General features: G+C 36.7%; 2 protein-coding genes across 2 annotated transcripts; both read left to right on the top strand.

Annotated features, from left to right (window-relative positions):
• Positions 1-2,426: 2,426 nt before the first annotated feature.
• LOC129217753 (tubulin-specific chaperone D-like) lies at positions 2,427-48,765 on the top strand. The gene is made up of 12 exons (XM_054852093.1): positions 2,427-2,436; positions 3,917-4,121; positions 8,326-8,474; positions 10,969-11,194; positions 15,666-15,809; positions 19,480-19,757; positions 20,772-20,933; positions 24,560-24,748; positions 31,596-31,873; positions 38,552-38,688; positions 41,924-42,119; positions 47,663-48,765. The coding sequence occupies exons 1-12, from the start codon at positions 2,427-2,429 to the stop codon at positions 48,209-48,211; spliced, it is 2,523 nt and encodes an 840-aa protein (XP_054708068.1). The 3' UTR covers positions 48,212-48,765.
• An 8,909-nt stretch (positions 48,766-57,674) lies between these two features.
• Positions 57,675-102,118, top strand: LOC129217700 (eukaryotic translation initiation factor 4B-like). Its single transcript, XM_054852036.1, has 13 exons — positions 57,675-57,753; positions 72,879-73,022; positions 74,110-74,297; positions 79,565-79,681; positions 79,765-79,810; positions 83,200-83,298; positions 84,199-84,339; positions 85,687-85,857; positions 86,295-86,496; positions 88,176-88,311; positions 93,297-93,408; positions 98,632-98,693; positions 101,950-102,118. The coding sequence occupies exons 1-13, from the start codon at positions 57,741-57,743 to the stop codon at positions 102,025-102,027; spliced, it is 1,509 nt and encodes a 502-aa protein (XP_054708011.1). The 5' UTR covers positions 57,675-57,740; the 3' UTR covers positions 102,028-102,118.
• Positions 102,119-109,986: the final 7,868 nt, after the last annotated feature.

The raw sequence follows: 109,986 nt of genomic DNA, 5'->3' as shown, positions 1-109,986 counted from the left end.
CATTTTCCCTAATTGACAAGGGTCACAATTTGGTTTTTGCCCCTTCTTAATCTCCAGTCCTTGGACTGCACCAAGTTTACTCGTTTTGGTGATACTTTCCATATTTATATGGCAAAATCTCCTATGCCATTTTTCCATATCAACACTGACCATATTGGCCCCTTCAGACGGGTCCTTGGTCTTAAAAACTTTAGTATAATTAACATTTTCACAATCAATATAAAAATTTGGTTTAACATGATAAAGTTTATTTATTAAATTTGCTGTAAATAATTTAACATTTTCTTGATTAAAAACACAGATCTTTCCGGGCAACCATTTGAGCTTATAGCCCTGTCTGTCTATACAAGAACCAGAAATTAGGTTGCGTCGCAGTGTTGGAGCATAGAAAACGTTATTCAATGTGATGGTAACTAATTTTCCATCTGATTCAATTTTAAAAATCACTTTCCCAATGCCCTCCACTTGGCTCTTCACATTTCCTACAGCTACCTCCATTTGTGTGTTTTGTACAGGCTCTAGCTCGGCAAATAATGATCTATCTCTACAAAAATGAGATGTGCTGCCGCTATCCAATAGCCATGTATCCTCACATTTTGGGTAGGTAGTGTTTGCAGAAATTTCGTTTTCATTTGCTGAACAAAACATTCCTGCCTGAGGGTCTTCTTTGGTTTGAAATTTAAAATTCTTATCCTGTTTTACTTTGTTACGGCTCCAACACTTCGACGCAATATGCCCTTTCTTTTTGCAAATGTAACAAACTTTATTTTTAGCAAGAAATTTACCCCTACCATTTGCCATTCCGGAGCTTCCGGGTTTTGAAAACATTGCCGAATTTTCTACATTAGGCTCTTCGGCCAAATACCTAATCCTACCTTCCTCAGCCAGTAGTTCATCTTTTACTTTCAAGAAAGTAAATCTTTCTCCTTCCCATCTGTAGATGGCTTGAACAATACTGCTGAAATTATGAGGTAAATGCCGTATCAACTGAAAAGTTCTAAGTTTTTCCTCCATAATATATCCATTTTCGACTAATTGGTTAAAAATTCCCCCCAACCTTGCAGCGAACAATCCCACCGTTTCACCTTCTTGCATTTTGCAAGAGAAGTAGGATTCCCACAATGCGGCTACTCTGGCCAAAGATGGGGGTTCAAAATTTGCTTTAAGGGCTTTCCAGGCTTCATTAGGATCTTCCAAATTATCAGTTAACCTTTTTGTATCTTTTTCCAAGTTTAAATAGATGATGGCTAAAGCTTGGCCACATCTTTTTCTGTCAGCACTAGTTAACTCCCCTTCTGGTTTCTTTTGGGTAATCTCCCATAAATCCCTTTCTATGAGCACCATTTTTATATCTTTGGACCAGGTAGCCCAATTATGGGAGCCCAACTTCTCAACGTTTCTATAATCTTTCTCCATAATAAAGAAATGATTCAATTCTCTCCGGGCAGTTCAACCACACGACTCTGCTACCACCTGTTGGATATAATTTGAGGTTTATGGCCTACAGCTAAGCTGAAAATTAGGCAACTCATTTCCAACTAAAATTTGAGGTAGTGGTCTGCCCGAAGAAAATGAAACATGAATCATTCTTTACACTGAAAAACATTTATTTGACACATATTGAAAATTGGTTACAACACAATGATTTGTTCCCCGAAGAAAAAATTAGAAAAAGAGATCTTACAATAAGTCCATGCATGGATTAAAAGTCCTGTTGGTGTTCCATGGTGACGCCTCACCGGTCGTTGGACAGCATGGCAATTTCCACGAATTGCAGGCAGGTCGATTCACACCGCGTGAGCAACAGTTCACCACATCAGGGAAAAGGTATACCAGGGATGGACACGATCTTCTTTCACAGGAGAACAAAAGACCCACATCAGGGAAACTTATAACTCTTTGCTTTGGTAGACGTCATCACAACACGCGCTTTCCAAACTTAAAACATCATCAGTGCTTTTCCAAGAAAGACCAGACCTCACCAAGAGGCCAATAACGAAAATTTATGATGACATTTGACGAACACGTTCACGAGACACAGACAACACAAGACGAGAAGACGAGTAGAAGAAAAGTAGCGAAGCGATCGAGCTACTGCCGGTCTGCGTATTTATAGCCAGATTCGGCCTTTCCCGAAACAATGTGACGTTACATGATTTGCATATTGCCAAAACAACACTACTCCGTAATCACACAGCTTGCAGGTTGCACAATTCTTATTTAATTTGGCATTCAGCACTTAACACCTCAACATGATTTCATCACGTCATCGACACGTGCTCTTTCGGAAGTTTACCGACATCTGCCGAATGACTGCAACCAATCCTAGCATGCCGCATGTTTTCCGAACACTTCCGATTCAAACTCGGACATATGAGTGTTGGTGGCAGGTGGATGGGATTCCCCGCGCAAGGTTTTCTCTCGGAATGGCAAAAGGTAAGTCACAAAATGTTTTTTTTTTAAAACAATATTGGTGAAATCCTTCAAGAACCAAAAATAAAGGCATTTAGCCCAACATTTACATTGCCTGAATGTTCCTCTTACGCGATTCAGGCATGTAAGTTTACAGTGAACTAGGAAGCCATTTGCTAAAGATTAGACCATTTGCTCCTTTGTCTTGACTCTTTGTTTTTGAAGTAATTAGCATACTATAATCAAGATTTCAAGCAGAAATCATTACATTTTAGATCATATTTCAGATTTTGATTATGCCGTAAACGTAATCACTTTTTCACGTTTTTAGTTTAGTTGCTCAAATGGTATGTTTTATTCAAACTTTATCTTTTTACATTGTATTATCCGCAGATTATTATACAAAGCAAATTTCTTCTTCGGGCCGATTTCAGGACCTGCGGATTATAGGCCGCCCGCGGATAATACGCAGGAAAATACGGTACCTTAACATGTTATTTAAATGTATCATATTTAAGATGTAATGGAAAGATCTTGAATTATTGGCTCGCAAACTCTAACGAATTTCCGAAGCGACACGAGTGTTCTAATTCTAAGCAATGTATATTACAAATTTAAAAACTTTGCATTGTGTTTCCACTATTTAAAACAGGTTCAGCAAGGTGTGGGAATCCATCAAACATTTATTTTCCAGCATACATTGATTTCAATAAAAAAGGAACAAAGAAGTCTCAACCCTACACAAATTTTACAAGGGGGTACATAAATTATGATTCACATCTATGGCAGTTTCAGTCATTTAGGCAGTTCATGTTGTTCTTAAGGTTATAATTTGCAAATGACATACCTTATGAGGAGGGTTCTGTTTGGGTAAGGAGGCAACTTGGTAGGTTACACCAGAATACTTTCCTGTGTGACTTTCCACACAATGGCCACCCTAGCTCCACGTTCCACACTTTAATCAGACTGCATCAGGATAATTCTATTTCAAGGGGTCCTTTCTAGTTCTTATTCAACCTTCTTATTCCTTGTATATGCTAGCCTCTTCCATATTTTTCTTGGTAGGAAGGACACTTCCTTTACAAACCTTGGGATTTTTATCTCACTCCCCACATGGCTTCATGGCTTTTTTTCTTTTCCGCCTCTATCCACCTTGTGCCTTTTTCCTCCTTACTTCAGTTGCCACACCACCACAGAAAAATCCCTTCCCAAAAGTATCACCCCCAGACCAACCAGTGTAGAGTTGAGTTGATGACAGTGGATGGGAAATATATGTTAGAATTTGATATCAGTAAATCCCACAAGTTGTATAGCAAAAATATAATTGAGGAACAATTTCCTACAGCACAAAATAATTAAAGTCTTAAAGAGGTCAAATAATACTCTAATATCTAAATTTTCAAATGATTCAGTGCTATCGCTAACTAACTGTCAATTCACTGTTTACCTATAGTAGCTACCTTAGACATACCAACACGAGAGTGAATCCCTTCCTCCCCCCCAGGTCTGAGCTTCCTGCGGGTGAAGGTGGCCAGCTGGCGGTACAGCCGCGGCAGGCGCTCCCTGGCGGACAACCTGGGTGCGGGGGGCACCCATCCCCCGGAGGAGGGGGAGGCCTCCGAGGAGGAGGACTACGACATCCCCGACGAGACCGAGGACGTGGTGGAGCAGCTGCTGGTCGGCCTCAGGGACAAGGACACCATCATCAGGTGCGGCCCTTTTCCTTCATGAGCCACCGCTTTTGCTTTTGCTGTTTGTCTTCGTGCAATTTCTTGTGTTTAATAAGTCATTAGTGACTTTTAAGTAATAAGTCATTTTAAATTTCAACAACGCCATTTACTGAGGCTAAAAATGTAACAAACAATTACTTGGTCAAAAATGGCTTGACTTTTGGATCATCAACACCGGTAATTCATTCGTTACTCGAGCTTCAAACAAAACCAATTGGGAAAAAGAACATGTACAGTAGGGTAGACCAACCAGTGAATGAATAGTTAAGCACAATTTCATTTTTTAAAAATCCTAGTAATTTTCAATTCTATACTATACAGATCGTAATAGTTAAAACATTTTAATTGATCTATGTAAATATCTCTAAAAATATCTAAAAATAAAAAAAAGGGAACTTTAATGGTACTGCTTCCGACTTTTTTAGGTGTTTGAAGAAAAAATGGCACGACGGCCCAGTGAATGAACACCTCGAACCAGTAAATGAACACAAATTGGTCCAGTGAATGAACATGATAAATTTTGATTCAAAAATAAACTATATTTCATAGAGATCTATCTATCAATCTGTATAACTCTATATCTATTTATCTATCTATCTAGTTATATAACTATCTATATCCATCTATCTATCTATCTATATCTATCTTTTTATATCTCTACCCATCTATCAATATACCTTTCTATCTATTTTTCTAACTACAATCTATCGGTCTATGTCTATTTACCTATTTATCAATGTACTTATCTATTTTTCTATCTATCTATCTACTTATCTGTCTATGTATCTACATGTTCTTATCTATCTATGTACTTATCTATATATCTATCTACTTATCTATCTATCCATATACTTATCTATCGATCTATCTATCTACTAATATGTATATCTTTCCACTTATCTATCTATTTATATATCTTATCTATCAACTTATCTATCTATCTACTTATCTATCTGTCTATCTCTAAGTCTATTTACCTATTTATCAATGTACTTATCTATTTTTTATTTATCTATCTACTTATCTTTCTACTTATTTATTTATCTAGCTACTTATCTATCTATGTATCTGTCTATCTACCTAACTATCTACCTATTTATCTGTCTGTACATCTAAATATCTACCAATCTATTTATCTATCTATCTATCTGCTTTTTTACCTATCTATCAATATATCTACCTATCTATATCTATCCACCTATCTATATATCTACTATCCATCTCTATATCAGTCTCTCTACCTCTAGCTATCCATCTGTATATTAGTCTCTCTATCTACCTATGTATCTATTAACCACTACCTATCTAGTTATCTATCAATAAATCTATCAATCTATCTATCTACCTACCTATTTTATCTATCAAGAGAGATAAAGATATAGGAAGATAGATGTAGGTAGGTTAATATACAAATAGAGATATAGATAGATAAAAGATAAAACTCAGTAAAAAGTGCATTGTTTGCAAAGACAAAAATAAAGAAATTATAAAGTATATAATGAAATACATAAATAAATAAGCATATAAAACTATCTGAATTACAAAAAAAGTACAAAAATGAAAATATCTCAAAGAAACCTCAAATTTCTTTTTAAATCAAAAGAAATTTTGCCATTGTTCATTCAGTGGGTGGTGTTCACTCACTGGTCGGTCTACCCTAGAAGATCGTTAAACGCACACCTTGGGACCAGAGCTTTTGCATTATACAGGTTTTTGCATTATATAAAGATCATTTCACAGATTTTGAAACTAATATTCAGAATATATCTATATATTAGCACTTCAGAATGAGTTTTATCTGCAATGAGTATTAAAGCACCAATATTACAACTAGTTATTCACAAATAAATATGTTTCACAATCAAAATCCTGCACTTCTGCTAGCTTCATGGTTTGCATAACCACTGCATTTTCAAAAGCCATCTGGTATTTTCTGTTTACTATTACTAATTTTCAATTTAAAAGCTTTGAAATAAGATGGAAAGATGAAAAAACTTTCAAAATTTAATTTGCCTAACAATTTTCTATGCTTGCAAAGCAAAACAGAGGGATTTTTTAGACTTCAAAACCTATTGTTTACTTCTGAAAAGTTGTGCGGTTGATAGAGAATTGCGTTATACAGGTCGGCGTTATAACGGTCTTCTACTGTATCTCGCCTAACATCTCAAGATCCTTTACGAGATGCTGAAGTACAACCTGAACGACACTCATGTTCTAATTCTATCAATTACGATTTTTATGTCTTGTGTTTTCCATCCATTAAAACAGGTTCAGGAAGGTGAGGGAATCCATCAAATGATGCTTACGCCTAATTTCAGACTGACATACTTATTTCACATATGATGATGCAATGAGATTGCTCAACCCTACCAGGGTTCATGCGCTCCTTCAAAACTCCTCCAATACTCCTTCAATTAGGAAAAATTTTTTGAAGGGCCCTTCAGACTCTTTTAATTTGGTTTGAACTCCTTCAAAACTCCTTCTTTCCTAGTTCCAGACTACATAGCCTTCCTCTATGACAGTAACTTGAAATACTTCGATCGACAACTAAACTTCATCACGAGGGCGATTTTGATGTAGTCATTTGGTATATTTATTTTTACATAAAGATGTGCTTTACAAATGGATCATCGAAGTTATAAAAGTTGATGGTGAAAGTATTATTAGATGACTAAGACATTTCATAAATGAAGTAAACCGTGTGTAAAGGGTGCTTGGCTATTTTTTAAAGTTATTTTGATTATTGCTTTTCCCTCCACCCCACTCTATTATTTAAATATTTTATTAATTATTGTTTAAATATTCAAAAGTACATAATCAGACGTTCTATATTAAGTGATTGTGTTAAGAAACAATTGTTTAGCAAATCACAGTCATGATATTTTAAAATGAGTCATCCACAAGTGATGTCATGCCTTGAGGGGGTCAGACGGGTTCGTGAAATTGTGACAAGGGGAAGAGAGAGGGTGAGAAAAAGTTATTATAACAGCAATAGATGTTTATAAAAAATATGACATTTGAGAAGAGGAGTAGTAAGGTGAAGTGTGACACTTTGACAAAGGGGAAGGGGGTCAAGCATGTTGAAAAAAAAGTGCAACATCATTTAAGGACAGCCCATTAATACTCCTTCAAAATCTCATTTATTCCTCCAAAACTCCTTCATTTTATTTCTGAAATTGAGTACGAACCCTGTCTGCACATTTGACATGGGGGGCAATATTTGGGGGTACATTGAAGATAGAGGAAGCGATGACGGAGCGCCACCAGGTGGCAACCAGTGCAAGCTTCTATTCGCATCGATGGATTTTACGAGTGTTTTGCGTCTTCAAACAAGCGAGCGATATCCAACTGGTGACGGCAGAAAGCTGTAAGTAAAATAACTTCTCATGAACCCATTTAGTGTTAAATGCATCAGCATAAAGTTTTATGTAAGCAACGAGAATGGATCTGCAACCGGGGAGGACAACGGTTCTACGTCTCGTGAATATTTATTTTGTGCTAAAAATTTGAAAAAATTTCAGTTTTGTTGTTTAAAAATATTCTTCTCATGACGTGCTTTGTTTATATGAATACAGGCGTCCCTCGTATGACACGGTTTCAATATGACACGGTACCAAATTTGCTACTATTATAACATGGTTTGAATATTGTACGGTACGAAACTTGAAATTTAGTTCTTCATATCTTTGATGTAACTCAAATCTTATATTTTAAAGAGATGGAATTTTATTTTTGCTTAATACATTCTGTTAGTGTTTCATAACTCTAATCAGTTTATACTTTGTTTTTATGAAACTTGGTTTCGATATAGCACGGTACAGATCCCTCGATTTACATTATTTCTAAGTCTCGTATAGCACTGTTTCGATATGACGCGATACATATTGACATGTTTTTTTTTCACGCACATACATAATTAGTATTAAAAATAAGTAAAAATGTCATTTATAAAAAAAGTCTCGTATAGCACGGTTTCGATATGACGCGATACATATTGACATGTTTTTTTTTCATGCACATATATAATTAGTATTAAAAATAAGTAAAAATGTCATTTATAAAAAAGTCTCGTATACCACGGTTTCGATACAACACGGAATGAACGAACCGTGTTATACGAGGGACACCCCAGTGTTCGAATGATTTCTATCGTCGTGGTGCCATTCTCTTTTCCCATTTGCAGGTGGTCGGCCGCCAAGGGCGTGGGCCGGGTGACGGGCCGCCTCCCGAAGGAGCTGGCGGACGATGTCGTCACCTCCGTCCTGGAGCTGTTCAGCCTGCGGGAGAGCGACTCCGCCTGGCACGGGGGCTGCCTGGCGCTGGCGGAGCTGGGTAAGTGCGAAATGATAGACATCGGTAAACGATATTTAACCGCGTTCTCATTCCTAATGTAATGTAAAATCGACCTTTTTTTCAAATTAGATTAACTTCTCAACTCTTTCGGCACGTGTAAAGTTTCGGTTTTAGGTTGGCCTCCTTTGATGCCCAATCCTATGCAAACGAGGCAAGTATTTTCTTTTTTTTTGCGTTCGTCAGCCTCTTATGTGTTGAGTCTGGTAGGTGTCAGGAAGTGTCATATAATGTATTGAGACACCTTGACGTTTAATATGCATTTTATTTTAGATGAATTCGGGAACCAGTTTTATGTTACAACATTTATCGCATCTTAAGTCGTTCTGACAATATTTTAAAAACCTAAAGTCACGTTCACTTACAATTATATTAAAAGTAACATTTGATGAAATAATTAAATATGCAAGGCTAAACTATATTACAGGGAGTTGTTAACTTCACCTCCGCTTATGGCCAGGGTTTATTTTTATGAACTTATTTTGTTAGTTTATTTACTTTAGTTTCTATGGACCAATAAATTTTTGGTAAGATTTTAACAAGTTTCCAATGTTCATTTCTTCACATTAACATTGATTCTGCATCTTCCACTGTGTGATATTATCTCTGCTCGTATAAGCAAGTAATAGTGTTGACTGACTTACGGAATTTAGCCTTTCGGCTTTTAGTTTAAACATCGTAAGTTATCAGCCTCGTCTCGTACATCAAAGGCTGTTGTATAATATATTCAATCTATTTAGTCTGGTCCTTTAAACAAACTATTATAAATGTGTACGTATCAATTTCTCAGTTGTTTACTGTACATCACATCACACCCGAGGGTCCCCTGTTCCTATCCCAGTAGTGATTAGGGACCCTCGGGAAGTACTGTACATCCCGGTAGATGGCGCCATGAGTATGCGTCAACTCCGTGTTTTCTGTTTCTGATCATGGGAAATGTTATGATTTGAGAAGTGAGATCAGAGGGAGTTCTGTTTTTGTTTGGTGTGTGGCTGTCTGCTATCTTATAATATCATGGTGCTTTTTCCTTGGGTCCGAAGGGTACAGGTATCAGGTTTAGTGTTCATCCACCTTGGTTTACAATATATTGTGTTCTTTTAACTTGCCAACTATTTTAAACTTTTAAATGAAAGCTTTGTATAGAAAAAGTATCTTTTCTTGTCATGTGTAAGATTCACTCTGCTCAGTGATAGACAGTATTAGAATAAGTCGGAAATCTATGCTGATGGTGTTTGGTATTCCGTGCACAACACAGTCTCTTACCTACTGCAGCGACTCGTACAGCACAGGGATTGAAACCAATGAGTCATCTGCTGGAACTTTCATGGAACATATGAGGCAGTGAGAAGCAAAGGGATGTAAGTGGACGTTTTCAAGTTTCGAGTAAAACGTGTATAAAGATAACATCCTAGGTAGGCTTTCATTGAATTTTTTTTCTAAATCATGCTGTACAGCTGTGCTTACCAGGTGTACTAGTACTATCTCTTGACCCCAGAGGAGAGGTTCACCTACCATTTGTGCAGGTTATCTCCAAATTTTTAATTTTGCCACATTCATCCCTTTGCTTCTCACTGCCTCATTTGTAAAATGGATACTCAAACAATGTGCGTGCTAAGAGAATGGTTTTGGAAGAAGCCTGCATTCATTCGTGTCTGTGAGCATTAAGTGTAGTGGAATTAGAATGACTACACCGCTAGTAGAAGTGAACCTGCAAAACATGTCCACAGCCTGAAGTTGAAGAAAATAAAAAACACGAGGAGCTGTTTTTCTTAAGGAAAATCTGTATTTATTATCTTTAGAGATTGCTGAAGTTGTAGTACAGCATCCTTATTAGTATTTAAAAAACATTTTGAAAATATGTATATCTGCCGCTATGATGCAACAAAACAAAGTTCAATTTACAAGCATGCTGGTTCCATGGAATATAAAGCATCTTCGTACATACAAAATAGGCCTAAAGGCATTTCAGAACTTTAAAATTAACGTCACATCGTAGACTATTACGACCTGTCAGGAGTAAAGAACACTGGCAGACATCACAAACTACGACAAATTACAACATGCAACACATGACGGCTACGAGAGGTGAGAGAGAGAGCGAAAAAGATCGCCCAAAGTATTTAAAGTCTTCACGTGGCTTTCGAATCGAGAATATGCAAAACACAAGATGTGTTGCCAATGCAAGAAAGTTAAAGATGTGTTGCCAATCAAAAAGTAACTCAATCTAAAAAAAAACTCTCGCGGTTATAAGATACAATGAACTGGTGACTCGGTTCACCCGAAAGTTCATTCATTTCACCGAGTCATCGCGACCGATCGCACGAATGACGTCACAACGTGATGCAATGTTTACATCGAAAGACGATCGATTCCGCATGATGCAAAAACGTATTTTTAATGATTCTTTTTCAAATTAAATGATTCTTTCACTTTTCGTGAAAGTTTAAATTAAAACTGTGTCTCTCTCTCCCCGCAGGCAGGAGGGGCCTGATCCTGCCCCAGCACCTGGAGCGGGTGGTGGGCGTGGTGCTGCGGGCCCTGGTGTACGACGAGCAGCGGGGCAACTTCAGCGTGGGGGCCCACATCCGGGACGCCGCCTGCTACGTGTGCTGGTCCTTCGCCCGGGCCTACGACCCCCCGGTGCTCGAGCCCCACGTCCGGGGCATCGCGGGGGCCCTGCTGGTGGCCGCCGTCTTCGACAGGTGAGTGCCCCCCCGGAGTCGGTTCGAGCGGGGCCGTCTCCAAAACTTTAAAAGTATTTTTTTCCTGAAAGGATCTGACCACTTTTTAAATCATTTGACTGAGATCAATATTTTTGAAAAATCACCTTAATCGGTGCACTTTCGTTGCTCACGCTTCCGCCGATGACATCACAAATGATGAAATCCCGTTCAGTGTTGCCATTCAGGGTCCACAATATTTAATTCGCATCTTTACTCACGTGTACTGGCAACGATTGTGTAACGGATCCGGAGCGACTTCCAACTTTCTTGAAAGGACGACACAGTTCTTGATTAAAAACACAGGAAATTTATTTACACTATGTACCGGAAAGATCGTCAACAACTGCTAAATGAATCATCAGCAAATATCACTCAACCCCGTAAACTCGACGGTTACACACGTATTTACTTCCAAATATGAAAAACAACGCAGCGAATTGCCTCGCAATAAACAGAGCTAATACACTCTCAGCACAAATTCTCAATCGAAACTGACGTTTTATCATGCGGGACGCTTTTATAAACATCGAAAAGTTTCCACAATACTCCAAATGCTTCTCGAAAATCGTGGACCGTTATTTCTTTCATTCACAAACCTTATCAATGAAAAATAGGGGACCATATACTTCAGCCGAATGTATAGGGGCTGTATATTCATTACGGGAAACTATTTACAGGTTATGTTACTACAATAATTTTAGATGAAAGATAATTTAGTAAACGCCTAATTTAGCTAGATTACGACAAATTAATCACAAAAATAATTACTATTTACAGAATTTGTAACAATAGGATTGATAGCGAGCGTAGAGCGCAATGATTTAATTCGCTTCTTGATTATCGTAACGTGGAAACCCGGTGGAAAGATGCGGCAAAGTGCATCATTTGTGACGTCATAAAGGCCGGGCCTTGTTTGAAAAATCGGACACTTTAAAAAAATTAGTTAAGAAATAACTGTTGGGAAAATGAAAGTGTCTTCTGGGTCCGTGTTTTTTTTTCTCTGAATATTTTATCAATTTCAGTGACTAAAAATAGTAACACATTCATCACCGTTTGTCATTCGAAAAATAATTTAAGCCGATTCTCTTTGGAAGTGGGATGGCCCTTGCGAGCCTTTCTCGCCACATTGTTTTTTAATCGTTGCCAAAAATAATAGTAATTTTAAAGTTTAAAACTTCTGCTTTTTAATTGCCTCCAAAAACATTGAAAAAGAAGCATAACTATAAAGTTACCATATTATCCACGGGTGGCCTATAATCCGCAGTCTTAAAATCAGCCTGAAGAAAAAAAGCTTCGTATAATCTCCGGCGGCATATAATCCGTGAATAATACGATGTAAAAAAAAAAAAAAAGTTTGAATTTAAAATACCATTTGAGCAACTAAACTAAAAACTTGAAAAAGTAATTACTTTGAAGGCGTAATCAAAATTAATCTGAAATATGATCTAAAATATAATGAATTCTTCTTGAATTCACGATTATAGTACGCTAATTCCTGGAAAAACAAAGACAAAGGAGCAAACGATCTAATCTTGTGCAAATGGCTACCTATTTCTCTGTATTCTTGTTTATTTTACATGACCAAGAGGAACATTCAAGCAATGTAAAATAACCAACATACAGGCAGGCAGCGAGGAGGAACAAGCATGCTTCGTAAAATAAACAACATTCAGTCGGCGTACGATCTCGATGGGTGAATCCTACTGTAACACACCTCATAAACAGGATTGTAAGAGTTTCGGCTGCTGGTGGTTTTAACCATGGATAAAGCCGGTTAAAACCGGCAGGGATAAAATCAGTTTTATCCAGTTTTGGCCACTAAGATAATTATAAAATTTTAAATGAAAACGAAATAATAAATTATTAAAAAGAAATGTAAAACAAACCATAATCAATCATCTTGCATTATTTATCGAAATAATATGTTTTACAGTTTGTAGAAATTACAGCATGTTTAGAAGATAAGGTTTACGTGAAAAATATGCAGTAACATTAAAAAAATAAAATTCTCACACAAATGTACAAAGTATTTCAAGTAATTTTGAAGAATAAATGAGAAAAAAAATAAAGAACTTCTTTTAGAAACATACAGACATTTTTTATAAATAAAACGGAAGGTACAGGGGGAAAACACTTTTGAAAATTAAAAAGCAACACTACTGAAAAGTTACTATATTTATGTTACAGGCTGTTTTGTATTCCTTATGTCTTTTGTTTTAGTTGTGAGCAGTTTCAGTTATTAATTTTGAACAAAGTTAAAATTTGTTCACTACTATTGTTATAATAATGTAAATTACTTCCAGTAATATTAACTTTAATTAACTAAAATTGCTTTGCTTAATTAAACAACTTCCAACTAACAGATTTATTGGTTGTAAAACACACATCTCTCACATACATACAAATTAGAAGTGTATTTTCACATAATTTAGTTTTTTCCAGTTCTATGGTGGTTAAATCCAGTTTGGGCCGGTTTTAACCGGTTTTAGCCAGTAGCCTGGATAAAATCAGTTTTGTCCGGCCAAATCTACAACCATGCGTCATAAACTTTCTTTTTTTTAAACAGATAATCCGCGTATTATACGCAGGAAAATACGGTAGTTTTGTTGAACACTTAAATGAATTTCGAGGCTGAAATGAAGCGAGCATTTGCGAAACAATGGCCCCCGTTGACGAACACAGAAATTCTGAAGAAATTCACACGAAAGCAAAGATCTCAGAACGAGGACCCTTCGAGCTTCGGTGATGCGATATTTGCATTCAGATCAGTCTGAATGAAATCCGTCCCTCCAGGAATGCATGAGCAGAGTTGCACGATTGTAGAGATGAGCAGAGGTGCAGAAAATGTTTTGGCTGCCAACATTTCCTCCAATCCGTTTGAAAGTGTCTCCAAGATTTTACAGAGATCGAGAGCAGCGGTCGGCAACCGGGGGGTCCAAAATTGAACTTCCAAAAGTATTTTTAAAGTATAACTGACACCAATAAGTTATTTGAGAACATTCATCCATCGGCAATTCCGTCGGTCGTTTCTAAGGAAGCGAAAACGCCGAAAAGTGCTTTAAAATGTTTTTAATCCACTCTTTACACAGGCATGTAATTAGGGAGTTTTTTCAATGTGTTTGGTCCAAAGTTCGCAGGTTTAGGCAGCTCAATCCTTTTCAGGGTCTTTCTACAGACCATTCATGACTCATTAATATTAATATCATAAAGGACATAGGAGCGCATTTTTTTTTGTAGTGTGTTTTGAAAAAAAAACCTTGAATTGTGAAGTTTTCGGTGCCGATCAAAACCGATTTTCAGTTTGGGAATTGGATTATTCATTTTTTTTCACCCAATTGCTATCGTTGGACATGGGAGAAATTAAGAAAAAAAAAGACTGCTTAAAAGCAATTCTTTTAACTTCCCTCACTCATAGCCTCCTTCAGCTTCGTAGTGGATAAAGAGCTCTCAAGTTCCAGCTCCGATTGGCCTGAGAGGTAGGCCTGTGCAAATTTATGAATCCTCCATTGATTGAACATGGGGAAAGAAACCGTTTGTAAGCACTTTTTGGCCTTTTCTCCACATTGTGCACAGCTACGTAAAATGACCAGTGCTACCGGCAAAGGAAAACGTGGGCCTCGAGGCACCTCCTTCGTTTCCCGTTTCTTCTACGCATGGACTAAAACAATACCGTATTTTCGGGAATGAGCACCGCGGCGCATACGAGATAAAAAGCAAAGTTGTTTCACCTCGGGTGTGGCCCTTATGGCGGGTGCGGCCCATACATTAAATTCTTTTTCCTTGGGAATATATTTCGATGCGGCACTGACTCCCAAAAATACGGTGACCGAAAAGCGTGTTACGAAAGGAGGTAAATTATTTTCCAAAAGTGTTGGCAACCTTAATTTGCATTAGTTTTTCTCATTCATTCTTTCCTTCTTGCAACGAGATCGCGTCAGCAGATTATGCAAATTGCCGCTAGCATTTAAGCTCCCGGCACTTTGCCTCATTCTCTTCCCTTTCAATTTCAACCCAAGTCAGACTCGGTCGTTTTCTTTCGGCAGCCCAGTCGAGTCTGTCCGTTTTTGCCGATAGCTTCGGCTCACTGCTCTCGTCATGAATATCATAGCTCGGTATGTTTAACGTTTCATACTTTGACTTAGAATGTTAGATTCAGAAGTCATTTAAAGTATTATGAGCAACTTAATAATGTAAAGAGCGTATTCTCAATATTTCCTTTAACATGTCATTGTATATATCACAGCCATAATAAACAAGTTACTTTTTAAATTTGGCTCTTCATGATGTTGCACAAGATAAATATGTTTTTTCAAGAAGTATCATACGTCCTGGTTGAGCTTCCACTTAAAGTTAATAAGCTGAGCACTTTTAAAAGCTCACAGTTTAACAAAGCGTATGGGGGGGGACGCCTGTCCGGCCCGAACCAATGTGCTGTCCTCGTGTGTTGCAGGGAAGTGACGTGCCGGCGTGCCGCCTCCGCCGCCTTCCAGGAGAACGTGGGGCGCCAGGGCACCTTCCCCCACGGCATCGAGATCCTCACCGAGACCGACTACTACGCCGTCGGATCCAGGACCAACGCCTTCCTCAACCTCAGGTGAGATCCTCTCCCCTCCCTCTCTCTCCAGCGACCCCCCGTCGCGTGTCCCCCCGCCTCTTCCGATCCGAGGGGGGAAGCGGTTGAGAATCGTCTGTTCATGAAAATTTATATTACAGTGAAACCTCAATAAGTAGTCGACCGGTTAAGTGGTCACTCCGTTTAAGTGGTCGTTTTTCTTCGGTCCCGAAAAGGTCTCATTCACAGTAATGTAAAATGATCCTCCTTTACTGGTCACCAAATTTAATGTTACCCGGTTAACTAGTCACTCAAAAATTGTTTTCTAAAATTCCTTTTTCTTATCGGATCTTATAAAATAGTGTCGGACATAGTTGAAAGGCTGTTTGATATTCATTTTTCCTTGAAATCTCGATCCTCGGTTTTGGTCATTCGAAGCATACTTCTTGCTGTGACTCTGCCAAGAATATGAATCTAACTCTTTCCAGCAAAGACAGACAAAATGTAATACCTGGAGAAAGTTAGTCAGTATTTAACATCTGTTCACAAGGAACAATAAACACAAAAGTTAAAGTTTGATGTACGTTAGAAGAGATAGTTTTTTTCCGTAAGCAACAACTTCATCAAACAACATTGAAGGACTGTATTAATGTACCGTAACTACATTAATTTGTTGTTATTAAGTAATGTATAAGTAAGAGAAAACAAAACAAAGTAACTATCATTAGTATTTTTCCCCTTTTTAAAATGTCACTAATTTATAGACATTTATTACATAAGCCATTGTTTTTCTCACAGAATTCTACTGCAATTCATAAACATTTGTAAAGCTTTTTTTTTCTTCCTTAATTTCCACTCCACATAAGTAGTCACTACGCATAAGTGGTCAAAAATTTTTGATCCCTTGAGTGACGACTTAACGAGGTTTTACTGTAGTAGCTTACCACATGAAAGGCAGCGAATCTCTGTATGAAGAAGTAGGGAGTGGTGATCTGCCCCCAGTTCTTCACAAAGTATACGGAGAAAAGGCGAGAATGAAGCGGCCTCGATTTTATGGAATTGACGATTTTCACGACTTCAGCCGAAGCCGACTTCAGCTCATCTGGTAAGTTCTTCGTCATGAGAGTTTCATGATGGAGGTAACAGTGTACGGTTTTAATTTCTAGTTTGCCGAGTCTCGGAACCGAGCTTCGAGAAACTACGATCGAATGAAATGAGTATCGGAACTGGAAAAGAGGAAAACAAGAGTTAAAGCTGGGGCTGAAATTCTGGGCGGGAGGGTATGATCCCTGCCTGGAGGAGAGGACAATGCTCCCGTTTGCGAAAGATTTAGAAAAAATTCTGTATAGTTCGTTTATTTCGTGGAAATTAGAATCCGTTTTCAAAAACTAAAAGTAACGGGATCACAAGAAGTTTAAAAGAAGTGGGGTAGCAAATCCCGCCTCTCTCCCGTTGTTGGGTATGTCTTACTGCACATGATCCACAGGGTGAATTGAGAAGTTACAGAGCGATACAAGCGCTATTTGGTCGTAACTTTAAAAGAAAACACATCAAGGCTCTTTCTTTTTATATAACAATGAAAATAATGCGACACACCAGTGTGCCTGTTGGCATGAAATATTATTATATTTATTCTCGGCCCACAGCCGATAGTTTAATGAAAATATTTTGAGGTTGAATATTGTTACCTACTTTTGGCCCAGTCTGGTAAAAGGGCCATTCAACTAGTCGGTGCAAACACTTCAATCGACGTTTTCCCCACGCCATATTTAATGGCGACTGTTTTCATGAGCTGTAGTTGAAGTTTGAGAAGATAACATTTCCGGGCTTATTGGCCGTGGTCTAATTGGAGTAGAAATTCCAGATGTTTCGGCTTGCTTCGCTGCAGCCATCATCAGTGGTTTGAATTTGGTGAGATTGAGTCAGTGGTTTAGTCTCACCAAACTCAAACCACTGATGATGGCTGCAGCGAAGCAAGCCGTTTTGAATTGCAAGTCCTGATAATGAAAATGAGACCAGGTAGAAGTGCTTATTTTGTGTCCGGCAAATTGCCAGGGAAAAGAGTTCCAGACGTTCTATTGGATAGTTTACCAAATCTTCTCATGTGGATTACCTGTCAAAATAAGTGTTGTGTTCCTGGAGTTTAATCCGGTCGACTTGTTGCGTACTTAGGATTATCGACTCGGAACTAACTTTGACATCATCTGCAGACTTTTGATTTTTTTATTCTTTATTCTATGGGACTTCTTTGCTGTGATATTTTGGGGGTCGTTTTAACGGGGATGTTTGTTATATTTTTCTAGACATATTGAAATAAATGAATTTTTCTGAAATATGCTTTTTACTTGTCTCCAACTTGACGTTTCACGGGCATTTAATGTTGGTTTAGTTTAATGTTCTTAAACAGAATATTGGATATTTAAACTTAACTTCTAATTATGCCAACAGTGCCGAGGCACACCGGTTGCGAAGCCCTGGTATAGAATGTATGCCATTCATAATATGAGGAATTTTATTTATTCCTATGAAACACATTCTTTGAAGAAAAAAAACTTAAAAATGAAATTGGTCTTTGGATAACAGAAAAAAAACAGTTTTCATGTCAATGTTTCGTTTTTTTTTTTTTTTTTGAGTATTATTATTTATAATTTTGTTTGAATTTTTAACATTCATGTTGAAAATAGTTCAACAAAGCAACAATAGAAATACATTTTCTGCTTAAATAAATGTGAAGATCATTAGCAGATCTAAAATAGCCTGGAGAGAGATTTGGCAAAATTTTAGAAAATGAGCCATCAGAATGTCGTCTATTATATGGACGCCTCTGTTGCCAAATTGATTTACTCCTTTTTTAAAAAACATCCTCATTTCTGCTTTAATAGTGCTCTATCAATGCATAGCATGTGTTAAACTTTTGGTTCAGTACATTTCTGACCCTGCGATGCCAGAAAATGTAACACAAGGTCCTATTTACTCCTATGGATAACGCTGTTCATCACTTTTCTCTAATTTTTGTTTTATGGACAGTCGATTTGGCAAGTGAGGCATCCATATGTCTCTATTCTGTAGAGTATTCTTTCATGTTAAAAAATAAATAAATAAATAAATAAAAAATTATATATGTTTTTAATTATCTATTAAAATTAGCATAAAATTAGATTAAGTATTTCTTAATATAAAATTAATTTTTCAGTATCTTAACTGTAGCCAATATGTGATTGGTCAAGGGCTAGAGAAACTCATTTAAATAGGATGATGTCGATGGACCCATCCATTTGTCGGCTGTACACGTCACTGCAATGACGACGGTTGGCTTTCAGCCACATATTTTGCTTTTTCACTATGTGTATTTGATATTTAAATTAGCTTCTGGCTGTTGACCAATCAGGTGTTGGCACATATGTAACTGCACATTTCCAACTGTTGGTTTTCAGCAACATGTTTTAATTTTCACCATGTATTCAGTTGCCTTTTATCTTGCAAGAAGCAAGCGGTGTTCATGTTAAATAAAAGATTTTTACAGAATGGTTTTTACTCTGATTTGAAACAGATAAGTAACTTTTAATTATATAACATATTCATTTCTGGGGAACATTCTCTATTTCTGTCCATCCAGAGGGCATCTTTGTCCCTCTATTTGTCTGTCTCTGTTTACGAACTGACGTCCGTCCCTGCGAATAAACGACCTCACACGAGTATCTGTCTCTTGCAGCGTGCACATCGCCCAGTTCTCCGAGTACACCCTGGCGCTGGTGGAGCACCTGCTGCGCCACAAGATCAACCACTGGGACCCGGCCGTGAGGGAGCTGGCGGCCAAGTCCCTGCACAACCTGACGCCCAGCGACCCGGACTACGCCGCCGCCCAGGCCGTGCCACTGCTGCTGGACCTGGCCACGGGGGTGGACCCCAACGCCCGGCACGGCGCCCTCCTGGCCCTCGGAGAGGTCGTCCACGCGCTGGCGCTCCTCGGCCCCGTGGAGGACGTCCTGGGTGGGTAGCCCTTTTTCCTGATGCAACGATGGCGGGAAAAATGTAAAAAAGATACGGACTTTTAATCATTTTTTCAGAAGGAGGCTTTCCGAGATTTTTTTTTAAAGAAAAAACAAATCTAAACTTCACTGGTGAAAAGCATAAAAGCCTATTTTTCTTTCTCTAGGCACAATGAAATCCCGTTACAACGAATGCTGATACAAGGAAGGAAACATTCAGTCCCGTTTGGAAACTCATTAAGATAATGTATAAAATTCCTCATTTTAACGAAACCATTTTTTCAAAAATTCGTCACAACAAAATGATTTTCTCGACTTTAGTTTGAATATTTTTTAAGTTATTGCTGTTTTCCGAAATTAAAAAACAATTTTCGGTAGTCGTAACGTGAGAACTCGGTTTATACTTTCAAAACAGAGGCATTCAAGGTGGAAATCTGCTCAAGCTGAAACGTAAGCTGATGTGAGACTCTAAAAGACAATGTCTAGTCGTATGCTGTCAATTTCTACGTGCCAAGAGTCAGGCACCCTGAGAATTTGCAAGGGCTTCAGGAAGATTTCAACTTATCTTAAGGTCAGCAAAGTGACGTTCTTAAATTACAATCTTTTATAATGTCCTTTGGAAATAAATTTCTCTTACAAAAGAAAATAACACTTTCTGTGAATACGACCAATGAACAAAACGTCAGTGTTCAATGAATGCTTCCCCTTTGTTTTTTACCAAAGAGAAAATGTGTTTAGTTATGTTTTAGATCGTTATTAACAGTAAATGTTACATATTGATTATGTTAGGCTGTTGATTTGCAAAATTAAAATTTTGATAAAAATAAAGAAAGTTTTAAGGCAATTCGGTTACAACGAAAAATTTTATCGGTCCCTTGGAGTATGTTGCAACGGGATTTCTTTGTATGATGAAGCAGACTATTTTATGTTTTTTTTTTAAATATGTGACGTTTTGTTTTCTTTTTTACAATTTCTCCACCCCAGAGCAAGATCTGACATCTCTCTCCCTCTCTAGGGGCCGAGGTGTCCGGCCGCATCGCAGGCCTGGTGAGCGTCCTGGACGAGCGGGGGCTGTTCCGAGGCATGGGAGGCGTCCAGATGCGGACGGCCGCCTGCCTCCTGGTGGAAAAGTGCTCCCTGGCCGCATTGCCCCTGCCCCCCGGCGAAGACATCCCGGGTGAGTCGCCTTCCGGACCATCCGCCATTTTTGTCCATATGACGAAAGAGTGTTCATCGGAGGTCGGCCCGCTCTCCAAGAGTACCCTTCCTCCGTCGGGCCGATATGTGACGGATTTGCAGCAATTTAGTCCGAGTTAAATATTCCGTGGCCGGTCCGAATGCGGGTCGGGGAATGTCGACGGAGACCGTTGTCCCGCCGCGAGGAGTCGACCCGCCGGACAACTGCTGAAACCCATGGCAACAAAGAGGGCGCTACAGGCACCCCTGTTTCCATTACTTTGCCGTTGATTGGTGGATGCAGGGGTTCCCAGTGACACCTGTTGCGGTCGAAATGGGTGACGTCCAATCAAAAATATAAACAAACTTTGAAACATGGAGAGGACATTTCCAGGCTTATTGGCCGTGGTCTAAATAAAAATGAAGAAAAACCATGGGTGGCTTAAAACAGACTGATGTCTTTCCCATTTCGAATCAGAAGCCTTAGACTTCCATTTCAAACAATTTCTGGACGGTAACCCTCTTCCTTCCTCCTAACATCGCCAAAGAGGTGTTTAAAATGTGTTTTTAGGATTTATGTTTTTCAAAAGCTTTAGAATCTACCACTTCTTGCATAACATACCCAAAGATTGCTTGGAATTGCATTTTTTGACCCTTTTTGTCGAAAAGTTCCGGGAAGGGACCGCTTATCCTAACATCACCAAACATACCCTAAAACTGCATTTTTAGGCTCTCAGTTTCGAAAAATTTTCGAAGTAGAGTACCCATCCGCTTCCCTAGCCTCACAACAAATAGACTGAAATTGCGTTTTTTTTAAATTTCACTGTCAAAGAAATTTTGATAATTGCCCCGAACCCTCGTCCTTGACATTATAGAACCTAAAATGCATTTTTAGGACTTCTATTTAAAAAACTTTGCAGTAAGGCCCCTGAACCGCCAGTGTTTCCCTGATGTTAGTACTAACAGTAGCCCTTTTTTTTACAATTTTTTACAATAGCCCTTGTCTTTTAAGTTTCAATTTCGAACAGTTTACGATTCACATCCCTATGCCCCCCCCCCCTTTCCACTTGCACAACTCCTCCAAAGATAGACTAAACGTTATTCATAGAAAGTTGATGAAATGTTAGTTCTTCCACTAACTCTGCAGGAAGTATTAAAATTAATAGGTGATATCATTCATCAATGGTATCAGAATTTTCGACCGACCTACGCGAAGGACGTGAAGCTGGCTTGCATGGTTTGAACTTTGATATTTTTTCCTTGTGCGATCTATTTTCAATATCGCATTTAGTTTGTTATTTCTATTTATCCGCGTTCGCCGATCCCCGATACGATGTCCGACATTCCGAGAAACGCCGGTCACGGTACCGGGTCCGAATGACCATGTGTCCACGGTACCGGGTCCGAATGGAGTATGTTTAATTGTGTTTGTAGATGTTCGGGCGTCTCTCGTACGACACGGTACAGTATCCATATCTCACCGTATGAAACACAAATTTAACATTTCAGGGTTTTGTTCTTTGGCAGTATAAATGATCAAGTTGTTTCTTATTTTTATGTAATTTTTTCTCTTTTTTTTTTCACAGAAGTACAGTCGAATACCTTTATAACACAATTCTCTATAAACCGCACAACTTTTCTGATGTAAATAATGAATTTTACAGTTAAAAAAAAAACACTCTTCCGCCTTTCAAACGTGAAAATTACTAGGCAAATAAAATTTTAAAGCATTTTTCATCTTTCTATCTTAATTCAAAGCTTTAAAATGAAAATTAGTGTTCAAAGAAAGAAAAAATGAAGTGCCAGATTGCTCCTGAAAATGCAGTTATTGTGCAAACCATGAAGTTAGCAGTAGTGCAGAATAATTCACTTTTTTTAAGTTGTAAAATACAGTTGGCTCTCTGTTTAACGACTTTATCTATTTAACGACGGCTTTTTATGGTCCCAAATGGTCCACTATAGTGTTAAAAGCATTCTATTTAAGGACGCTTTCTACTTAAGGACGATTTTTTGAGGTCCCTTGAAAGTTGTTAAACAGATAGCCAACTGTATATTTATTTGTGAATGACAATATAGATATTATATTGCATAATTCATGCTTTAATACTTATGGCAATTAAAACTTATTTTGAGGTGCAAATATATAGACATATTCGCAGTATTATTTTCAAAATTTGAAATGATCCATATAACGCCAAAACCTGTATAACGCAAAAGCTCTGGTGCCAAGGTGTGCGTTATAATGGTCTTCTACTGCAACTAGTGTATTTTGTACGCTTTCCGGAAACCGAAGTTTCGGCCATCGCGAAATTTCCCACCTCGAGAGTCTACTGCCGTGTGCAGGTAAAGGACAGTAACAGCAAATTTTCCATTTTTCATATTTTTGCATTTTTGTCATCTATTGTACGTTAGCTATATTGTTCAAACTCCCTGATTTGTTTTCCGCTGGAAAAAATGTGAGAAAAAGACGTCTCATTCCGACGCTTCCCTATTGTTAGTATTGAATCCGAAACGCATTTCTTGAAATATCTCGGAAACCCATTTCTGCGGATACTGCCGTTAACCTGCACACGGCAGTCTACTCATTTACACTGCTGCATGCAGGTAAACAGCAGTATCTGCAGAAATGAGATTTCGAGATACAGTTGGCTCTCTGTTTAACGACTTTCAAGGGACCACAAAAAATCGTCCTTAAGTAGAAATCATCCTTAAATAGAATGCTTTTAACACTATAGTGTACCATCTGGGTCCGTGAAAAGCCGTCGTTAAATAGAGAATGTCGTTAAATAGAGTGTCGTTAAACAGAGAGTCAACTGTATTTGAAGAAATGTATGGTGGATTCAATATTAACAACAGGAAAATGTTGGAATTAGACGTTTTTTGCGAGCTTTTTTTTCAGCGGAAACCAAATGGGCGAGCTTTTACAAAAAAGATAACATACAATAGATGACAAAAATGTAAAAAAATGCAAAACGAAAAATCTGCAGTTACTGCCCTTTACCTGCGCACGGCAGTACAATGCAGTTTTTGTTGCCTCAATTTTACGTCATTTCGGAGTTTCACAAGACACGGTACGTGACGCCCCGGTTTGTTTCGTGTGCAAAAATGAAACATTAGTTTAGATAAATGGGCAGAAGAGTCTCGCGTTTCGGACACGTACGGGCGAACCGTGTCGTTCGAGGGCGCCGTGCGATCGAGACCCGCGCTCACACGGAGATCTCTTGTGTAGAGTATTCTTTCATGTTAAAAAATAAATTAAATAAAATAAAATATATATTTAATTACCTATTAAAATTAACATAAAATTAGATTAAATTTCTTAACATAAATTTATTTTTCAGTATCTTAACTGTAGCCAACATGTGATTGGTCCATTGGATATTTAAATGAGCTTCTGGCTGTTGACCAATCAGGTGTTGGCACACATGTAACCGCATGTACACATGTAACTGCATTTCCAACTGTTAGTTTTCAGCAACATGTTTTGATTTTCACCATGTATTCGGTTGCCTTTTTATCTTGCAAGAAGCAAGTGGTGTTCATGTTAAATAAAGGATTTTTATAGAATGGTTTTTACTCTGATTTGAAACAGATAAGTAACTTTGAATTTTTTATAACATCTTGCAGCGAAGTGGCAGCGGCTGCTGGACGGGTGCCTGCGTCACGCGGACGGGGGCGTGCGGGCGTCTGCGGTGTCCGCCCTCCCCCACTTCCTGGGGCGGCACCTCCGCCCGGGGGACCGCATCCTGGACCGCTACCTGGAGGGGCTCGGGGAGGAGCACATGGAGGCCCGCTGCGGATTCGCACTCGCCATAGGTGAATACTGATAAGCATTATCCTGAGTATATTATCAGTAATTTATTACACGTATCTCATAATTTACAAAGTCCTTTGAACGTAAACCCACTGGAAATGTTGGTGTAACTTTGATATACCCCCCCAAAAATTACGCGCCAAATCTGGCACTCCTTACGGAATTTTTAGGGTTGCTGTTTCTTATTTTGGTGTTGCCAATTTAGGTTTTTTTCAGCTTTTAGGTTTTTGCTGTTGCCAAATTTAGTATTTTCTTGTGTTTTGTACCATTTTTTGAGTTTTTTTTTAAAGTTTTGTGGCAACAATTTTTGGATTTCATATATGTTTTAGCACCATTTCATTCATTCGCCATTTCTTTGTGAAGTGATCAAGCAGATTTCTGCCTTGTTGTATTTTGCTGCAAATCTGGTTGTATTTTCCAATTATATATTTTTTTCTATTAATTAATTTTATCTTTTAGCTTTAGTTTCAGGGAATTTTGGGTCGGAAAATGGATAGTTGTTCTTCGTTTTCGTCGGGTCGGCCGACAGAATTTTGCTTGGCGAGAAAAAAAAGGCGCCAAATTTCCGATTTGGGGGGTATATCAAAGTAGTTCCGGAATGTTCACTGTGTAACATACTTCTGGGTGGCGACAGATATCAGGGAAAAGTCAGGGAACTTTATTAATCAGGAAAAAATCAGGGAAACATCAGGGAATTTCAAAAAAAATAACAAAAATTCAGGGAAAATTGATTAAATGAAAAACAATTTTTTTTTTTTTTTGCTTTGCAAAATCAAGTACCTTAATTTCCTATGGGTCTTCTGTCAAATATCTGTTGAGAAAAAAGTATAATTAATGAGGTGCAATTATACACTGCCGCATATTTGTGCATCTTTTTTTCTCAACGTCTAAATATTGAATCTTAACTTATTAAACATAGGATGAACTTCCCATGATGTGTCTATAGAGTTGTAGATCTTTGTTTTTTAAATTAATACAGATAAAAGCTTAAAAATTATTACTTCATCACGTTTTTAATTTAATTGCTAATGTTGAATTTGAATGAACTTTGTTTTTTGCCATCGTATCATTCGCTGTCACCTCAGATTATAAGAAGGTTTTTTTTTTCAGACTTTAAAATTCTTTCATTTTAAAACCAAGTTATATATACATATAAATATATTTTGAAATTAATTTATTGTTTTTTTGCATTTCAACGGTGTTTGTTACAAAAGTAATCTAAGATTTTTTCCCCCAACAAATAAGAAACTCATTTGAAATTGAGTTACTTTGTGTACATAAATATTTTTTTTAATTATTCTTGTAGCAATAATTATCGCTTGAAAATTTTGTTCATATAAACTTTTTAGTTTTATCATGATTAGATATTTCTTTAAGAGTGTTTGTAATATTTTTGTAGAATTCTCGTATTAACTAGTTACTGAAAGTAAAATATAATTGTTTTAGATTTCTTATAACATTTCGCTGTAGATAATTTAATATAATATTTTTAGTAAAAAAAGAGTATCTTTTCAAAATGTATTTTTAATTAACAGCTTAAAACGTTTTAAACACTGCATTTTATTTAATATGCAATGGTTTTCAAGTAGGGCAAAGCAAGGAAACTATTATCATTGGTAACGTAAATCAGGGAAATTTGGTGAACTTAGTCAGGGAAATCAGAGAAAAGTCAGAGAACTTTTTTCACAGTTTCTGTCGCCACCCTGTACTTGCCAACTCTACTGTTTTTAACGGGAGACTCCCGTTTTTTGCTTCCATCTCCCGATTTCCCATTTTTTACGATTTTCTCCCCTTTTTGCAGTTTTTTCAGTCAATCATCAAAAAGTTTCACTTTCTTCCGAATAGATGGCGCCCCTTTCTAATTATCTACCAATGTCGGGGAATGTGAAATTTTTCAATTAATAACTCATTTAGTAAAAAATTATTTTTTGGAAGCTTTCCACTTTGCATATGCAACAAAGCACGTGCTTTGCCGAAAATTGCACCAGATTTCAATCCTTTTGCATCTTGAAAATATTTCAATTATTTTGAAACTTTGAAGTTGTTTTAACATATACTACCCTATACCTACTTATTTTACATTTTATTTTCATTTTATATTGATTTTTTTTTTTTCGGATTTTAGTAATTAAATTTTTTGTAGCTACTTTTTTGGCTGGAAATGTGCGAAGCTTTAAGCCAATTCCCTCCTTATTATTTGGTTTTTCCTTTGCAGTCTATTTTTCTAGCTGCTACCAATTAGATTACATCTGCGAAAAATCCCCGTTTCATTTTAAATTTAGTATTCATTTTATTTAAAAGCATAATTTAATAATTCTGTTGTGAAGATATGTCGCTGTTGAATCAACTATATACCTCTAGTGGAATCTCCTGTTTTTTTTTCTTTGAAGGTTGGCAAGTATGGTGTAATGATAACCTAATGAACGCATTGCTTTGCTAAGCAACTTCGCTAAGCGCTTTCAATGTTCTATGAAGTTCTGGAATGTTGTTGGCTCATTCTCTCTTTCTCGTTTTCAGTTTTTGGTTTGCCTGCTGGTAGATTGCAGTAGAGGTTTTTGACCCTCTGGCATTATAAAGCCATCGAGTTCCCCGTTCATATTCATCAGGATTTATTAATCAGGACTTAGTTTTTTAATCGTCGACAGATAGGATTCGATTCGATCTAAAGCATTGTCTGAACTTAGTGTTTGAGTATCTTGAATTGATGATAGTATCGAGTATCTGGTAATGCAGATCATAAAATGTTTTTGGACACGATCTTCGGTAATAGTGAATTGGGATTAGTGAACAGAAATCAGATTGAATTTAGATATAATTTTAGGTGAAGCTTAATTTTGAATAATGTGCCTTTGAGCTAGTTACTTTTTTTTTTAATTTTAATCTGTACAATTGTTAATCGTTAATAAACTTGTTGTTTATAATAGGACTTTTTCGTCGCAAGTGAGTTTAAGATGATTCACGCAACAGAAACATCATTTCTAATTGATAGTTTGGCTGCTCTACTTACGCATCACACTTTGTTAATTCATTTGCTTTGAATTATTAGTGTTCTTCGCAAAACTTGGTCTATTATAACTCATGCAATATGCTGGAGAATCATAGCCCATCGAGTATGTCTCGATACTCGTACATAATCGGGACCAGAGACATGAAATTTCAGAAAATTCCGAAAAGGGGGGAAGAAGCTTTCCTGCAAATTTTTTTGTGGAAAAAATGAAAAAAAATTTGTTTATTTTTTTAATAGACATAAACATTCAGCAATTGCTGGTTTGAAAAAAAAATCCATCCTTTCTCTTTCATAATTTCCAACAGCTTTCCTCGTTCGAAATACGAAAAATGAACCAAACGAGTCCCATCTCCATTGAGAGTGTTCCAAAGTAGTGAAAACTCTCGGGTCCTTGTCATGCTTTTCCAGGTTTTGCTTACGTCAAATTTCTTCTATTTCTCCATCGATCCGAATGAATTTGCCGAAACAAAAGTTGGAGATCGTTTGCTTCGTCATTTGGTCTGTGGGTGTGGTTTTTTTCTCATTATGGGATGTGTTGATTGATGCTATAAATAAATCATATGTATCCTAAAAATAGCTCTGTACATTTGTTCAATAGGCTACGTATTGATACTTTCAAGGGGAAAAGAAATTATCGTTAGCGGAAAATGGAAACGTAAGAATTAGCTGAACCGAAAGTACTGTTTTTTTTCATCAGACATAGCCAAACGTTAACAATTTTAAACACTTCTAAATGAAAAAAAAAATCTAGTTAATTAAAAAGTTTCAGTGGAGGATATGACACTTGATCATTTCCAGTAAGTTGATACTATTGATACTGTTCTGTCCTGTGTTTATCAAACATAGTGATAATGCAGATAAAAAAATATTGGTTGGAAAATGGCATTGTAATGTGAACATTAAAAATGACTGAGTGAAATATTTAATGCTAGAGAATTTGCAATTTTTCTGGGCAGAAAAAAAAACCCATCAGGGGAAAAAGGGAAAAATCGTTCCCCCCCCCCCCCCCCCGACAGTTACCCATCTCTCATTTAGACCAATATTTTTAGTTTCATTTCTTCAATCCTGACCACGCCACAGGGAAACCTAAAGAAACAAGGAATTCAAAAATAAAAAAAACAGGGTAAACCCAGGGAATTTTGAAAATTTCCTCAAAAACCTAGAAAATGCAGGGAATTTATAAATTGAAGTTGCAAAATCAATGCCCAAATATAATAAGCTACAAAAATAAATAAATAATAATATTAATAAAAGTTCATAAATTAAATTTTTAAAAAATGGTAATTTTACTTAGTTTTTTCTTTCTTTTTTGTTTTTAGTAAATATTAAAACACCTCTCACAAAAGCAAATATTATTTTTTGCTTTATTTGACGTGCATTTCAAATTTTATGCTTATTTAATTTAGAAAGCATGAAATGAGTCATCAATATTCATTGTTTTGCTTCACTTTTGTTCTTTTTATCTTTTTAGTTTCAGTTGTAATGAGTGGTTATGAAAAGGCTTTTTTTTTTCTTGTATAAGAAGTTAAATACATTCAATTATTTCAGTAAAGAAATTCTTCTTAATAATTCCCCATATTTTTACATTTTCTTTTCGTTTTTCCCCTTCTGTGATGAAACTGGATATTAATGTTCTTTTTTAAATAGCAGCGTACGCTTGTTTATAATGTTGCATACAGGGAGAACACGGGAAATTTTTTTCTCTCCAAATTTGAGCGGCAACATTCATAGACGGATTTAAGACTCAGTTCCTGGGGGGCAGGATTTTTTTTTTTAGCAACATCTTTATCCCCCCTCCCCCTCCCCAAATGTTTTTTGTCTTTATTTTCTGCAATGCATAAGGCCATGCTTCACATTTTGTGTGTATCGCTTTATTAATGTTATACGATAATGTTATACGATAATATATAATGTTCGGAGGTTTCTCCCCCGGTGGAAATTTTGTAAAAAGGATATAAAATTCTGCATTTTGAAACCTTATGAGGGGTAATTGAATAGACAAAAATCTAGAGAAAAAATAGGCAAATAAACTTTTTAAAAAGTTATATACATTAAATATGCTTTGTAATCTAAGTTACTACTCAAAAAGAAATGGTAAACAGATTTAGAAAATAAGTAACAAGAACGTTAACACAGTGCCCATTTGAAAAATTCATAATTTATACACTTGATAAGAAATAAAATTGAAGCACACTTTGCTTAAAAGTTTCAAGGACTTATCAAATTCTTTTCAAGGGAGTATTTTTCCTTTGTTTTTATCTTCTTATTTGTTGAAATAATGGTCGATCATTTTAAGTGTTGCAGCTGAATGCATAGCTCGTTTAGCCTATATTTCTATACGTGCACAAATGGTTTTCGTTTCAAAATAGACACATTTTCAGCAACCCAGTGAGTTTTTCTACTTCTAATACAGTGTCCCCCCCCCCCCCCTCATCAGAAAAGGACATTAGTTATTCTCTAAATTTTCTCTGAATTATTCAAAAAAGAAAATAAAAACAATCATGTTTTTTACTTTAAGATTTTGAAAGGTGTGTTGTTACTAAGTATAAATTCCTCCCAAAACTGGGGGGGGGGCATTGCCCCTCTTCGCCCCCCCCCCCTCCCATAAATCGGCCCATGGCAACATTGAAATAGTGAAATGCTATTGAATATTTCATTTGATACATTACGCTAGCAACCGAACTTCCCTATTGGCCATTGCACTGATACTCTCACTTAATGAAGACTCGGTGAAGAATGATCGATGGGTGGTAACTCACTCAATCCCTTTGCATGATATATTTGCATTTTATACTGGAAACTGTTAGGCTTTAGCTTTTAAGAGCTACATATTTGAATAGAAGAAGCCTTTCTGTGTAATGTATTCAAGAATCTTATACCATTAAAAACCGAGTGTATGTATCTATCTATGTATCTATGTCAAAGTTTCTTCTCCCGAACGACAGCGAGCTGACCATCGAACCGGGTATCGATGGATTCGTCATCTTCCCGTCTTTATGTTTGGCTGTTCAACATAATCCTCTGATAATAATGAGCGGAGATATAAATTAAAAACTATATTAATTATGCTACTTAGATTTCAACATAAAATCCCTATTTTTCGAAGGCTTTCCTCCATTCAAATTATCATTTCAGTGCTTCATCTCGACTTTCCGCAACAACGCTTTTAGTAAAATTCATAGTGTGAAGGGAAAATCATTGAGACGAAAGACCTGTTGCCGTTTTTTGTCTCGAATATGATCACATAAAAGTCTGGGTTCGTTTTAAAGGCTTCTCCTGTCTTCGGGGGATTTAAAATGCTTCCTTTGTGGTTATTTTTCCGGAATCTGCCGCAAAATTTTACTGATTTTTTTTTTTTTTTTTTTGTTCAAGCCTGATTGTTGAACATGCTTCACTCGACATAACTTTTATTTTAAAAGCATTCTAAAAGTTGAAAATAATTTTCTGCACCTGTTGCAGGTGTGACCGTAAAGTCACGCCCGCAACTCTTGAGTTTTCTGGAAATAAATAAGCAAAAAAAGTCACATCCATGCAAACTAGAGCCACTATGTAGATAGGCCGACGCATCGGCTTAAGTTTAAGTCGTTTTGGATCGTATTTTTCATCGTCACGCTGCTAGGGTTACCGGAGCAAAGTTTCGGGTTTCGCCAAATTTGCCGAAAATTATACTTTATTTAATAAACAACCCACGTGCCACTAATAATCGCTCGCAGTGAACAATCACCAAACGCGATAACTCGCCAGAAAATGCAACCTCTCGAACACGAGCTGAGATCCAAAATGGCTGATGCGTCATCTCGTATATATGCACACTATTGAAATCGTGCCCTCTCTCCCCGCAGGTGCCCTGCCGGCATCGGTGCTGGCGGGCCGCGTGGAGGAGGCGGTGCGTGCCCTGGGGCGCTGCGTGGAGGACACGGAGGAGCACCCCGAGTGGGCGGATGCCCGCCGCGATGCGGTGCGGGCCCTGGCCAGGATGGCCCGGACGGTGGGCACCGGGGGCCTGGGGGACCCGGGCCCCCTCTTCGAGGCGCTGCTCGCCGCCACCCGGGACTACACGCTGGACAGCCGCGGAGAGATCGGCGCCATCGTCCGCGAAGCCGCCATGCTCGCCATACAGGTACGTCCGTCCGTCCCTTTTCCGTCCGGTATGTGTTGGTTGTTAAAGTATGATTGAAATTAAGGTTGCGTTCGACGAGCTCGACCGGGAGCGACCGGTTAGTTAATCACGTGACAGCTAATGATCACGTGCTGCAATCAACCAATCAACTGCTTAGAATGGTAACCGCTGTGGTAACCGGTTGATCATAGAACACTTCGGTTAGTAACCAGTTACTTACTGTTGGGGAATGTGTTTTTACCTTAAGTTCATAGAACTAAATAAAAGGTTTACAGAACCCCAACATCAAAAAGCCGTGCAGTCTGCCAATAAGAAATAAAACATACTCAAAATAATTTAAATAAATAACATTTATCCAAAAATATCACAGTATACAACAGGAAAATGTTTTGTAAAATACCAAAATTAATTTAGATTGTAAACCCCCCAACTATCACAGAAATTTCAAAGTTAAATTGTTAAACAAACATATTTAGAAAAACGCGAAATATTTTAGAAAAATTATGAAATGTCACCTTCCTGCGCTAAATGCGCATGTTTACATTGCTGAAGAATTTTGAGCAAAGCGTAACAGAATTGTAGATTCATCAAACTGTTCCGTCATTCACCGGCCGATAGGCTTGCTCGGTTCGAGAAGAACTTTCTCATATACCGGAACACCAACTTGTGAACACACTGGAATATCACCGGAAACTTCTGGAAATTTAGTTGGAACATCTAGGAAATCCAGTCATGAAGGTCACTCTGAAGGACATCAATGATTTCAAACTGATGACAGTTCCATACCACCATAAGAGCACCGATAAGTCGATCCAGGTATAGGCCAAGTTTAAGAATTAGGCCTAGTTGCAATGAGCTACATCTTTTGGTAATCTACCGCAAACACCTTCAGCAATGGTGACATTTCCCTCCACAAGGAGTAATTTAAAACATTTTTAAAACAACAATTAACTCAGAGTAGAACTTATCTCAAGCCCTGCTTGAATTCAAAAACGTTGCATCAACAACGGCTCGAGCACGCCGCAACTTCCATCAACGACAAACAAGCACGGTTGCCGAACCGTTAAAGAGCAATCCCTGATTGGTCAACAAAAGTGGCAAGATGCCAATGGGGAGTAAACACAAATAATCAAGCGAGCACTGAAAATATTTCTAACGATCTATTTATACGTTCCATGACCGCGATACGTCATCCCATGACACACCCTACTTTGCATTGGAGATATACATCTCAACTACTCCTGATTGAGTGATTTAACAATCTTTCTATTCGTCCTTTCGGCTCAAAGCAGCCAAAAACATCTCAACCATCGGGTGTTACGTCATAGGATGATTCCGATGTTGCACAATCATGCCCGAATCAATTTCAGTTATCCGCCGCTGGGACACAGGACTCGGAGTGGCAAAAACATATCGGAGGTAAGTTTCAAAAAAATACTTTAACTTTTGTAATTAAATTAAAAGCGCTCCAAGATACTGAATAAAGGCTTTTAGGCCCAACACTTACCGGTCGACCGGTGAGTTTCGTCGAACGCAACCTTAGTCTTACCGAACAACCTGATACATTTAGCAGAGTGGGAAATTCGAGTCCGTGAATCAATATGACTGAATACAAAAAGTCTAGTGAACATCAATGAGTTTATTACAAAATAAAAAATATAATATATGGCTTTAATAAAAATAAATAAGAAAGTATAACATTATTGCAATTATCCCATTGACCTAGACAACTAACTTAGTTTAATTCCTGATTGACCCGACTTTCGTTCATGAAGGGACAAAGTCTTCGAAAGGATAACCAACATACTACTTCGATCAAACATGAAGACTAACGGCCGAAGCTTGCCGAAACAAACAGCAAGTTGGCTTGCCTAAACTGAGACGAGGCATCAAGGCTGTGCAAGAAGTGATAGTGAGATCAACTGATATCAGCCACCGCTTATATTTATATCCCCAGTCTCATTAGCATATTATCACTCCGATACCACCTGATTGGTGATCTTCAGTGATCGAGCGAGGGTCGGATTTAGGGGAGGGCAGGCGGGGCTACTGCCCCGGGGCCTCCACAACAAAGGGGCCCCCACAATAAAATTTTTACAAAATATCCTAACTTACACGGGTGGAAAATATAGGATATATACATATATATCAAAATATTTGGACATATATCAAAGTATATGAAATACACCATCAACTCAGTGAATTCCAGCCGAGGACTGCAGTTTCGTACTTATTAGCACTCATCGGCCCGGCATAGGAGTGACTGAGCCGGAGGTGGAAAACCTCTTAAGGAAGCCAAGAGTGCCAAACTGATAGCTAATACAGAATTAGCACTGACCAGATGAGTGACTGAAGCAATGGTTCGGTTCAACTCTAAGATTGAAGGCAAGGCATGGTATATTCAGTAGGTTACCGCCCCATAGCCAGGGCTAAGGCAGAAATGCATGAAAGGGCTTCCTTCACAGGTTTCCACCTCCAGCTCAGTCCCTCCTATGCCGGGCTGATGAGTGCTAACAAGCACGAAACTGCAGTCCTCGGCTGGAATTCACTGAGTTGACGGTGTATTTCATGTATTTCTGCCTTAGCCCTGACTACTGTTTGACCATTGATTACATGGAAAGGCTGATATCCGGTTTATAGGCGGAAATGGACGTATTTATTAGTTTATAGGGGTGTTAGTTGATTTGCTACAGATGTGCACTTTTGCCTCTCTATTATTTAGCCTTAGTTTTGTAAAAATGAAAATTGACTCACAGCAACATTTTTTAAATCTAAAGTATATTCGATCCATATTCTCACAGCAGAAATGAATTGATTTATTCATTCGCAACAAAGTTTTGAGCTTACCCTTTTGCTTTTACGTTCCTGTACGAAATGAAAATATTTTATTTTCTTTTTGTTGTTTCCATGGTAACTATTTTTGTTTTCTTTTATTTTATTTTAGAGAATGCAATAAATGAATAAGGCACTAGTGACATTACAAAAAGCGTGCATCAAAATCCCATCGTTATTTTCCCATCTCCCCTGCTAGACTCATTCAGATGGAATAGTCTTCACTTGGCAGATTGCCAAATTACATACAATCCGCGGTCAAACAGTATAGGGTGGCAACTTACTGAATATATCAAAGTATCGGATATTTTCGAAAATATGATGATTTTTTCGAACCATGATTAGGGGCCTCCACTCCTTCGTTGTTACCCCGGGGCCTCCACACTTCCAAATCTGGCCCTGGGTCAAGCCCCAAGCGTGTGGAAGTGACGTCATTTGTCCTAGAAGGATTGACGTCAGTATTTTTCCCGAAGTAGTGACATCACTTGCCATTTACTATTCCGAGAATACTTGCACCACGGATTCTAGCGTTCGTTAACGAACAATGACTTGAAACATGCAAAAATCTAAAGGTTATCTAATATGAAAGAATAATGATAATCAACCCTCACTTAAGTAGACATACTGTCTAACCACGGATTGTATGGAAAGGCAAACATCCGGTTTACAGGCGGAAATGGACGAATCTATTAGTTTTCAGGGATTTCAGCTTTTGCAGATGTATGTTAGCCTCTAAATTAAGCAAAGTCTCATTCAAATGAGCGGAATACGCGCATAAAATTTTTTATTTTTCCCCTCATTCAGATGGAGTCGTCTTAGCTGGATGTTTGCCAATTCCATACAATCTGTGGTCAAACAGTACTGTGTCTATCATTATGCTACATTATTAAAGTCCTATGGCCACGAATCTTTCGCTCAGAAATGGACGAAATTTTCATTACTGTAGCAAGCTTTGCTGTTGTAAGCAGGAAAAAAAGATTTTTATTTGAGCAAGAAAAAATAAATGTTCCATAAAGTGCCCTCTAGTGCTGAAATTCAGGAGTTACAGATTTATTTTACATTTACCGTGATATGAAAAAACCTTTTATCGCAACGTGTTCGACACATCATTTTCATCTCCCTGCCGGAATCGTGAGACGGCATGTTCTGGGCAATGCTACAATGATAGGCTGTGTTTAAGATCTGGTAAAGTTCTAGGATGATCACAATTCACAACATGTTTCATGTGTCTCAAATTACACTGCAAAGTCACTTGGAGCGAGGTTTGGTGATCGGAAAGTCATGTATTTCATCGAGAGAAACTTTCTGTTGGCATGATTTTAGCTTTTTTTCATTCACTCAAATAAATAGCTCAAAAAAATTTGCATCCTTTCGAAATGTCGTTCATTTCTGAACAATAGTTTCATTGTTAGACAACTCCAAAGTAGTCTTAATTATAGATACCCTGTATTTCTAACAGAAAGTCATTTTTGCCGAGTAGGAGCACCACGGCTTGGCTGTATTATAGCCAATCTGTGATGCTTAAATCAAGTTCATTAAAAACATTTAAATATATGAGCAGGACTGACAACTACTTAACATAAACCTAACTCACTATGCATCTCGAAGCACGAGCTACGTATTCGTGTGTCACAGGAAATCGCCTCTCGTGTTTAAGATTCCAATCTTTTATCATCTCTCAAATTTATATCTCCAATCGTCGGAAGTCCATTTAACGCTCGTTTACCGAATACGAGTTTATTTATTTCTAATTGTAATAACTCTCGAAATAGTTTTTTCTTTTCGTGAAGATATCAACCTCGCACGCGTGCCAGAAACGCTTGTCATTTATTTGAATAATGAATGAAATAATTTACTTTTCGGCGACATACTGTCCAACCACGGATTGTTTGAATTTTCAAACGTCCAGATGAAACGAATCTATCTGAATGAGGGTGAAAAGTAAAAATTTGATGCGTGTATTCCGCTCATTTGAATGAGACTTCTGCAAAAGTTGACATCGTTAGAAATAATATATATGTCCATTTCCGATCGTAAAATGGATGTTTGTCTTTCCATACAATCCGTGGTCAGACAGTAGCTGGGATTTGAAATGTCAACGTGTGGTGACACACAACACGTCTACTGCTGTCTAACTGCTAGGTTATATTACGAAACAAAGACTTGTGATAGACATAGGATGCCTACTTAAGTAAAGATATATTGTCATTACAGTAGAAGACCGTTATAACGCACACCTTGGGACCAGAGCTTTTGCGTTATACAGGATTTTGCGTTATACAGATCATTTCACAGATTTTGAAACTAATATTCAGAATATATCTCTATATTAGCACTTCAGAATGAGTTTTATCTGCAATGAGTATTAAAGCACCAATATTGCAATTAGTTATTCACAAATAAATATGTTCCACAATCTTCATGGTTTGCATAACAGCTGCATTTTCAAGAGCCATTTCTGTTTACTATGAGTACTAATTTCCAATTTAAAAGCTTTGAATTAAGATGGAAAGATGAAAAACTTTCAAGATTTAATTTACCTAGCAATTTTTATGTTTGCAAAGCAAAACAGAGGGATTTTACAAACTAAAAAACCTGTTGTTTACTTCTGAAAAGTTGTGGGGTTTATAGAGAATTGCGTTATATAGGTCGGCGTTATAACAGTCTTCTATTGTATTTTCTCATATTATGTAACCTTTAGATTTTGCTTGTATTACATTATTGTTCCTCAACGAACGCTAGATCCTGTTACGTAAGTATTCTCGGAGTAGTAAATGTCACGTTTGGTGGGCGTTTCGCATGACGTCACTGCTTCGGGAAAACACCCGACGTCCATCTTTCTAGAACAAATGACGTCACTCGCACACCCTTCGGGCTTGACCACGGCGGTTCACCGATCTGTGCTAATGTGATTCGGGAATATAAGCGGGGCTTTTATCAGTTAAGAGCTCACTTCTTCTTGCACAGCCTCGAGTTCAGGCAAGCCAATTCGTCATTTCTTCGGCGAGCTTCGGCTGTTTGCCTCTTAGTTTTTTTAAGGATGTTAGTTACCCATCGAAGACTGTTCATTCAAGAACGGAAAGTCGAGTCGTTATGGATTTAAATTAACTGATCTGAGTATCTAGGTCGATGGGGTTAGTTGCAACATTGCTATACTTTCTTATTTATTTTTGTTGAAGCCATTTATGTTTTTAATAAACTAATTGCCGTTGATTATACTTCTTGTCTTTAGTCATATTCAGGGCCTGATTACTGAATAGGCCAACTAGGCCGTGGCCTAGGGCTCCCGATATTTGAGGGCCCCAAATGGATGAAATTACTTTGATCGATCGCTAATAATGTTTCAGCCAATCAGGGCCCGATTTAGATATCAAGGGGCCCTAGGCAAAATACTTTTTTGGGGCCCCCGGTATTCAAGCTAAATGACTTTAGCCGTAGGCTGAAACAATTTTAGCCACAGACTAAAGTAATTTCAACCATTTTCGGACCCTAAATATCTGGGCCCAGGCCTCGTCCTAGTTGACCTATTCAGTAATCAGACCCTGCAGTCAATGGGTAAAGTTACAAAGTTTGAATATATGGGGCCCCAAAAAAGTATTCGGCCTAGGGCCTCTTGACATCTTAATCGGGCCCTGGTCATATTGATTCACGAACTGGAAGTTTCACTCTGCTAACTATATTCTGGTGTTTGGGGTAAGATTACAGTTTAATCACACCTTCCCCTCCAACAGTTTGTTCTTTAAAGAGCCTTTCTTTAAAAAATTAGAACGGTCGGTAATAAAAAAAAGCACTAAATAAAAGTTTGGATGGAAGCACTTCTCGAAGAATGATGTCTCTCTTTTGCAGGAGGTGGTGCTGCTGGTTAAGGAGGTGGAGGAGGACCTGGTGTCCCGGATCTTCTGCGTCCTGGTGCAGCAGTGCACCGAGAAGATAGACAGGACCAGGGCCGTGGCCGGAGGGGTCTTCCGGACGCTCCTGCACAGGTATCCGATGGACGTCGGTAAACGATATTTAACCGCGTTCTCATTCCCGATGTAATGTAATCAGGGGTCGAAGTAGTCCTATATATCCTATATTTCCTATATTTTCAAGAAAAGCATCAAAGTAGTCCTGTATTTCCTATATTTTTGAAAAATGTCCTATATTCCCGTTTTTTGTTGTTGTTGAACCAGGAGGACATTAATTTTACAAATTTTGGTGCTTGGTGCACTAAAGGAAAAGATGATTCTACCGCTTTTTTGCCATTTTTGCAATGGTTCAGTGCCCGTAAGCAATAGTGGATTTTCACAATGGAGGCAGCATGCTGAAACATTCAAGCATGAAGAAGACTCTGATAAACGTCAAGAGGATCCTTCTCAAGCTCTGTTTGTTCTTAATACAGGTGTTAAAGGGTTCAGTTTAGACATAAAATCAACGAACAGTGGAATTAGTACTTGGGTCATGAGTGAGGAAGAAAATATTAAAATTTTCTTTGTTCAAATTCTGTTTAATTTTTTCATCTATGAAGTACACTGTTTTTTTCAAAACCTATTCTTTCAACTACAGGAAAGTCATTTCAGGTGTAAGGAATAATTTTATTTGAGGTTTTTTTAAAAACAAAATCATTGATAAGAATAAATAAATAGTGTATGATATGTATTATTTCTTTTTTCATAGCAAAATTATTCATATAAGGTGTCCTATATTTGTCCTATATTTTTTGCGGAAAATGTCCTATATGTGACAAGTCGGTCACTTCTACCCCTGTGTAATGTAAAATCGACCTTTATTCAAATTAGATTAACTTCTCAACTCTTTTGGCACGTGTAAAGAATGAAGCAAGTATAAATAGTGAACGATTCCTATCGTTCTTCCTCTCTTTTGCGATCTTCAGCCTCTCATGTGTTTGGTCCGGTAGGTGTTGGGGAGTTGCAAACTCCTTATCCGCTCATGGCCAGGGTTTATTTTTATTAACTTATTTTTGTTAGTTTATTTATTTTAGTTTCTATGGACCAATAAACTGTTGGTCAGCTTTTTAAAACAAGTTTCCAATGTTCATTTCTTCACATTGACATTGATTCTGCATCTTTCACTGTGTGATATTACAGGGTTCGTACGCTCCTTCAAAACTCCTCCAATACTCCTTCATTTAGGAAATTTTTTTTGAAGGGCCCTTCAAACTCCTTCATTTTGGTTTTAACTCCTTCAGAACTCCTTCTTTCTTAGTTCAAGATTACATAGTCCTCCTCCATGACAGTGACTTAAAATACTTCGATCAGCAACTTAACATCAACACAAGGGTAATGGTATAAGTACAGTTTTAATGTATTAATTTTGGAAAAAAAAATTTTTTCATAGAGATGTGATTTACAAATTGAGCATAGAAGTTGTCAAAGTTGAAGATGAAAATATTATATGACTAAGACATTTCATAAGTTAAGTAAAACGTGCTTAAATAATGCTTGGCTATTTTTTCAAGTATTATGATTGTTGCTTTTCCCTCCACCACCTTCTCAGTAGCAAAAGTCAGTTTGTCTAATTATTATTTAAATACTTAAAAATACATCAGTAAATGTACTATATTAAGTGATTGTGTTAAAAAAAAACTATTGTTTAGTAAATCGTAGTGACGATATTGTAAAAAGGGTTATATGTTTATGAAAATATGACATGTGACAAGAGGAGGAGTTAGGTGAAGTGTGACACTTTGGGACAAAGGAGAAGGGGGTCAAAAAATGTGATGTCATTTAAGGACAGCTCAAGTACTTCTTCAAAAATCTCCTTTTACTCCTTCAAAACTCCTTCATTTTATTTCTGAAATTGAGTACGAACCCTGTATTATCTCTGCTTGTATAAGCAAGTAATAGTGTTGACTGACTTACGGAACTCAGCCTTTCGGCTTTTCGTTTAAACATCGTGAGTTATCAGTATCCCCCCCTCTCTCTCTTGTGCAGGTTGCGGTGTCTGAAACAGTTTACTCTCGCACAATGATAAAAAATTTAAAGTTTGTAGTAAAGTCGTGATCGGAAAAACATTGAAGCTTTTGGCGATTCTTTAAATGTAAGCTTCATGTGAAGAAAGTCACTCCCCTGGCACGAAAAAAATGTCATTCTCCTGGTGCTACCATATTTTCCTGCGTATTATCCGCGGGCGGCTTATAATCCGCAGGTCCGAAAATCAGCCCGAAGAAGAAAAAAAGCTTCGTATAATCCGCGGATAATACGATGTAAAAAGATCGAGCTCGAATTTAACATACCATTTGAGCAACTAAACTAAAAACGTGAAAAAGTAATTACGTTGAAGGCATTATCAAAATGAATCTGAAATATAATCTAAAATGTAATGATTTTTTCTTGAAATCTTGATTATAGTATGCTAATCACTGGAAAAACAAAGAGTCAAGACAAAGGAGCAAACGGTCCGATCTTGTGCAAATGGCTACCTATTTCACTGTAATCTTGTTTATTTTACATGACCAAGAGGAACATTCAAGCAATGTAAAATAACCAACATACAGGCAGGCAGCGAGGAGGAACATGCATGCTTCGTAAAATAAACAACATTCAGTCGGCATACGATCTCGATCGGTGAATCCCGCTGTAAATATTGAGGTTCAATGTGTTGGTGTTAAGGAGAAAAAAAAATCACAGATAATCCACACCTCATAAACTTTGCCTTTTTTTAGCAGATAATCCGCGGATTATACGCAGGAAAATACGGTAATTTTTAAAGCACCGTTGATACGTCCGGGATAGGAGGATTTTTTTCCGGTACTTGAACTTTGAGAATGAGATTATAGAATCGAGAATGAGCTGCATTTGGCCAGTGATAAGGGGAAAATGTAGCAATGGGACAACTCCCTGTGTATTTCATTTGTTCGTCCAGGAGAGGCTCGAAATTGCCTACGCAAGCAGGAGAGGAACGACTTTCTGGAATGAAGTCGATGCCTCTCCAGGAGTTAGAATGAGCAAGCATTAGAACTCGGTTATACCAACGCCTCCTAAATACTGAATGCTGTCACTTTCAGCATAGAGCAAAATGATCCTAGTGAGTACAATTTCGGTACCCTCGCGACTGCCATATATCGAATATCGAAAGTATCATATGAAAAATATCTTGGCAATGTTTTGGCCTACCTAAGTGCCAACAAAATGGAGAAAAAGATTAGGTATTCAAAAATATAAATAATCGATGATTGTAAGTAGTTGTATTAAATGCAAATGTCTGTCTCCCCCGCAGCCGCCCCCCGATCCCGGGCATCCCGCACCGGGAGGAGCTGCTGGAGGTGTTCCCGGAGGAGACGTGCCGCGACCTGAACTGGGCCTCGCCGGGGGACACGTTCCGCCTGTTCGTGCGCCTGCTGCACCTGCCCCGCTACACCCCGCACCTGCTCATGGGCTTCGTGGTCAGCGTCGGGGGACTCACCGAATCCCTGGTACGTACCCCCGAGTCCGTCCGCTACGCCGGTTCCCGCCTGCGTGTGCGGGCGCGTCCCTCGTATAACACGGTTGACTCGGTATCGAAACCGTGTTATACGAGACTTTTTTTTAAATAACTTTTTAGAACTTTTTTTTTTACACTCATTAATCATGTACGTAGTAAAAATCATGTCGATGTATGTATCGCGTTGTGTCGGAACCGTGTTTCGTGTTATATCGAAACCGCGTCGTACGAGACTCGGAAATAATGTGAATCGAGGGATGCGTACCGTGTTATATCGAAGCCAAGTTTCATAAAAACAAAGTGAAATCTGATTAGAGCTATCAAACATGAACAGAATGCATTAAACAAAAATGAAATTCCATCTTTTTTAAAGATAACATTCGTATCATATCAAAACCGTGTAGTATTAAATTCAAGTTTCGTACAGTGTAATATCGAAACCGTGTTATAATAATCGCAAATTTTTGGTACCGTGTAACATGTGCTAGCCGAGGGACGCCTGAACCGCGGTGAACTCCCGAACGTTCCCGGCCTTTCGCACGTTTGAAAAACTTTTTTTTTTTTCGTGATGATCAACTGAATGTAAGTAAAAGCAAACCTTTTTACCTCAAAGTGTGCAAAGTAAGGAGTGCATTACCTTCATTTACCCTTCCATTTTTAGATCATAACTCTCACACGCATCATCGAACGACCGGAGCGGCCCGTCTCAAAAAAAAAAACCCCATGCGCTTCTTATTCAAAACAATTCCCCTCGTTCCAAAGAGACTCTTCTATGCACTTATGGCGTACCTAGCTCGATCTGTTTGCACCATTTGATGACGCACGTGTGTCATCCATTTGTATTAATGAGCAATCCTTTTTTTTAGGTTTCAGATGCATTTCTTGTACAAAGTCGCCATTTCTGCCGTCGTTCGAATGTACGCAAGTGTTACTGATATTTCTGAGGCTACTGCATGCAGTGGTAGCGTTTTGTACCTACTTTGCAGGTCCACCTCGGGGACCGTGGCGCTCGACGGCACATACCGTCGGGACTCCGCCGCACATCGAGTACTCGATCGGATACTCGGATGCACATCCGTACCCGATCAAAAGTGTGAGCCGTACGACGGCACGATACTCGGATGCGGATTCGTACCCGATCAAAAGTGTGAGCCGTACGACGGCACGGTCTTTTTCCGAGGTCAATATTTCTGTCCGGATTTTTGCCGATGAGCGTATTCTCCTATTGCTGGTCCTTTCTAATATAACTTTGAACAATGATGTAGAGTTTCAAAACTTAACTTCATAACTTGATTTATTATTCAGTCTTTTCTATTTTCGTTATATTTTCTTCGCAAAAGTGCAAAAATAAACAAATACAAGACCCTTTTTTAAGACCAGTCCTAGCTTATGGAAGTCAGTGTTGGGCTTTAACTGAAGCAGGAGAAGATAAATTGATGGTTTTTGAGAGGAAAATTTTGAGAATAGTTTTCGGTGCTGTCCAAGAAAACAACAGGTGGCAGTGCACCCTCTATAATTTTGATAGACGTAAAAGATTGTATAAATAGCCAGATATTATACACTTTATTAAAGCTAATCGCATTAAATGGCTGGGGCACCTCTTTGGACTAGGTAGTAGGGACCCAACCCATAAAGTCACCAGATGGCTCGAGGATCTATATTGATTTTTAGTGTCCCCTTAGGCGCTAATGTAAAGGGATTTGAACAGTTTAAAATTGAACGGAAAATTCTGTACATCTGAGCCAGAATGATGTATGTCACACTATGATAATTTTACAGCAGAAAGGGAAAACCTATTTCTGGCGCACATAAAGGATGGGACGCACACTTATTTATCCTCGTAAAAAATTGTAAAGAATTTTTTAAAAAGAATTTCGTTCACATGGCTCCATGCAGAATAGACTTCAACATACAATGCACTAATAAACCGAACATCGCAATTTTTGGACTTACGTCACTCTGGCTCTGAGGTACAGAATTTTTTAAATCAAAAAGATATTTTTTACACATGGTTCTTCTTTGGAAGCTTTTTCCTACAAAGTTTGTCTGAAGAAAATTCCGAATTTATATTTGCCTAGAATTTCCTCGTAGGCGCTAATGTTAAGTTATTTTGAACTGTTCAAAATTGAACGAAAAATTATTCAAATAAAAAAAATGTAATATGGAAATGTCACCAGATGGCTCGACTGTGCCGAAAAAGACTGGAAAACTGTTGGCCTCAGTGGATGGAGGAAATCTGTTTCTGATAGGGCGGGATGGAGGAAACTGATTGCCTGCCCTAGGCTGTAGTGCCGAAGAAGAAGGTTGCCCTATTTTCGAGTCTGGCGACATTTTGGCGATATGAAAAAAAATCGACTCCTGGTATATTTTCTATATGTGATTATTTAGATTAAAGTTGCAGCAACAACTGCATCAAGTCGGCTAAAAAGTAAAAATGACGAGTTTTGCCTTCGTTATTGCCAGGGTTCGCTGATATGTATCAGTCGATATATATATATATCATGATATATATCACGATATGTATCATGATATACAGTCAAACCTCGTTAACACGAACTCGACGGAGACGTCAAAATATTTCGTGTACCCATTTCGACGTTTATCAGATTTTGTTTAAATAATATGTTTCGTGTTTGGGTCTCGGAAAATATTAGGAACCAAAGTATCTTTGTACAAAAATGCACACTCAAGCATTTAAATTAAGAAAAACGATTAATTCGAAACGGGCAATGACTATTCGGTCCATTTCTCTACGACAATGAATTTTTAAACATCTGATTTTTCGTTGATCGCAAGACTGCATTTTCGCTGTAGTGTTAACTGGTAAAAAAACTTAATCGCTTTTAGACCTTAAACCTCTACATGAGCAGAACTAGTGTCCTGAGTTTTAGACTTTTTTTTTTCCCACGATGAAATTTTATGTCTAGATTTGTTAGCCACTTGGTGAAGATTTCACTTTTCATCCAATCTTTTTTACTGTCATAGTCTACTGCTAAAATTTGTACTTTCTTGTTTTCCAAATTTTCCTACACAAGGAGAGGAATTTTCTCACTGTGCCATCCATGTCGCTTGCGTTCAAGTGCAGATCTTTCGACTTTCAAAAGTAATTTCATGTAAAAGTATGGGGATTTTCTTTTCCCTTTTTTCTTCAACACGAAAAATTCTTCTTCGTCTTATGCGGGATTTCGTCTAAATCCTCTTCGTGTTAAGCGATTGATTTAACACTATTTGGTAGCTTTATCTGACTGGGAATGGCATTTATTTCGCGCTAAGCGAGTTTGTGTTAACGCGGTTTGACTGTATATCACAATATATATCCGATATTTATTTCGAAAACATCATGATATTTTTCCAACTATAATATTTTCAATATCAAAATTATATTAATCATAGTAATATCGTTCATTTATTATTAAACATAATTAAAAAATGTATGTACTAAATTTTCATGATGTATTAATGAATCATTAATATAACAAAGTAATCTAGTATATTTTTTTATATTTCTTTTTATAAAATAATGAGAAAGGTAACAATTTTAATTCATAATAAAAGTGACTCATTAAATACTAAATGTTGGTCAAAAAAATAGAAAATGTCTTATGACTGTGTAAAAGTAGCTAACTGAAGAAAAATGAGTGAAATGGCTACTGATAAATGAACTCCATTAAAATTAGTAGAAATGTAAACTGAAACATTAGATATAAATAATGAAAGAAATCTTAATTTTAAGCCTACGTATTGCAATAATAATTAAAGAGCGATTTGAGGTTGCATTTACTATTTTGAAGACATTAGTTTGGGCTGATTAAAGACATCAGAAGCATATCAAAATATCCTATATATATCAAAATATCATGATATTTTCGAACCCCGGTTGTTGCAACCCCTCATTACTACCCCTCGCCAAGTTTCAATTCAAATAGATGATGGGGGGGGGCGTTGTTGTCTCCGACCAATGGCTGCCGAAAAAAGGAAAACCACGACCCACTTACTTGAAATATGACAGGGCTAGAAAAATCTTTAACATTTTACATGCACTGCCAGGCATGTTTGTCTAAAAAATACATGCCAGAATAAAGTTTTTACATGCCCAGTTTCTTTCATGCACAATGATAAAAATGTTCGAATCCGTCATATAGCGTAATCAGACAAAAAATTAATTCAACATCTTTATATCTGAATCAAAATTTATATTTCAATTTTAAACATTAAAAAAAGTTTAAATAAATAGTGCACAATAAGTCGTCATTAAATTACCATTACTTGATTTAAAAAATAAAATAATTACATACCAGGCCGTACCGGACATGTGAGGGTAAAAAATTCATGCCCCATCGGAATTTTTACATTCGTCAAGTTTTTTGTGTCAGTAATAGTTTTCAATGGAGATTATTTCTCTAAATATTAGTTTGGGGACCTTGGGAGGGTCCGTACAAAAAGTTAAATTTTGCATTTTTGACTCGTTTTTATTTTTGCTTCAAACTTTCCATATCTTAACTCTGCATCTGATTTTGAACATTTTTTGCAATTGGAAGTATGCATCTAGGACAAATGGTTGCGAAAATAGAGGTCTTGCAGGTTAAACCAGAACACCCTGTATAGTTGATTTAATCATGGGCAGGGAGAAAAGTCCTTACACTGCATTTTCAAATAATGACAATACTGCTGCTAACCACTAAGATAAAACAAACTAGCTATATTATTTAAAATAAAACAACCGAGTTAAGCTGTTAATTTATTTTAAAGAAACAAACAACAAGCATTATATGTGACAGTATTAGTTACTTATCGCTTGCAGGAATATCACTGAAGTGTGCCGACATTTTTTTTTTTGCAAAATTAGCAGATCCATGTATGAGCTGATCCCTTTAATTTTGCTTCAGTACAAAAAAAATTTCAGTACAAAAAATATGCGTTATTTTGATTTCAGATTTACTTTTTCAGTAAACAGTTTGTGAAGGGTTTGTTTTGGTTGATCTATATTTCGTGGAAGATCCGTTTTCGTTGATCGGATATTTGTAAATGGTCTGTTAACGGACCCAAATTTCCTGCTAACCACGGAAAGTGAACAAAATACCCAACCTCTGTAATTTTTTTTGTGGTTCTGAAGAGATTTTTTTTTCAAACGCAATCATCCATTTCTTATTACTCTCTCTTGATGTTCCTGAGATTTTTATACTGTCCTAGGTGAGCGCCGGCCTCTTCCGGGGTGGTGGCGCCCGTGCCGTACAGGCACACACCGTACCGCCCGGGAGGAAGGAGATGCTCGTGGCGACCCTTGGGGCCACAGGATATGGACGCCACCGCCCGGGAAGGGGGAAGGCCGTCTCGTGCCGTATGCCGTTTTTGTCCGAAAGGGATTGCGACGAGCCGGGCATAAGTGAAGCCGATTCCGGGGGACGGGAGTCGTTCGTTGAAAACAAGCGGGGTCCCATCGCGACTCGTTGTCGAGAGAAATATTATTTGAATTCAAGCTGTAAAAATTCAAATGAATTTCTTTTTTTTCCAAATCAAAACCTGTTTGCTCTGCAGGTGAAGTACTCCAGCTCCGCCCTGGTGGGCCACCTGTCGTCCCGGCGCTCGGACGACGCGTTCCTGCAACACCTGTGCGACGCCCTGCTCCGCGTCCTGGAGGAGAACCTGTCCAACGACCGGGTGGTGGTGCCCTTCTTCAAGATGATGAACCACCTGCTGCCATCGGGGGCGGAGCTGCCCGGCCCCGCCTTCCACGAGCGGCTGCTGGCGCTGGCCTGGGAGGCCTCCCGCAAGTCCCGGGACCCGCAGAAGATCGTGGCCGCCGTCGACCTCCTCTGCAACCTGCTGCCCTTCTCCGAGGGCTGCCGGCGGGGGGCCCTGAACCGGCTGGCGGTATTCCTGTGCCACCGCTTCCCCCGCGTGAGGAAGGTGACGGCCGGCAAGCTGTACGAGGCCCTGGTCACCTACGACCTGGCGGAGGACGAGCGGGCGACCGAGATCCTGAGCGAGACCGACTGGGGGGCGACCGTCGAGGCTCTGAGGCCCGCCCGGGACCGACTGTGCGGGGCCCTGGGGCTGCAGCCCCCCGTGCCCAGGGCCAAGTGACGTCGACGATGTTACGCTTGAGTTTGATCGGAAAAGCGCCGTGGGAATGAGCTCTTTTAATGAATGAAAACTCTTAAACGGCTTTCATTTTAAACTTGATCTTTTTTTTTAATGCTGGTACACCACGATTTTTTTTTACATACCACACATGGCTGGCTCTCTGCGATTCGTGGCTCGTCGCTGAAACTCATAATTTTATCGAGAAATTTTACTCTTGATGACGTGTGCCTTAGGGCCTTTATGTCCCGCACGTGACACCTCTTCTATTTCGTAGCAAAAAATTCTTTTAAATATCAAGGAACATTTTTTTTCTGCTTAACAAATGACAAGCTTATGCGAGATTCCTTGAGCAAAAAATGTTGTCATTGCCCTTTAAAATGATTACTTTTTGATGAAATATTAGGAAATGTCACGTGCAGGACGAAGGATCGACTTTTTCGTGGAATGGCCCCTAACGGAAATATTTCTGGTTCTGTCAGGGTAAAGGGGTTGCCACGCCGCAGGGAGACGAGGAATTTCGAAAATGTCTCCAAAAACCTGGAATTTTGCTTTTTAATAATGGAAGTGGCAAAAATCAGTAACTGAATATATAAACTCAGCAAAAAGATCAATCAATGATTATATAAATAAATTCAATTTAGAAAAAATAGTAAATATACAGTTTTTTTTTTTTTTTTTTTTTTGAGCAAATATGAAAAATGTCATTATAAAAACATTTATTCCATTGACATTCATTCGTTCGACATGCATCTTGAATGGTACGCAAATTCAATTCAGAGAGTATTCTGCTTCTTTGCATCTTATGCGGCCCAAGTAATAAATAGGGAAGAGAAGGTTTTTTTTTTTTCAATAAGGAGTTAAATATAAATATTCAGTCACCAGTATATTCTTCCAATCTTCCTCTTTCATTTATTTGTTTCTTTTTTCTCCGTGATGAGACGTTTACGCTTTTCGGCAAGAATGCGATGTTCACTCGTTTGTAATGCTGCATATTTATGAAACGGAATTTTTTCCCTTGTCAACCCTGGTCTCTGACCCCTCCCATCGAGTTTTCACGCATCAAATGAGCTCATTCCCGCTTTCGCTCGAAGGGTATCTCCGTGGAACAAAGTGGAATCAAAATGTGCATCTCTTCGACAGACATTCTCGCCTTTAGGACATTTATTTATATTTTTGATACTTTCCTGTACATTAACACTGAAAGTTTATCTATTGTTTGACTGACATCTTTGTACTCTTTATGCTGTTGTTGAAAAAGTTTTATGAAATAAAAGCTGCACTAATGCTCCTTCTACTGTTTCCACATCGATGACTATGGAATCCCCAGAAGTAAAAACATGTATACATTAATGCTACATGAAAAGCATACCTGCTTTATTTCGGTAACCTGTTGCAAAAGACCCATTAAAGTGCTTAACTTTTAACTTAAAATCACAATTTTTTTGACAAGGTGCTTTATTTTTCAATTTTTTTAAAGGAAGTTTTAAAAAAATGAAAACTTGTTTTTGCTCAATCATCTCTTTCTTTCTCTCTCTGAATTTCAAAGCCCATTGTTTATTTTCTTTGCTGAAAGTTGAAAGCTCAATGTCCACCAAAACTGTCCATGTTTGTTGTCTTTTGAATCAGGGTTCGTACGCTCCTTCAAAACTCCTCCAATACTCCTTCATTTTCGTTGTAACTCCTTCAAAACTCCTTCTTTTTTACATCAAAACTATATAATCGTCCTCTATGACAGTAATTTAAAATGCTTCGATCGACAACTTTGTCACAGGGGCGAAGGTATGAGAGCCGTTTTAATGTAGCAATTTGATATATTTTTTTCATAAAGTGATTTATAAATTGATGTGATTTATAAATTGGTTATAAAAGTCATAAAAGTTGAATGACTAAGACATTTCATAAGTGAATTAAATCATGCTTAAATGGTGCTTGGCTATTTTGTCAAGTATTATGATTATTGCTTTTAACTCAGTAGCAAAAGTCAGCTTGTTCAATATTTAAGTATTGATAAATACATTAGTAGATGTACTATATTAAGTGATTTTGTTAAAAAGGCAATTGTTTAGTAAATCGCAGTTTTGACATTGTAAAAAGAGACATCCACAAGGGATGTCATGCCTTGAGGAGGAGACGAATTCATGAAATTATGACAAAGGGGGGAGAGGGGTGACAAAAAGTGACATCACACAGTTATTGTAACAATATGTTTATGAAAAATAAGACGTGACAAGTTAAGGAGAAAGGTAAAGTGTGATGAAGGGGGAAGGGGTTCAAATCTGTTGAAAAAGAAGTGACAAAATTTATATATATATAAGGATAGCCCAAAAGTACTCCTCCAAAATCTCATTTTACTCCTTCAAAACTCCTCCAAAGCTCCTTCATTTAATTTCTGAAATTGAGTATGAACCCTGTGAATTAATATTTTCCCCAAAATTAGTTTTTATCAAATACTAGCTGTACCCGACGCCCGTTGCTACGCCAACAAAAAAAAAAAAAAAAAAAAACATCATTATATTGATTTTCATGACAATCGGTTGAACGGGGCAGAAGTGGCTACTCTGCAGTGCCACCTGGTGGCGAGTGGATTCAATGAGCCTATGATGCACCTTCTCCGTGGAAAAATACATATATATAGCAATTTTCATAATAATCGGTCCAGGTATCGAGTGACTCTACTCAAATTTTGTACTCACGCAGTTTGCAAGATCGCTAAAAATATCAAATAGAAAAAGTTTTAAATCCCCCCGTTGCACGAAAAGCCATAAAACAATAAAGAAAGAATTTATTTGTTCAAACTCAAGGAAAAATGGCAACTTCTTATCAATGAGATCTTTCACGCGAATTAATTTCTGCAGCCGATCATTTTATTCGTATTTATCCGATGGATTGTGACTTAAATTGGAATAAAAAAGGAACGATCGATCGGATTTTTTTCCGACCGGTCTATAAACATTCCTGGTACCAAAAATAACAAACGGTGAAAGTTTCAGCCAAATCTGCCGGGTAGTTTTTGAGTTCATGGATGACATACAGACAAACATTCATTTATATATATATAGATTTTTCAGAAGCATTCTCTGCTCCTGTTATCTCAGTTTCCTTTTTGAAACTGATCGTGTATTTTTAACGGCTCACATGTCTTTGTTCTTCCTTTAGTTTGAACAATTATTTCGATAACTGCACCCTTATCGGCTTTTATGCGAGATTGCCAACGCTCCACATTTTGCAGAGTTCCCCTGCAATGAACAGAAACTCTGCAAAAAAGTTGGTCAGCTTCGCATCTCTCGACAAAATTTATCGAACGAACATCTTCGAGCATCGCGCCAATACCCTTTTTCTGAAGTTAATATTTCTGTCGGGATTTTTGCCGATAAACGCATTCTTCTATTGCTCGTCCTTAGTAATATTATAATTTTTAATCATAATACGAAGTTTTAAAACTTGACTTATTATTCAGTCTTTTCTATTTTTATTATGATTTGTTACTTTAACGTTGTAATGACATGTATGAATATGTCATTGTATGGAAATCAATCAAAGTTGTTTATACTTGGAGTATGAATTAGGATTACAAACGTTTTATTTATCAAAATACTAATACTAATATTTATTTTACTATTATTAGTATTAGTATTTTGATAAAAATTTTAAAATACTAATAAAAATACTTTTAAAATACTAATAATTATTTTATGTTTCAGCTTTAAATGATTATATCAAAATAGAAACTAAAACCTTAGATATAATTTTATTGGTTTTTGTACCGTAAAATCACAAAATGCACAAATAATCCACCGTAGAGGGTTCTCGAATGGTTTGGTTTCAGGTTGGTAGTCCTGCCTTAGGCTTAAATTTTACATCTATGCTCGTAATTATATGGTTTTACCCTGTATCCCTCATTTTATGATTTATATTTTCTTTGAGGGGTCACAGTACCTTTCAAGCAAGTTCTTTTAATTTATATAAAATATGTATATTTCTTTGAAACTATAACATGCATACTTATTTCAAAATCAATAATTTATTTTCCAAATTTAAAAATATTGCCTATTTTTTCTGAAAATTCAAAAAATTGGGGAAAATTTCAACTTTTTAAAATTTCTAAGGCTTTTTTATTTTTGCACTAATTTTTAAAAAAAACGTTTTTTGCAAAACGATCACTATAATCATCTCTAAAAATCTGTGCATTCATTTGCTTATGAGTTCATTCGAAAATTTTCTGTGATTAATTATGTAAAAAAATCAAAGTTTTTTTTTTTTTTTAATTTGGTTTTTAAAAGTTTAACATGCTCTAAATATTTGAGTCATTTATAAAATGCTTATCCAATGCACAGTTTTGTCAAATATGTTATCCCAATTGCAAAAAGTATTACTTTAAAGTTGTATTTTTAATAGAAAAAAATCCTTAGGGATTCTAATGACATGAAAACACAAAAAAACCATCATCGAGAAAGAGCAATTTGAAGTTTTTCTTTTGCATAAGAACACATAGGGAGCATGGCCTAAAACCACGCATAACTTTTTAAATATTTGAACTAAAGCATTGAAACTTTTCCCCGGTGTTCAGAATAGTTTTTTGTTTTGAAATAAGCAATAAAAAATTTTTTTGATCGTTTCATCATTTTTGAGGTACTGTAATCCCTTAATTGCCCATTTGTTTTGCTGGGATCTCCAGGAACCAGGTTTAAAACCTGGTAACACAAAAAGTAGGAAAATCTTGGTTCCTTAAAAAAAACATCAAAAAATAGGGTGCTTTAAAGGGCTTTGTTTTGATTTTCATTTTGCAGTTGAGTACTGACACTCCGACGAAATCTCCCACAATTTGCCAGTTACACATGCTGCTATCAGACAGAACCCAAATTATGGCTAATATAATGCTCCATAACTCTCCAAATATAAATACAGTAGAAGACCGTTATAACGCACACCTTGGGACCATAGCTTTTGCGTTATATAGATCATTTCACAAATTTTGAAACTAATGCTCAGAATATATCTATGTATTAGCACTTCAGAGTTATTTTTATCTGCAATGAGTATTAAAGCACCAACATTACAATTATTTATTCACAAATGAATATGTTTCACAATAAAAAAAAGTGCATTATCCTGCACTTCTGCTAGCTTCATGGTTTGCATAACAGCTGCATTTTCAAGAGCAATCTGATATTTTCTGTTTACTGAGTACTCATTTTCAATTTAAAAGCTTTGAATTAAGATGGAAAGATGAAAAACTTTCAAAATTTAATTTGCCTAACCATTTTTATGTTTTTGCAAAGCAAAACAGAGGGATTTTTTAAACTTCAAAACCTATTGTTTACTTCTGAAAAGGTGTGCGGTTTATAGAGAATTGCGTTATATAGGTCGGCGTTATAACGGTCTTCTACTGCAACAGCAAAAAAGTCCAGAGTGAATGAAATGGGGGGGGGGGACTCCATTTCCGAAAAGAGGGATGAGGTGGGGGGAATCACTAGTCATATTTAGATTAAGGGGTAATTTTACTTAAGAATCGGCAAGAAGTAGGGGTGGGTGGCCCAAAGCGGGTAGGTTTTCGAAGAACGCTCGAAAAGTAGTTTTTGGATTTTAACGCAACAGTTTCGGTTTTATTTCCTAGAAGGGTTCTTGAACTTCAAAAGAAAAAGTGATTTCTGTATTATTTCAAACCCAATTTTTTACCAAACTTTACAAGCATTTGAAAAACTCGCTTTGCCCTACCACCTACGAAGGAGCCTAATGCGGATAAGCTTAACTAATAGTGGTTTGTTACATTCCAATCAAATATGAAGTTATAAATGATTAAAATAGTTGACTAGCTACCTGCCGTTATATTAAAAAATATATATAAAACAGTTGCACTTATATAAAAGTCAGAACATTTGTTTATAAAGCATAAATAAATAACTGATTAAATGAATAGACTAATTAATTGCCATCCTAAAAAAATAACATTTTAAAGTTGCACTTATCCTATTGACATAGAATATCTAAGTCAGCACAGGAGTAAGATATTATAAATAAATATATGATTAAATTCTTTACCTGCTTTACCCCGAATGTCTTTTTTTTATTTCAATAACTATAACCTTGAAATTAAAAAAGAAACAAACGAAATGACTACCCCGTAGTTTGTAGTTGGATGGTGTCAAAATAACATCCTATTATTGACAATCAAAAAAAAAATAAGCTGGTCTTCGACTAATCCCAAGCTACAAAACTTTTTAACTCTCTTTTCTTAGCTTCATTTGTATGTAGGTATGTATGTATCTTGTAACGAAATCTTGCAGCTCAAATTTCACCCACTTCCTGCGATCGGAGTCTTTTGAAATTTGGCACGCGACCTCAGACCCCATGACAATGCAATATCTATAGTCCAATTAATTAATTAACTCTTTTAATTGTTAGTTTACTCCAATTTTAATCAATATTTTGGCATAAATCCAACAATGTGAAAAAGGAAAAAAAATTAAAAATACATTAAAAAATGCTCGCAAAAGTTATTTAAAAATATCTATAAAAACCTTTAATTTTTCTGCATCAGACAAAACTATTTTTCACTTTTCAATTCATTTTGCTACGAAAGCGTGTTTTTTTTTTTTAGTTTTTAAACTGTTATTTTTTTTTTAAAGAAATGTATCATTTTTTCTTATTAAGCCTGGTTGTGCCATGCCGCTTCACTCGGACTGATTAAAACTCGGTGGTGTTCATGTAAACACGACATACGCATGCATTGCCCCTTACATACCATGAGGGGGCATACGAAGGCCTACCCGCTTTGGGCCACCCTCATCTATATCAGAAGCGCTTTTTTTTTTTTTGCAGTGTAATTTTATGAAGTAACGTTACTTTCCTAATTTATAAATCCCCAGTCTCAGCAACAGATGGATTGTCAGAAAATTTTACTAACATAAAAATATACAAATGTCGAAGGTTCAAAAAAACTGACTACGACTGAGTTAGAGCCTTATTTTTTATTTTTACTTTTGCTATCCATTTGAATAACTCTGACCGAAGAACGATCACGGCATGTGAAATGTCACTAAATTACAACACAATTGTTTATTAAATTGTTACGAAAAACTTCAATTCATAATTGTGTGTGCAGTAGAGGCAGGAATGCATGCCCGTTTTCGTGACTCAACACGGCATTTATCCAGTTAGACTGTGACTCAAAATTAATTTTATCTTGATTAATACTCATTTCGTAAAATATTTTTGAAGAAATAAAAAAATGCAACAGTAATATCGACATTTTCCGGGAACAGAGAGAGTACACATTCAACGCATATGATTCAAAAACTTGGCCCACTTATTATACGTAAGCAGTGATGTACCTAGGTTGGCAGGAGTGGCCCCAATTTTCCAAGATTATTTCAAAAAATATTATGATTCTTAAGTAAAAAATTGTATTATATATATATATATATATATATATATATATATATATATATATATTATATATATATATATATATATATATATATATATATATATATATATATATATATATATATATATATATATATATATATATATATATATATATATATATATATATAAGAGAAAACAGAACGATCCCTATTGCTCAAAAAAAGAGCATGTATGAACCATTTCATGAGTCGGCTTAATACTTCTACAACACTGGCGTATCTGGGACGAGTGAGGCACCAGCTATGAGTGATTGGTGGCTTTCCGCCCTAAATCATCCCCTGTTTTCAGGAAGGAGTTGGCATTTTGACTCTGGATTTGAAGAGTTATCTTTTGAAATGTTTTCCAAATAAGATAAATATATATAATACAAGCATCAAGCCAAATTTAAAGGGGAGAAAACTCCTGTCACAAATATTATGGAAGATCTTTTTAAACGACAACTTCAAAAAATTTCCGGGGCAGTGAGCTTTATATATATATATATATATATATATATATATATATATATATATATATATATATATATATTCATTTTTAAATCATGGATTAATGCCTTTTTGAAAGAAAAAAAAACTTTTCATAAACAGAACTGAAAATCGAACCCTGTTTTTTGGTTTAAGAACGAGCACTTTTAATTTTTACAATGGATTGCAAATGTTATCAATTTTATTGAATTCCTGCGAAACGGTGAGGGGGGCGTACTACCATTCCTAATGTATGCCAGGGGTGCATGTACTGCATGTACATGCACCCCGCAGGTACTGCATGTAAATCAATTCATTTCACAAAGTCGGAGGGGTGGGAAAGCGAAAACTCCTCCTGTTCAGGGGGGTGCAACATACATAAAATGAATGGAAATAAGTAACTTCAATGATAGGAGTACGTACTAAATTAGCCCCTCACCCCTAATTCGCTGACGCTCCTCAACGCTGCGTAATATAATTTTGTCTGACAAGGGGGAATTGTCCTGTCATTTGAGAGGAATTAGAAGAAATATGTGTTTCGATTAGTACGAAATGAAAATTCCACTGTCTCTCCCTAGATGCTCTTTTTATTACAATTAGAACAATATTAAATTCCAACTCCCAATCTGATTTTTTTTTCTGGTATTACAATGTTTAAGAAAAGGAGAACGCTTGGAAGTGCATACCCTCAGACTTTGAATTAATTTTGTACCATATTTCAAGACTATATCCTACCTTAATGTTTCTGGGGCATAGCAAACGGTTGTAAGAAACGTTTGAAAAGTCGTATTAGGGACTCTACCACATCCACTCTAGCTTTACTTGACTTTAAAGGCTGTCACGTGACTTCGTGACATCAAAAATAGAAAACTCTCTTCTCTACTACCACGTTTTATCTCTTCCCAATGCTTTCGCCGGATTTTCTGAGGAGGAACTTTTTGCGAAAAGGATTAGTTGATCTTTTGTTCTTTTTTTTAAACAAAAAGAAGCGCTTTTAAGTCATAAAAATGCGTGCCTTAATAATGGATGCCGGAGAATCTGATCCCCCAGGTGCCGTCAAAATATCCGCAGTGACGTAACATTATGCTTAATAGCTGTTCCAGAATCGAGTTCAGCCTAGGATTTTGATAAAAGCGCTCGCAACATTGTTTAAATTCGTCGTCATTAAAGGGGACTGGGCGACGTTAAATATGCTCGTGGTCTCAATGTCCTCCAAGTGAAACGATACCTCTGGGGGTAACTATTAGCTCCTTGACTAGTTCTAAATTCTCATTAACTGTTCGATCCGGTGATGGTGCTGCCATCTATCGGTGTATAAAATTATGGAGGCAAGGCACTTTGTATGCAGTCCTCGACCTAAATACAGCTGTAGTCAATTATGACTCTGAATAGGAATTGGATTGTTTAAATTAATAACTGGTAAATTTGGCACAGAGCATCATTATGTGTAAAAAAATTTTCGTCTCTATTATGTTATTTCATAACTTGGGATTTGATCATGTGGTATAGCGATTTAATTTCACGTATTTATCCGAATCCGAATGGCATCGATTTTCTATATCTGCCTATTTCCCCGTCGCACTTTCGTCGTGGCAACGTCGAAGGTTTTACTTTCCTTCATTTTCTGGCATTTGGATATGGCGGCTAATGGTAATTATCTTTCTTTTGTTTATGCTTAATCCGCCACCCCCTCTCGAAAAAAAAAACCCCGCACACGACACTCGTCCCCGCTCCGTTTTTCCGAAGGGATCGCCCCTCGTTTTCGAATGCCATCGAGCGGAAGGTGTCGAGTAACGTGTGCGTGTGCTCTTTTTCACCCTTTTCTTATCTTTCCACGGCTCTGTTGTCCATTTTCGAGTGCAGGATGATCGAGTGCGAATGGCGATCGAAATCTGTGCGCCGTGCGCTCGCTTTCGTGCTTTTTCCGATCTCGATCGGCGCACTCGTGTATCGGTGCGTAACACGTTATCACTTCGCGGTTCTCGGCCCGGGAGGACTCGCCCCCCTCTTTTTGTTGGGGGGGGGGCAGTAAAAATTCGGACATAACTTTGATATACCCCCCAAAAATGACGCGCCAAATCTGGCGCTCCCTACGGACTTTTTAGGGTTGCTGTTTCTTATTTTGGTGTTGCCAATTCAGGTTTTTTCAGCTTTTAGGTTTTTGTTGTTGCCAAATGTAGTATTTTCTTGCATTTTGTAGAATTTTTTGGGTTTTTTTCTTAAAGTTTTGTGGCAGCAATTTTTGGAAGTCGCCAAATTTCCGATTTGGGGGGGTATATCGAAGTAGTTCCGAAATTCGAGAGGGGTGCGGGTTTATCGAAGATAATATAAAAAATGGGTGTGATTCAATTTTGTGCTCACCTACTAGTGTCAGCCCTCACGTGAAAGTGACGGACTCGGTAATAGATGAGCTCGAAAAAAAAAGTATCTATTTCTTTGCTTCCAGACAGCTCGAGTGCTCTATTAATAAATGTGTCGTAAAAAGTGTCGTGTCATCATTAATGTGACCAGACATCCCGCTTTTTGTCTTACTGTCCCGCCAAAGTGTCTCGCTTTGTCGAAAAAGTCCCGCTTTTTTTGCTTAAAATCCGTCACACGAGAAATATAACATACAATCTAGATTTTTTAAACGCTTTTTCGATTTTTTTGCCGTCGGTAAACATAAGAATGCCATGTGATTGATGTAATTAATATAATTTTGATTAATAAAATTTGTTGTGTGATGCAATATTCTTTACATCAATACTATTAAATTATTTTCAACGTGAGTTCTTTATTGGTACATTTGAGTTATTTCTTAGCATTTTTTTGTTACGTAAAATATTAAGCCTGTGGGGGAAAAAATACTACTCTACCCCCCCCCCCCCCCCCGTCATGTGTCCTGATTTTTAGCTTGAAAAATCTGGTCACATTAGTCATCATGCTAAATTTTGTGTGTGAATTCCCATCGTAACGATGACACCAAGTTGTGTATTCGAAAGGGCGAAGAGCCGAAAGCTCCCGGTTTATTCGAACGAGACTTTCGGAAGTTCGGAGGTCACCGTGGCCTCTCCGATGTTTCCCCCTCCGGAGGACTCTATGGCAAAATTGCAATTTCAGAACTCCCGAGTGTGTGGCGGAAGCTGAATTTGACACGTCGAGAAAAATCTTTAGTGTAATGCTGAAAGTTTGAAGGCTTTGGTTTCGTCTGGGGGAAAACTCGATTTTCAGTCTTTTGGCTAATTAAGGCTAAATGTTTCAAGGTGTTGACTAATAGACATATTTTTTCTATTTTCAATAGTCAATATTGTTTAAATTTATTTTTTTTTTACACTTTAACACTTTATCTTTTGTAAAGCAACAACTCTCTAGTGTCGTTTATGTTTTATTGTATCACTGTCAAGCTTTTATGCATTGGTTTTGTCTACTTTATTGCATATCTTATATCTTTAAACGAGCAATTCTCGTGGGTATATATATATATTTCTTATCTCGGAAACGGCTCTGACGATTTGGGTGAAATTTTGGATTTAATTGTAGTTTTGCATTCTAAGGTCATCTACATCTGTGTTTTTTCTGTAAAAACGCAATTTTTTACAAAAAACAGTTTTTTAATATAAAGTAATTAAGTTAAGCCTTGAAGTAAACTGAATTGACTCAGGTTTGTACTCGGTACTCGGCCAAATTCTGATCAGATATTCGGCCAATACCGAGTAGTTGCAAAAAATTGAATATTGTCCAAGACAGATATTAAAATTTATGTAAAAAAGAGCAAACATTATGTTCTGCAAACATTTACAATTAAAATTTATAAGTCAAATTTTAAATTTTGAGAATAATGAAGTTGTAATGCTTCAATGGAATAAATCTTTATTTTAATGTCCCCAAAGTTGATAAAAATTATTTATGTAAAATTATGCAAAAAAAAAAAGTATAAAAAATATGGAATTTTTATGTTAAAAATGGATTTTTGTTACAAACAAAAATTAGTTATAAAAAATTATGGAAATACCTTTGCTTAAAAAATAAAAGGAAATAAAACAACGTTAAAAGCACAGTGCAGGAACACTGCAGACATGTGTTTTGGCATTGCAAGGAATTCCTTTTTCAATGCACAACATGGGAACTCGTGGATTTAAAGGCATCCGACAAAAGTCAGATTTTTTTGTCGAATGTCTTAACATTCTTTAGCTCACATGTTATGCACTGAAAAAGACGTTCCTTGTAACGGGGGGGGGGGGGGGGGGGGGGGGAGGGGGCAGAAACACATGTCTGCAGTGTTCCTGCACATTTGTTGTATTAAAATTATTTATGTTTTGCGGACTAAAATTATAATTGATTGGTATAAATTTGTTTTAATTCCAACTTGATTAATGATACCTTTTATTTATTTATTTTTAATTTTAAAAATAATTTTTTTGTAAAATTTTTGACACAAACAAACTTGTTTATATAGTGCGTAGATTGAATTTTAGCAGGAATTTAGTTTTAAAAACTATTATATGGACAAGGAGGTCTATACTACTATTCCAATAAGTTCAAAATTCATCTCATGTGTGTCGGTGGTTCTTCATAAAACATAATTGGTACTTGGTAACTCGGCCGAGTAGTGAAAGGCCGAGTACTCGGTACTTTTCGTTTGTGCTACTCGGTACGTCTCTAGTTTTAAGTGTTACATCTTTCTCTAAAAGATTTAAACAGCGAGCTGAGCATCCATAAGTTAAGATTTCTGGATTTTCTTTCACCACTAATTCCTTCATCTTTTTCATTTTTTTTTTACGTTGTCAGAGCAAATCGCAAAGACATCGACACCATATATAACCTTTACTTCTGAAATTGTTGAGCCTGCGATTTCAGCACAATACTCAGCGGGGGTTTTTTTCGGCACCACAGTCGAAAACATGTAGCAGAAAAACATTTTTTCCTTGCATGAATCTATGTAGCTATGATGGGATCATTTCTGATAGAGGACCATCCGTCGAGTTATAGTTGAGTTCTTTAACTCTTGTTCAAGTTGTGACTCTACTTCTTCAAAACTTTTATCCGGGAGATGTCCTGCAATGTCTTTTCTTCCAGGATTAGTAAAGCCTGGTCGCAAAAGTTTCATCATGTGTGCATATTCTTTTGATGCTGCAGCGTTAAAGGGTATTGCGTTTGCAACGAAAAAATTAGCAATTGCATTTGATATTTCACTCTGTTGTGCCGTTTTTGTTGTGATGGAGTAAGGTGACATTTTTGCTTGATGAATTGGCAACATTGTACTTGATTGTGGATCAGAATTTCGTTTTTGGTTAACTGCAGCTGTGGGAAGCGGAGATGATGGTTCTGATGTACAGATTGAAGCAGTTGAAGATGAAGAAGGGAAGTCATCAATGTCTTGCATGTCCTGTGTAGCTTTAGCAACTTTTTTTGGGCATTTACTTTGAAGATGTGCTCGTATTCGTTCAACTTTAGATGTTAATTCTTCATTGCGATGCTTACATTTTACTTTAGAAGAATTTTCAATGCGAGTGATTTCTAGTTTTCGTCCAGAACCAATTGCCATTTTTCTATTAATAAAAGAATTAAGAAGGAAACTTATGAGTTATCTTTCAGAAGAGCAGCAGAAAACCAAAGATCAACTTCTGAGGAAGCAAAGTTTGAATACTGTTGCCTACAATACTAATTTGGTCTCTCTAACTTGACCACTTTTTTTTTTTATTTATATTTTCTTTCTTCTTGAAAATTCTTGCCACCTGGTCATTTTCTTAGAACTTCTTATCTGTTTATCCTATGTCTTCCTTCTTCCCCCATCTTGTCTTCCAGTGTTTCATTGTTCATTTCAGGTGTTTGATAAAGGGACTAACACTTTCTGCCCCAACTGAAAAATTTTCAATACACCTGTGATTCCAATTCTATGCTTTCCCCCTGTCCCTTTGTCCTTCCTCTCTTAGTGTACTACTGAATTGCTAATCCTGATGGTAAGGGGAAGGGGAGTGCCTGCCCTTATCTTTGCTCATCAAATAATGACAGTTTTTACCCTTTGAGTGAAACTGTGGTGCAGCTACACATTCCTTACTCATTGTTCCTTTTATCTACAATTCCTAGTTCCTTGTCATGACCCTAGCTTGTTAGTTCACTAGGGGGTGGGGGCCTCATGAATTTCATGTGTCTTCTGTTGTAGGAACCAGAATTAATAAAACACACTGTATGTCACATGATATTAATTTGCTACTCACCTCCTTAAGAAAAACTTTGTTATTTTGCTATGTACACACCTACATATTATCTTGCAATTTCTTTTGGGTTTGCTTCCGTTTTATTAGCAAATTTTAACACATTATGTATTTAAAATAGCCGGGTCATTCCATGTCAGTTCAACCATACCCCAACACCCACCATCTCAGATTTCAATGAAACTTTGTATACTTCTATGGTTCATAGTCCTAAGTAACCTCCTACAGTATTTCTTCTCTATTAAAAATAGTTTTTATTTTATGACCTTTCAAAGTTTTGAGATTTTGCGTTAGTTGTCATTCACAGTTCTCTCAGAATGAACTGCAGCTGTTTGCAAAAAAAATTATTTCTCAACAACTAAAGATAAACAGTTTTTGAAAATTTTCACATTATACATTAAGACTTCAAGCATTTTAGAAAAAAATATATCAAAAATCTAAATTTATATTCAGCAATTAAAAAAAATTAACAAACTAAAAATTTTTAAAAATTTTCAATAAAAAAATTATTTTCAAAATTTTAATTTTTTGGCATGAGGGTCTAAATTAAAATAATTTATATGTTTTTTTAAATGATCAGTAACATGTGTGCTAACATATAAAATGAAAATCTTTAGGGGACTTTGAGGGATTCTGCCCCCTTGCCCCCCTTATTTTGATAAAAGAAAAAAAATCGATCACAATCTTACAATCTTAGCTAATTACTAATAGCATCAAAGAAAATTTGAATAATGACATACATTGGTGTTTGAACCCAAATTTAAACATTTTCTCAAGATTTTTTTGAATTGAAAGTAGTTAATTAAATAAATTAATAATAAACAATAAAAACAGGTTATCGCGAAATTCGAAATTTTCCTACAACAATTTATGCATACTAAAAATTATTGTTTAGTATGCATTAAGACAACATAGAAATTTAAAAAAAAATCATCTAATTCTAATTTATAACTAAGCAATTAATACAAAGTATTACAAATCCTATAAATACCAGCTCATATTTCTTAAATTCCTTCTAAATTACGTCTGTTTTCCTACTAAGAAGATTAGAAAAAACATATGTCATTCTAATTGTTGTGTTGTGTGTAATCAGATCTAGGCCAAATACAAGTAAAAATTTGATATCTGTCCCGTAATGATTTCTCTAACCAACTGGGCAAAGAACGGACCTAAAAGACAAATTCGAAGCTATACTAGCTTGCAAGTTAACTTGTCAGTGACGTCATTAAGCGCGGAGGAAAAACACTGAGTGAAAAGACCGCCTGTAGGTTTGTAAGGAGGATCTCCGATAAGACACCGCACTGGCAGTTGCCTGCTTGGCGAATTAATCCGCTTTGGCATACTTCAACGAGAGTGGAGCACTTGAGCAAAATCGCGCCAAACACAGAATATCCGGAGATCGCCAACTGTTTGTGAGCTCTGATTGGCTGGTTCGTTCAGTTGCAAATGAATGTATGGATCCGCGCTGCACCGCTCTTAAAATTGAAAATATTTAACGATTCACAGAAATTATGACAAAAAAATGTCCCTTTTGCGTCGGTTTAACTAACTAATCCGATTTCTAAAGCAAAGTGCGTAATTTCCCCCCGATTATCTGGCAAAGCGCAAGGAACTATTTCCTTCACTTGGCCGCAGCTCATTTCTCCATAGCCAAGAAAGCTTGCAATCGAGTATAGACACTTCTAGTTCGCAGAGCTTTCAACTTGTTTCATTAATCTAATATCAAACTGAACATGGATTTGTTTTCCGCTCATCAAACAGATTACCCCAGAAAAGTTCAATTTCCCGTGCCTTCTCCAAAAGATTTTTCTGTATTCGTCCTGAAGGGCGGTATGTTGTTTAAAGCCACTTTTTATTTTATACAAATGATTTATAAACATTCTACTCTAAATATTCCTGTTCAAATACAGTGAAACTTCAGTAACTGGACACACTGATAACCCCTGTAACTGGACATTTATTTTTCTTAGGTTGGCCCAGTGCAAATTCAATGGCTGAAAATCTAACTTGACACACATTTGCGAGAACCCCCAATCAGTCTGCAGCCAATTGCTATTCTAGTTCAATTTTTGCTACCAACATTTTTTCATATTAACTTTTTCTCAGAGTTTTAGGAAATCTCTTTTAGAGAATTCTATCTTTTATCCAGGGGAGTAAGCAACCACTCTGTGCTGTTAGTGCAATTCTAAAAGGATAGCATAAAATATACCAAACTGTAGAGAAAGAAGGCACCATTATACCTGTATTCTAAACAAGTGTGAGCAGGACTTTTTATCTTTAACAGACATGACTAACAAGAACTTTTATCTCTTTTCAACAATTATGTATTTGTTCTTCACAATATATTCAAATATATTATTGATTTTACTATATACTTTTCAAAGAAAGAAAACGAAAAGAACAGAAAATTTCTTTACTGGAATTAGTTTTCATAATGTGAATATTAAGCATCAGTATGTAAGTGATACTCACAGAAATTCTTTAGGAATTAAAATTTTGGAACCCCAGTAAGTTGACATCCACTTAAGTCGAAATTTTTTCATGTTTCCTTGGTTTGTCGAGTTATGGAGGTTCCGCTGTAGTTTGAATTAGCACATTCTATACCAATTTCTTTTCTCTATTCTATTTATTGCACTTCATTGCATTGCACTAGTGTACACCCCCAAAAGCAGTTGAGGAAAAGATGCAAGTTATGTTGGGGGAGGGGGGGGATCCGGACAAATAGTGTTTTTTTTTCCCTTGCAAATACTAATTTGGTTTCTTATTCACATTAAAAAATATAGAAATCCATTGAATATGAGAGATGCAATTTATTTCCTTATTTGCTATGAAGGGAGGGGAGAAGGTAATTTACTTTATTTAGAACGTATTATTACTAAGCAGTCAGGCTATTAACTTTTAAGGGGTGTTAACTGTAATTTCAAGAAATGAAAAGGATGAATTTGTTGCTGTACATCAGTAACACTAAAATGAAAAACAGTTCCACTATAGCAATTTTTCTCAAACATAAGGGTGGCGGTGGGAGGGGGGGGGGATCTTGAAAGTGCTAGAAACTGCATGATTATGAATTGGTGTTAAGACTTAATTTTTGTTTTCCTTTGTCTTAACTAAAATGCAGTAATCTGTATGCAGATATTGTTGTCTGTAGCTTTTAAATTTCATGATATCTTATTTTCAGAATGTCTATATTTTAAACAATTTTTAATTATTTCAAATTAAAAAAAAAGCTTGAACATCAAATTTATATGTCTGACTTCAATATTAAACACACTTTATATTTAATTTTTTTTTAAATTAATTGTTGGGAACTCTGTTTTCAAAGACATAGAAGAGCTTTTCTCTATGATGCTTTCGTTTTTTCTGAAGGGGGGGGGGGGGGCAGAATCCCTAAAAGACCCATAACTTTTTTCATAGGGGAAGTTAGGACACATACTCATGATCATTTTTCATTGTTAAACATGATTTTTAAAACTGACCCTGATGTTAAAAATTTGACAATGGCTTTTTTTCATTAAAAAAAAATCAAAATTTTTCTTTTTCCAATTTTTTTAAAATTCTTAGTTTAAACCAAGATTATTATAATATTTTTATTAAAAATATTCAAAATCTAAGCATTTTTTATGAAAATTTCCAAAAAGGTAAATTTATTAGTTGCTAAGAAACAATTTTTTCCTATTAAACAACAGTTCAGTTTGAATGTCTTAAAAATGACAAAAAATGCAAAATCAAAAAATTTGATAAGTCTATAATATCAAAATACATTGAGATTGAAAGAAAAAAAACTAAGGGGCTGCTTTTTACCACAAAATAAGGAAGTATACCAAGTTTCATCAAAATCTGAGATGGTACGTGTAATCCCATTTTACGGTAGATTTGAGGTAGAACTACCCCATATTTTAAGTTATTTCAAATGAAAAAGAAGCTTAGATTTTTTTTACATTTGAGTTCAATGTTCAACACACTGTATATTTGAATTTTTGTCATAATTGCTGACAATTCCTGTTTTTAAGAATATGGAAGAGATTGTCTGTATGATGTTTCCTGCTTTTTTTTCAGAATGGGGGGGGGGAGGCAGAATCCCTCAAAGTCCCCTAATGTTTTTCATTGGATAAGTTAGAACACATATTCATGATCATTTTTAAAAAAAATTATGATTTTTAAAGCTGACCCTCTTGTTGAAATTCAGAATTATGTCAGCACCTTTTTTTGACAAAAAAAATTTAAAATTTTCACTTTCCTAATTTTTAAAAAATTCTCATGTAAACTAAAACTATTAAGATATTTTGTATCAACATGTTCAAAGTCTTTACATTGTGTGCAAAAATTTTCAAAAAGATTTTATAGCATTAGTTACCAAGAAACAATTTTTTTAATAAACATCTTCTCAGTTTGAGTGTCTCAAAAATGATAAAAAAATGCAAAATCGCCAGATTTCAAAAGGCTATAAAATCAAAACGAATTGATATTGAAAGAAAAAAAATTAGGGGGTTGCTTGTAACCATAAAGAGATGAAGTATACCAAGTTTTATCAAATTCCGAGACGGTGGGGTGTTAAAATCCCATTTCTGTGGTTGATTTGACGTGGAATGACCCAGCCCTAAGCTGTCCCGTTTACGGAAAAAGATGATTTACTCCCAATTTCTTGACAGCAGCTTTCTGAAACTCCATTACTTAAATTGTGTACAATATTTACATTAAAAATTATTATTTATATTTGAGACTAACTTTTTTCAGTATAACATACTTCTTTCTGAAAAAAAAAAAAAAACCTTTTACTGAAGTTATCCCAACAAATGCTTTACCTTTTTGCTTAAAAACCCACCTTTTTCTTGACGAAAAAGTTTTTAAATTTCAACTTTTTTCATTAAACCAAACTTCTTTGTAGAAAAAACTTCTATTGAAATGTTCCCTAGAATTACCCCACCTTTTTCCTTTAAAAGACAAAAAAAACCCACCCTTTTCCTTTAAAAAACCCAGTTTTTGACTGGGTTTAAAAAGAAAAAAAACGGGGTCCATGGGCTTTATTTAAAAAACTTGGGTTTTTGCCAACCCTGGTTCCTTCAGAAAACGGTTCCTGGTTCTTTCCTGGTTCAAAGTCTTCGTACTATAGAATCTTCCAGGATATGTCCCCTTTTCTTCGAAATAAAATGTGCAGAGGACGGATTTGTTACCTTTTTGTCAGAAAGCCACACCGTACCCTTAAATACACTCTATAACAAAAAAATCGACGTACCAAGAAGGAGTTGTCCGATTGAAATGAAAATTGGTGAATAGGAAGACTGTTCAGAATAGTAAATGATTAAAATCTTGGAAAAATTGAAAAAATTATGTCGTGTATTAGTAAAAAGTTCAATAAGGTGTTAACCCGCCTCTATCCTGGATACAAGCCGAAGCCTGGCGTGGCATAGATCGATAAAGCTCCTTATTGGTTTTCTGGGGTATTTCCTGCCAAATTCACTCCAATTTGTCAAACGAGGTCATCTTGGATTCCGTACCAGATGCAATCGCCTTCCCATCATATCCCAGACATGCAATGTGGGAGAGAGATCTGGCGATTTGGCATGCTAAGGAAGTGTTTGATATGCTGGCAGACAGTTCATAGCAACATGTGCCGTATGTGGTCTGGCATCGTCCTGCTGAAAAACCAGCCGAGGGTTCTACAAAAGGAATGGTAGCAAAACAAGTCTTTGGATGTTGTTGGCGTACTGGTATGCAGTAACTGCAGAAAATGTTTTTAATGCCAACATTTTCCCCAATTTATATGAAAATTTCCCCAACATTTTACAATATTTTTTATGTTTCATATAAAAATTCATTCATTGCTATAGGTATAGATAATTTTGAAAAAAAAGAAAAAAAAAATCTGCATCTTTAAAACTAATAGAACGAACTAGTAACTGGTAGAACTAGGTATTTAAAATGTATATTAGAGACGTACCGAGTACTCAGTAATTACTCGGTACTCGGCATACTCGGCCAATTTGCCGAGTACTCGGTACTCGGCCAAATTCTGATCAGATACTCGGTCAATACCGAGTAGTTGCAAAAAATTGAATATTGTCCAAGACAGATACCGAAATTTATATTAAAAAAAAAGAGCAAGCATTATATTCTGCAATAATTTACAATTAAAATTTATAAGTCAAATTTAAATTTTGAGAATAATGAAGTTTGTAATGCTTCAATGGTATAAATCTTTCTTTTAATGTCCCCAAAGTTTATTAAACTTGTTTATTAAAAATTATGCAAAAAAAGGCAAGTATAGAAAATATGGAATTTTTATATTAAAAATGGATATTTGCTACAAACAAAAATGAGTTATAAAAAATATAAAAATACCTTTGCTTAAAAAATTAAATGAAATAAAACAATGTTAAAAGCATAGTGTAGGAACACTGCAGAAACGTGTTTTGGAAGTTACAAGGAATTCCTTTTTCTATGCACAAAATGGGAGCTCGTGGATTTAAAGGCATCCGACAAAAGTTGGATTTTTTTGTTGAATGTCTTTACCTTCTCTAGCTCACATGTTATGCACTGAAAAAGACGTTCCTTGTAACGGGGGGGGGGGAGGGGGGCAGAAACACGTGTATGCAGTGTTCCTGCATATTTGTTTTATCTGCTTTAAAAAAATATTTATGTTTGGCAGACTAGAACTATAATTGATTGGTATACAGTGAAACCCCTCGTAACGGACACCCCTCTTATGCGGACAATTTTTAATTCCCCAGTTCCAATGTAAATAACATTATTAAACCCCTGTCCTGCGGACACCTCTCTATTGCGGACAAAAAAAAAATTGTCCTGTTAGTGTCCGCATTAGAGGGATTTTACTGTAATTTGTTTTAATTCCATCTTGATTAATCATACCTTTTATTTATTTATTTTTAATTTTAAAAATCTTTTTTTGGTAAAATTTTTGACAAACCAGGGGTCTGGCCAGAGGATATTTGGGTCCGTTAACGGACCCTTCACAAAAATCCGATCAACCAAAATGGACCTTTCACAAAATCCCGATCAAACAAAACGGACCTTTCACCAAATCCCGATCAAACAAAACGGACCCTTCACAAAGTTCCGATAAACAAGATCGGATCTGTCAAATTGTTTATTGAAAGAGCAAATCTGAAAGCAAAATAACGCATATTTCTGTGTATAAACCGATAATCTTTGGAACCTTTTTTTAAGTCAAATTAAAGGGATCAGCTTATACAAAATCGGCTAATTTTGAAAAAAAAAAAAAATTGGCACTCTTGGGCTGCTCCTGCAAGCGATAAATAATTGCTACTGCCAAATAAATATAATGGTTGTTTGTTTTATCACAGCTAATTAGCAGCGGTGTTTTTGTTAACTTTTCTGAAAAGGTATTGGTAAGCACTTTTCTCCGCTCATGATTTAATAAACAATAAATCTTTCAACATTCGATATGAGAATCATATTTTGTTCTTTTTTCAAGCTAACTTCGCTTTATTAGGATTCAAATAAATGAAAAGTCTCTTTATTTCTGTTAGAGCTCTCATTTCAAGTTTTTAAAGCAAAATTCCATTTTCTGTTATGAGTCAAAAATTAAAATGCTAAGTAGATTGTTTATTTTATTTTATTTTTTGGGTCAACTGTGTCCACAGATATTAATGATATGTTTATCATAGGACTCTAAAATGCAATTTTAAAATAATTTTATCTAAAATATTTCTTTTACAAGCCGTTTTTATACTTTTGATGCCTTCACTTTGAGAATTGCGATCTCTTTGCATCCGCTATGGGAATCCGATTTTTCGAATTTTTAATGATTATTACGCTTCGTTAAGAGGTAAACAATTGAAATATCTTTTTATTTTTGTTAAAATCACGGAATTTATAAGTTTTGAACGAAATTCTGTGCTTTTTAAGAGTGTCTTGGGTCAAAAAGTTGAATGCTGAACCCTATTCTGAATTTTATTTTATTTATTTATATTTTTGTTACAATTATTTTAAGTACTGTACAGAAATATATCTAGCATAATTTAACATAATGTAGAATGGTAGATAAATATTGATACTTGAAAGAGCGATGCCCCCCCCCCCCCCCCCGCCAAATATCAGAAAAAAAATCCAGAATGATTTTCTCGACGTAGAAGAGGAAAACACTCAACTTTAAGTTTAATTAATGCAGTTTGTGCCATCTCTAAATTCTAAAATTTCTCGTTTTAATAAAAATAAATTTTTTTTTTCGAAATTTTTTGATTTTTCACAAAATTAATTCATTTTTCACAAAATTATTTGATTTTTCACAAAAAACGGACCCTGTGAAAAATCCTGGACGGACCCCTGCAAACAAAACTGTTTATATAATGCGTAATTAAATTTCACGAGGAATTTAGTTTTAAAAACTATTATATGGACAAGGAGGTCTATACTACTATTCCAATAAGTTCAAAATTCATCACATGTGTGTCGGTGGTTCTTGTTAAAACATAATTGGTACTCGGTAACTCGGCCGATTCGTGAAAGGCCGAGTACTCGGTAACTCGGTACTCGGCCGAGTAGTGAAAGGCCGAGTACTCGGTACGTCTCTAATGTATATTAAGTAAATACATGTATGTTTTAATTAAAATCTCCTATCTAATATTTATTATTAAATGTAAATTTTTATCCAACAAATAGTTAATAAAAATATAAAGACTGGTGATGCAAAAAAAAAAAAATGCATTCAAAAGACACTTGCGAAAAAAATCGAAAAATTGAAATTAAAAAAAAATTAATCTGCAGAATTTCCCCAGATGGTTCAAATTTCCCCCCGATCCTAGATCGCGGGATCGGACATATTCTGTACCCGTGCGACCAAAGGGTTCCGGCTGTCAAAGGAAATGGCACCCCAGACTGTAATACCTTGTTTGAGGGCCTGTGTGGCGTGCAATAGTGAAAGCAGGGATTCCCCCTCTGCCCTGGGTGTCTCCAAACATGTCTTCGATGATCATCAGGACAGAGTTGGAAGCGGGATTCGTCCCTAAAGACTATGCGTCCCCAGTCGGCACCATTCCAATCTGATCGAGCCATGCAGCACTGTAATCTGGCTCGGCAGTGTCTGTAACCGTCTCAACCATCTGTAAATGGTCATGCTGGACACTGGTGTTTGGGTTGAATACCTGACGGTTGATAGAGATGGAGAAAGCGCTCTGACGGCCGATCGGACAATCGCTCCGTCCTCACGATCTGTTGTGGTCCCCTGACATCCTGACGCTGAGCTCTGCCATTTTCCACCCATCCTTGCCAGCATCTTCCAATCTCCGCTTCGACTCGAATGCCGAGCGATTCTTCGACTTGTCCGACCGGCCTCTTTCGATCCGATGATACGACCTCTCTGGAGCTCTCTCTGACGGTTGCTCGTCAGAGCTCCAGGGTTCGTGCAAAACGAACCCTGTGGCGAGGCATTTTTTAAGTTGTTGAAAGGTAATCTAATCGCAATCAAACCGAGAATTTTGTTGAAGAACTCCCCCTTATATACTCCTGCTGGATGCGCAGTTCCGATACGCTGGAGATAAAACTAGTCATTCATTGGACATCAAATTTTAATCATTTGCATATCTGGTCAATACACTCATGCAACGAAATTTCAAAGCGATTGGGTGATTGCTTCTTGGTGTGTCGATTTTTTTGTTGCAGAGAGTAAAATAGGGTTTTCCACTTTCGGACTTCTTGAGAGTAAGTGATTTGATAAATGACGTCTGAAAGATTTAGAAAATTTCATAAAATGATTTTTCCTAAAAATTGGACATGTTCCCTTTCGATAAATTATTCCTCATATGAGTCGGTGAGAAGCAATGGGACGCAAGTGGGCTTTTTCAACTTTTGATTAAAACGAGTATAAAGGTTACATCCTAGGTAGGCTTTCATTGAATTTTTTTTCTAAATCATGCTATACAGCAGCACCTACCAGGGCTACTATTACTATGTCCTGCTATAAGACAGAGGAGAGGTTCACCTATTATATGTACCGGTTACCTCCAATGTTTTAATTTTACCACTTAAATCCCTTTGCTTCTCACGACCTCATACATCATGATATATGTCGTTGAACACGAATACTTGAGAAAAATGACTCCTGCGGTCAGGGCCGGATTTGAAAGTGTGGAGGCTCCTAATCAGGGTTCAAAAAGATCATATTTTCAAAAATATCCGATACTTTGATATATATCCGAATATTTTGATATATATGTATATCTCCGATATTTTCGACCCGTGTAAGTTGGAATACTTCATAAAATTTTTATTGTGGGCGCCCCTTTGGGGGGGGGGGGGTTTGTGGAGGCTCCGGGGCAGCAGCCCCGCCTGCCCTCCCTTAAATCCGGCCCTGCCTACGGTTCTCACAAGATAAACTTGCCGAAACCCCGTCCAGTTCAAACATTGAATCGCCCAAATGACGTCGTTACCGTCGCGATGACGTTTGTTGACGTTCGGAGTGATCGTGTACGATCCAATCTGTGAGGCGAAAACGTATTTTAATTGATGGAATAACAAAGGCCCTTTCTTTTTTTTTTCAAATTTTTATTGTACAGGAAGCTTGACTAAAATGTTAACATGTTCTACTTTACTTTTCTCCTCCAGCAAAAGGCAAACGCAAGACGAAGGGCAAGACCCTGGACCTGAACACGTTCCTGGGGGAGGATCACGATGCCCCCAGCGGGTTCGCGGTCGTCAACACCAGGCGCATCGACTGGGCGGACCTCATGGACAACGAGGACATAGACGGTGAGTGCTTTAACGATTTTCTCCCGTTTTTGCAGATTTTTCAGTCTAATCATCAAAAAGTTTCACTTTCTTCTCAGTAGATGGCGCCCTTTTCGGGTCTACCGATGTCGGGGAATAAGATTCTTTTTCCAATTTATAACTCATTCAGCAAAATTTTATTTTTTGGAAGCTTTCCTCATTGCATGTTCACCGAAGCACTCGCTTAGCTGAAAATGGCAGCAGATTTCAATCCTTTTGCATCTGGAAAATATTTCAGTTGTTTTGATAGTTTGAAGTTATTTTAACATGTGCTGCCCTATACCTGCATATTTTATATTTTATTTTCATCATATTGAGCAATCACGATTGCTTATTGTTCTCACTTGACTGTTTTTGGCGTGCTATCATTTTGTTTTTCCCCCCGCCACCTTCCGCACCATCACCGTCGACCGGCTCCTCACGATGCTGCTCCTCTAGCGAAAGCCGTCTCCAGGTTGCGTCCAAGTCCTACACACACGCGCATACATACGCAGCTACACACACGCACACACACATACACACAACTACCCACACATTCATGCCTGCACACTGACACAAACACATATGCCTACACACACATACCCCCCCCCCCACACAGATACACACATTCATATACACAACTACCCACACACTTATGCCAGCACACAAACACACATACCCCACACACAAACACACACGCATTTGTGATTGCGAAAAACATAATTTGGATTCAAGATGTCAAAATTCAAATTAATTTTTCTTTATGTTGATTTTTTTTTCGGATTTTAGTAATTAAATTTTTGTAGCGACTTTTTTGGTAAAGACTGGGAAATGTACAAAAATTTAAGCCAATTCACTCCCTATTATTTGGTTTTCCCCTTTGCAGTCCATTTTTCTTGCTGCTCTCAGTTGGCTTACATCTGCGAAAAATCCCCATTTCATTTTAAATTCAGTATTCATGTTATTGAAAAGCATAATTTGATAATTCTATTGTGAAGTCCCCGGTGAATCGCCTATATATCTCTAGTGGAATCTCCTGTTTTATTTTCCTTCGCAAGTGTGACCTCCTTGTTTTTTTCCTCTCTTTCAGACCGCTACACCCTGGACTTCAAGAAGGACGAGGGGAGGGTGGTGCTCCCCACGGCCCCCAAGGCGGCGAGGGGCCCCGACGTGGACCTGGGGCGCGTGCCCGAGGGGCCCCCCTACACGGCGTTCCTGGGGAACCTGCCCTACGACGTCACGGAGGACGACATCTCGTTCTTCTTCCGGCAACTCCAGGTGGGAGGACCTTCCTTTCGTTTTCGACGGATCGACTTTTCCTCGATTCGGATTCCGACTCGAATAATAGCGAAAACTCTCCCGCCACTTGTTTTCCCTGGTTTTGCTTACGCTCGGGCTAAATTAATTTTATTTTTTTATCAATCTGAATGAGAGTGCTGCCGTGGGCAGGCAAACGGCAGTATCTGCAGGAATAAGTTTTCGTGATATTTGATGGAATGGGTTTTGGATTTAATACTTGCAATAGGAAAATGTAGGACATTTTTTTCGTGGCTTTTTTTTTCAGCAGAAACCAGTCGAGCAAGCTTGTATGATGAGGTTAACGTTCAATAGATGATAAAAATGCAAATATGTGAAAGGTTTGCAGTTACTGCCTTTTGCCTGCATTTTCGGTGGCGTAGGGTCCGCAGATGTGAATTTTTATCATCATGCGACGTGCCGCTCGATACAATAAGTCACGTTTCCACTAAAAATAATTCTGTACTTGTGTTCAGTGGACTTTATATTACATACTTAGGAGAAGAAAAAAAGAAGGATTCTTAACTGAAAGTGGATGTTAAAAGATGGCTGCAGAATGTCAGCAGAGTGCTTATTCACGCATGACACATGGCATCGAAAGTTGTTTAAAGAAACTGAATCGAAAGTGCTGTTTTTTAAACAAGTAACTGTGGAATGTTAGCGAATTTGAACTTTTAAAACTCAAAAAAAAAAAAAAAGTTTTTTTTTTTAATGAAAAGAAAAAAAAGACATAGGGACGTAAGTTCCGGATTTTGGAATTCTGAAATTGGGGTCTCGTACTGCACAGTGTTTTCCTGTATCCCTAAAGCAGCCCGAGTTGAAGCAAAATTCTTCGTGTAATACAATGGCTAAAAACAGAGTTGATTTTGATTTAACATACTATTTGAGCAACTAAATGATCGTGAAGATGCAATAATTTTTAAGCTATAATAAAAGTTAAGCTAAAGCATAAAAGATTTCTTCTTGACATTGTGATTATGTAGTGCACTTATTGTTTTGAGCAAAGGAACAAATAGTCGAGCCTAGTGCAAATGGAGAAGACTCCTCCTTTGCTTGTGGGGTTGTTTATTTTATGCAGCCTGAATCCCATGAGAGGTGAATTCGAGCTACGTGAAATAATTTACTTAAATAAATTCTTTTACTTGCCATTCTTTATACTTTAAACATTGCATTCACTTTGAGAATTGCAATCTCTTTGCATCCACCATGGGTATAACATTTTTTGCATTTATTATGCTTACTGTGCCTTGTGAAGAGGCAAAGAAATTTAGTTCATTTGTATTTTTATTAAAATCAATAAATTGAAAAGTTTTTAATGAAATTCATGCTCTTTAAGAGTGTCGAATGTCAGAAAGTTAAGTACGCAACTGCTGGCTAAAATTTAATTTTGTTTCAACTTCATCAAGTGTTTTGAAACATATATAATATGGCAGGGTTTGTAATTTTTATCATTAAGAAAAAAAATTAAACTTTTTTAAAATTTAAATCAGTTTTTTTAATTTAAAAATTTGAAAATATTAATTACTTTACATGAATAAACATAACCTATTTTATACAATAGATGAAAGAGCAACTTAATAGCTGAACATCAGTTTTCTATGTTTATCAGCGTAGAGTCACCAGGGGTCTGTCCAGGATTTTTCACAGGGTCCGTTTTCTGTGAAAAATCAAATAATTTTGTGAAAAGTGAATTAATTTTGTGAAAAATCAAAAAATTTCGCAAAAAAAAAAAAAAAAAAAAAATTTCTTTTTGTTAAAACGAAATTTTAGAATTTAGAGATGGCACAAACTGCATCAATTAAACTTAAAGTTGAGTGTTTTCCTCTTCTACGTCGAGAAAATCATTCTGCATTTTTTTTACTAATATTTGGCGGGGGGGGGGGGCATCGCTCTTTCAAGTATCAATATTTATCTACCATTCTACATTATGTTAAATTATACTAGATGTATTTCTGTACAGTACTTAAAATAATTGTAACAAAAATATAAATAAATAAAATAAAATTCAGAATAGGGTTCAGCATTCAACTTTTTGACCCAAGATACTCCTAAAAAGCACAGAATTTCGTTTAAAACTTATAAATTCCGTGATTTAAACAAAAATAAAAAGATATTTCAATTGTTTACCTCTTAACAAAGCGTAATAATCATTAAAAATTCGAAAAATCGGATTCCCATAGCGGATGCAAAGAGATCGCAATTCTCAAAGAGTGAAGGCATCAAAAGTATAAAAACGGCTTGTAAAAGAAATATTTTTGATAAAATTATTTTAAAATTGCATTTTAGAGTCCTATGATAACATATCATTAATATCTGTGGACACAGTTGCCCCCCCCCCCCAAAAAAAAAAATAATAATAAAATAAAATAAACCATCTATTCAGCATTTTTATTTTTGACTCATTACAGAAAATGGAATTTTGCTTTAAAAACTTGAAATGAGAGTTAAATAAAGAAACTTTTCATTTATTTGAATCCTAATAAAGCGTAGTTAGCTTGAAAAAAGAACAAAATATGATTCTCATTTCGGATGTTAAAAGATTGCATTTTTCAAAATGTAGACATCTAAAGAAAAAAAACGGTAATTAAAAGAGTTTATTTAAAGTTAATCATCCTTGTTAGCATCGAAAAATCAAAATCCATATAATTTTCTCCCAAAGTAACAATCAAACATCGCACCGTAAAAATGCAAATATTGACAAGCCGACAAGACAAAATGACGAGAATATTTTCTAATCAAGTCATCATAAAGGTTCAACGCCAGACGCTAAGTGGTGATAGTTTTGAAGTTGGTAACCCTATCTGAAGCGATCATATTTTTTCTTCACCCTTACTATCCCTTTGCAGTTCTAAGTTCATTTCGCAGATATATATTATTATTGTTTATTAAATCATGAGTGGAGAAAAGTGCTTACCAATGCCTTTTCAAAAAAGTTTACAACAACACCGCTGCTAATTAGCTGTGATAAAACAAACAACCATTATATTTATTTGGCAGTAGCAATTATTTATCGCTTACAGGAGCATCCCAAGAGTGCCAATTTTTTTTTTTTTTTTTTTTTCAAAATTAGCCGATTTTGTATAAGCTGATCCCTCCAATTTGACTTAAAAAAAGGTTCCAAAAATAATCGGTTTATACACAGAATTATGCGTTATTTTGCTTTCAGATTTGCTCTTTCAATAAACAATTTGACATCCGATTTTGTTTATCAGAATTTTGTGAAAGGTCCGTTTTGTTTGATCGGGAGTTTGTGAAAGGTCCGTTTTGTTTGATCGGGATTTTGTGAAAGGTCCGTTTTGGTTGATCGGATTTTTGTGAAGGGTCCGTTAACGGACCCAAATATCCTCTGGCCAGACCCCTGGTCACACAAAGTTTTGAAATGGTCTATAAAATTTTGATCTATTTTGATTATTAAACTAATTTGTACAATTTTTCTGAAGGATCCCTTATATTTAAATTTAGTTTTCTGTATTTCAATCTTGTATGAGTAACCTTATGTTTCTATGCCAAAATCAAACACAAGCTTTGCCGAAAATTGTTTGTTGTGTTTGAAGTTAGTCCTTTTGTGTATCCTGTAAATATTTCGATTATTTTGATACTTGGAAGTTATTTTGACCCCTACTACTTTCAGTCGGCTTATTATAGTTTTTATTTTGGCATTTTTTTTAATTTTTGAACTCTTTTTCTTTTAGGAAATTGCTAGTACCTGTATTGTTTTTGAGAAGATGCTCATTTAAATCAATATTACTTATTTTTTATTTATTTTCAAAATAAAACATATTTTAGTGGTTACCCCTCCCCCCATTCGAATTCAATTCCGAGTCGGCTCAAGTCTGAGAATCAGTAAATGCATACTTTACTATAAATTTAATATGTTTGTGCATTCAATGTATTGTATGACAGCAAAAATAAATAATGCTCGAGTCATACATAATTTTCCTGAAATGCGTTTTAAAAAATGCATTCTAAGGGGTCACATTACCTTTCAAGCAATTTCTTTTAATTTATATAAATTTTATATTTCTTTGAAACCATAACATGCAAACTTATTTCGTAATCAATAATTTATTTTCAAAATTTAAAAATATTGCCTACTTTTTTTGAGAATTCAAAAAAATTGAAGAAAATTTCAACTTTTTAAAATCTCTAAGGCTTTTTTATTTTTGCACTAATTTAAAAAATGTTTTTTGCAAGACGATCACCATGATCATCTCTACAAATCTGTGCATTCATTTGCTTATATTATTATATTTTCTGTGATCAATTATGTAAAAAATCAGTTTTTTTTTTTTTTAAATATGGTTTTTAAAGGTTTAACATGCTCTAAACATTAGAGTAATTTATAAAAGCTTATCCAATGCACCGTTTTGTCAAATAGGTTATCCCAATTGCAAAAAGTATTACTTTAATACTGTATCTTTAGTAGAAAAAAATCCTTAGGGATTCTAATGACATGAAAACACAAAAAAACCATTATCGAGAAACAGCAACTTGAAGTTTTTCTTTTGCATAAGAACACATAGGGAGCATGGCCTAAAACCACTCATACCTTTTTAAATATTTGAACTAAAACATTGAAACTCTTCCCCTGTGTTCAGAATAGTTTTTTGTTTTGAAATAAGCAATAAAAATTTTTTGGATCGTTTCATCATTTTTGAGGTACTGTACTGTTTGACCATCGATTACATGGAAAGGCTAATGTCCGGTTTATAGGCGGAAATGGACGTATCTATTAGTTTATAGGGGTGTTAGTTGGTTTGTTACAGATGTGCACTTTTGCCTCTCTATTATTTAGCCTTAGTTTTGTAAAAATGAAAATTTGTCACGGAGGCATTTTTTAAATCTATAAAGTATATTCGATCCATATTCTCACGGCAAAAATGAATTGATTTATTTATTCACAACACAGTTTTGAGCTTACTATTTTGCTTTTATGTTCCTGAACGAAATGAAAATATTTTATTTTCTTTTTGTTGTTTCCATGGAAACTATTTTTGTTTCTCCTTATTTTATTTTCGTGAATGCAATAAATGAATAAGGCACTAGTGACATTATAAAACGCGTGCAGAAAAATCCCATCATTTTCCCTTCTCCCCTGCTAGATTCATTCGGATGGAATCTTCTTTACTTGGCAGATTGCCGAATTACGTACAATCCGTGGTCAAACAGTAACCGCTTAATCAAGAAACTAATCTTCGAGAAGTGAAATAGACTTTTGATTTTGAAATGTGTGTTTCTCTCGTTGTCAGGTGAAGAATGTGCGTCTCCCCAGGGAGAACGGGGAGAAGGGGAGGATCAGGGGCTTCGGCTATGCGGAGTTCAACAACAGACAGGACCTCATACAGGCGCTGGCACTCAACAACGAGGTGAGTGCTCAACATTTGTGCTCGTCTGTGTGTTCTTGTGTGTGCTTCCTCTCACACTCTGCTTTCTTTCTTTCTCTTTGCAGTCGCTGAAGAACAGGGCCATCAAAGTCAGCCTGGCCGGAGAGCACGGTGAGTCCTTCCCATACTTGCCAACTCTAATGTTTTTAACGATTTTCTCCCGTTTTTGCAGTTTTTTCAGTCCATCATCAAAAAGTTTCACTTTCTTCCCAATAGATGGCGCCCTTTTCTAGTCTGTCAATGTCAGGGAATAAGAATTTTTCCAGTAAATAACTCATTTAGTAAAAATTAATTTTTTAGAAGCTTTCTACTTTGCATGTTCAACGAAGCACGTGCTTTGCCAAAAATGGCAGCAGATTTCAATCCTTTTGCATCCTGAAATCATTTCAATTATTTTGAATGTTTGAAGTTATTTTAACATGTGCTACCCTATACCTATTTATTTGATATTGTATTTTCATTATATATTGATTTCCTTTTTTTTTCGGATTTTAGTAACTAAATTTTTGTAGCTACTTTACTGGTGGAGACTGGAGAATGTACAAAACTTTAAGCAAATTCACTCCTTATTATTTGTTTTTTCCTTTGCAGTATTTTTTTCTTGCTACTACCAATTTGCTTACATCTGAAAAAATATCCCCATTTCACTTTAAAGTATTCATGTTATTTAAAAGCATAATTTAATAATTCTGTAGTGAGGATATGTGGATAGTGAATCACCTGTATACCTCTAGTAAAATCTCCTGTTTCTTTTCCCTTCGAAGGTTGTGAAGTATGCCTTCCTCACATTTTTAAAAATGTTATTAAATTAAAGTAACTTATCTATTTTAAAGCAGCAGAGTGAAGAACTTTCTGTAAAAAACCTTTTATTTAAGGCAAAACACAACTTGCTTCTTGCAAGATACAGCACTGAACACACAGTCAGGGCCCAATACAGGTTGATTTTACTACCGCTTTTCGGTACTTTCACAAAAATTTTATTTTAAAATCGGTACTTTCACAAAAATCAAGTTATAAAATCAGCAGCTTCACAAAACTAACTTTAAAAATCGACACATTGTAGAAACAATATTAAAAAAACGAAAGTTTCACAAAAACCTGTGTTTTAAAATGGAAAACATGATTTTCTGTTTTAAACATAGTTTACTCATAAAATAAAATGCTAAGATTTATATGAACAATCGCTTAGGTAACAACTTTTTCATAGTATTAAACTCAAGTTTCACTGTTTTTCGCCAACACACTGAGGGGACCTGAAATTTCGTCCCTTAAATAGAGGTGTCCCTTCTTCGGAGGTACATGAAATGATGCATGCAGTATATTGACTCAGTATAACTTCGCACAAAACATAAACTATAAGCATTTAAGATGAAATGCTGAAAATGATTAATACTGAATGCAATTCAAAAGTAATTAAATTTCAAATTTTATTCTTTAAACAATTAAAATTTAATAAAAAATTTGGCAATGTTATAGTTTTGTTACGTACATGAATTATTTTGAAGTAATTGCATGACTGTGAACATGAATGTACATGAACTTGTTCGATTTCATGCAATTTAAAATTTAATATAATATAAATTTCAGTCAAAGTTGACATTTCAAGTTTTTACATGAAGCTATTCATGGGCTGTTGATTGTCAGGGCTCAATACAGGCTGATTTTGCTACCGTTTTTCGGTACCTTCACAAAAATCTTGTTTTGAAATTGGTACTTTCACAAAAATCAAGTTATATAATCAGTAGCTTCACAAAAACATCGAAAATTTCACAAAAATTCACATTTTGAAATATAAAATTTGTTTCTCTGTTTAAAACAAAATTGACTCATAAAATAAAATTATAAGCAGGTTTATATGAACTATCGCTTAAATAGAAACCTTTTTGTAGTATTTGAACTAATTTTTAGCTGTTTCTCGCCAAAGTGTATGTATGCAATGTTATCACAATCTTTAAACATCTGTTTTGAGGAACCGTTTTTATCATAATTTCCTATTTTGCACACAGTACATATCCCATTAAGCTGAAATGACGATGGTATTTTTCGTACTTCTTAGGTTTTTAGCTCCCCCCCCCTCCCGAAAAAAACGAAATCTGTTAAAAATAATACTAGATGACATTTACACTTTTTGAACTAAAATTTCACTTGTTCTACTTATCTTTTACAAAAATTAGGATGCCTCTAAAATTTCAAAAAAAAAAAAAAAACAATGCTGATAAAAAAAAAAAAAACTTTCCCAAAAATAGAATGATGCAATACTTTCCCAAAAATAGGTAGCGAGAAAAAAATCCTGGATTGGCCCCTGTACTTTCACAAAAATAGGTAGTGAGAAAAGAATCCTGGATTGGCTCCTGTACTTTCACAAAAATAGGTAGTGAGAAAAAAATCCTGGATTGGCCCCTGTACTTTCACAAAAATAGGTAGCGAGAAAAAAATCCTGGATTGGCCCCTGTACTTTCACAAAAATAGATAGTGAGAAAAAAATCCTGGATTGGGTCCTGTACTTTCACAAAAATAGGTAGTGAGAAAAATATCCTGGATTGGCCCCTGTACTTTCACAAAAATAGGTAGCGAGAAAAAAATCCTGGATTGGCCCCTGTACTTTCACAAAAATAGGTAGCGAGAAAAAAATCCTGGATTGGCCCCTGATTATCCTTCGGCTGTTAGCCTACTTGAAAAAAATACTAAGAGGGAAAAACATGCATGCAAAATTTAGCAAGAAGTTCGCAGTACATCGTATTTGTACACCTTAATGTCAAACTTATATCCGTTGAATTTTAGATTCGTAAATTCCAGTAAATTCAATATTTTGTATGATGCATTAATACATTTTATGTTGTAAATTTTTTCTGTGACTGTCCCTTAAATAGAGTGTCCCTTATTCAGAGGCAAATACATGGGGGTCCCAATTCAAAAAGGCTGGGACAAGAAAAAATGTCCCTTTAATGGAGGTGTCCCTTACAGGAGGTACTACTGTATATTTTCAGCACAGGTTACTTTTTTTTGGCGGAAAGTCACTATTCGCAAGCGTCACTTTTTCCCGATGCCGGTCCATTTTGTCGTTATTTTCAGCACAGATTACTTTTTTTTGGCGAAAGTCACTATCACCCGCACTCGTCACTTTTTCCCGATGCCGGTCCATTTTGTCATTATTTTCAGCACAGATTACTTTTTTTTTGGCGGAAAGTCACTATCATCCGCACGCGTCACTTTTCCCGATGCCGGTCCATTTTGTCGTTATTTTCAGCACAGATTACTTTTTTTGGCGGAAAGTCACTATCACACGCACTCGTCACTTTTCCCGATGCCGGTCCATTTTGTCGTTATTTTCATCACAGATTACTTTTTTTTGGCGAAAGTCACTATCATCCGCACGCGTCACTTTTCCCGATGCCGGTCCATTTCGTCGTTATTTTCCGCACCGGTCACTGTTTTCTGCCGAAAGTCTATTCTTTCCGACTGAAAGTCACTACCTTCGTCTGATGTCGTTCCTCTTCCAGATGGCGAGCGGGACAGACGGGACGGCGGCCCGGACAGGACGACCGGGGACTGGCGCTCCGCCAGGGTAGAGCAGTTCTCCAGGGAGGAGCCCAGGAACGGCAAGTCTCTCTTTTTTGTCTCTCCTTGGGCCGTCAGCGTTAAATTGTTCAACTCTTTGCGTACCTTTTCTTTTGAAAAGTTTTAATGATAGAGACTTACAATTTTCATAATGTTTTAGAGAGTTATTTAAGAGTCTGATGTGAATCTGAAGTGATATTTTAAAGAAATTTCGTTTATTTCGTATTGAAACCAATAGCCACTGTATGTTGCGCCAGAGGAAAAAATTCCACTTACACGAAAAAACCGTAATTTTATGTGTGTAAAAACAAGCCACACAACATCATTGATTTTTCCAGCCAAAACTGCCATTTTTATTTATTGTTCCATGGAACAAGACAAAAACTGCGCCCTCTATAAGTTAAAGTAGAAGTTATAAATTAAAGTAGAAGTAATTAAAATAAAAATAGAACCAAACAGCCACTGTTTAAATAAAAGAAAAGATGGTGTTTGGACCCTAGAAGCAACTGTAGAGTTAGGAAAAAGGATGAGTCCGAGAGCAAAGGTTTCACTTCAGAAAAACTATGAACATAATGTGGTGAACATTTTAGAGCAATAGGTATGGCAGCTTTCTATGAAAATGAACCCGCGTTCTTAAAAACCGACTTTTTCAGAAAATCGAGTTCGAAAAATAAAATCGTGCTCGCATCCGTCGTGTGTCCATCTTTTCGGCATTCAAATGGAGTTACTTTTAATTTCGTAGAATGTCATCCGAAAGCTCTCGATTCAATTGTTTTGAATGCATAAAAACCGATTTTTTTTTTTTAAAAAAAGCTTTCAGGGTACTGACTCCCTCAAAGCTCTCGAGATGTCATGAAAGAATGCGATGAATGCATTCGGTAAATCATCAATCGTCGGCGCAAATTCTCCTCCGCGCGACCTGACGTCTCTTTCCGTTCCAGATTCCCGGGGCGGCGGCTTCTCGGACCGGGACTCCTTCGGGGGCGGCTTCTCCCGCGAGCGCAACGGGGACCGCTACGAGCGCAACGACCGCTTCGAGAGGAGGACCAACGACAGGGGATACGGCTTCTCCTCCGACAGAGGTGAGACTCCGTTTCGTTTGTTTTATTTAATATTACCATACTTGCCAACTCTACTGTTTTTGACGGGAGACTCCCGTTTTTTGCTTCCATCTCCCGTTTTTTAAGATTTTCTTCCGTATTTTCAGTCAATCATCAAAAAGTTTCACTTTCTTCTCAATAGATGGCGCCCATTTCTAGTCTACCAATGTCAGGGAATAAGAATTTTTCCAATTAATAACTCCGTTAGTAGAAATTAATTTTTTGGAAGCTTTTCGCATTGCATGTTCAACAAGCACGTGCTCTGCCGAAAATGGCAGCAGATTTCAGTCTTTTTGCATCTTGAAAATATTTCAATTATTTTGAAAGTTTGATGTTATTTTAACATGTGCTACCCAAAACCTACTTATTATATGTATTATTTTCATTATATATTGATTTTTTTTTTTTTTTTTGGATTTTAAGAATTAAATTTTGGTAGCTACTTTTGTGGAAGAGACTAGGGAACGTACAGAACTTTAAGCAAGTTCACTACTTACTATTAGGTTTTTCCTTTTCAGTATGCTTTTCTTGCTGCTACCAATTAGTTTACATCTGCGAAAAATCCCCATTTCACTTTAAATTTAGTATTCATGTTATTTAAAAGCACAATTAATAGTTCTGTTGCAAAGATATGTCGCTGGTGAATCACCTATATACCTCTAGTGGAATCTCCTGTTTTTTTTCCTTCGAAGGTTGGCAAGTATGTATTACATTTCCTTTTCTAGATGACGTGGATATGTGTCGAGTCCGATGATGGCCGAAAAGTCTCTCCGATAGAACGTTTGAATCAAACGATTTATTATCATGAGGAAAAAAATTAATTTAAATTTTGCTCCAATTATGTTTTTCTCAATCAAGAGTGTGTTCAGGCATGTGTGTGTGTGTAGGATATAGACGCAGCCTGGAGACGGTGGATGTGGACGGTCTGAATATCGAAGGACACAGAGTCTAGAGATCAATATACACATCCCGTGATTGCTCAAAAGAGGCTGGTTTTTGAACACTTTTGTAACATATTCATACTGCCAAAATGTAAACAACAAAAGCTACAGCGAATACTTGACATTGAGCTCAACACAATGAATCATAGTGGATTATTAACTTCTCTCCTCTATGTTAATGTTATTTGCTTGGCCATGTTTTCGTGATTGTCTCGGTATTGCTGCAGAAGAAGTAAATCCACCAATGGTGGCAAAAACAAAATCGAAGGAGAGGCAGACATCAAAACCCTCGAGCGAGAATTATGAGCAATTGGTGATTGCTTAAGAATTCCACTATTTGTTCTCGTGCCATCTCAATTTTTCCAACTGCGTCTTTTCGTTCCCCCAGGCAGTGCCAGTCGCGGCGGCAGCGGCAGAAGCTTCGAGCGGCGGGACGGGTACGAGCGGCGAGACGGATTCGGGCGGCGGGATGAGCCCCCCAGAGACTCCAGGTACCGGGACTCCGCGGAGCGCGACTATTCGGACAGGAGGCCGCCCGACCGGACGTCCTACGACTCGGGTGAGTTGCACCTCTTTTTCCACTACCAGTCACTTTCATTCGGTCACTATTTGCTGCACTGCTCACTTTTTTAGGCTAAAACTATCTTTTTTTTAGGCATAAATCTTTTCTTTCATTGAAAATTACTTCTTTTAGCACTGGTAACTTTTTTCATCAAAAAAATATTTTCAGTATTCCCCCCCCCCCCCAAAAAAATACACTATTTTCTTTTAGTATAGGTGTATAAGTAAAGAACCCTTTTGTGTTCTATGTCACTACTTTCAGCACATGTAACTTTTCCATTAAAAGTCGCTCATTTTCCTTAAGTCACCTTTTGCAGCATTGTCATTTTTTCGCCTAAGTTCACTATTTTAACGTTAAAATGATTGTTTCGTCGAGAAGTCATCTCACAGGCGGGCCTTCCGTTACCGAGCTCACGCGTCCTTTCCCTTTTGCAGGGAGCGGCGGAGGGGGACAGAGGAGGAAGCTGCAGCTGGCCCCCCGCACCAAGCCCATCGAGCCGCTGCCTCCCCCCGCGGAGGCGGTGGGCTCCAGCTCCATCTTCGGGGGGGCCAAGCCGGTGGACACCGCCGCCCGGGAGAGGGAGATCGAGGAGAGGCTGGCCAGGGAGAAGGAGGTCGCCCCGCCCCCCGCCACCAGGTGAGTCTGATTCTGTGGCAGGAAAGACACAGCTCAATCGAAAATTTTAATCACTTATTTTAATTTAATAATACAGTCGAACCTCCATATATCGAACTTCCACATATCGAAATTTTCTATACATCGAAATCCCAGCAAATTTCTATGTTCATTACATAGAAAAATTGTTTTTTTACATCGAAAAAATCTCTACGTATCGGAATTTTTGTCGAGATATTCGTAGATTTTTTTTCCACTTCAGACTGTTTGTCTCATGAAAAATGAAGGTTAAGGAAGAATATTATGTTCACTAAAGGTTGCTACGAAACTCAGAAGGAATCTGGGGTTGAAAGGTGTGTATATAGGTCGTTGCTCCGTTCTGGAGTTCTTAAATTCCCTCGAGTTTATTTCAAATCTAAGTTGTAACCAGTAACACTGTGAAATTCGTTTTCAATTTATCCCTTTTGTCTGTTAGTTGTCATTCCTAGTCTTTTTAACTTCAATAAAAATCATTCAAGTTAAGTAGATTGCTTTTTACTTTTCTGTCGATTACATTGTCAAAACGAAACTCCCCTAATGTTGCGGATCAAGTTAATTGCCGAAGAATGAAGGTGTATGATGGCGCTAAAATCTAATTTCTGTTAATTTTCTCATTATCAACTTTCATTTAATCCGATGCTCGTATAAATTAGAAATTGGGTTTCATACACGAAAATTAGTTTTAATTTTAGTATTTTAGGAGATTTGTACGATATAAGATCGTTTCTATATATCGAAATTTTCCCCGGCAATTTGCTACTTCGATATATGGAGGTCCGACTGTATATCTATTTAATAATATATTTGTACAGGGTGTTCAAAAATTCCAAGTTCAGACTTCACAGGTTCGGGAATTTTTAATGACATCGTAAAAAAAGTAAAAACTGCTTAAAAGTAACCATCACAGTAAGGAAAAAGAATGTTATGAGAGGTGTTTAATCACCGTATCAAATAAACTGGTTAATGCCTTTCAATTCCAGAGTTCAGTGTGTGCACCATTTGTTCCTCGAACCGCAGCCGAACGGTACTCGAGTTTGCTCAGCCTGTCCACGAGAATTATTCATAGTTTCGCAATTTTTTTTTCTCATTTATGTCAAATTGTGTAGAATTGACAAAGTGCCGAAGAATGAATTTTCCACGCTCCGAACAAGCCGAGACAGTTGTCTTTAAATGCAATTTTTTTCCTTTTCTTTTTTTAATAATGGGATTGAACAAAATTCAAGCCCGTCAAGTATACCCATGGGCTCAAACCGCAAATTCGTACGACACTTTTTAAAAAGTGTCGAGGACATTTAAGGTCACGATATAATTCTGTGATATATTATGAGATAAATCAGAAAAATGTTGCAATTACATGGGAGTCGATTACGTAAGGCACTTGACATTTTAAATACGATTTCAATTTCAAAACGTTACGCTACCAAAACAATCCACATCCTATCGTCCGAAAGTGGATTATGATTACTTTCATGAAGAAATTCCAGTTAAATTCGGGAAAGGGGTTTAGTAAATATACGGTACAAATTTTCATCACTGCACTCATGTTAAACATCAAAAATATCTTCGTCGAATCGTCCCGGACGGAAACGCCGACGTCCCACGAGCGTCGTCGCGAGATTTGGAGGAGTCGACTGAACCTCTCTCTCTCTCTCTCTTTCCAGGGTGGAGGAGCCTCGCGTGAGGAAGTTCAGCTCCGGCTCGGCCGTGAGCAATCGCTCGAGGCGCTCGTCCGACTCGGGGCCCCTGCGGGAGGACGAGGACCACGTCCCCCCCTACAAGCCCCCCATACCCAGGCAGGTGAGTGCGTCCGTTCGTTTCTTATTCGTCTGTTTGAATTGTCATCTCGGCCACTAAATTTCATTAAATTATTTATGAGGTTCTTTGGTTATTAAGTATTACATATTTTGTCACTGTTTATGTAGATAGTTTCTTCAACATTAATAAATGTGTTTTCGATCCATGGCATGATAATCATTTAATATACTCAACAAGGCTCTCTCGAAAAGGGTCCACTTTCACGTTCGGTGTGGTGCCGAAGATATGTCGACGAAAAACAAAGGACGACGGGAAAAAAATGATCCTGTTGCCACTTTTTTTGAATTTGCCAAATTTAGCTCAATGTCATGTTTGTATTGTTTACTAACGGTGGATTAAAAATGAAATGATGTTCTGTTTTTTTAAGTCACGATGTATCAAAACCGTGTAAATACTGCGTTCAATAATTTTTAGTAAATGGAAAACAGTCGGATGTCCAACTTGAATTTTGTTGCATTTTAATTTCTCTGAAGCATTGCATTTACCTTGCTCTTATAAACACATTTAGATATGAAACAGGAACCATGCAAAAAAGAACCTATAATATTCAGCTCTCGTGAGCATGTTGACTGCATGCTTATTCTTTGCAAACTTCGGCTAAAAACATAAATATAATGATCACCGTTTCAAAAAAATTAAAATGTTGATTAGTTGCACAGTGGAGGGTCGAAAATCTGAGCAGCTCGGGAGAAGTAGTCGTGCAGATTTCTGGCTGTAAAGAAAAAGCGATATCTTAAAACTGAAAAATAACACAAGAATAACTTTGCATATTTAAAATCATTTAAAACAATAATAACACATACTTGCCAACTCTACTGTTTTTAACGGTAGACTCCCGTTTTTTGCTTCCATCTCCCGATTTCCCCTTTTTTACGATTTTCTCCCGTTTTTGCAGTTTTTTCAGACAATCATCAAAAAGTTTCACTTTCTTCTCAGTAGATGGCGCCCTTTTCTGTTCTACTAATGTCAGGGAATAAGAATTTTTCCAAGTAATAACTCATTTAGTAAAAAATAGTTTTTTTGGAAGCTTTCCACATTGCATGTGCAACGAAGCACGTGCTTTGCCGAAAATGGCAGCAGATTTCAATCCTTTTGCATCTTGGAAATATTTCAATTATTTTGGAAGTTTGAAGTTATTTTAACATGAGCTACCCTATACCTACTTATATTATATTTTATTTTCATTACATATTGATTTTTTTTCAGATTCTAGTAATTAAGTTTTTGTACCTACTTTTTTGGTAGAGATTGGAAAATGTACGAAGCATTAAGCAAATTCACTCATTGTTATCTAGTTTTTCCTTTGCGGTATATTTTTCTTGCTACTACCAATATGCTTATATCTGCAAAAAATCCCCATTTCACTTTAAATTCAGTATTCATGTTATTTAAAAGCATAATTTAATCATTCTGTTAAGATATGTCGCTAGTGAATTACCTATATACCTCTAGTGGAATCTCCTGTTTTTTTTTCCTTCGAAGGTTGGCAAGTATGATAACATTCTTTCAGCTGTTAATCAAAAAAAAATTAATGCAAAAGTAATCATTGCTTTTGGAGTAACCACCACCATAAGGCAGCAAAAACCAATAAACGGCGGCAGGTTACTCGGTACCTATTTTCAATAGTTGAGGCACTTGTTTTCAATTGAAATCACCTAAAATCATCCTCATTTGGCTTTAAGGTGCGGAATTCTTTATATTTTTGGGTTATTCTCGTGTTTCTTTGAATTTCGTGTCGCGCGAAATATGAGCATTTTGATGCCATTTGATTTACGATAATTCATATTTCTTCAGTCGTGCACAATCAAAAGTGCGCATTATCCACCAATAACGTGGAAAAACAATTGCTCGGGCAAATCGTCTCGATTTGGATTATTGTAAATCGAAAGAAAATAAGACTGGAAACTAAATTCGCAGAGCACAGAAAAAAAAACCGGAAAAATCCATGCAGATTTGGGGTGTTGTGGATTTGTGACCCTCCACTGTTTGAAAAAACAGTTGGATTTTAATTTTTGAAGTTTTCCGCCGCATGAAATGCTCTGGGTTGGGTTTTTTGCCGGTAAAAAGGTATTTTTGCCGGGCCAGTGGAAAAAACCATGGAAAAAACGGCAAAACCTAATTGCAAATAAAGTAGCATTATAGTGTTAATCAATAAATAGTGACAATATAATATAAATAATGCACTTTAGCATTTTAGTTATGTCTCTCCAAGTTACTTCCAATTTATAAGGTGAAAAATAAAAACAAGTGTTGGGCTTGCAAAACTTAAGATTTTAAATGATTGTTAAAACAATGTTTTCAGAATGAGCCAATTCCTTCAATGCTAAAACAAAGAATGTTTACTTTAGCTTACTAAATTACTAAAAAAAATTGAATTCTAATTTTTTATATATATATATATATATATATATATATATATATATATATTTAATTGTGTTTTTTTTATCCCACTAAGATTTTTAAGTTATTTAATTAATAACAGAATATTTACTTGAATATAGAAAAATATTAACTTTTCCTCACTGAAGAAATAATGCGTTTTTCTCACTTACTGGGAAAATGGATAGCCAAGAGAAGAATTTAAAAAGAAGAAAGAAAAGCTGATCAATATGTGCATTCTATACTTTTTAGTGATACTAGCTCACTCTACAGAAAATGGCAAAGCCTTTTATCAAAATCTTTTCATGCTTTTACTTTTATATAAAAGGAAAAAAAAACTATCCGTAAGTTGTTGACACAAAATCTATTTTTGCCACTTTGGCAAAAACTGGCAAATACCTATTTTTGCCGGGTGGTAAAAACCGTGGTTTTTTCCGCCTCCGGCAAAAACTTGCCAACCCTGAAAATGCTGTTTAAAAAAGGGTCCATTTGGGTGCAGGAAGGTAACCATTTTGAATTTATACGACACGATTATCGGTCCTCGAACCACGTAACAGTGAGGGAAAGTGACTGTCAATTTATGCAGAATTTCACAAACCGAATCGACCTCTCACAATATTCATTGGCTTTTAGAAGGATTTATTTTCAATTGATAATTACAGGTGTCCCTCGTACAACACGGTTCATTTGTCCCGTGTAGTATCGAAACCGTGTTATATGAGACTTTTTTTAGAAATAACATTTTTTCTTATTTTTAATACAAATTATGTATGTGCATGAGAAAAATCAGGTCAAGATGTATTGTGTTGTATCGAAACCGTGTTATATCGAAACCCGGTGATGTTCCCATCTGTTTTTCTGAAGGTATACTCCCGGTAATCCATTACGCACAATTTGTGTATGTGATCGTATAGATAGTATTTCGTAATATGAAAATTTATGATGCTTGGAGGTATATGCTATATGTCTAAAAAATGTTTGAGAGTGTACGGCGTATACCCTATGGGAACACCACTGTTGAAATCGTGTTATAATAGACTCAGAAATGATGTGAATTGAGGGATGTGTACAGCAGAAGACCATTATAACACACACCTTGGGACCATAGCTTTTTACAGGTTTTTGCATTATATAGATCATTTCACAAATTTTGAAACTAATGTTCAGAATATGTCTATATATTAGCCCTTCAGAATGAGTTTTATCTGAAATGAGTATTAAAGCACCCATATTACAATGAGTTATTCACAGATAAATATGTTTCACAATCAGAATCCTGCACTTTTGCTAGCTTCATGGTTTGCATAACAGCTGCATTTTCAAGAGCCATCTGGTATTTTCTCTTTACTACGAGTACTCATTTTCAATTTAAAAGCTTTGGATTAAGATGGAAAGATGAAAAACTGTTTCAAAACTTAATTTGCCTATGTTTGCAAAGCAAAACAGAGGTATTTTTTAAACTTCAAAACCTATTGCTTACATCTTAAAAGTGGTGCGGTTTATAGAGAATTTCGTTATATAGGTCGACATTATAATGGTCTTCTATTGTACCATGTTGTATCGAAACCAAGTTTCCTAAAAACGAAGTAAAAACTGATTAGAGTTAATGTCAAACGTTAACAGAAAATATGAAACAAAAATGAATGCCATCCTCATACTTATCAACTCTACTGTTTTTAACGGGAGACTCCCGTTTTTTGCTTCCATCTCCCGATTTACCTTATTTTACCATTTTCTCCCGTTTTTGCAGTTTTTTCATCAATTATCAAGAAGTTTCACTTTCTTCTCAATAGATGGCGCCCTGTTCTAGTATACCAATGTCAGAGAATAAGAATTTGTCCAATTAATAACTCATTTAGTAAATATTAATTTTTTGGCAGCTTTCCACATTGCATGTTCAACAAAGCACGTGCTTTGCCGAAAATTACAGCAGATTTCAATCCTTTTGCATCTTGGAAATATTTCAATTATTTTGGAAGTTTGAAGTTGTTTTAACATGTGCTACCCTATACCTACTTATTTTATATTTCATTTTCACTATATATTGATTTTTTTTTTTGGGGGGGAGATTTTAGTAATTAAATTTTTGTAGCTACTTTTTTGGTAGAGACTGGGGAATGTAAGAAACTTTAAGCTAATTCACTCATTATTTGGTTTTTCCTTTGCAGTGTATTTTTCTTGCTGCTACCAATTTGCTTACATCTGTCAAAAATCCCCATTTCACTTTAAATTTAGTATTCATATTATTTAAAAGCATAATTTAATAATTCTATAGCGAGGATATGTCGATGGTGAGTCATCTATATACCTTTAGTGGAATCTCCTGTTTTTATTCCTTCAGAGGTTGGCAAGTATGTATCCTTTTTAAAGATAACATTCGTATTGCATCAAAGCCATGAAGTATTAAATTTTCGTACACGAAGGGACGCCTTTTTAGTTTAATTAGACCAAGTTATTATTTAGTACAAGTACTTATTTAGTTAATTTAGACCGATTCGGGAAGCTCACTTCGCAAGGACGAGCATTCTTCGTAACTCGAGATACGAGTGCGGAGATTTTGAATCCTTTTTTCTTCTCTCCCCCTTTAGTTGGAGCGTGAGGGTCAGCTCTACAACACCCTCCCCAGGTCCAGGCAGAGGTGCAGCAGCAACAGCAGCAGCACAGGAAGCGAGAGAGACCACCCCAAGGGGAGCCCCAGAGGTCAGTATCCTTTGCTGTTTGATTTTGAAATCGACTCGAATCGAGACTGCACACCATCAAGTAGACAGTAGAAAAAGAGCATTAAAGCATTTCAAGTGCTTTAATCTTCTTTCTCTATAATCTGATCTGTGAAATATATGAAGGGACAATTCTTTTTGTTGCTTCATATTTTTAATATGAGGGAATTTTCATCATAAAATTGAAAAGTGTCGAACGAAATTCCGTGCCGTCCAAATGTTAAATTCTGAATCTCTGGCTGAATTGCATTTTTTGATGTGTGGGTAACCTTACATCATAACAATTTTGACTAGAACCCCCCCCCCTCAAAAAAATCATAGGAAAAATTCAAAGAAAGTGTCATTAAAGTTCTAAATATTATCAAAATGACTAATCAGTCCTGTCCCACCTTGAGTTTGAGCCAAAATACGGAGTCCTATAATAAGTCCTGGTAAAACAACTTTAAAAGAAAGTCATACCACAGAATAATTCACTCTTAAAAGATGGCACACGCAAGACATGAAGGCACCCATCCACATACTGGATATCCAATAGAGTCGACACTACCCCTTTCCTCGGGGACAGCAGTCATGCCTTTTTCTCAGTAGGCCCATCAATTTTAAGACACTAGAGTCCGTTCCATCCACTGAACGAACATCCTATTATGAAATCGAAGTAACTTATCTGTTTTAAATCAGCAGAATGAAAACCTATCTGTAAAAGCCTTTTATTCAACATAGAACACAACTTGCTTCTTGCAAGATACAGCAACTGAAGAAAAGCAAAACATGCGACTGAAAGCCAACCGTCGTCATTGCAGTGACGCGTACATCCGACAAACGGACGGGTCCATCGACGTCATCCCATTTAAATGAGTTTCTCTAGCCCTTGACCGATCATATGCTGGATACAGTTAAGATACTGAATCATCAATTTTATATAAAGAAATACTTGCTCTAATTTTATAATTATTTTAATAGATAATTAAATATTTTTCTTAGTATTTATTAACATGAAAGAATACTCTACACATATCGATCCATGCATGGTGTGGCCATTCCTCTCACATGTGGGACAAAAAGATGCTTAAATTTCATTAACATTTTTTCATATCCATGGGGGGAGTTAAGGGGGCTAAGCCCCTCTTGACAGTTCATTAGCCCCCCCTCTAAGAAAAATGCAAAAAAGAAGAAAAGCCTTCGTGCATGTTACTATTTTTGTCCTTCAAAAAATAACGCTCTCATATAATATTGATCAACTCTCTCTTTATATGTTTACCTTTTATTGAATTGTATTGTGTCACGCCACTAGGCAATGGCGTGACACGATACAGTTTGTTATAAAAATTCAAAGTTACATATCTGTTTCAAATCAGATTATAAACCTTTTTTGTGAAAATCCTTTATTTAACATGAACACCACTTGCTTCTTGCAAGATAAAAGGCAACCGAATACATGGTGAAAATCAAAACAGGTTGCTGAAAAACCTACAGTTGGAAATGCAGTTACATGTGTGCCAACACCTGATTGGTCAACAGCCAGAAGCTCATTTAAATATTAATGGACCAATCACATGTTGGCTACAGTTGAGATACTGAAAAATTAATTTTATATTAAGAAATACTTAATCTAATTTTATGTTAATTTTAATAGATAATTAAATTATATATTAGTAATTAACATGAAAGAAGACTCTACACAGTTCAGTGCATAAATGAGTTGTCAGAACAGCTCAGCACAGTTAGCATTTTAAACGGTAAAACCTTAAAATAGTTTTCAATGTGCATCCAGCAAAAAGTGACTCAACACTCATGCTCATTACGTCCAACGCCTTCTAAACACTAAATACCCATCGCTTTCTCGCTTTTAACTTAGAGCAGAACGATCCCGGTAAACACATTTTCGGTCTTCTCGTCACTTCCATCTCTCGAAGGTCGAAAGCATCAGCAGACTTAGATAGAATGAAAAGATTTCTGCGAACACAAATCCTAACTGGAAAATTTTCTACAAATAATTATTTTGCCTAACTCACCCCTGACAGGGTTGCCACGCCACAGGGAAAAACTGAAGAAACAACAAAAAAACAGGGAAAATCCAGGGAATTTTGAAAATTTTCTCAAATACATGGAAAATGCAGGGAATATATATATTTTTTTTAAATTAAAGTTGCAAAAATCAATGCTCAAATATGTAAATTATCAATAAATAAATTACAATTAATAAGTTTTATAAAGTTCAAAAATAATTTTTTTTTTGTTTAAGTGAACATTAAAATGTCTATCACAAAAGCAAAATCTTTTCTTGTTTTATTTAAAATGCATCTTGAATTTTATGATAGCTTAATTTAGAGAGCATGAAATTAGAGGTCAATATTCATTGTTCTGCTTAACTTTTGCTCTTTTAGGTCCAAGTAATGAATGGTTAAGAGAAGGCTTTTTTTCCCCTTGAATAAAAAGTTAAATAAATTCAATCGCCAAGCTATTGTTTCAGTTATAATGAACTCTTCTTCATTCCCCCTTATTATTATTTTTTTAGGGGGGGGTCCCCTGTGATGGTTGCATTTTCATACAGGGAAAACACAGGGAATTTTTTTCCCAAAAAGGAGTGGCAACCCTGCCTGAATAAAAAATTAAATTTATATATGAAAGAAACAAAAAAAAAAGTGCTTTAAATCATTTTTTTTTTACGATAACATATAGTTTGCTTATTTTTCATCAACTGCAGTAAACTGCCAAAACCATTTTTTTTACACATGTGCTTTCAATGGCTTTTGGAGAAAGGCTTTAACAGAAATAAACTCTGGGATTTTCTTAAAAATTCCCTTAAAAAAGAAAAAAATTTCTTTTTTTAAATCAACACGTTAGCAGTTCGAAAAAAAAAATTCTGCAGAGCCAAAAATTTTCTGCAAATGTCGTTCGCGCGTTCGTCTATATTATGCAAGACTGAGCATCAGAAATTGAAAGCAGAGAACACAATTCGTTGACTTCTAAATTTGAGTTTTAAAATTAACCGATTAAAATCTTGATTTTTGAATTGTTCAAATCCATCGTCAAGGCAACGGCATCCACGTATTGCCGTTAGACAGCGTTGTTTGTGTACCGGCAGAGGATCACTTTTAAAGAAAATGTGACAGGCATTTAGTATTTAGGAGGTGTTTTGTCATCCCATCGCAATGGTAAACAGCACATGAATCTGTTGGGATTTTAACTCTGGGGAGTCATTCGCTCGCCGGTCAGCTAAGGGGATCATTTTCTCAAAGTTCAGAAATGAAGGAAGTAAGTTGTAAAACTTTTTAAAACCTTCTAAAGCTTTGGGCATTGCATACCTGCTGGTCCGCTATTCAAGAAAATGTTTAGTGATTCCAATATTACAAAAAATATGCTTGTGGACGAACTTAAACTTCTGCAATAGTTGGTGTTTTTGCCTCTGAAAGGATTGAAGAAATCGTAACTTCCCTGCAAAACCTTTCTAAAATTTTAACTTCATATGCTTTTGTAATATTTGTACCACCTATGACAGTGCTAAAGACACAATTTATTTTCATACTATTAATCATTGTTTGCAGTTAAATAAACTTAATGCTTAATCATATTAATGAATTCAATTTTCCTTTTACTTGATAAAATTCTTATAGTGAAAAAATGAATCTAATGCAAATATACGTCGGTCAAAAATCTGTTTTGTTTCATAATCTTCCGTTTTTTGAACTTTGATCTTCTGGTTTTTGAGTTTCAGAGGTTGGCAGGTATAGAACAAGAACCTAAAATATATGTATTTTTTTTTTGCTAATGATTTCGAACGGGAAGCACGTTCCGTTTGTGATGATTTTCCAGTGTACTGAATGAACCATACCGATGGTTTTGTCTGGTCCGAACGGCATCGGAACATTCTTCGACGAAAAGCTTAAATAATGGTCGCGTATCACATAATTAATGTTTCCTGTGATGAGTAGCTTGGACACAATCCCGTGGAATCCCGTTACAAAGAAAGTCAGTGGCAGACTTAGATAAAATGAAAGGCTTTCTGCGAACACAAATCCTGACCAAAAAATTTTCTGCAATTAATTATTTTGCCTAACTCACCCTTGAATAGAGAATTAAATTTATATTCAAGTATGAAAAAGGCCAAAAAAAGTGCTAAAAACAATCATTTAATTTTTTTTTACATAGTTTGTGCTTAATTTCCACCAACTGCAGAAAACTGCCAAAACCATTATTTTTTTTCACACGTGTGCTTTTAAAGGCTTTTTGAGAAAGGCTTCAACAGAAATAAACTGGGATTTTTTAACTTAAAAAATTTTATTACTATTTTTTTTTTATTTATTTATTTATTTTTTTATTAACACGTTGGCAGTTTGACAAAAAATTTCTGCAGAGACAAAAATTTTCTGGTTCGCTCGTTCGTCTACATTATGCAGGAATGGTCAGCGGACTACAGGGTTTCTGCTACGGTCGCATTTTTCGCATAATGCGAAAGCACTATCTGAATTGCGAAAATAAAGCAATGCATTTTCGCTTTTTTGCTCAGATAAAAAATAAATTAGTTTTTTAAATAAAGAAGAAATGTATGATCCTAGAGAGGAAGCGTGCATGGCGATAATCACTTTAATCTTTTTTAAATCTTAGCTGAGATGTTTAACTTACAATTAAGTTCGATAACTATTCATTAGTCTTATCCAGCATTATGTCCCCCCAAAAACTGCTTTATTAGGAGGAGGGGACTGCAACGTTCTAAACACCAATCGTGTTTTCTTTTCTTATTTTATGTTTTAAAAATATTGCTGTTGTACTTATTTCTCCAAGGATGTCACAAATGAAATATGAATTTCATTTTCAACTGGAGATGAAACACACTGAGGCATATATAAATATATGAGGATGTGTAACATTTTAGCATTTTGCTAACATTTTTCCATCAATTTTCGCTTTTATGCTAAAGAACTTTTGAACCCAGCTTAAACCCTGGCGGACTACAAATTTTGTTCGTTGTAATGGATTTTAAGCAATGCGATGCCAATTCATTCGGGGCTGAGGATTTGTTTCTTTGAAACGGGAATTTCGTCGTGACGGGATTTCACCGTGACCGTCCACCTGTCTGTGTTGAAAGCTGCTCGTACCCCGATCGTACGAGTGTTTGTTCTGTTCTGACGTGTCGAAAGCTGCTCATTCCCCGATCGTACGAGTGTTTGTTCTGTTCTGATCTGTGTCTGTCTCTCTCTCCCCGCAGACTCTCATCCGGAGCGGAGCCAGACTGCCGACGGAGCACCCTACGAGGAGCCCAGACCTCCGGTGAGTTTACATCAGGGTTGTAGTTTTGGCCGGACAAACCTGATTTTATCCGAGCCACTGGCTAAAACCGGTTAAAACTGGATTCAACCACCGTAGAAGTGGCCAAAACTAAATGACATGAAAATACACTTCTAATTTGTATGTGAGAGATGTGTGTTTTGCAACTAATAAATCTGTTAGTTGGAAGTTTTTTAACTGAGCACAGCAATTTTAGTTAATTAAATATAATATTGGTGAAGTGATTTACATTATTATAATAATAGTAGTGTACAAATTTCAGCTTTCTTCAAAATGAATAACTGAAATTGCTCACAACTGAAACAAAAGACATAAGGAATACAAAACAGCCTGTAACATAAGTAGAGTAACTTTTCAGTAGTGTTGCTTTTTAATTTTCAAAAGTGTTTTCCCCCTGTACCTTTAGTTGTGTTTTAAAACACGCCTATATGTTTCTAGGAGAGTTCTTTTTTTTTTCTCTCATTTATTCTTCAAAATTACTTAAAATACTTTCAAATACTTGTACATTTGCATGTGAGAATTAAAATCTATCTATTCAACTTACAATGTTTCACTCTATTTTTTTTTTTTTTTAATGTTACTGCATATTTTTCATGTAAACCTTATCTTCTAAACATGCTGTAATTTCTACTAACTGTAAAGCATACTATTTAGATAAAAAATGAAAGATGATTGATTATGGTTTGTTTTGCATTTCTTTGTAATAAATTATGATTTGGTTTTCATTTAAAATTTGACAATTATCTAAGTGGCCAAAACTGGATAAAACTGATTTTATCCTGGCCGGCTTAAACCAGTTTTATCCATGGTTAAAACCACCACTGGCCAAAACTCTTACAACCCTGGTTTCCATCCATCGTTGAGGGGGGGGGGGGGGTAAATTATTTCTGTGTCGAAATCTGTATCTGCTCCGTGTAGTGAAGAGCATAGCTGCCAACTTGTACGATTTAACCTTACATTGTAAAATTTTCAGACGTTTCGTACGATTGTACGGTCTTGCGGCTGATTTTTACCATTTTCAGATTTTTGGTTTTAATTGGCGAACGGTTGACGTTTCCTTTTACTTCCAGAGCTTTTGAGAGCAACTCCTAAAGGCATGATGTAAACGACGTTGAAAAGCGCAAAAATTCTCTCATTTTTACGTTTATTTATTTTTTTGCTTATAAAAGCACGGATGAAGTAAAGGTAAGGATTTGAAAGTATCGTAATACCTTAAATTTTAATATTTTGCGGGGACCGCGCTGAGGATTTCAAATCGTTAGCCAGTAAATGAGCCAAATTTTTAAAGTGTTAGCCAAGTTTCAAAGGTTTAAGTCAGTCTAACTTTTACTCGTTTTAATGTATTTTTGTCTGCAGAGATATTTAATCAGAGAGGGAAGTATCATTTAATTTTTGACAATTTTTTGAGGATATGGGCAGGGGTCAATCCAGGAATTTTGTGAGGAAAAAAATGCAAAATGAGTAGTTTTTCGACAAATCATACGTAATTTTACAAAACAACTCTTTTCCCTTAAGAAAAATATTAAATGATACTTTAAATTTGTTGTGAAAGAAGAAAGGATTTAATCGAGCTACAGTATCCGATTTCACTCGCTCCGCATCCGCTTTCTGTTCGAAATTTATAAAATGTCCAAGAAACAGGATTATTCATACTAGTACAGTAAAAAGGAAAAAAATGGCTGATAACTTAAAGTGATATTTATCATTCTTTAATAAATTTGAGACTAGAAATGGAAGCTTTTAGTAAAGTAAAGACTGCATTCCTATCTTAGTCCCATGTTTAAGACATCGAACACATTGAAACGAACCATGCAACAACTAGAAATTGACGTCTGAAGGAAAAATTTTTTTCTATGGAAATTTCGGAAAATTTTCTGTTTGCCAATATTTTTGCCAAATTTGAAATTTTTTTTGCCGAAATTACGGTTTTATCGCACTCGGCGCATTGGCGAATGCTTAATGCGGTCCCTGTTTTGCATTATAATGGTCAAAAAAGCGTAGAAATATAGCCACCGCTTACATTGTAAGATTTTTTAAGTTGGCATGTTAGCAGCTATGAAAGAGCCAGAGAATGCCTTTAACAGTTGTGGGAGTGACTGACCGTCATTCGAGAAATGTCATCCCGTCATTGAAAAGGGTGAAATGCTTCTTCCTCGACTTGGTGCCGGAACTTTAAAGTAGTTTTTAACCTTTCCATCTTTATTCAAAGTTTTCGAATGAAAACGGGTATTTACAGTAAAAAAAAGAAGCTGTTGTGCTCTTACCACAAAACATCTGTGAATGACAATATGCATCTTGGTCATTGATCACACAGATTAAGAAAGTTGTATTTATTTAAATAATAAATTAAAAACTAAACAACAACAACAAAGTTAACTCGTACACACAGTACCGCTGTTATCTTCGGGACACTGTATTAGTCGCCAGCATTATTGAAGTAACAGATGAAAGAAATAAAAGCACATGAAATAATAAACGTAAAAAAAGGCTTAAGATAAGAAACAGGGGTGATTGTGTTCCAGTATTTTACCGAATTTCCTGTATTTTCGGACGTATTTTCGGTATTTTTATGTCCGAAAATACCGGAATTATGTTTTTTTTTTTGTTATGCTTTTATCTCCCTACCTCCGCAATTTTTTAAAAATACATAATACTCATCAAATATACCTGCAAGAGCCTTAAGATGGACACCTATCCCTTAAGATGGACAAATGGCAAGATAATTTGTATAACACCAGCTCAAAAGTAACTTTGTAACCCATTAAAATTTTAATCAAATGTACACACACTATTTTGACTCTGACTATTGGACTATTTAATACTGTGGCATAGGTGCACTTAAGTAATAGGGGCCAGAAATCACCCCCCCCCCCCCCCCGTTCTCGCTTTGAAACTTTCAGGTATTTTTTGATGAACTCACAATCACCCTTGAAGAAAGAATTAAACAACACTTAACTTATATTATATTCTATGTTGAGTGCTTTAATACTCTTTGCAGTCAATACTTATTCTGAAGTGTAAAATAGAATGTATTCTAAATATTAATTAGTTAAATAATAATTAATAAATTATGGGAATTTCCTATAAATATTTAACCATTTTCAATTGTATACATTTTTGTTTTGACATTTTTACATTCTATTTGGGTAAAAGTGGAAAAAAGTACTACTTGATTAGTGATTTCCACTTATGAATGCAGTAGTTTGTAGATTGAAATGATTGTTGTCCTCTGTTGCAGGTGTACACTTCGGCCAACAAATTCTCCCACCTGATGAACGACGCCGAGGACTTGGACCGGGGCGGGGACTCCGAGTGACCTCCGTGGACTTCCCTTTCCGGCGATAGCGTTGTACAATTACCTTTTTCTTTGTAGGACTTTTACATTTCAAATCCTATACATATATATATAAACGAATTTCTCGAATCGATGGGCCCTCCCCGTGGTGCATGCCGGGCGACTCTCCGCCGCCGTATTTTCCCGCACGCGATCCTCCGATCGCGCGGCAGGGGGAAAAAAATCTCCGTGTAATCCAAATAATAATTGAAAAACAAAGTCGTTTCTGATTCAACGTACAATTTTAGCGACTAAATTGAAAGACGTCACAAAGAAATAATTTTCAAGTTAGAATCGAAAACGTTTTAAAACATTTGGATATCTTCCCATTTGGCGCGCACGCTGTCGGCCAGAGTGCTGCTCCTTTACCCGTGAGGTCGTTTATTTTACGTGGCCCGAATCACGTGAAAGGAAAATTCGGACCGCTCGAAATAAACGACCCCACGGGCCAAAAAGTGGCCCCTATCGTCGACTCCTGCGCCATTGAGATTTTTTTAAAAAAATGGATAGTACATGGCGTTGTATTATTGCACCTCATTCATGATGAATTGCAGGGAAATGACCGTATTTTTCCGAAAGTTGCCGTCGCTCGTCGCCCTCTCGATCTCGGCAATTATTTCATTTTATACTTTGCCGCCCCGTATAGTCAAAATTGTTCAGACACACAGAAACATTAAAATTTCAACTAAAGGTAAAAAGAAAAACAGAGGAGCAAACATGACGGCTACGTAAACGTCTTTTTTTTTACATTTCCGGAGACGACAAACGGAATCCGACGTAAACGTCATTTTTTTACGTTTCCGGAGACGACGAACGGAATCCGACGTACGAGTCCGGTTCGATGAAGAGATTCCGCATCTCGAAATTGTGTCGAAAAGGGAGCGAATTTTATTTGCTGTAATCATAACCTGGTTCTGGCACGAGAGAAGTCGCCCTGCATGCACCACGGGGAGGTCGTCTCTCGCCCGCCGCGTCGGCAAGGGAGACGAGGGCGGGATGTGGACGAGTGACATCTGTTCAGTGTAATACAAAAGCTTTCCCGGGCGGCGGGACTCCGGCTTTTCTCGCTTACACTTGGGCGGCGGCCGCCCTGGAGGGGGGAATCCGGGGGTGATTTGAATCGGAGTGAGGGGGAATAACGATCGAGAAGTATTAAATGATCGGTGCATGAGCTAATTCTGGGAAGTGGAGATAGTTTTTTTTTTTTTAATTTATTTAGTGATCATATTAAAGAGAAAGTGGCTGCTTAGTTATTCTGCTATTGAACACTTTAAGTAGAAAATAAGTTTTTTTTTTGTGTTTTTGAAAAAGTAAAATGTGCTATATTTTATCCCTTTTCTTCACTTAAATACTAAATTTGGGACACTCCACTTAAAAAAAAATCTGAATTTTTGCAACTTTCATCCCGGGCGTATCGTCTTCGATGCCCAATTTCCGAACTGGGCCATCGAAGACTCGTTCAGCCCCGGAATCCCCCCTCGGCTCTTTCGGGTTCGATCATTTTTTGTTCCGAGTCGACTTTTTCCCTCGACGCCAAATTTGAGAAAAGCCGAAGCGAGTCCCGCCGCCCTCTTGATTCGTGTTGGTTTGTTATGTTCTTGGTTACTGTTTGATCTTTACCGAAGCGGTGATAGACCCATGTTCAAATCTCCTGCACAAGAATGTATATTAATAAAAAGATGAACATATTAGACAGCTCTGTTTCGTGAGACATCGCGCTCTGCCGATCCTTTCGACTTTCCCTCCGGCAGAAGAGATCGGAAAATTTTTGTTTTAGAGATCGGGCACCTACTGGAAGGAAATAAAAATGATTTTACTTCGACCCTTAAACGCATCATGTCCCCCCTTTGGCAACGCACCCAGTCGAGTCTTTAAAAATATTATAGTAACACATTTTGAACTCTGCAGCTGTTATTAACCAAGGAAATTCTCCCGGAAGTTGCCATTGCCTACTTTTGACGAATGAAGTTTGACTATGGCTTCAATAGTTGAATGGTGATTTTTTTTTTCTGTCAGATCCGTGCGCTCTGCCTAGCGGTCGTTTGTCCCAAGTTTCGAGCTCATTATGAAGTTTTTAAAGAAAAAATGATGCATTTGAGGGTCGAGGGACGATCTTGTAGCCATCCTTGTAGCCATCCTTAGACGGGACAAGGTTGTGGCAAATGTGGACCTAGTTACTCGTCCAGGTTCGATTTTGGTTTTTAGTGGTTTTTTCATCATTTGAGTCTACAAATGAGTTATTTTGGTGGTTTATGTCAGTCGAACACGGATCCGGGACCTCGACGACGAGACATATTTTCTTCGAGTCCCACACGAGTGGAAATGTTTGAAAGGAAGTTCCGAGATCGGATTCTGACGTCTTTTTCCACGAACCTGAACCCTTTTCTTCCCATGAGGACAGGAGCATCGATGCGAGCATCACGACAGAACACTCATTTCATCCGGACTCCGATTCCGAAGTCTTAAAGTTGAATTTCTGTCTTCTACCAGGCGTGTGTTCAGATGTGGACGGTCCCCCGATGGGGGGTCGTACGGTTGTATATTTCAGGAATCCCCGCATTGTACATACTGCACGATGTACATTACCGGAGCCGGCGGTCGAGACTGTACATGGAACAATAAACTCGAGTATTCGTATAGTCGCCCGACTCTGTCTTCTCTTCACATCGCGGGACATGCGAGAACTCGATGATGGGATGAAACCCATTCCCAATACATACCTGCCAACTCTACTGGTTTTTCCGGGAGATTCCTGGATTTTGATCATTTCTCTTGATTGTGTGTAAGATGTAAGGAGCATTTGGTTGTACTAAGAAGGAAAATAAAAAATTCTTTTATTTCCTAACTAAGAACGAAAAATCTGTCGTAAACATCTACTGTATTTTTTAATGATCTACTGGATTTTTTTTTCCAGTAGATGTTAGCAGGTATGCTAATAATATTTTATGGTTAGCAGAGTATAATAACCGACTTTAAACTTTGTAAAAGAATAAATAGCTTTATTTGCTATCAACACTTGAAATAAGACATCATCAAATATTTCTAATGGTGTCCACATTTTATATTAAGTAAAAGCTTTATAAAACTATTGCACTATTTCTGATAATTGCCATTATAAAACAAATATCACCAATAAGAATCATTGCCTATTTTCTAAGAGACTAGATCCTTAAAAACTCACTCCTAACACAGTCCCAAGTCCTACTGACCACACGAACATCGTGCGAGCTGCGAAGATCCTGAGACAAGATTCTTTTGTCTCTCTTTTCATTTCCATATCCTTCCACCAAAGCCACGTGAGACGAGAAGCCGACGCCCACGACATGTGTCCAATGCGATTGGCTCGAGTTGGCGATGACGAGATAAGCCACGGCTCCTATGGCGTCACGCATGCCACTCACCTTCGTTGACCTTCATGAGTGCCGATGAAAAGAGAGCTAGATAAGGTGCGATTCAAAAGCCGATCAATTCCCGATCAGGAATGGGGGGGGGGGAGTGAACACGATGCAGGAAAGTACTGATATGAGATTGAAGTTCAATGCAGATTGGACACAAAGAAGTGAGAAGCAATTTTATCTAATAGAACTCTCTCCGTTGTGTCATTTCGAACCGAACCGTCGATGTTCGAAGACGAAAAGGGCCTACATCAGAAATACATGAAATACACCTCCAGCTCAGTCAATTCCAGCCAATGACTGCAGTTTCGTGCTTATTAGCACTCAGCCCGGCATAGGAAAGTGACCGAGCTGGAGGTGGAAAACCTCTTAAGGAAGCCAAGAGTGCCAAACAAACTGGTAGCCAGTATAGAATTAGCACAGACCAGACAAGTGACCGAAGCAATGGTTCGGTTCAGCCCGGCATAGGAAAGTGATTGAGTTGGAGGTGGAAAACCTCAAAGGAAGCCAAGAGTGCCACACAAACTGGTAGTCAATATAGAATCAGCACTGACCAGACGAGTGACCGAAGCAATGGTTCGATTCAACCGAAACCATTGGAACCAAACCATTGCTTCGGTCACTCGTCTGGTCAGTGCTGATTCTGTATTAGCTACCAGTTTGTGTGGCCCTCTTGGCTTCCTTAAGAGGTTTTCCATCTCCAGCTCTGTCACTTTCCCATGCCGGGCTGATGAGTGCTCATGAGCACAAAACTGCAGTCCTCGGCTGGCGGTGTATTTCATTTTAGCCCTGGCTATCAGGTGGTAATTTACTGATGATAAGGGCCTGTTCACACTACGGCCGTCCATCCCGAGTTTTTCCACCCGAAACAGGTTTTCTTTGCTGGTTGCCATGACAGCAGGCCATCTTGGACCGGACCGGTTTCGATCGGAAGAACCTGCATGTCTGACGGCCGTCGAAAGCAGGACGGCATTTCATTGGTTTCCGCCAAGCAGCGCGCTCTTCCCTCTGGTGGGTGAATTCTGTTGCATTGTTGAAAGAAAACTCACGTAAAATTGTGAGTGTAAATGTGACAAAAGTTGTGAGAAAGATTCGATTGTATAAAATAACAAAAGCCTTTATTGAGGCAAAGAGTGTTATATAAAATACATTAAAAACAATAGGTTAGTATAAAGAATGAACTGGGGGTATTCTAAGTATTGCACTAATAGAAACAGTAAGGAAGATGTCTAAATATTGCACTATACTATACCCTCCATTAGCTACTTAATACGAATCCTGTTTACATCGGCGAGTACTACTTTCCGAGTAATAGGCAAAATGACTAGACTAAGTTCCACATCCTATACCATCTAGAAATCCATCATGGAGAAATTCAACTCAATACCCTACAACTCGGAAGTAGGCCGAAAATACTACATCATTCTATTATTCTTCCATACTGCACTCGCGCTGATACAACTACCGTAAACCACACTGTTTATATGGCTCCCCAGTCACATACTTGGACGGATCGATAGCCATGAACGTAACGGTGATTCACCTTAAGAATAGAGGTTCATAACACGTGCTCAATGGTCCACATATATCTAGCGTGAGCAATGCGCTGATTTCTAGAACCTTCTTCAACTATCCCGCCAATGAGAGATCGTGACAAGACACCATCAAGTGGTGAAAACATGGAAGCACGTATTCAAGCTTTTATCTTTTATGGAGGATGTTACCTGATATATATTACCTGATATATTATTGATATAATATGCGGCCGAAAGCCGTAAGTACATACCCGATATTTTATCATCATCTAATACAGGGCTTCGCAACTGGTGTGCCGCGGCACACTAGTGCGCCGTGACAAGGAACCCGGTGTGCCGCGATATTTTCGTAGTTTTATAAAAGGAAACAGCTTTGATGTATTTTGTTTTAAAGTTACGACCGAATAGCGTTTGTATCGGTCTGTAATTTCTCAATTCATCTTGTCCATCATGTGCAATTAGACATACCCAACAAGGGAGTGGCGGGATTTGCTGCCCCACCTCTTAAAAGAGAACTTCTTGTGATCCTATTACAGTTTTTGAAAACGGACTCTAATTTCCAACTAATTATACAGAATTTTTTCTAAATCTTTCGCAAACAAGAGTATTGCCCCCTCCCCCAGGCAGGGATTGTGCCCTCCCTCCTAGAATTTCAGCCCCAGCTTTAGCTTTTGTTTTCCTCTTTTCCAGTTCCGATACTAATTTCATTTTATCGTAGTTTCTCAAAGCTCTGTTCTGAGACTTAGCAAACTAGAAATTAAAACCATACACTGTTTCCTCCATCGTGAAGCTCGCATGGCAAAGAACTTATCAGATGAGCTGAAGTCAGCTTTGCCTGAAGTCGTGAAAATCGTGAATTTCTTAAAAGCGAGGCCGTTTATTTTTCGCCTTTTCTCCGTACTTTGTGAAGAAAGGGGGGGGGGGGCATATCTCCACTCCCTACTTCTTCATACAGAGATTCGCTGACTTTCATGTGGTAAGGTACTACACACAATTTTTGAATTGAGGGCCGAGGTACGACAGTTTTTGATTTTAAAAAACGAAATGCAGTACGCCAGTTAGTTGCAAGACAAATATTGGCTGGCAAAACTAGCGTACATGGCTGACATTTTCGAACACCTTAACGAGTTGAATCGGAAAATGCAAAGACAAGGAGAGGATTTGGGTTACATGTATGGACAAGCTAAACGGGTTCAAATCAAAAATTCCGCTGTGGAGAGAGGAAGTAGATCGTGGCTCATTGGACATGTTCAAATAGTTGTCAACATGGTATGAAGGAAATGGCAATGAAGAAAAGCTGCTGAATGGGGTGGCAGAGCATTTAGTCCTACTTCAGGACAAGTTTCGGCACTATATCAAGAATACTAACATATAACAGTATGGGGTGTGGGTGGATTCGCGATCCATTCTCTTCATCTGCGGATGCATCAGTTAAAGACCTTTCTTTGAAGGCACGAAAAGAATTTATGGACCTTAAGAGCGACCGTACTTTTAAACTTAAGTTGAGCGAAGTGCTCTGGACGAATTTTGGTTGCTGGTTCAAAATGAGTATCCCACAATCTCTTGTCTTGGCACAAACTGATGTGCTATATCATTTTCAATTACATATGTTTACGAACTCAGCTTCTCAGCCCTCACACTTATAAAAAAAAAAACAGCAAGAGATCATCTCTAAAGAGCCTGGATTAAGAACTTCGTGTAGCTCTTTCCAGCATAGAACTGAATATCAAACATCTTTGCTCCTCAAGGCAGGCTCAAGTGTCTCATTAATGTCAAACGGAAGTTAGGTGCTTGGTTATAATTTCTTGCTTGCTTCTTTTTTGAAACATTATTTAATAAATTGTTTAACTGCAATGTGCACTTTAATGACATGCTTGACAGAAATGCTTTGAAACATATGAATCATAATTTTCTGCAAAGTCTGATATAGGTAGTTTTGTTGTTCATTATCAACCTCAATACATTCGAAATATTTCTACTTCTTTATCTTTACTAATAATAAAGCTGAAAGTCTCTCTGTCTGTCAGGATATCTGTGACGCACATAGCGCCTAGACCGTTCGGCCGATTTTCATGAAATTTGGCACAAAGTTAGTTTGCAGCATGGGGGTGTGCGCCTCGAAGCGATTTTTCAAAAATTCGATGTGGTTCTTTTTCTATTTCAATTTTAAGAACAAAATTATCATAAGATGGACGAGTAAATTACGAAATTATCATAACGTGGAACCGTAACATAGGTACAAGCCAATTGGCGAGAAAATTCACCATATATTATTTGTAAACAGGCGAATCAAAAGACCTTTTAATTTTTCTATTACGGGAAAAGCCGTGCGGGCACCACTAGTTCTAAATAAGTTTAAATACACTACGTAGTTATAATTGTTTTATTCATATGAAAAAAGCCCCCCCCCCCCCCCCGTCTTTTTACCAGTGAAGGATAAAAACATTTCTATATTACCATTGCGAAATTAAGTTCAGTGTGCCCCTTTGATCTAGAAATTTCTTAAGTGTGCCGCAAAGTAAAAAAGGTTGAGAAGCACTGATCTAATACTTAAGCATTTATGCTAATCTTTCAGTAGTAAGCAACGAGATAAAAATAGGGTAAATATACTATTAAAAAGATAACAAATTCAGCCACATGATTGATGTACGGTGACCGTATGCGAATGCTACTCGGTTTTCATCGGCAGTCCGTCACGTCAAAGAACGGGACCGACAACCGATACGTGAAATAAGTGAACAGCCCTTAACGGAGAAACACGAGGCGGTTCCTTTCTGCAGGGGTGATTGTGTTCAGGTATTTTACCGGATTTCCGGTATCTTCATCTTTGAAAATACCGGAACTCCTATATTTTCAGAAAAACTCGCTTTTGTAAAATTTAGGTCGATGTTTAATGAAACGCCGAAAGTCCAAATTGAAGACGTTTCGTTTGGTATAAAGCGTAAGCTACCGTCATGTTTTGCAATCTCTATGGTAATTATTGAAGAACAGCTGGGGTGAGAGATGGAAGA

Source organism: Uloborus diversus, chromosome 2, assembly GCF_026930045.1.
Source record: "Uloborus diversus isolate 005 chromosome 2, Udiv.v.3.1, whole genome shotgun sequence".
Classification (NCBI taxonomy): Eukaryota; Metazoa; Arthropoda; class Arachnida; order Araneae; family Uloboridae; genus Uloborus; species Uloborus diversus.
Note: the sequence above shows the minus strand (reverse complement) of the source record. Positions and strands in the feature narration are given on the sequence as shown.

What these genes read in the sequence shown, in the direction of transcription:
- LOC129217700 (XM_054852036.1), top strand. An exon ending in CGCTGGCACTCAACAACGAG is followed by an intron (nt 79,682 to 79,764) that starts GTGAGTGCTCAA and finishes TTCTCTTTGCAG; the next exon opens with TCGCTGAAGAACAGGGCCAT. An exon ending in AGCCCCCCATACCCAGGCAG is followed by an intron (nt 88,312 to 93,296) that starts GTGAGTGCGTCC and finishes CTCCCCCTTTAG; the next exon opens with TTGGAGCGTGAGGGTCAGCT.
- LOC129217753 (XM_054852093.1), top strand. An exon ending in CCCCGGCGAAGACATCCCGG is followed by an intron (nt 20,934 to 24,559) that starts GTGAGTCGCCTT and finishes AACATCTTGCAG; the next exon opens with CGAAGTGGCAGCGGCTGCTG. An exon ending in TTCCGGACGCTCCTGCACAG is followed by an intron (nt 38,689 to 41,923) that starts GTATCCGATGGA and finishes TCTCCCCCGCAG; the next exon opens with CCGCCCCCCGATCCCGGGCA.